Source organism: Aquarana catesbeiana, linkage group LG13 (genome assembly GCF_042186555.1).
Source record: "Aquarana catesbeiana isolate 2022-GZ linkage group LG13, ASM4218655v1, whole genome shotgun sequence".
NCBI classification, from domain to species: Eukaryota; Metazoa; Chordata; class Amphibia; order Anura; family Ranidae; genus Aquarana; species Aquarana catesbeiana.
In genome coordinates, this window is record NC_133336.1 from 58,728,910 (window position 1) to 58,873,088 (window position 144,179).

At 44.6% G+C, this 144,179-nt stretch overlaps 3 protein-coding genes across 4 annotated transcripts in view; all 3 read right to left on the bottom strand.

Annotated features, from left to right (window-relative positions):
• BRF1 (BRF1 general transcription factor IIIB subunit) overlaps positions 1–12,009 on the bottom strand; it is a 643,919-nt gene extending 631,910 nt beyond the window's left edge. The window contains exon 1 of the mRNA XM_073610050.1: positions 11,696–12,009. Within this exon, the coding sequence (XP_073466151.1) occupies positions 11,696–11,879 (184 nt within the window). The 5' untranslated portion in view covers positions 11,880–12,009. The remainder of the gene's footprint in view (positions 1–11,695) is intronic.
• A 19,733-nt stretch (positions 12,010–31,742) lies between these two features.
• On the bottom strand, positions 31,743–105,665 carry PPP1R36 (protein phosphatase 1 regulatory subunit 36). Of its 2 annotated transcripts, none has more exons than XM_073609521.1 (10): positions 105,558–105,665; positions 98,091–98,155; positions 85,754–85,872; positions 82,491–82,557; positions 70,076–70,171; positions 68,296–68,433; positions 61,572–61,611; positions 55,595–55,782; positions 51,285–51,479; positions 31,743–34,185 (listed from the first exon to the last, which is right to left on the bottom strand). In XM_073609521.1, the coding sequence occupies exons 1-10, from the start codon at positions 105,564–105,566 to the stop codon at positions 33,993–33,995; spliced, it is 1,110 nt and encodes a 369-aa protein (XP_073465622.1). In that variant the 5' UTR covers positions 105,567–105,665; the 3' UTR covers positions 31,743–33,992. The 2 variants fall into 2 exon arrangements, with proteins under 2 accessions (XP_073465622.1, XP_073465621.1); XM_073609520.1 differs by having other exon boundaries at positions 61,572–61,614.
• An 8,742-nt stretch (positions 105,666–114,407) lies between these two features.
• Positions 114,408–139,799, bottom strand: HSPA2 (heat shock protein family A (Hsp70) member 2). Its single transcript, XM_073609522.1, has 2 exons — positions 138,292–139,799; positions 114,408–117,035 (listed from the first exon to the last, which is right to left on the bottom strand). Exons 1-2 carry the CDS (start codon positions 139,717–139,719, stop codon positions 116,538–116,540), a joined length of 1,926 nt encoding a protein of 641 aa, XP_073465623.1. The 5' UTR covers positions 139,720–139,799; the 3' UTR covers positions 114,408–116,537.
• Between the last annotated feature and the right edge of the window lie 4,380 nt (positions 139,800–144,179).

Here is a 144,179-nt window from a genome sequence, read left to right on the forward strand (position 1 = left end):
TTGTGAAAGTTAGAGTCTACAAACTATGGTGCCAATCACTGAAAATTGATCACATCTGATCAGGCCTTCAGTACATTAGGTGAATCTCATTTCTTGACACTAACAAGTCAGGAAAGTACAAATACCCCCAAAATGACCCCTTTTATTTAGGTATTAAGTAGCATGGTGAGTTTAAGTTGTATTTTTTTCCCCATAATTCTTTGCAAAATGAAGATTTTTTTTTTTTTTTTTTTTTTTTACAAAATTGTCATATCAGGTTATTTCTCACACACAGCAAATGCATACAACAAATTATACCCCAAAATACATTCTGCTACTCTTCCCGAGTATGGCGATACCACATGTGTGAGACTTTTACACACCCCGGCCACATATAAAGGACCAACATCAAAGTAGCACCTTCAGGTGTTCTACGAGCATACATGACACGTCTCATTTCTCAACCACCTATTACACTTTTGAAGGCCCTGGAGCACCAGGACAATGGAGTTGCCCACAAAATGACCCCATTTTGGAAAGCAAACACCCCAACATATAATCTATGAGGCATACTGAGTCTTTTGAACGGTTCATTTTTTTCCAGAAGTTTGCATTTTTTTTTTTTTTTTTTTTTTTTACACAAAGTTGTCAATTTATACGATATTTCTAACACATAGCATGTATATAGCAAAAATTACACCCCAATACATTCTGCTACTCTTCCCGAATATGGCGATACCACATGTGAGACTTTTACACAGCCTGGCCACATACAGAGGCCCAACATTGAAGTAGTACCTTCAGGCATTCTAGGAGCATAAATTACACATCTTATTTCATTCCTACCCATCACACTTTTGAAGGTTCTTGAGCACCAGCCCAGTGGAATTACCCACAAAATGACCCCATTTTGGAAAGCAAACACCCCAACGTATATTCTATGAGGCATGGCATGGCCTGGCGACAGGTACTCTGATGGCCTGGTGACTGGTATTCGGGTACTCAGATGGGCTGATGACTGGTATTCAGGCACTCACATGGACTGTGACAGGCACTCACATGGACTGTGACAGGCCCTCTTTATTAGGCGGGGGGGGGGGGGGGCAATCAGTGTGATTGGTGTATCACTGCACCCAAACCCAATCTCTTCCCCATCACAAAAGCCGACGATTACAGCTACAGCAAAGTTAGAAAACTAAACCATGTTTCCCATCTTTTACAATGTGCACAGTGCCCACCTCAGTGCAAGTGCGGCGTGGTGAACTCTGAAATTGTAATGCATTAGTGTCTCACTGACACTTCCCTGCGCTGCTCTGTTGATGGGGAGGAAGTTGATTTCCGGCAAAAGAGGCTTTGTGTACCGCTTGCGGCACCAGTGCGGGGGTTGCCTACCCCTGGACTATAACTTTTGTGCAAACCAATCAATATACACTTATTGGGACTTTTTCACCAAAAATATGTAGCAGAATACACACTGGCTTAAATTTATGAAGAAATTATATTTTTTACATTCTTTTGGGATATTTTTTATAGCAGAAAAGTAAAAAAAATATTCTTTTTAGTTTTTCAAAATTGTCAGTCTTTTTTTTTGTTTGTAGCGCAAAACAAAAAAAAAAAACGCAGAGGTGATCAAGTACCACCAAAAGAAAGCTTTACTCTATTTGTGGGGAGAAAAGGACACCAATTTTATTTGGGTACAGCGTCACATGACCGCGCAATTGTTAGTTAAAATAACCCAGTGCCGTATCAGAAAAAAACAGCCTGGTCATGAAGGGATGGGTGTTAAATCTTCCGGAGGCCAAGTAGTTAATACTGCTTTAAAGCACTCTCTATAGAACAACCCAAAATTCATCATGACACTGACAAAGACTGATAATCCCAGGAATGCATTCACAAGCATTTTATAAGGTTGTGTCTCCAACAGAACTGAGAAGGATCTGCATGCAGCCATAAAAAACCAAGTTAGACTTACCGGTAACTTGTTTTCCAGAAGTCTTTCAGGACAGCACCTGAGAGATAGCGACTCCACCCATCGGAACAGGAAACACCTTCTTCCTCCAAACTTTAAAGGGAGGCCGCTCCCCACCATACCTCAGTTGTAGTAGAGAAGACCTCCGGCCCCGGCTGGAACACATAAACACATACGTTAGTCACAGCATAGTATATCCAATACAATAGGGCGGGATGTTGCTGTCCTGAAAGACTTCTGGAAAACAAGTTACCGGTAAGTCTAACTTGGTTTTTCCCAAGGCGTCTTTCAGGACAGCACCTGAGAGGATAACAGAGACTTACCCCCTTAGGGCGGGACAACAGCTTGCAGGACCTTTCTGCCAAACGCCTGATCATTAGCAGATGTGAGGTCCAGCCTGTAATGTTTCACGAATGTGTGAAAACTCGACCATGTTGCCGCCTTGCAGATTTGTTCAGGGGTGGCACCAGCTCTCTCTGCCCAAGTGGCCGCTAATGCTCTTGTTGAGTGTGCAGAAATTCCTGCTGGAGGAGACACACCTGCATGCGAATAAGCCTCTGAAATGGCTAACTTCAGCCACCTTGCTAAAGAGATTTTAGAAGCCTGGCAACCTTTCCTGTTGCCCGAAAATAGCACAAACAGAGAATCTGAACGTCTAAAGAGCTTTGTCCTTTCCAAGTAACATAACAAAACTCTTCTAACATCCAACATGTGAAAACAAGTCTCCTTCTCCCCTACTGGGTTGGGGCAGAAGGTCGGAAGTACAATGTCCTGAACACGATTTTGTACTGAAGCTACCTTTGGTAAGAATTTCTGATCTGTTCTAAGTATAACCCTATCTGGGAAGATAGATAAATAGGGTTCCTTAACTGATAAAGCATTAAGCTCACTGATCCTGCGTGCAGAGACCATGGCAATCAGAAACACAGACTTAAAAGTGAGATATCTGAGTGGCGCTTCTTCCAAAGGTTCAAAAGGACTCCTTGTTAGAGCCTGGAGGACTATCGACAGATCCCATTTTGGAAACAACTTAAGTGGTGCTGGTCTGGATCTCGTAAGGGATCTGAAAAATCTGGTTACCAACGGATCTGAGGCCACCGATTTTTCTAGGAACACTGCTATCGCAGCTACCTGCACCTTCAAGGTACTAACTGCTAGTCCCTTGTCAGCACCAACCTGTAAAAATTCCAGAATGGAAACAAGACTCCCTGGGTCATGGTCAGATGAATTACACCATGTATTGTAAACCTTCCAGACCTTGGAATAGATATTTCTAGTCACCCTTTTCCTACTGGATAATAGCGTAGAGATTAACCGGTTGGAAAAACCTTTGCTCCTTAAGAGCTGCTCTTCAGATACCAGGCTGTGAGTGCCAAAGTGGCTACCTCTGGGTGATTTACTGGCCCCTGAAATAGTAAATCGTGCCTGAGGGGCAGATGCCAACAAGGTCTGACCGCCATTTTCAGAACGGTTGAAAACCAAGCCCTTCTTGGCCAAAAAGGCGTGATTAGGATAACCGGTACTGTTTCCCCCTGAATCTTTCTTAAAACTAAGGGAATTAACTGGAATGGGGGGAAAGCGTAGCAGAGATGGAATCTCCATGGATACGCCAAGGCATCTGTTCCTAGTGACCCGTCGTGATTGCTTAGGGAAAAAAATTGCGGAACCAAGGCATTCTCCTTTGAGGCGAACAGGTCCACCTCTGGCAGCCCCCACTTCTCGACAATCATGGCGAAAACCTCTGGGTTCAGCGACCATTCTGCTTCCCGAATGGGGTTTCTGCTCAGGAAATCCGCTACCCTGTTCAGGGATCCCCTTAGATGGACTGCTGATAAAGACAGCAGGTGTCCTTCTGCCCAACGGAGAATGCTCATGGCTAGTACTTGCAGCGATTTGCTCCTTGTACCTCCCTGCCTGTTTATGTAAGCCACGGCCGTGGCATTGTCTGTTAGTATTTGAACATGCTGGGCCCGAAGCCCCTGAGCAAATGACTTCAGAGCCAAGTCGATCGCCTTGAGCTCTCTCCAGTTTGAGGACTTGGTCGCCTCTTTCCTGGACCAGTTTCCCTGAGTGAAACCCTTTTATAGGTGGGCTCCCCAACCCCAGGAACTGGCATCGGTTGTCAGCCTTTTTCCGATTGGAAAGGCCCAGACTAACCCCTCCGATAGGATATCCTGCCTTTTCCACCACCATAGTGACCTCTTCACTTGGGTTGGAACTCTTACCTCTGAATCTAGGGATTCCAAATTGTGATCCCAAGATCTCAGAAGAAAAGCCTGCAGATGTCTGAAGTGCAGTCTTGCCCACTGAACAGCTGGCATTGACGAAGTCAGAACACCCAGGGCTGACATGACCAACCTTACCGTCAGCTGCTGGTTGGTCTGCAAAAAAGACACTGTATCCTGGATTTTTCCTTTCTTCTCTGAAGGAAGAAAAATTCTTTGGCTTACCGAATTTATTATATACCCTAGAAACCGAATCTCCTGAGATGGTTCCAGGGAAGATTTTTGGAGATTTAGGATCCAACCTAGAGACTCCAGATGGCTGCATGCTCTGCTTAAATTGCTCCTCAACTCCTCTCTTGAGGGGGCAAAAAATAGCAGATCGTCTAAGTAAGGAATTACTGCGATTCCCTGAAGACGCAGCGGAGCTAGGGCTTCTGCCATTACTTTGGTAAAAATTCGGGGTGCGGATGATAGCCCGAAGGGGAGGGCTCTGAATTGCAGATGCTGAATTCTGCCTTCCAACCTTACCGCCAACCTGAGAAACCTCTGGGACTGGGATGAGATTGGAATATGCAGGTATGCATCCTTTAGATCCACTGACGCCATGAAACAACCTGGAGTCAGAAGATTTCTGGCGGTGAAAATGGAGTCCATCTTGAACCTTCTGTATTTGATGGCTCTGTTTAGTGGCTTTAAATTTAGAATTAAACGAAATCTTCCTGTTGGTTTTTTTACCAGGAAGACATGAGAATAGAAACCCTCGTGCCATTCCTCTGGTGGCACCGGGATTACTACACCCTGTTGCATCAGTTCCTCCAGAGAGGATTTCATGGCCAGGGCCCTTATTGGATCTCGAGGAGCATTTGTTACCAGAAACCTTCTTGGGGGGCTTCTGGAAAACTCGAGAGTATAACCCTGCGAGAGAGTGGTCAGAATAAACTGATTTGTAGTTATCACTGACCACTGCGGAAGAAACGCTCGTAATCTTCCGCCGACCCGCAGAGATGAGTCATAGTGAGTTTTCGGCCTGTGGAGGAGGACGGAAGAGAATTCCGCCTTTGCCCTTCGCCTTTTGCGCGGACCAATTTTTTCTCCTGCCCTGAAACTTATTTTCCTGCTGTTGAGTTTTTTGAGGTCGAAAAAGACGTTTTGGGGTCTGCTTTTTCTTTTTGACCGGAAAGGACTTCTTCTTATCGGCAGTTCTGTCTAGGATATTATCTAGATCAGGGCCAAAAAGAAGGTCACCTGAAAAGGGAATACCACAAAGTTTACTCTTTGAAGCTGTATCACCTGGCCAGGTTTTTAGCCATAAAGCTCTTCTCGCAGCATTTGCTAAAGCTGCAGACCTAGCTGACATTTTGATAGCTTCAGCCGAAGCATCAGCAATATAAGCAACAGCAGAAATCAGGGTAGGAAAGGAATCTAAGATCTCCTGCTTGGGGGAATCTGCCACTATATGAGATCTAAGTTGGTTCACCCAGTATTCCAGATTCCTGGCTACACAGGTTGTGGCCATTGCTGGTTTTAAATTGCTCATGATTGATTGCCATGATCTCTTGAGCAAAAGATCCATGCGTTTGTCCATTGGATCCCTTAGAACACCCATGTCTTCAAAAGACAGGTCTGTGGATCTTGAGACCTGTGAAAAGGCCGCATCCAACCTGGGCACCTTATTCCACACCGCAGAAGGGTCCTCCTCAAAAGGGAATCGCCTTTTGTGGGCTCTGGAAAAAAAGGGCTTTTTCTCTGGATCTTGCCATTCCTTAGTAATGGCGTCAGAAATGACCGAATGAACCGGAAATGTTCGCCCCTTAGGCTCATTTAACCCTGCATACATGCGGTCATGAAGAGATAACTCCTTTTCCTCACTTAAGCCAAGTGTAACATGGATAGCCTTAAGGAGTCCGTCTACCTCCTCTAGGGAAAGCTTAAATTTGGAAGGAGCCACCTCCGCTTCCTCACCCTCCTCCTCCGAATCTTTAACGGAAGGAGTAGGGGACTGCTCTTCCCTGATAGAGGGGCCTTCAGGTAAAGCTTCTACCATGGGGAAAGAAATAGAACCCTGGGAAGCCTCAGAAGTGGATGGCTGACTAACAGCTGGATTAACTAAAGAGTCACGAAAAGTCTGAATCGTGGCGTATAGTTCCTTCTTTACAGAGGCAACCAGATCATCACAAACCGAAGCTGATTCCTCCTTAACTAAAGAAGTGATGCATGTACTGCATAAGACTTTTTTCCAATTTTCTCCCATTTTGGCCCTGCAAGAAGGACATCTCTTTTTTGGGTCAGAGCTTTTAGCCTGTGAGAGAAAAACAAAAAAAGGGAAAAAAACCAGGGGACCTTTTAGTGAGACCCGGTCTCAGCTACACAAGAATCACCCACAGGTGCACTAAGAAGAAACCAGTCAGCCTCTAGTGCCCAGACAGGCCCCTTGCCACTAGGGGGTAAGAAAAAAGAAAATAGACCAAACCCAGGAAAGGAAGAAAGGCAGACTTAAACTGCTGCTCCTACCTGAGCTTTACTGGCGCCTGTGCCTGTCCCCACCGCTGCAGACGCTGAGTCCTCCATCTCTGGTGTGCAGCTCCTCACTTGTGGCTTTATAAGCCGCTTCCGGACTCCCATAGTGCATCTGCACCGGACCGGAAGCGGAAGTAGGCGCCAGTTCCTGTCCTCCCTCCTCCCCCCTTGCATCCACGCCGGAAATGACGCTTCTGCTGACCCAGCGGCCCCGCCATGTCACTTCCGTCGCGCCTGCCGGCCAAAAAACATGGCGTCGGCGCACGCGCACCGCCGCCCTATGACCGCGCGGATCACCGGGTCTACGGCTCTCACCGAGCACCAGGAGGGGAAGAGGAGCCCGTTTGCTACCGCTGCCGAGGCTTGGGTAGGCCGGGAGGACAGCGGGTCCCTGAAGGAGGAAAAAAAGAAAGGAAGCCCCGTCTCCCAGGAGCACCTGAGAGAACCTGACTCCCCCTCAAAAGATGTTCCCTCCAGGTCGGAGGAAACACAAAAACTGAGGTATGGTGGGGAGGCGCCTCCCTTTAAAGTTTGGAGGAAGAAGGTGTTTCCTGTTCCGGTGGGTGGAGTCGCTATCTCTCAGGTGCTGTCCTGAAAGACGCCTTGGGAAAAGTCTATTATTATTTCAGGTACTTATATAGCGCCGTGAATTTACGCAGCGCTTTACATATATATGATACATTTACATCAGTGCCTACCCTCAAGGAGCTTACAATCTATGGTCCCTAATTGGCATTCATACATATACACACACACACACACACACACACACACACACACACACATGGGCCAATTTAGACAGGATCTAATGAACCTACCAGCATGTCTTTGGAGTGTGGGAGGAAACCGAAGTACCAGGAGGAATCCCACGCAGGCACAGGGAGAACATGTAAACTCCATGCAGGTAGTGTCGTGGTTGGGATTCAAGCCAGCGAACCTTTTTACTGCTAGGCGAAAGTGCTGACCACTACACCACTGTGCCGCCCATCAATAGGATCTTATCAAATCCTACACAGACATCTGTGGGAACCATAAACAAATGATAAGGAAGAACGATTACAAATCTATACCCAACCATAACCAAGCCCCCGTGTGTTAAAGAAAAAAAAAAAATACGCAGTACATCTCTGCAACACATGCACATATCTCCACATTTTATCACTTTAAGGAATTCCAGATATGGATATTTTATAGTTACATTGGTCCAGCTTGGAGCACTGTAACTTTGAATATACCATACCTGGCTGATGCCCCTGGAAGCTGGAAATCACTGAAATAAACAGCACTACTCCAGTGCTCTTCCAGATCCCGTGAAGAGTGGCCGCTCTGATGCATTCTGAATAGAGGAGGGCAGCTGCACAGCATAGGCGCCATTCAGAGAATGTCTTGCATTTTCTGAATGAATGCAAAGTGTTCTCTGATTGGATGAAGTGAAGAGGCAAAATGGTGACATCACGACATGGGACCCGGAAACAAGTGGTGATCACCGGAGTAGCAACGTCTATATCTGTGCTTACCACCTTCCAGGGGCATCGGTCTGGTATGGTATATACATCAATTACATTGCTCCAAGCTACACCAATGTAATGTTGTATAAAATATCCATACCTGGAATTAGTGTTGCACCGATACCGATCTCGGTGCCGATACTAATCATTTGCACGAGTATTGGTACTCAAGCAAATGCTCGGATACCTGAAAACGATACTTTCAGACTCGGTTCTTTCAGCGGGATTCCCCCACTGACAGCTGAAATGTGGGAAAAAAAAAAAAAAAAAGCCAGTGTTTCTTTAGATTAGGCAACCCACCAAAACTTCCGTCACCGCCATCTTGGTACACCCCGCACTTGTCCACAGTAAGGATACAGTGAAAGGGTGACAAGCAGACATCTTGTTACACCCACCGGAGTCTTGCATTTCAGAATTATTTTTTAATAGTAAACTGAGCTTATATAATGAAATACAGTATTTAAAAATCCCTCTGACTGTTTAGATGTTCGATTTTAAAAGCAGCGGTGAATCTGAATCCGCTGCTTGTCAGTGTTCTGTCAGATTAGCAAACCTGTGAGATCAGCAGGCTCGCCGCTGCTTTTCAAATACAATGTGGTAGACGCGTTTCACGCAAGCGTTAGCACTTAGTCTTGATGCGTCAAAACGCATCTACCTCTGCATGTCCCCTGCTCCATCTGTCAAATGAAGCTTCAATAAAAAGGATTATTGGAAATGCAGCCATCCAGAATCATTTCCAAAGGATTATCCAGTGTTCCTTCCAGCATCTTCTCCTAATGCTGGCCGCCTACCAAGCAATGGTCGCTGTGATCTGTTTTTTTTCGCAGGAGAAGGTTCTTATGGTTTTATGCCCTAATGCAAGTTATTGTAACTTTTACTACTTTATTTATGAAAAAGTTTTATCTGCACAATCCATTAAACTCAGCTTTGCTTATTTTAATATAAATGTGTCAGGTCATGTGACATAGGCTGCTTTCACACTGGGGCGGGGGCGTTAGCGGTAATGCGTTGCTAATTTTAGCAACGCTTTAACGTTGTTATAGCCTTTCACGGCCGCCGGTGATCGTCTTTTTTTTCCTCCTCACGCTGTCAGCAAATGGAGAAAAAAATAGCCGATTACCGGCTCTGTTGATGTCACATGATCAGCTGTCATTGGCTGACACCCAATCACATGCAAAGGAAAATAAAAAAAAACAGCATATTTGCTTGCACGTGATTGGATGATGGCAGTCAGCAGAGCTTCTGCTCATTTACTAAGTTCTGGAGCAACTGTACTTTGCAAAGTGCACAATCTATTTGCCTTTAGTAAATCAACCCCAATGCATCCAATATGGAGAGAAACTCCTTATCCTTAGACAAGATCAGAGATTCTTCTAGAAAGAGTAACCAAGAGAGAGTTTTGGCAGAGACTGAAATAACTTCACATGGCAAACAGTGTCTTCATCCACCACTACATCCTTATGTCAGCACACTCCTGGCACCATCTGTATACCCCACACTCCCAGGCACCCTCCCCCATCACCAGTCCCTGCACCCCGGGCACCCTCCCCAGTCGCCGGTCCTTGCACCCCGGGCACTCTCCCCCGTCACCGGTCCCTGCACCCCGGGCACACTCTCCCCCGTCACCGGTCCTTGCACCCCGGGCACTCTCCCCGGGCACTCTCCCCCGTCACCGGTCCCTGCACCCCGGGCACACTCTCCCCCGTCACCGGTCCTTGCACCCCGGGCACTCTCCCCGGGCACTCTCCCCCGTCACCGGTCCCTGCACCCCGGGCACCCTCCCCCGTCACCGGTCCCTGCACCCCGGGCACCCTCCCCCGTCACCGGTCCCTGCACCCCGGGCACCCGTCCCCGGTCCCTGCCCCCGGGGCAACTCTCCCCTGTCGCCGGTCCCTGCCCCCGGGGCACCTCTCCCCTGTCGCCGGTCCCTGCCCCCGGGGCACCTCTCCCCTGTCGCCGGTCCCTGCCCCCGGGGCAACTCTCCCCTGTCGCCGGTCCCTGCCCCCGGGGCAACTCTCCCCTGTCGCCGGTCCCTGCCCCCGGGGCAACTCTCCCCTGTCGCCGGTCCCTGCCCCCGGGGCACCTCTCCCCTGTCGCCGGTCCCTGCCCCCGGGGCACTCTCCCCTGTCACCCTTCCCCGTCACCTGCACCCCGGGCACTCTCCACTGTCACTGGTCCCTGCACCCTGGGCACTCTCCCCCGTCACCCTTCCCAGTCACCGCTCCCTGCACCCCGGGCACTCTCCTCTGTCACCCGGGCACCGGTCCCTGCACCCCTGTATACAACGCAGAGCCCCCCCCTGTATACAACGCAGAGCCCCCCCCTGTATACAACGCAGAGCCCCCCCCCTGTATACAACGCAGAGCCCCCCCCCCTGTATACAACGCAGAGCCCCCCCCCCTGTATACAACGCAGAGCCCCCCCCCCTGTATACAACGCAGAGCCCCCCCCCCTGTATACAACGCAGAGCCCCCCCCCCTGTATACAACGCAGAGCCCCCCCCCTGTATACAACGCAGAGCCCCCCCCCTGTATACAATGCAGAGCCCCCCCCCCTGTATACAATGCAGAGCCCCCCCCCTGTATACAATGCAGAGCCCCCCCCCTGTATACAATGCAGAGCCCCCCCCCCTGTATACAATGCAGAGCCCCCCCCCTGTATACAATGCAGAGCCCCCCCCCCTGTATACAATGCAGAGCCCCCCCCCTGTATACAATGCAGAGCCCCCCCCCCTGTATACAATGCAGAGCCCCCCCCCTGTATACAATGCAGAGCCCCCCCCCTGTATACAATGCAGAGCCCCCCCCCTGTATACAATGCAGAGCCCCCCCTGTATACAATGCAGAGCCCCCCCTGTATACAATGCAGAGCCCCCCCTGTATACAATGCAGAGCCCCCCTGTATACAATGTAGAGCCCCCCCTGTATACAATGCAGAGCCCCCCCTGTATACAATGCAGAGCCCCCCCTGTATACAATGCAGAGCCCCCCCTGTATACAATGCAGAGCCCCCCCCTGTATACAATGTAGAGCCCCCCTGTATACAATGTAGAGCCCCCCCCTGTATACAATGCAGAGCCCCCCCTGTATACAATGTAGAGCCCCCCCTGTATACAATGCAGAGCCCCCCCTGTATACAATGTAGAGCCCCCCCCCCCTGTATACAATGTAGAGCCCCCCCCCCTGTATACAATGTAGAGCCCCCCCCCCGTATACAATGTAGAGCCCCCCCCTGTATACAATGTAGAGCCCCCCCCCCCTGTATACAATGTAGAGCCCCCCCCCTGTATACAATGTAGAGCCCCCCCCTGTATACAATGTAGAGCCCCCCCCTGTATACAATGTAGAGCCCCCCCCTGTATACAATGTAGAGCCCCCCCCCCTGTATACAATGTAGAGCCCCCCCCCCTGTATACAATGTAGAGCCCCCCCCCCCTGTATACAATGTAGAGCCCCCCCCCCTGTATACAATGTATCTCCCTCTCTCCGGTCACTCACACTCGGAGGACACGAACTGTCCCACAGCGGACGATCCTCCTCCGGCGCTCTCCACGAACTGCACCTCGGATACGATGATATTGTCCTCCAGCACCGACCCGCACCCCGTACACACCGCATCCCCCCGGGCCGCGTCCACATCAATGTCCGTACAGCCGCAGTTCTTACACACCCGGCTACTCATCCTGCCGGCTGCCAACAACACGTGTGCTGGAGAGAGGACCGGCACCTCCACAGAAGCCAGCAGCCGGCTCCGATCCGGGCCTACACAAGGCGGCGCTGCAGGCCACTTCCAGCTCCAGGTCTCGCGAGATTTCACCGCTCAATTCAGAAAGTTCTCACGCATTAAAATTGGCCACTAGATGTCCCCTCAGCACCGCCATCAACAATGTCTTCTCTCGCCCGCCATCTAGTGTTCATATATCAGTACTACTAGTCATGTAATGAGGTGATAATTGTTTTTTGAGGTGACTCTATAAACAATTATTATAAGACATTCGTTTTCACCTTTTTATCAGCCCCATTCACACCGCCGCACCTTACTCATTTGACTGGGCTGACCTACGAAAAACAACAGAAGCTCCAGGACATTTTCTGGCGTTTAACATCACTTTTTCATCACAATTTTTTTTTACTTCGCATTTTGTCACATTTGTTGCACATTTGCCAGCTGCATGTGATTTACCCCCCTTCTTGACCAGGCCATTTTTTTGCGATACGGTACTGCGTTAATTTAACTGACAATTGCGCGGTCGTGCAACGTTGTACCCAAATAAAATTGATGTCTTTTTTCCCCCATAAATAGAGCTTTCTTTTGGTGGTATTTGGTCACCTCTGCGGTTTTTATTTTTTGCGTTATAAACAAAAAAAAGACCGACAATTTAAAAAGAAAGAGAACATTTTTTACTTTCTGCTATAAAACATACCCAATAAAAACATTGAAAAAATCTAATTTCTTCATCAATTTAGGCCAATGTGTATTATGATACGTATTTTTGGTAAAAAAAAAAAAAAAAAAAAAAATCCCAATAAGTGTATATTGACTGGTTTGCACAAAAAGTTATAGCGTCTACAAACTATGGGAAAGATTTATGGCATTTTTATTGATTTTTTACTAGTGATGGTGGCAATCAGAGACTTATAGCGGGACTGCGATATTGCAGCGGACAATTCAGACACTAACTGACACTTTTGCTACTTTGTGGGAACCAGTGACACTAATACAGTGATCAGTGCTAAACAATATGCACTGTCACTGTACTAATGACACTGGCTGGGAAGGGTTTAACATCAGGGGCAATCAAAGGGATAACTTTGATCCTAACAATGTGTTTTCTCACTGTGGGGAAGGTGCTTTTACTATGGGAAGGCATTGATCCATGTTTCACACTTTGCAGAGACACAGGATCAGTACCTTCCCTTCTGACAAAACGACAATCTGCCTTGCTTACATACACAGATCGCTGTTCTGGCTCTCTGCCTAACAATCATCAGGTACCAGCGGACATTAAGGCCACTGTACTCTCTCATACCTCTCAACTTTTGAGATGGGAATGAGGGACACCTATCAGCAAAAGTATTCAGGCATAGGACACACCCCTTGCCACGCCCCCTTACAGGAGAATTATACAAAAAAACAAGATTGGTTAAACCCGCAAGTACTTTTTTTACAACTACTATTCCTTTATATTGGCTTTTGGGATTTACAAATGCAGCAATTTAGAAATAAGATGAAAGGTTTAGGGCTGGAAAACACTTTTTGATAGATAAAAAGTACATTTTGTTATCAACTCTAAAGATCAGACCAAAATGAGGGACAAATGAGGAGGAATGAGGGACAGAGGGACATTGCTCCAAATCAGGGATAGTCCCTTGAAATCCTGGACAGTTGGGAGCTATGCCCTCAGATCAGCTCCCGCTGTGTCTAATCACAGCATTAGCAGGTCGCCAGTGGCACGCATGCGCGCCCCAGACCCGGAAGTGCAGGATCACCTACTAGGTACATGATGATCCTGCGCAGGAGAGCCATCTTGCCGCAGTATATATACAGTATAGCAGAGGTGGGGGACTCGAGTCACATGACTTGACTCGAGTCGGACTCGAGTCACCTGTTTGAGGACTTGCGACTTGCTTGACAAAATTAAATAAATGACTCGACTTGACTTTGACTTGCCACTAATGACTTGCGACTTGACTTTGACTTGGGCTATTTGACTTGCAATGACTTGCAATGACTTGGCACCACCAGTGCTGTGTCAAGAAAAAAGCACTAAGCAGTTTTGTTAATGTTGAAAATGAAACAAAACCTTTCCTGAAAACTGACTTTTAACTAATTTTAAGGATGGAAATGGGGTAGATCAGTATTTTGACTTAATTTGTGACTTGACCAAAATAAATGACTTGACTTGACTTGCTTGACTTCTAGCAGGGACTCGACTTGACTTGCTTGCTTTTCGCCACAGTAACTTGGGACTTGCTTATGACTTGAAGGTTAAGACTTGAGACTTGCTTGTGACTTGCACATGTGTGACTTACCCCCATGTCTGCAGTATAGGGTCAGCGAGTGGTTAACAAGTAATGGCACTGTAAGCACGACTAGCCGTTTGCTTGCATTTTTGTCATGTTCTCGGAACATGTGTGGAAACACGTATTTTCATCTGGTGCTCCTGCCAGTAAGTCTGTTGCTTTTCAACGGAACAAGCTGTCCTGCCGATGTAGCAGTTAGAAGGTTTTGGACAAACCATATACCACTGACTGGGGGTGCTCACAATGGTCATCATTTATTTATTTATTTATACAAACCCTTTATCCCAAAAGGAAAAAAAAAAGACATTTTGCTGTAACTGCTTAGAAAGTATTATCTGGAGTTTGGCTTCAATTTGTTAGCGTGCCTAAATCTGCTAACTAACACTCCTCTCCCCCCAGACTGAGAATGCTGCTGTCTGTCATGCCCCCTGTACTCCTTCATCCAGAGTGGGGCACTCTAATACAAGAGGTGGGTTACCGGACAGATTACCAGGTGAAAACGAAGGGGAAAAAAAACTAAAACAAATGCAGCCACTACATCTAATGATTGGGAAGCTGCACAATATGACATTTTTGGTTTGGGGTTAAATACCATTTCACTACCCAACCTTGGGAAAGGTAAAAGTCCCCTCTTGCAATGGGGCTGCATTGACAATGCATGGGTTAAATTTTTGCTCCCATCCAGGAGCTGTAAAAAGCAAATTTTAGTTACCTGATCCGCCCCCCCCCAGCAGACAAAGCTCCCCTATGCTCTACCAGTGGAAGGTTCCTTAGCGTCCTCACGTTTCATGCAGCGATATTGTCCCTGTATCAGTCTTGATGATGTCTGAGGACCTTAGACTGGCACAGTGCAATGGAGAAGAGGCTGCAGGGACCAGTCTAACAGCAGGGGGGAGCCAGCGGGAGCAGAGGATCAGGTAAGTAAACTTTCTGTACCCAATTTTGTAAGCGGGGCTTTGTGGTTGGCTAGATTTGGCGCTGAGCACAAATCCCTATACCTGCTCCTGTCCTGCTAGAACACTGCTCCTCTTGCTGAGGCCAAACCCATATTGTGCCCCACTCTGTGCCAGAGGCCTCCACACAACATTCTTGGTCGTTGACCTTTATATCCCAAGGATGTTATGTTCACACATATGAGTAGAATTGCTGCACTTTACTGAATTCAGGGAATGGCATAACAGTCACATCACATTGACATACATTCCGGAATCATTTGACAAATACATAGTCAATCACATTTAGTAGACAGTCCGCAGTAGTCACATGTAAAAGCATATGCAGCACTCTTAACAGCCATCCCCTCTAACAGTCTCTCCTTCCACCTGGGGTATTTAGTAATCACAGGACTGTGCTCTCTGCAGTCACCTCTTCCATAGGTACACCTCTTCTAGGACCCTCCAGGGGAATACCCTCACTTAGGAAACTCTTTGCCTAGCCTAAAAGTTATTTTGCAATTTACCCAAGCCCCCTCCTCCATAAGGGTCAGAAAGCCAACACCCAGGCTCTCCTGGGTGCAGGAATACTCCTCCCTGACCTCTTCCCCTGGACAGGGCATCCACATTCTGGTTACATCTGTGCTAGTGTGGGGTACTTGGCTTCCATGCCCAAAGTGCACTGGGGGTCGCCCCAATCTGGCTTATAATTGGGCACTGACTCACCCATGACAATATTGTTGAAGGGCTGTTAAAAGGGACCTAGCACCTGATGACACTGCTGTAATCAGACACTATTGTGGCACAGAGCCATCCAGTGGCAAACTAGCTAACTGCACCTGCCTACAGTCTCCTATACAGAATCAAGTAGATAACCCTAGTAGTGCAGGTGCAGCCCCAGCACAAGGGAGGACTTTTTCGTTTTCCAGAGTTCAGCTTTATTAATCTTACAGTGACACTAACTGATATCCTTGTTCTCCAAAAATAATCGATACGCATTCATTAATTATTGGCCTTATAATTTATTTTTCATGAAATTGTTTCTTACTGTATTTATCTGAATCTTTGTAATGTCCATCATAGTCCTTAGTCCCTACATCTCAGAAGTGAGCAAGAGAGGGTGGGAGGCGAGCGAGAGAGGGTGGCCACATTCCTACATACAGTGGGACCATGCAGAATGAAATAGCCTCCCTCTAATGCCCTGTACACACGATCGGACATTCCGACAACAAAATCCATGTTTTTTTTCCGACGGATGTTGGCTCAAACTTGTCTTGCACACACACGGTCACACAAATTTTGTCGGAAATTCCGAACGTCAAGAACACAGTGACGTACAACACGTACGACAAGCCGAGAAAAATTAAGTTCAATAGCCAGTGTGGCTCTTCTGCTTGATTCCGAGCATGCGTGGGACTTTGTGCATCGGAATTGTGTACACACAATCGGATTTTACAACAACGGATTTTGTTGTCGGAAAATTTGAGATCCAGATCTCAAATTTTGTGTGACGGAAATTCTGATGGAAAATGTCCGATGGAGCCTACACACGGTCGGAATTTCCGAAAACAAGCTCCCATCGAACATTTTCCATCGGAAAATCCGACCGCGTGTACGGGGCATAACAGTGATTTGGATCACAGCATTTGGAGGAGGTGTTGCTCTTGAGGGGCATATTTATAAAGCAGTGACTGTGACTTTCACAAAACATTCACTAGGGGTGAGTCAATCACTTTTGTTTAAAACACATGCACCTGCAAGATTCACCTGCAGTGAATTTCCCATTCGCTGCTTTTTAAATTTGCCCCAAAGCCTTCAAAATAGAAGTCAACTCAATTTTTTTTTAAACTGCTGACAGGTAGGGTTTTTTCTTAGTTTTTTGGGCTCTTCTGTTATAAATGCCTCCCTTTGCCTGTCAGCTGTAATGTACAGTAAGCTGCTCATGCGCAGGTCAGAGTACATTTATGGCACTGCTCTGTACCATGATGAAGTTACTCCCATATGCATGGGCAGGAGTGACATGATTGAGGCCTGGAAATTCAAATGGCCGAACAGAGCGGACCCAGAACAGGGAATTGCCTGGGACCAGCTGGCGTGCTGACAGCTCAGTGTTGGAGGGCGTCGTTTGATAGGTGGTTCTGCCATAATGTACTAATATGCTGTACATACTAGCAAATTATGGCATCATTCTCTTGGGGGCCCATTAAAAAAAAAAAAAAAAAGAAGCTGAGCGTAATTCTGCTTTAAATTATTGGTTGCGGATTTGAATTTGTTATTTTGAAAAACCAGTATAAGGGAAAAAAGTAATGAAAACTTGTGGGTTTATCAAATCAATTTTAGGATTGTTGTCATGTTCAGGGGCCAGGCTCGGAGACCAGTAGCTATAGCAGTAGAGAGACTCCCACTGACCAGCAGGATAGGTATACAAGCAGCTCACCCTGGCTGATGACGTGGGCTCACCCGTGTGTGGCGTCCAAGCACTAACCAGTAGCTCCTGATGGAGGAGATGGGTTTTGCTATGTGTTAGTAGCTGGTTAAGGTCTTTGGGATTGCCCCACCAGGAGGTGAGCAAGCCATGGTCCAGTAGCAGATATAGCAGGTAGAGATAAAGCAGAAGCATAGTTAGTAAACAAGCCAGAGGTCAGTAATGAATGGTTGCAGGATGGGATTGAGCGGAAGCGTAGTCAAGAAATTAGCCAAAGGTCAGTAACGAGTGGTAGTGAAAATACAGACGACAGCAGGAGTGACAAGAGTGAGATACTGGAGAGAGCGCAATAACAGGACATGCAAGGGCATGGCTTAAACAGGAAGTTCTTGGGAGGAGCAAGGAGTTCAAGGTTCACCAGAAACAAGGCACAAGACAGGATTGTCTAAAGAATTAGACAGGGAGCTGTCCAACATCTCAGGTGGCTCAGCAAGAAGAGCTATTGCTGGATGCAGGCGAGGTCATGGGTTCAAATCCTGACAGTTACTTATCCTTCATGTCTCTCTTTCTCATTATGGAAACTTGGGAGGGATGTAAGATATAAAATAACACTCGATTCCGGGATAGGTGTACTGGGCACAGAGTAAAAGCTCCATGAATACTTATGCTTTTCAGCTCAAACAGGGTCTAAAGCGTAGCCGATAGTTGGGAGGTATGTACATACCTGTATGATCTGATGTTTTATCAGCTACCTCAAGTTCAGCTGGAGCTGTGAACCATGGTAGTTGTCTTTTCCACAGTTCAGTTTATTTCTGAGTTCTACCTGCTGCTAGGTCATGAGTTGCCAGCTGGCCTCTATGTATACATATATAATACTCTTGTGAGCTCAGATCTCTCTGTTCTTCTTACCTCCATAAATATCCATCTTTTAAATGTATAGAATTGAATAAGTAATTGTATGGTTTGAACTTTGAAGTGACTCTAGAATGGATAGTTTGGGAGTGAAGCACCCTATAAAAGTAGATACATGTGTAACCTGTATGAGAGGCTGAGAATTCAGTCTTCTCTTGTTTTTTCAAAACTAACAGCGCCACCATTTCACTATTGGTGACAACCATTTCCAGGTGTGTCAGATGGTAAGTCCCTGGCTGTGATGTAAAGGCCACAGATGGAAGCTCACACTGGGAAGACACCTGGTTCCAAGTGTATCAGAAAAGCTTTAGCTTCACCTCATCCCAAGCCACACACCTCTAATGCGTTTTACCCGCTCATGAGCTTAGTTGTAGGTGTTGTACCACTACAATTAAACCCATGAGCAGGTGAAATGCATTAGAGGGGAATAGCTTTGAAGGAGGAGAAGCTAAAGCCTTTCTGATACACTTGGAACCAGGTGCCTTCCCCGTGTGTTTCTATTTTTTTTTTCATAATTGGCTATTGGGCAAGACAGGCCCTTATGAAGTCAGCACCCGACAGTGTTGGAGTCATCGGGTTGAACATGGTGTGGCTTTGAGCGGTGCTCTTTATCTGATTGGGAGTACAGCAGGGTGCACACTATCTGACACGCGTGGAAACATCGTCTAACGGCAGCTCCAGTAGTAGAGCACCCCTTTACTTTTATGCACAGGTGAAAGATCCTTTAACTTTTATTCCCACAATCCTCTGGGCTCCCATAGGCCCCTGAGATTGTGCTACTCGGTCGCGGCCTACCACACGGTGTACCACATTCCAACCCGGATGAGAGGGGCCTAGCACTGCTTGCTGTCCATCAAACATCCATCCAACACTACTTCGGTCACCTGCCAGCCTGTGTTCTGTGCGTCGCATCGGAAGATTGATACGGTGGATCCGCTGCACGCGTGCCGCTACAGGAGCTGCTGTCCAGAGGGCATTAAATCGGCCTGGTTGTTGGTGAGAGGGCAATCGCACACCTTTACAAATCCTTTTGTCACGGTTTCAATGAGACACTTTGCACAGACATCTTTACCTCGGGAAAACTTTACTGAATCTCTCTTGAACACTGTGCATAGACACCTTTAGCTTCTACCATTTCAAGAAACCTTATTTCTTGCCATTACACCTTATTGGATACAATTAATGAGCTCCTACTCCCGGTGAACACCAACAGATCTGCAACTGGGACATTGCTGGCATTATTGCTACAAGGGTCCTTATATCAGTGCCATTAAGTCTGACCTCTCATTAGGGTTAAGGGTTTATAGGCTGGCCAAGGTTTCCCCTTTAGAAACTTGTCAGTATAACCATTTAACTTTGTTTATCCTATTGGGTGCAAGCAGAACTCCACTGTACATGTGTATATAATAGACTGTTTTACCTGCAAATATCTTGGCTTGTGTTATTTGGAGGAATTCCTTTGTTGAGTTGGTGCTGTTGCCTAAAGCTCAGCAGATCCATTACCTCCTCTTTCTGACAATATCTTCTTTGAACTGTCCTAGTAAACATTATCAGAACATAAACGCACAGAGTTGTCTGACTTATTGCTTTAAGGTGGTGCAAAGATGTCTGAACCCAAAGTGTCAGGTGGATTAGAATGTCCCTCAGGTCATGGCAGTGCAGATGAGCAGGTAAATCCAAGCAGTCCCTTAGGGGGCTGTGCTACATTAAATATTAAAATAGCAACTCTTACATGTAAAAAACGCTTTGTACTGTGTTAATAGAGTAACTTGCCAGTCTCTTGCATTACTTTGGGTCCAGGATGTCCTACGTGTTACATCACAGTACGTAACTCTAACAATAATCTTCTTTTATTTGCCCCCTTTTTGTCTGTTACCTATACCATTGAAAGCATTCTGTTATCCGTGTTTGATAAGTGCAGAAATATACCTGTTGACTTGTGACTACAGCTCAATCAGCCTTTATGTTTTGGGTCTGAGTAGTATAGTGTAGCACCCCTTAGTGTGTGCTACTAGTGTGAGTGTAGGAAAAACATATTCTGGCCAGGAATAACCTACAGGTAAGTCACTAAATTGGTCAGGGTTACTAAAGGCCAGCTCTCTGGTGCCTGCCCCTTGTGTCTGGAAGGTTGGAGAACCTTCTAGAATTAGAGGGCGAGGTTAGGAGGAGCTGTAATAAATATTTATGGATCCCCAGCCAATCCCCTGCGGTAGGCTGGTAGGGCACTGGGACTACCCCATAAATAGACATGGGCCATGCCAGCAGAGAGAGTTGGGTGGAAGATGGAGTGCTGAGGAGAGGCTGTTGGCGGCCCTTGAGGAAACCCCTGCCAGGGATGGATGATATTTTGGGCTGGGTGCTCAGGAAGGCTGGCCTGGAAGGATCCTGACACAGGAAGCAGTGGAAGGATTCATGCCGGGGAGGCAGTGGGTAAGAGCAAGGAGAGACGGTGAGTAGCTCAGCACAGAGCAGGGACAGACAAAGGAAGAGGCTGCCATCTGCAGCAGGCCTCAATTGAAGACCCCACAGTGCCAAGTCTTCATCTAACCTTGCCATGGGAGGTCTCCATGTGTGTGTGCCAGTTGGGCAGGACTGGGAGGAAGATCAGCCAGGCGTGGCTGGTGGCAGCCAGGTGGGTTAACATTTTTCTGCAAGATAGTGGAGTTGGGATCAGTGGCCACAAGGAAGCAGAAGGAGGAATGTCATGCTGTTTGTTCATTGCATTACTTTGTCAAGGGGCTGAGAGTCCCTGCCTGTAATAGCCTTTGCTGAACTAACTGTAGAGACTGTTAGTTTCAGTGACGGAATTACCAGGATCGCAACAGATGCACTTGTGACTGGGCCCTGGCATTCCGCTAGTGTGGGGGGCAGTGTTGCCAACCTACCAGATTGAAATTTACTGGCACGACACCCCAAATTTCCTGGCACAGATACGTTTTTACTGGCATTTCCAAGTTACAAAATTACAGTTTTACGTGTAAATTTTAGTATTTAGGCTACAAACGTACAATATGCAATTAGCAATGCGATTTAAGGTAGATATTAGGGCAAAAAACATATTTCTTATTTTATTTTCAATATAGTAAGTAAGTAGCTCAGGGACAGGACTCAGGAGGGCAGGAAATTAGAATAGGAAGGCACACACACATGAAGTTGACTTTCACAGTGACACTGACAGAAGTGTGCAGCAGCACAGATGATGCTGACTTCTCACTGGCACGACATGTCCCCTCCTGAGTCACAGTGACAGTCTCTCTCCAAGCCAGGTGGTCCCTTCAGTCCACTCCAGTCTAAACAGCACTGACAGTCCCGCTCCCAACCTGCCTTGCTCCTGTCCTGCAGACCTACACACAAGGCTCTGGCCACTCTGCTTGGATCCCTTGCATCATGACATCACAGGACACACTCGGGCACCTCCTCCACCAGAGCTACCCGAACACACTGTAGCAGGCACTCGGATGGTCTCGGCCAGCTCTGGACCTTGATGAACATCATAGCCATATTTTTTACTGGCAACTTTTTCCTTTTATTGGCATTTACTGGCAGGAGAAAATTGCCTGTTTTTTTACTGTCTGCCAGTAAAAATACTGACGGTTGGCAACACTGGTGGGGGGGCCCCAAGACCCTGCACCTCCCCCTGTACCTCCAGCTGGCATCTAACTATACAGGGGAGGGGGGCAGGAGGGGGGATCAGCAGCTCTGTGATGTCCGCGGGATGTCCCTCCAGCCAGCATAGTTCCCTTCCCTAGTGTCAGTGTATACAATGGAGAGGGGATGGGCCTCTGACCCGAGCAGGCATCAGATTCAGTGCACAAGTTTGTCCCTCTGCTTGTACACGCTGAGTCTTGCCGATACATGCTCGAGTCAGAGGCCCCTCCCCTCTCCATTGTATACACTGACACTCAGGAAGTGAACTGTGCTGGCTGAAGGGACATCCCACCTGTCTCCTGTGACACTGGCCCCTCACCTGTCACCTGTGACACTGGCCGCCCCACCTGTCACCTGTGACACTGGACCCCCACCTGTCTCCTGTGACACTGGCCGCCCCACCTGTCACCTGTGACACTGCCCCCCCACCTGTGACACTGGTCCCCCACCTGTCTCCTGTGACACTAGCCCCCCACCTGCCATCTGTGACACTGGCCCCCCCACCTGTCACCTGTGACACTAGACCCCCACCTGTCTCCTGTGACACTGGCCGCCCCACCTGTCACCTGTGACACTGCCCCCCCACCTGTGACACTGGTCCCCCACCTGTCTCCTGTGACACTAGCCCCCCACCTGCCTTCTTTGACACTGGCCCCCCCCCTGTCTCCTGTGACACTGGCCCCCCACCTTTGATACTGGTCCCCCACCTGTCTCCTGTGACACTGGCTCCCCACCTGTCTCCTGTCACACTGCCCCCCCCACCTGTGACACTGGCCCTCCACCTGTCTCCTGTGACACTGGCCCTCCACCTGTCTTCTGTGACACTGACCCCCCACCTGTCACCTGTGACACTGGCCCCCCACTTGTCTCCTGTGACACTGGCCCCCACCTGTTTCCTGTGACATTGGCCCCCCACCTGTGACACTGGCCCCCCACCTGTCTCCTGTGACACTGGCCCACTACCTGTCACCTGTGACACTGGCCCCCCACCTCTCTCCTTTGACACTGGTCCCCCACCTGTCACCTGTGACACTGGCCCCCCACTTGTCTCCTGTGACACTGGCCCCCACCTGTTTCCTGTGACACTCGCCCCCCACCTGTGACACTGGCCCCCCACCTGTCTCCTGTGACACTGGCCCACTGCCTGTCACCTGTGATACTGGCCCCCCACCTCTCTCCTTTGACACTGGTCCCCACCTGTCACCTGTGACACTGCCCCCCAACTGTGACACTGGCAGCCCCACCTGTCACCTGTGACACTGGTCCCCCACCTGTGACACTAGTCCCCCACCTGTCTCATGTGACACTGGCCCCCCACCTGTCACACTGGCCCCCCACCTGTCTCCTGTGACACTGGCCCACCACCTGTTTCCTGTGACACTGGCCACCCACCTGTGACACTGGCCCCCCCACCTGTGACACTGGCCCCCACCTGTCACCTGTGACACTGGCCCCCCACCTGTCTCCTGTGAAACTGGCCCCCCCACCTGCCACCTGTGACACTGTCCCCCCACCTGTCACACTGGCCCCCACCTGTCACACTAGCATACCTCCCAACATTTTGAGATGGGAATGAGGGACACCTACTTGAAAACGTATGTAGGAATAGGACAGGCCCCCTGCCACACCCCCTCAAAAGAGAATGAACAAAAATTAGGTTAATTAAATCCACAAGGGCTTTTTTACCACTACTTTCCTTTATATTGGCTTTTAAAGTTTACAAATGCAGCAATTTAGAAATTGGATGAAAGGTTTAGTACTGGGAAACACTTTTTGAAAGATACAAAGTGCATTTTATATACAACTATATGGACCAAAATGAGGGACAAATGAGGAGGAAAGAGGGACATCGCTCCCAATCAGGGACAGTCCCTCGAAATCAGGGACAGTTGGGAGCTATGCACGGCCCCCCCACCTGTCACCTGTGACACTGCCTCCCCACCTGTGACACTGGCCCCCCACCTGTCACCTGTGACACTGGCCCCCCACCTGTGACACTGGCCCCCACCTATCACTTGTCACACTGCCCCCCCCCCACCTGCCACATAGCCCCTCTTTAATCACACTGCCCACGTCATACTATTTCCCCATCATACTGCCCCCACCTGTCTCACTGTCCCCTGTCACACTGCCCCCTTGGCACAATACCCTCCTGTCGTACTGCCCCCCTCCTGTAACACTGCCCCTTCATCATTCTGCCCCATTGTCACACTGCCCCCTTCTGTCATTTTCCCCCCCTCCTGTCACACTACCCCCCTCTTGTTACACAGCCCCCCTCCTTTCACAGTGCTCCCTCATTACACTGCCCCCCTCTTGTCATACTTCCCAGGTATCATTTTCCTGTCACACTGCTCCCCTCTTGTCACAATATCCCTCTGTCATACTGCCCCCTCCTGACACACTGCCCCCATCGTACTGCCCCTTCTTGTCACACTGCCCCCCTTCTTTCACAGTACCCCCTCTTATCACACTCCCCCCTCCGGTCAAACTTTCTAGATACCCTTCTTTGGTCACACTGCCTCCCTCCTGTCAAAATACCCCATCATACTGCCCCGGTCACACTGCCCTCATCCTTTCACAATACCCCCCCATCATACTACAGGTCAGGGGCCCTTCATGCTTTCTTGCACTGGGGCCCTGAAGGTTATAGTTACACCTCTGGTTAGTTTCCTGAAGAGTGAGCAGCTGGTGCTGTACTGGAAAACCAAGTTTGTGCAGGAGAAAGGAAAAGTGGACTTTTTGTAAACAAAGAGAAAGCGCGTCTTTGTGAATAGTTTTGAACATTTTTTTCAAGTTGGGCATCCCATAATTCCCTATCCCATCCAGGTTATCAACCCCTAATAAAACATCAAAAACAAGCCAAAGACGTATTTCTGTGTCTGTGTGAATGAAGGAAGTGCTAAGCGACAGGCTGTGCAGCAGTGGGGACCCCGGACATTAGTGACTCTTATTGGGGTAGTGCTACAATAGCAAAAGACAACTGGGTGGGCTGAAAACTTTCTATTTATGAAAATGCTGCTTTGTCAGTCCAGGAGAGTTCAGCCCAGGCACATCAACAGGTATTTGTATGGTCTTTAAAATAACTAAAGGCAAAATGTTTCTTTAGCTTTGGCTATAGTGTAGGGCAGGGGTCTCCAAACTTTTTCAACAATTCAACAAAGGGCCAGTTTAGGGGGGCCGGACTGTGGTCAGTGTGAGTAGAAAATGTCCCAGTATCACTGGTTGGTTTTAGCAGAAGGAACAGTGCCCCATGGTTGGTATCAATGGGAGGAATAGTGCCCCATGGTTGGTATCAATGGGAGTGTAGCAAGGTCCCAGGCCTCCTTCGATCTAATGAGAACCTCCATGGCCAGAGACAGCCGACATCCTTCTGTGTATAGTGGGTTGTGAGGCATGGTGGGTGCAAGATGATTAAAGTCATTGGGCGCTAGACACTTCTTGAATGCAAAAGAGAGTTTATTTTTCTTAACAAACTTTTGCGTGAAAGAGGGTTAGGGCCAGGACACCCTTAGATAGTTGCAAGTTCAATTGGCAGAATCCGAGACTTCGATAGTAGGACAGCCATGCAGGGAAAGGCATCATGCAAGACGCCACATCTGCATGCTCAGGAATGCTGTCTCCTATGGCAACAGTCTTTAACAGTTCCTAACACAAAGCTTAACAGTTCATTTTTGTTCCACTACAATCACTCCTTGTAGTTCTTCAGCCCACTGAGCTCCCGGTCTCTCACTAGACCCGCTGATTCACTGTCACTGAATTCCTTTGAGCTCCTCCAATCTTCACGGTAGTATCTTCCTCAAGCATCACCCCCGCCTCTCTGCTGGGTTCCTAGCTTGGCACTCAAGATACCGATTCTTCACCGTCCCCAGTTGGTGAGAATACTGCTCCTGGACTTGCTTCAGTTACTCACTGTGGTCCCTGGAAACAAGGTGGTTGGTCCCTTAGTGTCGACAGCTTCCCTTTGACCTCCGACCATGACAGGTTCTCCGGCTGGCAGAATGGTCACTTTTGGTTGGACTCCAAGCCGCAGTCCCAACCCTACGCTGCTCTCTTGCTTCTGGATAGGCCCTCAGACAGCCTAGCAGCCAGATGTGCCGTCCTAGCAGCCTGGGCAATACAACACACGTCCACCCAGACAGCCGTCCAGGTGGCACAGAACATAGATCACCTGACTCCACCCGAATATATAGGCTCTCCCAGCAGGCCAAGGGATTCAAGAAAACCCCTGCCCATTGGCTGAGATACCCGTAACCTGACCTTGCGTTGACCTCTTCATATCTAGTACCACCAAGTACCCGGCCACCAAGTACCCGGAGAAATCAATAGATCTCTAGCAATCAATCAAGATAATTATTCCTGGCAGGTAAATTTGCAAGGAGCAACCCTGCCTAAACTCCAGGGTGCTACAGGAGAAATAGTGCCTCAACGACAGAGTCAGTGGGAGGAAGAGTGCCCCATTAAAGGCAGCGGGAAGAATAGTGCCCCATCATTAGTCTTAGCAGGAGGGATAGTGCCCCATCTATGGTGTCAGTGGGAGGAAGGGTGCCCGATTAATGGTGTCAGTGGGAGGAATGGTGCCTCATCATTGGTGTCAGTTGGAGGAATAGTGTCCAAAGGGCCTGATAGTGGCAAGCAAAGGGCTGTTAGGGAGATTCACCCTGTTACCATTATCTTCCAAAGTGAAAGAAAAAGAAAATCCCAAATTTTTGGATTGTCCTCAGAACAAGAATTAAGGAGGGATCTTCCAATAGGGACACTAGTTCTGATGATCCTAGTGACAACCGGGGATTCCCTTACTTTGGAAGAATTTCATCTCACTTCCTAATTTGGCTATGGGACAGGAGGTAAAGGGAAATCACCCCAATGGCAAAATAAAAAACCTGACAGGGGTTATAGCCCTCTCTTACTCTATCCAATATTTAAAAAAAGTGTTGCCTTTAGTTCTACTTCTTATGGATAAAACATGGGGAAATGTACATGTATTGGAGATATTTATTGCATATGTTTTTTTTTTGGTGGGGGGGGGGGGGTCCTTACATACACTTTAAGCACTGGTAGAATGGTCTAATGCAGCCTTTTTTAACCAGGGTGTCCCCCGGCACCCTGGGGTGCCTTGAGGTCTCCCCAGGGGTGCCTTGGCAAAATGCCTAAAAATTGATCAAAAATTGTATACAAGCCAGCAGGTGGATGAAGCCTGCATTTTAGTTACACAAAGCCACAGGTTTTCATTATGCACCATTACGACTTTCTAGACAATGGCATCCTAAAAAACAATGACATCATCAGTTAATAAGGAGGATGTCTGTCGTTTCCACAGCATCCTTGTTTGACCCTCTTGTGTCTCTCTCCCTCAGCACTGGGGTCACATTAGCTGACTGATGGAGCGAAGCTGAGGGAGAAGAGAAACATTGGAATACTAGTCAGTACCAGTGTGCAAAAGTGTATTTGCTTTGGAAGAATAAATCACCTCTAACGTTGGGTGTCCTACATGTGGATGTTGCTGCATTATGTAAAGCTATTAGAATTGTTTTTTACATTATAGAATGTGGGTGTCTTGAGATTGTCCATAATCTTAAAGGATGCCTTTACTGAAAAAAAGTGAAGAAACACTGGTCTATTGTATGACAGGATGTGGTCTGGTGCACAAACTTCTTAATTGCACAGGCCACTAAATATGAAAAAGGGAAGAGGGTTTCCTGGTTTCATGTTTCCTGAATGATAAAACCCTACTTATTGCCCTGCGCGCCATCATATCTGCAAATCTCTTGCCGAATTTAGCTGTAAATGACCAGAGTTAGACAGAAGAGGGCACAAAATAGGAAAAATGTATCATAATTTGCAAATATTGAGTCTTAGTACTGCCTTTTCTAACCAGGACTGCATTTAGACCCCATGTGGCATTAGGCAAACCTTTTGCTTTTGTTTTATACAAGATCTGCCCCTTGTGTTGTGGAATTACTTAGGCAAAAATACAGCTAGAATGTGCTATTGGACGGGGGCAAAGAGTTTTGCTTTATCTCATTCATACAGACCACCAAACAAGAGAAAGGAGAGAGGGTTTCAATTTTTTTGAACTGTAGTGAGTCTTCTGACTCCTCTTAAAAGAGAAGTATGGGATTTGTAATTTTTCTTGAATCATACTTACCTAGGTGGGTGCAGCATAGGTCCCCCGCCAGCTCTAACACTGAGAACCGAGCGATCAAACACCGCAGATCGCTCGGTTCTCACAGCTCCGTGAGCAGGGAGCTGGTGACTGTCGGTCACCAGTCAGTTAGGGATTAGCTTTCAATTACTGTTTTGGCTACTAGACAAGAAGTGGGACACAGATGGCAAGAGACTAACAGGGGGCTATACTGTATCCAAAATGGAAAAAAATTGCCTTTAATTCTACTTTACTTTACCCACTTCAGCCCTGGAAGGATTTACCCCCTTCCTGACCAGGCCCTTTTTTTGCGATACGGCACTGCGTTGCTTTAACTGACAATTGCGCGGTCATGCGATGTTGTACCCAAATAAAATGAATGCCCTTTTTTTCTACAAATAGAGCTTTCTTTTGGTGGTATTTGATCACCTCTGCAGTTTTTATTTTTTGCGCTATAAACAAAAAAAGAGCGACAATTTTGAAAAAAAAAAGCAACATTTTTTACTTTTTGCTATAATAAATATCCACAAAAAATATATAAAAAATCAAATTTCTTCCTCAGTTTAGGCCAATATGTATTCTTCTACATATTTTTGGTAAAAAAAAAATCCCAATAAGTGTATATTGATTGGTTTGCACAAAAGTTATTGCGTCTACAAAATAGGGGATAGATTTATGGCATTTTTATTATAATTTTTTTTTATTAGTAAAGGCGGCGATCTGCGATTTTTATCATGACATGACATTGCTGCAGACAGATCTGACATTTTTGGCACTATTTTGGGACCATTGACATTTATACATAAATATTATACATTCTGTGCTGGGACCAATCCTATTTAATTTGTTCATAAACGACCTGGAGGATGGGATAAACAGTTCAATCTCTGTATTTGCAGATGACACTAAGCTAAGCAGGGCAATAACTTCTCTGCAGGATGTGGAAATCTTGCAAAAAGACCTGAACAAATTAATGGGGTGGGCGACTACATGGCAAATGAGGTAAAATGTAGAAAAATGTAAAATAATGCATTTGGGTGGCAAAAATATGAATGCAATCTATACACTGGGGGGAGAACCTCTGGGGGAATCTAGGATGGAAAAGGACCTGGGGGTCCTAGTAGATGACAGACTCAGCGATGGCATGCAATGCCAAGCTGCTGCTAACAAAGCAAACAGAATATTGGCATGCATTAAAAAGGGAATTAACACCAGAGATAAAACGATAATTCTCCCACTCTACAAGACTCTGGTCCGGCCGCACCTGGAGTATGCCGTCCAGTTCTGGGCACCAGTCCTCAGAAAGGATGTACTGGAAATGGAGCGAGTACAAAGAAGGGCAACAAAGCTAATAAAGGGTCTGGAGGATCTTAGTTATGAGGAAAGGTTGCAAGCACTGAACTTATTCTCTCTGGAGAAGAGACGCTTGAGAGGGGATATGATTTCAATATACAAATACCACACTGGTGACCCCGCAATAGGGATAAAACTTTTTCACAGAAGGGAGTTTAACAAGACTCGTGGCCACTCATTAAAATTAGAAGAAAAGAGGTTTAACCTTAAACTACGTAGAGGGTTCTTTACTGTAAGAGCGGCAAGGATGTGGAATTCCCTTCCACAGGCGGTGGTTTCAGTGGGAGCATCGATAGTTTCAACAAACTATTAGATAAGCACCTGAAGGACCGCAACATACAGGGAAATACAATGTAATACTGACATATAATAACACTCATAGGTTGGACTTGATGGACTTGTTTCTTTTTTCAACCTCACCTACTATGTAACTATGTAACTATGTAACATTGATCAGTGGTATAAAAATGCACTGATTACTGTGTAAATGTCACTGGCAGGGAAGGGGTTAAACACTAGGGGGCGATCAAAGGGTTAACTGTGTTCCCTTTGTGTTCTAACTGTAGGGGGGATGAGGTCACTAGAACATGACAGAGATCACTGCTCCCAATCACTGGGAGTAGTAGATCCCTGTCATGTTGCTAGACAGAACAGGGAAATACCTTACATAGGCGTCTCCCCATTCTGACTCTCCGTGCCACGATCACAGGCCACCGGCGGACATCGAGTCCGCGGGACCCGCGGACACGCTCCCGCTGCGTGCCCGCTAGCCGCCGATGACAGAGTGACTTACGAGCGCGTGGTTTTGCACACCCGTGCCACTTTGCCGACGTATATCGGCGTGAGCTGGTTGGCAAGTGGTTAATCCGCTGATCGTCGCCATTACTAGCATAAAAAAAATATAGTAGACGCAATAACTTTTGTGCAAGCAAATCAATATACGTTATTTTTAAAATATGTAGCAGAATACATATTGGACTAAACTGATGAATACATTTGATTTTTTTTACATTTTTTTATTTGATATATTTTATAGCAGAAAGTAAAAAAATTTTTTTTTTTTTTTCAAAATTGTCGCACTTTTTTTGTTTATAGCGCAAAAAATAAAAACTGCAGAGGTGATCAAATACCACCAAAAGAAAGCTCTATTTGTGGGAAAAAAAGGACAAATTTTGTTTGGGTACAGCATTGCATGACCGGCTGACCGCGCAATTGTCAGCTAAAGTAACGTATTGCCATATCGCAAAAAAGGGGGTAAAACCTTCCGGGGCTGAAATAGTATATAAATGTATATAAATACATTTTATATACATTTAAATTTAAATACATTTAAATACATTGTGTATATAAATAAGTGAATATAAATGTACTATATATATCTTCTAGATTGTAAGCCCTAACGAGCAGGGCCCTCTGATCCCTCCTGTATCGAATTGTATTGTAAGTGTAATGTCTGCCCTCATGTTGTAAAGCACTGCGCAAACTGTTGGCGCTATATAAATCCTGTATAATAATAATAATATATTTATATATATAAAATCATCTGCCACTAGCAGCATCATTACCATACTCATTGTTTACCACTAGATGTCCTCACAACACAACAAGAAGCACTTTGCGTCCATGCTTGTAATTAATGCTTGTATTTGATGCTCCCTCTAGTGTTCTATGTGCAATATTACTGCTATTTGTTGAAAAGATGATGGCTTGTGTATGCCAATGTTAGTGTTAAAAGAATTTCATTAGAACAACCATTTTTAGAGCAGGATTTTTTTTTCTGCACTGGGTGTTTTAGCAGCAGGAGGGGAAAGGGGGAGCGTCTGCAACCTATACTGCTGAAGTATTTCACAGCTAACCAGGGGGCACACCTTTTTTCGCTTTGAGTGCTAAAGGAATTTGTCCCAGCACTCAGTGTATGTAAACTCTAACATTGTACAGCTCTTGCTTGGGCCTGTTAACCCATTCATGACAAAGGTAAAACAAATCCTAGTACACGAAGTTAGTTTTGCAACTTTGACACGTATTAGTAAAACTGTACATATGATCGCAACTACGATCGAGTGAGGGGCGGGTCTGAGCCGTGCCATGTGTGTCTATTGCACAGAGCAGGCAAGTATAACATGTTTATTATTTTAGGGAAAAAATTCAAAACCTTCAATCACTTTAAGTGCTGGAAGAGCCCAATTCATTCCAATTCCGATCTTTTTGTCCATTACCATTTTTGTGGTAAATGGTAATGGATATATACAAATTGTTATTTTTAGAAAAAAAAAATCTGCCCCAAAATAATAAAAATAAAAAAATCATTTTTGGAAATGTATGCCGCGTACACACGATTGGAAATTCAGCCAGCAAAAGACCAATGAGAGCTTTTGGTCGGAAAATGCGACCGTGTGTATGCTCCATTGGACTTTTGTTGGTGGAATTCCCACCAGCAAAAGATTGGGAGCAGGTTCTCAATTTTTCGGTCGGAAAAAGTTCCTATCCGAAAATGCGATCATCTGTACAAAGTCCGACGCGCAAAATTCCTACGCATGCTCGGAAACAATTTGACGCATGCTTGGAAGCATTGATCTTCATTTTCTCTGCTCGTCGTAGTGTTGTACATCACCGCGTTCTTGACGGTCGACAGTTCAGAGAACTTTTGTGTGACCGTGTGTATGCAAGCCAAGCTTGAGCGGAATTCCGATACCAACTAAAAAAAAAGCTTTTTTTATTTTTTTAATCCTAACTAAAACACACTGTCCCTGACCTTTGACCCTGACCTTGACCCTAACCCTGACCTAAATCTAACCCTAGCTATTTTATCTTAATTTTGTTCACATGCATTTTTGTTTATAAACTGCTCCTCTAGCAAGGATTCTACAATGTATCTTTTTCTCCATTCAAGAGGAGAAGGAGTACAGGGGCAGGCTGCACAGTGATTGATCACTGTGATAGCTAATCACAGGATACCACAGCAATAATGTGATTGAGAGCCGGTCTGCCCGACTCCTGATCATTAGTATAAGACCCAGAGCTGTCTGTGACAGCACAAACATAACGGATGAAGACCCACTTAAGTGAATCTGCATATATGCATATGCATGAAAGTGCTAAGTATGTCAATGAAAGCTTCTTGTTTTATCCATTCAATATAAAAGACATAAATGTGTGTTCAATAATATATCTTGATGTTTTTTTTTTAATGCAAGCAGTGCGAATATCTGAATTTAACCTGGTGACAACCTTCTGCAATCCCTTGTATGGCAGAGTTCAAATTGGGAAAGAGAGAAGCAGCACATAGATGCAGTTGTGCTGCAGCGTCCTTGTATAATAAGGACCGTGCTGATAGAAGGAGAGAGCAGAATGACAGACGGATGAGCCCATCACTTTGCTGCTTCTCCTTTCAATGTTGGCCATTAAAACAAGCTCCCTGATATATAACTGACCTGTGTTGTTTGCCTGCAGATCAGCCTAAAGATCATTGCAAAAGACTAGGGGGGCTCTTTGTGCCTGGTGGAAAAGAGGTTTATCCTCCATATACAGAAAGAGTTCTTTACAGTAGGAGTTGTGAAAATGTAGAGTAGATTTGCACAGGATCTCATTCTCGCCAATGTAATAGCATGCTTCGAAAAAAAGGGTGGATGTGTTTTTAAATGCATAGAATGCTTGTCAGTTTTATCTCAGGATTGGCGTGGGAGTGAGGGGTGGGAAAGAGCCCCCATCCTTGATTACAGGGACTTTGGCCCCAAAATGGTTAACCTATCTGCAGGAGAGTCCTAAAAAGGAACAGGAAACAGCCACCAGGTGTCTGTGAGGCAGAGTTTAGTTGTGCACAGCTATTATTATTACTATTATTATACAGGATTTATATAGCGCCAACAATATGCGCAGCGCTTTACAACATGAGCGCAGACAGTACGGTTACAATACAGGAGGACTCAGAGGGCCCTGCTCGTTAGCGCTTACAATCTATAAGTAAGTGGGTACTGTCTGGCAACTGACACGCTGTTTGCTGAACTCTTGCAGCCTTTGCGGCAGACAGGAACCCTAAACCCTGATGTGGGATTGGTGTACTGGAGGTGAGCCAACATGTAATTTCCATTATACTATAATGTTTTCTTTGGTTTTGCTGAAGGAAGCTATTTTAATTGTTTTTGAGTGGACAATAAAGACTGTTTGCTTTTACAAACTGCGGCTGGCTGGTGATCCCTAGTTCCCACATTACTACATATACTGTATATATTGTCATTTTACATTTTTTTGGTTAACGGATAGTATGCCAACACTGGGTTAACCCAGCTGTCCAGTGAACATCGCTGATGTAAATAATCACTTGTCCTTAGTTGATGAATACATGGGTCGCTATGACAGTTGTTATTCGGTGTCAGAGTAGGCGGCCTCAGTCGTAGCTCTAGAGACCAGGCTGTGACGTCCAGTGGCAGGGCGGATGGGAGAGTGAGGACCAGAATGAAAGGACGCCGTGTTATTCATCTCCTGCTCTTCGTCACCGATCGGCAGTAGACTGTGGCGGTTAAACTGTTTCATCGGTTCTCCCAGTATCCCGATCCTGTTTGAAGAGACACAGAAGCAGAGTCAGCTTAGATGGGCTGTTATCTTGTCATATCTTGTTCTAACATTGCTGACACGCTCACAAACCAGTCCTCAGACCTGACTTCCAGCACATATTCCAACATGTTTTTGCCTTGTCAGCATCAAATATTTCCTTTCTTGTTTTATAAAGGCTGTCAAAAGGCCAGCATAAAAATTAAGGAGGTTACAGAAAAAGCACAATTCTAAACAAGTAAAAATCATTTGTTATTGATCCTGAATAGAAAATACTGTAACTATGCTAAATCTAAAACTTTCTTTCAAATGACTTAAACTGTTATTAAACTCAGGACCTTGCATTCACTATATCTGGTCTCCCACAGTACACAGAACATGGAAATACAATTATTTTAGTAAATATAAACTGCTAAATACATTTTCTCATCAGCAGTATATAGCAGTCTTGTGACTTCTATCAGTGTCTGGTTAAAGCTTGTAGGAGGGGTTTTTATTCTCCTCTGACTGTCCTATGAGGCTGCATGACTCTTGACTTTCTGTCTGGCATTGCTGATTGGCCCTGTGCTGATCACATGCACCCTCCCAAGAAAAAAAAAAAACCCTAGCAATACACACCAAACTAAGCATGTGCAGCTTTCCCCCAGGGCTCTGTTATATCAGGAGATGGATTGGGGACAGTGGAAAAAGGGGAGGATCAGAAAAGACACGATCAAACAGCCTTTTTACACAATGCAGAGGATTAACCCCTTAGGTTCCACAGTGAGTATAACAAGCATGCTTTACTGCATATACAGACTGATTTTACTGTTGTGGGTTTAATAACACGTTAAAGTATAACTAAAGGCAAAACTTTTATTTTAGTTTTGGATAGAGTGGAGAGTGGTTAGAACACCTGTCAGGTTTTTACTACTGTCTGTGTCCCCAATAGGGAGATTCACCCTCTCTATTTTTTCTCAGAGAAGGAAAATGGAAAAAAAAAATGGGTTGTCACCAGAATAGCAATAGAGGGGAAATCTTCTAATGGGGAAACTAGTTCTGTGGAGATCCAGGGATTCCCCCACTTTTGAGAATTTTCCTTTCACCTCCTGTTTTGGCAATGGGACAGGAACTGAAGGGAAAAAACAATGTCCCCCGATGTAGATCTATCACAACGATGCCCACCACGAAAAAAGAAAAAAAAAGCTCCGCTTGCACAGAAAGCTCCCATCGTCTGCCTGCTCCGCCATCTGACAGTACTTAAATAACTAAGGGGTAGGGCCACCTAGCGACATCACCTGGTGGCACCGCACCCTGCAATGTCAGCGGCCCAGCATGCCCATCGACAGGCGTCGTGATTGACGATGGATCCACATCGGGGGACATCGTTTTTTTTATTTTTTGGCCACTTCCCACCCAAGTGTACGTCCTCGGGTTTCAGTGGTTATACAGGAATGATGCCTGCACCTACATCATCCCGGCAGTGTTGCCAACCTACGAGATTGAAATTTACTGGCACGGCACCCAAAATTTCCTGGCACAGCCAAGGTTTTACTGGCATTTCCAAAAATTACAAAATTTTAAGTGCAAATTTTAGTGATTAGGCTACAAACAAGTACAATATGCAATTAGCAATGTGATTTAAGGTAGATATTAGTGCAAAAAACATATTTCTTATTTTATTTTCGATACAGTAAGTAAGTAGCTCAGGGACAGGAGGGCAAGAAATTAGAATAGGAAGGCACACACACACATGAAGTTGACTCTCTGACAATGACAAAAGTGTGCAGCAGCACAGATGATGCTGACTTCTCACTGGCACGACACGTCCCCTCCTAAGTCACAGTGACAGTCTCTCTCCAAGCCAGCTGATCCCTTCAGTCCACTCCAGTCTAAACAGCACTGACAGTCCTGCTCCCAACCTGCCTTGCTCCTTTCCTGCAGACCCACACATGAGGCTCTGGCCGCTCTGCTTGGCTCCCTTGCACCAGGACATCACACGACGCACTCGGGCACCGCCTCCATCAGAGTTGCCCGAACAACGGTTGGCAACACTGCATCCCGGTATCATTCTTTTCTGTCTCTCTGCTCAGAGCGGAGGGGGAGAACTGAGCGATCAGTGGTCTTTGATCGCTCAGTTCTCACTACAGAGCCAGCAGGGGACAGATGCAGCATCAGATCAATGCTGCATCCACCTAGGTGAGTATAATTGTTTTTTTTATTTAAATCCTAAACCTCTCCTTTAAGACTTCCAGGTCTTGGAATGTGTTCTTTAGATCCACTTTAGAAACACAATTAGAATCAAGAGGCTGGTTATATTTGTGCAGCTAAGTAAAGTGTAATGCTTTTTTGTTTCCGTATTGGTTTATATATGTACTTTGATAATGTTTTAATGTCAAAGGTGGTTTAAGTAATTACAGTGTTGAACATTAGGAATCTTAAATATTTAAGGTTGTATTTTAACTCTGTATAGAAGGAGTGCTCTGTATACTGGAAAAGTGAATGTAACGAAACGTCCCACACTCCGCTTGAGTGCTTTCTTCATATACCGCTTCCTCCCAGTCTGAATATAGATATCAGATATTCCAACCGCTAACAAACACAACAAGACAATACTCGTTTGTTTGCCGAACATGGACTGTTTTATTTGAGATGACACACAAATATATACAGCAGGCTGACAATACAAACTGTAACCAGAAACCTAATTAACACGAGCTAGTTAATCATTTACCCAGACTTGGTGACTCAGAGATATGACCTTTCAAGTTAGACTTGCCGTCTTCTAGCTCACTGATTATACAATACACATTATCATAAATATCAACACAGAACTCCTTCATACAATAGCAGGGTTAATTAGCACAAACAACAATGGGTGAAAGACTCTTAGAAGCCATACTAGACTTATTTACATTATAACAGACAGACAGGTGGCCGGAGTTGATGACATCTACATCTTCTAACAGTATGTGTCCCAACAGTATGAATCAGTCACTATTTTTAATATGGCATATACAGGGTTCCCAGAGTCTGTATCTCTTGGGGGGATATGGACCTGAATCCAAAGTAACACCACCTCAAGGGTCCCCAGGCATACAGCTCACAAAGAGCACCGTTCACCCAAAATCCAGGGCCCATAATCAGTAAGCAAGAGGCCAGCATTCAGTCCCTTCCAAAAGCCTCTGTCCGGCCGAGTCCATCACATTGAATAAATAATTTACAGAAATAGCATAATTTAGATTAATTTCCTTTTTTAGGGTCTAGCTATAACCTTTTCCATCTGAAATACATTAGAAAGTAAGACCTTGTTCACATTGCTTTCTGTACGTACACACTGCTCAAATGTTGATGCCATGTGAACAAGGCCTAACTTGAATAAACTGCAGGCACCCTAAGGCTAGGTTTATACTTGCAGCAGACTTTGCATTTGACAGGTGGTGCGGAGGCGTTGACTCCTCGCTATCTGTTTTAACCTTGTAAAGACCATACCACCAAGCTGTAACTGTGTGCATGGCACACAGAATGTAACAGGGAGTATGACTTTGCAGTTTAAGGTGGGTGGCCAGGGGGTGGTAAAAATGTGTCCCAACCATCTATTTTTACCATGCCCCATTGCAAGCTTAATTGAGCCCTTATGTACCTAAATTTACCGCCCAACATCTCCCCAGGGTTTCCTACCCTTGCAATTAAAGAACTATTGCCACTATACAAAACAAGGCTTTTCTAGTAATATTTGCTATGTATAGTTTTTCTTTGAGTTTTTAAGATAAAAATGTAAAAGAAATCAGCTTGAATCATTAAATCATTCTTTTGTGTGGTCATTAAAGCCTTTTTTATATAGTATGCAGCTCATAGGTGTCTGCAGCCTATTGCATTAGGGTGTGCACCCCAAAGCTCAAACACATTAACCTGTGTGTGCACATGTATATACTATATACTGACAGTGTCCGTAGAGCAACAGACATTGTCAGTAGGGCAGAGATTGGTGTCAGTGGGGCAGTGGATGGTGTCAGTAGTTTTTATTTTTATTATTTTATTATTATTTCCAATTTATTTTTTTACATTTGTTTTATGAGCCCTGTTAGGCTTTGGTGAAATATCAGGGGAATCTGTGCCATAAGGGGTGATTAGGGTGTGCCCAGACACATCTGGCACACCCTGTGCACATGCCTATGATGCAGCTATATAGTAGATGCACTTGGTAGCTGTCATAATCATTGCATACACTGCTTTCTTCCTTGCAGTACTACACAATGGCTGTGCTTTACTGCTCCTTCTTTCAAGTCTAAGTGCCATCTGAATCATTGAAAACAATGCAATCCGTTAGTTGCTGATATTTTAACTCAATAACTCTTAGTGGTATTAAACCAAAAAATGTATTATATTGCAGCTTACAAATCATTAGATGTGGTAGCTGCGTCAGTTTTCTTTTCTTTAGCTTTTCTCCCTCGGTTTTCACCTGGCAATCTGGCCAGTAACACACATCCTGTATTAATGAGACATAGCTCTGCATGAATGAGCACAGGAGTCACAGCAGACAGCAGCATTGTCAGTCTGGGGGGAGGGTAGTGTTAAATGTATTGGCAGAGTTCAATACACTGACAAACGGAAGCCAAACTCAAGCTCACACTTTATAATCATTTACAGCTAGGGTTGCCACCTGTCCAGGATTCACCCGGACAGTTCGGGTTTGGAATCATGTGTCCGGGTTTCAGACTGCCTGAAACCCGGACACATTATTCAGACTGGACTATGGCTTCCCAGCAGGGTTTCTGGCTGCAGTTGTCTAAGCTGAGAGTGTCTGTTACACTCTCTCTCATGCTGCCCAAAGCCAGCACTAACAATCCCCCCCCAAATACACACACAAACAGGAGAGGAGAGGGGGCTCGATCTGCACCTCTTCTTCCCACCCCTACCCCTCTGTGTCTGCCCACACTCCAATCCCTAGGGCTGTGCCTCAGAAAAGAAAAGCAGGGGCTGGAAATTTGAGGTCCAACAGTCTCAGATACATCTGGATGAGAGGTGCTGACTGCCAAGGGGTGATTGAGCTCACCATCCATCCCTGTCTGTGACTGAAGTCTCCCCCCTTCTCTCTCCTGCCTCTAAATGAGTATACTAAGGTAAATCAGGATTCTCAGAGCACCCCTTACATCAGAGTTCCTCTTTACACCAGAGGCCGCAGTGTTCCCCCTTACATCAGAGTTCTCAGAGCATCCCTCATGTTGGGGTCCCCAGAGTTCTCCCTTACATCAGAGTCTGCAGAGTCCTCTCCTTACAGTGAAAGGGATCTCTGCGAGTTCAGATGTAAAAGGGGAACTCTGTGGACTCTGATGTAAAGGGGGACTCTTGTTATTAACTTCATATGATTAGAAATGTTATTTATTAGCAAAATATATGTATAGTTTATACAAAAAAATAAAATTATTGCTGTGCGCCGCTAAAGTGTTCGGGTTTGATTGAAGAAAAGGTGGCAGCTCTATTTACAGCAATTTTTTTTTCCCCTTTTGGGATAAAGATTTTACATGAATAAATAAAAGCTGATAATTTTAATAACTCATTTTAACCTATGTATAAATGTGGGTGCCGCTCGTGCTCCTAAAGGATCTCAATCATTTGCCAACTTCTGGGAGTGCCAGCCGGGAACGGAGCTCATCTCGGGTCCAAACATCAACATGTAGTGAAGGATAAGTCCCTCAAGCCGCACATCACTGCAATTCCACTAATAGGGAAGTATGTGGTAGTCTCAGCCTGGGCTCTGGCCAGGCCACGCCCCAACATGTTTCGCTCTGCCCCCTGGAGCTTAATCATGGGGAACCAGTGTCAATTGGTTTGTCTTATCCCTGTAAACTGATACATTCTGCTGGAAAGCTTGTGCTTTTGAAAAACAACAGAGGTACTGGCCAGATCACCAAGTGAAAATTGAAGAAAGAAAGTCTAAAAAATAAAACTAATGCAGCCATCACATATAGGAATTGGTAAGCTGCAATATAATAAATGTTCACTTTTGGGTTCAATACCGCTATAAGGCCCTGTTCACACCTTAGCGATTTTCTTCTTAAAGCTTGTAGCTCTAAAACGATCAACATGCCAAATCCCATTCATTTCAATGGCCCCTGTTCACATCTGAGCATTCTGTCGCCTGAAGCAAGTACAATGAGCTTCTTTTTGGCAGATTACAAGTGTTTTTGGCCTCATAGACTTCAATAGAAATGCCTGACTTGAGCGTTTTGCGAGCACTTTGTTGCTAATTTTCTGCTCAAACAGCAGCTCTCCACCCCTAATTTCCTCTCCTCCCTCTAGTGCGTTTCATTGGCCAAACAAAAATGCCTGAAGCTGTAAACGCTTGTAATACGCTTCTAAAACGCTTTAAAAACACTTGTTAGGCCGGGTTCACATATGTGCATCCGCGGGTTCGTGCCTGGGGTCCAGTGCGTGTCTGTTTACCTGGTTCAAGTGCGATTCAGTTCCGAATTTTTGCCTGAATTCGCACCTGAACTGGACCCAAATACGCACAGGACCCCTTTTGCACAGGACCCCTTTTGCAATCCACTCCGCGGCCACCCTGGACCTGTGTGAACCGGCTCCATTGAGAGCCGGTCACACTCGCCTGTCATGAGAATTGGATGCGGAGAAACCTGCGTAAGTGAACCCAGCCTAAAAAGTTGCAAAAGAGGTTAAGAAAAACACCAGTAAAATTGCTCAGGTGTGAATGGAACCTAAAGGGTATCTAGCGTCATAATATATCTTGCTGTTATAACATCATCACTGTACAACCTACAATACCATTAATAAGATTTGACCTAAAAATACTGCCTTTCCTAAACAAATCACTTCTCATGATGTGATCTCTGCCTGTCATCCAACTGTCACTTTCCCTACTTCCTGTCTTCTGTGTGTGTGCATTTGCAGCTTCTTCCCATCCACTTCAAGTGAATTACATTCATTCTCAGGACTACATATCCCAATATTTACTCACTGATGACATCACATAAAGAGGATTTCCTCTAATGTCTGTCCTTGCTGAGCGCCCTCCTTTTCAGCACTGCAGCATCATGGACAGCAGCCATGTCCTGTCCTAATGGTGGGATTTCAGTCGACTTCACTGATGAACGTCTGGACGCTTAGAACGATCAGATGTACAGCTGTAGTTCCAGCTGCGAGCTCTCTATAATGGGTGACACAGGCTGTTGATATTCAAAAGGCATGGAGGTTTTGTGTCACTGCATTCAAGGGAGCGGCTGCTTCTGGGTTGTTTTTTTTTTTTTAATCAACAAAATAGATTTTTATTGAATAGAACACAAGGCATTGAAGTTGCAAAGGCATACAATCCATGAAAGACAGGGGTTTCAATTCTCATAGCATTACATAAATGATAGTAACTGTATAGTCAACTAATCTAGCAAGTGACTGAGAAGCATTGCATAACGCCCTAAATTCCAAGCTCTCTTGGAAAGGAAAGTGCAAACAATCAAACAGAACAACAAGCAGAAAAGAAGAAAAAGAAAAGAAAAGGCAAATCACTTCTGACAGGTCACCAATAGCCTCATATGGTCACCTGAAGTCAGTGCAGGAAACCACCTATCCCATCAGTGATCTGTCTAGTGCCATCTGAGGGGGTGCCACCTCTGGGGAGTTCAACCAACTCTGCCAGATGCTCATAAATTTTTTGGGTGTTTTCTTATGATGGTAGGTGTTTTTTTCTCAGATGAGGATGATATTAACCATTTGGATCCACTGTGTGTCCTTTGGGGCCTGTGCCGAAAGCCAAAGTCGAGCAATCAGCTTCCTAGCTAGGTATAAGAGCCTTGTGAGGGCAATGTACACCGGAGAGGGGTACAGTTCCTCATTGAGTCTCCCCAACAGACACGTCAACGGGTCTACCGCTAGCTGAACCTGGTATACATTGTTAATTTTGGTGACAATTCTGTTCCAATAACGCACCAACTTGGGGCATCTCCAGAGCATATGGATGAGGTCACCCGGATGAGTCTGACATTTTGGACATATGGAAGTCTCTCGTCTACCCCACTTATGTAGCTGTACAGGTGTACGGTATACTTGGTGCAATATAAACAGGTGTGAAAGCCTCTGTGCCGCAGAGACCGAAATCAATGGCCCTACACCAAGAATCTGATCCCACTGTTCACCATCAATGGGGCCAACATCTCACTCCCACCCCTCCCTGCAGGGTAAAAGGTCAGGGGCTTGTATATGTGATAGTAGATGGGTATAAATTATAGAGATGATACCTTTTTTCTTGGGGTCAGTATATATGGATTCCAGAAATGCGGAGTCCACTAGCTTCAAGTTTGATTGTCTACACTGGCCATGCATAGCATGCTGTAGCTGTATATATTGGTAATGATGACCTTTCCTGGGAATTCCCGCAGAAGTTGAAGATACGGTTTTAGGGCAGAATAATTTAGCACTTGCTTGAGCATTCTAATCAACGCCCTTTCCCAGATTGGATGTTTAGCAACCTTAGCTAATTGTGTGTAAAAGCGGTTCTGCCAAATGAGCGTTTGACAGAGAAACCCAGTCAGTACCAGGGTATTCTTGACCCCTTTCCAGATTTTCATTAGCAGCTGAACTGTGGGACAATTAAATGGGACCCTAGGGAGACCCATTTCCATATGGGATAGGGCAGTGTAGCCTGTATCAGGACCAAGGAGTCTATAACCGTCGCAAGATCCCAACCTGTGAAGTGTTGTAATTGGGCTGCAAAATAGTACATTTGTGGGTGCGAAACAGCCATTCCACCCTGATCTTTGGGAAGTTGCAGAGAGGCAAGCTTAATGCGCGTCACTCCACCTCTCCAGATAAGAGCCCTGAACTGCGAGTCTATACGCCAGAAACAAAACTGTGGTATCCAGATCGGGGTATTGTGCAAATGTACAGTAGTTGCGGAGCCCAGATCATTTTTATGAGATTTACACATCCAGTTACTGACAGCGGTAACCTACACCAACTGGTATATTTGTGTTGGAACTTTTGAAGTATTGGTTTCAGATTCAAAGTTATATATTCTCGTGGGTCTCCGGTTACCACTATACCCAAATATCTGAATGAAGTGACTACCTGTATGTGAGATACAGCTTCCGGCAGATATGCCAGAAGAGGGTCCAGTGGGAGAAGAGCCGACTTGTGCCAGTTTATGGCAAAGCCCGATAACTGCCCAAACTGATCGATTAGGCGCATCACTGCCCTGAAGGAGTCCCCAGTATCTCCCAGGTACAGCAGAGTGTTGTCTGTGTACAGGGAGATTTTGTCCTCTCTCTGTCCCCTACAAAAACCCTCCATGTTGGGGGGAGGCTCGCACCATGGCTGCCAGGGATTCCCATGCAAGGGCAAACAACAGGGGTGACAATGGGCACCCCTGCCGTGTCCCACGAAACAGAGGAAAAGACTCCGACAAGGTATCGTTAATCCTTATCCTTGCTGTTGGGACAGCCAAGATATGAATCTGTCATCTAGACCGAATCGATACAGAACCTCCCACAAATAGTTCCACTCCACGCTGTCAAAAGCTTTGGCAATGTCATGGGCAAATATAGTCCTGTTGCCCAAGTTATCTATGGGGAGTTGAGTGTTTAGGAACAACCTGCGGATGTTCAACGCAGTAGATCGGGTAGAAATGAAGCCAGACTGGTCGTTATGAACCAAGTCTGCCACAATCTAGTAGCTAACGCCCGTGCTAGTAATTTGACGTCCGCGTTGAGCAGTGGGATAGGGCTATAAGAATCAGGATGTAGTGGGTCCTTGCCAGTCTTTGGGATAACTACTATGATAGCCTCATTCATAGAGGCCGGTAAGCCATCATCCTGAAGGGCATGATTGGGGGTTTCTAGCAGGGCGGGCGGAAGAGTTTCCCCGTATTTCCTGTATGTTTTTGTGGGCAGGCCGTCAGCACCTGGTGATTTATTATTGTCCATCTGTGCCACTGCTAAAGAAAGTTCCTCAAGTGTGAATGGGTCGTTAAGAGCAGCAAGACCCTGCCTTGATATACGTGGAAGGGAGCACTGGTCTAAAAAATGACCCAGCTTCTCCTGTGTGGAATGCACTTTAGATGTGTACAAATCCTGGAAGAAATGTGAGAATACTTCAGGAATTCGGGTCTGGTCAACAACTGTTTCCCCCTCTACATTTTGGATGACCTCTATATGGATCATTCCCTGCTGGGCTTTAGCTATCATTGTTAGCAAGTGTCCTGTGTTTTCCCCCTCGTTAAAGTATTTTTGCTGCAGGAAGAATCTCGTTCTCCACTGCAGTAGTGGAGACCTGTTGATACAGGGCCTGCGCTTCATGCCATCTATGCTCAGATGTTGAGGTGGGGGCAGCAACACATGACTCTTCTGCCTTGGTGGCCTCACTTATTGCCAGGTTCTCCCACTCTTTGGTTTTAGTTTTAATAGCGGTAATCTGCCTGATAATTAAGCTCCTTAGATGAGCCTACATGGCATCCCAAACCACCGTAGATTTAGTCGTACCCTGATTAAAGTGCAGGAATTCTGTGAGAGCTTTCGGAATGGGATCAGATTCTGGAAAAATTGTAAACCAGAAGGGGTTGACCTTCCACATCATATGCTGTTGGCTAGCAGAAATAGCTACGCAAGCATATAGGAGAGAGTGGTCTGAGATGTTGCGTGGAGCATACATCACGAAGTCAGTCAGCTGATGTGCCAAATTGTTACCCAGATATAGGTCTATGCGAGAGAGGCATTTGTAGGACGCTGAGTAGCATGAGAAGCAGCGCACATTAGGATTCTGGTCCCCCCACACACATTTCGCAGGCCTATTTCTGCAAGGAATCGAGCAAAGGGGGTGGGGCCCCCGGATGGGGATTGCCACTAGCTCTGGGTGAAAATGTATCCATCTGCTTATCCATAACATTGTTAAAATCACCCAACACCCAAATAGGGATGTTGGAGTTAGAGGCTATAAATTGTGCTAGACATTTCAGGCTGTCAAAGGAGAAGGGTGGAGGGACATAGATATTTGCGACAATACATGTCAACCCTGCTAGTTTGCATAGTAAAAAAATGTGCCGTCCCGGATCATCTATCAGGGAGTGCAGTAACTGAAAGCAGACAGCATGAGATATGAGTATGCTGACACCCCTCGAGTAAGCTGTGTGGGTGGAGTGTAATTGGGTTGGATAGCTGTGGCTTTTAAGTGTAGATACAGAATTAGCTTGTAAGTGTGTTTCCTGTAAGCACACCACAGCAGGTTTGTGGGCCTTCAGCGTAGAGAAAAATGCCACCCGTTTCACTCCATCACTCAGCCCCTTCACGTTCCATGAAATCAAACCCTGCAACCAGCAGGGGTCAGTGGTGTTAAAAAAAAAAGAAAAACATTAGGTAACGAAAACGGGAAAAGAAAAAAAAGGTCTTTGCATCCCTTAAGCAATTAAGGAGCCCGGTAACATATAGCATGTCCATACAGGACGATGTTATGGAGGGGCCCCAACGTCCCAGTTCAACTCTGATCCAAAGGGACTTGCGAATCCAAGTCATTGGTGTGATGTAGTGCAAACCACTTATGTCTTCCTCTCCGCCTGAAAGGAAGGATTGAGAAAAGAAAAAAAAAACAAAAAAAAAGGGGCAATGTGCTCAAATCTACTCCTAGGGTATCCCCATTCAGCAGTAGCAAGTAGTAAAAGGGAAAACACAATTAAGCCATGGGCGCTGGTGCTTTTTTAAGTTGTGCTTCACACGATCCAGCCAGTTGGATGCATTAGCAGGGGTATCAAAAAATTGCGTCTCGCCGTTTGCTGCGATTCTAAGCTTGGCAGGATACAGCATAGTATATGCAACATAATATTTGCGGAGACGCTTCTTAACTTCAGTAAATTTGGCCCTGTGCGCTGAAATTCAGCGGAGAAATCAGGGTAGAATGATATGCGAATGCTATGCATCTTCATAAGGGCTCCTCTGGTTCTGGCCTGATACAATATGGCATCCCGGTCCTTGAAATTAACCACCTACAGGATGGTTAGGACGCCGATATACGTCCTAAATTTGAAGAGGAATATCGTTGTTATGGCCATAACCCCGGTATGCTCTTCTTCGGCCGGCAGTCTGCTTTCTGATAATAGTGGTCTCTGCGGCGGATTCGCCGCAAGATCACTTTTATCGGCGGCGAGAGAGGGCCCCCCCCCGGCCGCGTTCTGGTGCCCTCTGCCACTTACTGGAGCAGTCGCCAGCGGCGGAGGCGATCGGATCCTTTCACGTCAGTGGCATGGAGACGAGTGAGGGGAAGATGGCCCCCACCCATCCCCATACCATTGCAGGGTGGAAGCGACACCAATAGCTCTTAAAGGGCCTTTTTTTTTTCTTTGTAAATGCCAAATTGTTTTTTTTTTTGTTTTTTTATTGCATTTTAGTGTAAATATGAGATCTGAGGTCTTTTTGACCCCAGATCTCATATTTAAGAGGTCCTGTCATGCTTTTTTTCTATTACAAGGGATGTTTACATTCCTTGTAATAGAATAAAAGTGACACAATTTTTTTTTTTTAAAAGAACAGTGTAAAAATAAAAAATAAAAGGTAAAATAAATAAGAAACTCAATATGTAACTCAAAACATGCAATCTGTAGAATTTTTTAAACGTCGCCTATGGAGATTTTTAAGGGTAAAAGTTTGTTGCCATTCCACGAGCGGGCACAATTTTGAAGCGTGACATGTTGGGTATCAATTTACTCGGCGTAACATTATCTTTCACAAAATGAAAAAAAAATTGCGCTAACTTTACCGTTGTCTTATTTTTTTAATTAAAAAAAATATTTTTTCCAAAAAAAGTGCGCTTGTAAGACCGCTACGCAAATATGGTGTGACAGAAAGTATTGCAACGACTCCCATTTTATTCTCTAGGGTGTTAGAAAAAAATGTATACTTTTTGGGGGTTTTAAGTAATTTTCTAGCAAAAAAAACAGTTTTTAACTTGTAAACAACAAATCTCAAAAAGAGGGCTTGGTCCTTAAAGCGGAGGTTCGTTGAAAAAAAATTATTAAAAGCCAGCAGCTACAAATACTGCTGACTTTTAATATATGGACACTTACCTGTCTAGGCAGCCCGCGATGTTGGCAGCCGAAGCCGATCCGTCCTTCGGCTCTTGGCTGCTGCCGCCGCCATCCTCGGTATGGGAATAAGGAAGCGAAGCCGTGTGGCTTCACTTATTGGTTCACCACTGCGCATGCGCGAGTCAAGCTGCACGTCCTCTCTGGTCCCTGCTGTGTTCTGTGTCTCACAGAACACAGCGGTGGAGGAGAGGGTAGGCGCCAGAAGTGGCATAGGTCACCGCGGTGATCTATGCCAGGAAGTGAGAGCAAATACCTGTATTATACAGATATCTGCTCCCTCCTCCCCCCCTGAAAGGTGCCAAATGTGGCACCGGAGGGGGGGAGGAATCCAAAAAGTGGAAGTTCCATTTTTGGGTGGAACTCCACTTTAAGTGGTTAAGCAATTTAAATAGGAACGGTCTAGGAGGCTCTCCGGGTTTAGGCGGCCTGGGTGGGACTCTCTGAGCCCTTTCCACAGCAAACATGGGGGAGAAGGAGTCTTTGTCATACGTGTTAAAGAGCCAGTTTTCCATAAATGCCACAGGATTTTTCCCCTCTGCCTTCTCCGGTATGTCCACCGCACGGACATTATTGCGTCTCTGCCTGTTCTCCATGTCTTCTAAGCGGGCTGAGTGGCCTGTGATAATCAATTGCATATGGCAGACTTCTCTCTGCAATGGCACATCATCATCCTCCACATTGCTCACCCTGTCCTCCAGGGCTGCTGTGCAGTCACGCAGTTTCTGCATATCCTGCCTAACTAGATTCAGCTCTAGTTTCACCCCTTTAAGCTCAGTTGTCAGGGTAGTGATAGACATGTTACAGGAGGTGACTGCTGCAAAAATGTCTCTAAGGGTTGGTTCAGGGGCATGCAGCTCCTGGTCTGCCAGAGCCCTGGCTGTGTTATCTGGGGCTGGTGTACTCACTGCATCCCATGATGAGGCAGGCTCTGAGTCCTCTGGCCATGCGCTCTCCGGTTCTTCTGGAAGGGGTTCCTGGTCAGTGAGTTCCAGGAGAAGGGAAGGTGTTTTGGGCAGGTTACCCTTTACCAGAGAGCTGTCGAACATCTTCATGGCCGCCTCCTTAGCTGAACGCTGGGACCAGGCACCATCTTGCACGCCATGTTCTGGTGCAGACAGAGAGTCTTTGCCTCCTTTGCGGGATATGTTCGCAGCTGGATTGCATGTAATACAGCACCGCTGGATCGGGGGTGATGAAGAGATCCCTCCAGAGCAGGGTAGGGGTAGATCGGGTGTATCAGGATAGCTGTATCAGGAGAATAGCTCGGATTCCCAGCGGAGCTAACACACCACGCTGCCTACTCCATCAGCTGCAAGCTATGCCCCCCATTCTTGGATTGTTCTGAAGGTATGTTTGGATATTTGCAGAGCATTTAATTTACAACTAGTAGGCCAAACTACATGGCACACAGGCACTGCATATATGAATTTTATTTTTGACCATAGATATGCTTTAAGCAGTTAGGTCACTGCAGTGGAAAATCAACCCTGCTTTTAGTGGCTAAACCACTAAATATAATGTAGTTTGCATTAAATAAAAACACATTTAAAATTGGTGTCAGATGACCTTTTTTCTGCATTTCTCTATTTCGTATCAGCTATTGGCAGTGACGTGTCAAAAGTTTGGCACATGCCAAAATGTGCCCATAGAGATGGTGCAAAAGTTTGCGGGGCTGTTTGCCTGCCCATGGGTCTGCATGGAAACTTTAGAGACATGGGAGAGCGATGCTGTGCCGCTCACTGTATGTAACAGTAAAGCAACCTGCACCGCCACACACTGCAGAGATGGATTAAACCTAGTACACACAATAAGATTATCAGACAATTATCATCTGTTTTTCTTTTCTTTTTTTTGCATGCTAGTCTCCTAATAGAAAACGAATAGGTTATTAAAGTACGAAAATTCTTGTACGAGAGAATAAAATTTCAGAAGTGATATAATGTATTTGTATTGTATTTTCGGACAAAAACTGTACCAATTAAAAGAAAATCGTACGAGAAAAATGTTCGCGTCCCTTCTGAAAATTTCCGACGAAAGTTGTGTACTAACGTCCAGATTATTGTACGATCGTTTTGAAAGCGGTATCTTTTGTACTTTGACAACATCTGATGACGAAACGCGTAAGGCGGAGTCACTCATACCCGGAAGAGTCGGCTGGAACGCAAGCTGGGACACATGATCATTTCTAGTTCCTGATCTCATCCTCAGCCCTTAGCCGCGACTGCTTACGGTTGATACGCTTTATTGTATATTCAATCTTTAATAAACCGGACATACTTCACCATGCAAGCCCCCTGTTTATTTCTTTGCGTGAGGAGGACTTAACAGCACGGAGGTGGATAATAGCGAAGGTACCCGGGTTTGGATCAGCATAAGGGGACCCACAGTATCGGTCTAAACAGAAGAAACTCATGGTGAGTGGAGCCTAAGAGGGACACCAGAGACAGCTACCCAAAGACACCCACTCCTCTGCCTAATACCCCCTCGGGGGTGACTCTGGTGAGTGGGGGAGCATCGGGGGGGAGCACTTGGAGTCACCAGCTTTTATTTTACCTGCACGGAAGTCACCTTACATCACCCTTTGAGTATTCCTGAATGCAAGTCAACCGATCCTGATCTCCACATATTAGACATTTTATTCCAGTATATGCCAATTATAGGGACTGGTCTACAGATGGTGTATTTACACTTGCTGCCTTTATTATAAATGTTATTTGTTTGGATTCCTGTATATATTTATATCTATATTTATATTTTTTTATGTTATATATATGAAATTTGAGGGCATTTAATTTATTGCAACTTAGAGTTTGTTGCACTCTCGTTCACTTTACACTCTGTGCACTTTAATCACTATATTTAGTGGGGTTAATTGGTAACCTTACATGGTTACCACGAGCACCTAAACAGTGGGGTGTTTCACGGACCCCTTGTATAGATATAGAGTAATATTGATTAACATTATTATTTTTATTTGGTTTATTATGTATACATAGGTCCCCACTGGTAGTGGAGCAATTATTATCTCAATTCATTTACATGATACAAAAGATGTGCACATTCACTTAGTAGGATTCTACATCAACTATTTTCATTTATTTTTGGTGCATATATAGGGGGATAGTCACTCAAACACCTATCTATTCCTTTCACATACACAAATGCTGTCACCAATTTAATCACTTATTTATTTATTTAATTTCTAGACCCTTATACAACATTTATTATATAGGGCAGCGCCAATTCCCTACATCTTTTGTACAATATTCTGATCATGTGTACGGGGCTTTAGATTGAACTTACATTATAGTGATGCGGGTGATGTGACAGAGCTGCTCTAGGCTTTGAAGGGATCCCGTCCATATTGTTGGGATCCACCCAGCTGTCTCCCAGCATGAACAGATGGACACCAGGCGCAAAAGCGTCCTGAGGCGATTCAGTTCGCATAGGTAGCGCTATACAAGTCACTCATTTATTCATTCATTCATTCATGAGAACTGAAGGCAGCTGCGCCTGCCCCCTCCCCGGCACTTCAGTGAACACTGGAGAAGCAGAGCGGAGAGCAGTGACTGACAGTCACTACTCTCCTCTCCAAGCAGACCAAGAACTGAGCATTCAGTGGTCATGTGATTACTCAGTTCTTGGTCTTAGGGCTAATGCTGCTGCACACCAATGCTGCAGCATAGCGCTCAGTATGTATGTTTGTTTTTTAATATACCCCATACATCTCTTTATGACAAACACCTTCATAATATCTCAAAATATGAGCTTTAACTAGCAAACTGAAGCATTAGTACAGTACAAGCTTGAAGAATGTTTTGGAAAGGTTTGCCTTTCAGTATTATTTAGTAGGATTTGGAAAAACATGAAATGCAAAGAAATCAGGTCTGTTGAAACCAAAAAATAATGCGTAGAAAGAAGTAAAAAGAAGCTGGGTGTGGCATAATAAACAGTCCTGTGTTCGGATTGATTGTGCTTTGTGTGAGTTGGTTTGGAGCTGGTCCAGTTTTTTCAGGGAGAGGCTGCGGTACATTTACACTCACCGTGGTGTGCTGATTGCACCGGAGGGTTCCAGCCAGGTGTTCACATCGATGGTGTCAGCACTGCCCTTTGGGTGAAGCTCATGTTGCTGGAATAAATATCGAGCTTTCTCTTTGGGAGATGGGATCAGGGAAGTGAGAGCTGGAGAACGCTGTGTGACAATGTCATGAATAGCAGGCCGCTTGGTTAGAATCTTCCTGTTGCATAATAAATAATATAGTTAGTAAAATATTGTATGAATGAGTGTTGTTTTATGAGAACAGTAGAGGGATTTACTAAAACTGGTGCACACAGAATCCAGTCAGCTTCTAATTCAGCTTGTTCAGTTATGCCCCTTTCACACTGGCGGAGTCCCACTCAGCAGGGGATCTCTCCGCCGATCCCCGCTGAGCAGGCGGATTACAGGTCCGTGTCCACTCCTCTGATGCAGAGCAGACATGGACACAGCCCGCTTTCCTCTATGGTCTGTTGGATGGAAACAGACCACCTGTCCGTTTTCACCCGACTGTCATCAGATCGGATCCAAGAACAGCTCCTCATACGTCTGTTTTTAGTGGACAGGATCGGATCGGATGGTCAGTGGGACCCATGTCCGCTAACATCCACCGCTCCATAGAGAGCAATAGATGGTCCAATTGGGTCCGCCTGAAAAACTGACAGGCAGACTCAATCGATCCGTCAGTGTGAAAGGGGCCTAGAGCTTTCACAATAAAACCTAGAAGCTGATTGGTTACTGTGCACAGCTGCACCAGATTCTATGTGCACCAGTTTAAGTAAATCTCCCCCCAATGTTTCCCAATCTTTGTTCAGTAATGGAGCACTGCCACCACCTTTGTAATATCCGAAAATTACCCATTACACTATTATAATTTCCCACATTAACCAATTATCTACACTGCTACAAGACTGTTTTCTTGGTACTGGCTGTTTCTATACAATCTTGCCCAAGAACTAACCAAAAACTTGCCTTCCCCTAAACTTTAAGGCAGTGGTATGCACCAAGCAGAACTCTAGCCAAAAAATAATAATAGATGTAGCACCCTGGAGTTTAGGCAGGGATGCTCCTCACAAATGTACTTGCCAGGAGTAGTTATCCTGGTTGATTGCTAGAGATTCCTTGATTTCTCTAAGTTTGGCCTTGTTGCACTTTTCTCTCCTACCACTAGGTGGCCGGGTACTTGGTGGTACTATATATGAGAAGAGCAACCCAAGGTCAAGTTATGGGTATATGGGGTATCTCAGCCAATGGGCAGGGGTTTTCTTGAATCCCTTGGCCTGCTTGGAGAACCTATATATTCGGGTGGAGTCAGGTGATCTATGTTCTGTGCCACCTGGACGGCTATCTGGGTGGATGTGTGTCGTGTTGCCCCGGGCTGCTAGGCCGGAGATTGGGCCTATCCTGGGGGCATCTAGCTGCTAGGCTGTCTGAGGGCCTATCCAGAAGCAAGAGAGATCAGCGCAGGGTTGGAATTGTGGCTTGCAGATCAACTATCCGGGACTATCCGCCTTATTACCAGGGAACACAGTGAGTAACTGAAGCAAGTACCGGAGTCACATTGTCACTGAACAGGCACGGTGGAGAATCGGGAAACTTCAGGCGGTGATCAAGTCTTATTACCTTATTATTACCAGGGCCCACAGTGAGTAACTGAAGCAAGTACCAGAGTCACATTCTCACTGAATGGGCACGGTGGAGAATTGGGAAACTTCAGACGGTGATCAAGTTGGGGACCCAGCCAGCAGAGGTGACGCTTGCAGAGCAGCTTTGTGTGCCAAGTCAGGGACCAAGCAGACCAGCGGGGTGAAGCATGAGAAGTATCGGGAGTGCAAAGCTAGGGGACCCAGCAGAGAAGCGGGGTTGACGCTTGTGGAAGATACCACCGTAAAGATTGGAGGAGCTCAAGGGATTCAGTGGCAGTAAATCATAGGGTCTAGTGAGAGACCGGGAGCTCAGTGGGCTGAAGAACTACAAGGAGAAGTTGTAGTGAAAGTGAAGGAACTGTTACGTTTGGTGTTCGGAACTGTTAAAGACTGTTGCCATAAGAGACAGCATTCCTGCACGTGCAGATGTGGCTTCTTTTCTTGCTGGAGGCTTTTCCCTGCATGGCTGTCCTCTTATTGAAGTCTCTGAGTCTGCTAATTGAACTTGCAACTACTCAAGAGTGTCCTGGCCCTAACCCTCCTTCCCTCATAAAAGTTTGTAAGAGAAATACACATCTCCTTTGCTTTCAAGAAGTGTCTGGCTAATAACTTCCACCTTGCACCCACTATGCCTCACAGCCCACCACATAGAGAAGGATGTCAGCTATCTCTGGCCCTGGAGGTTCTCATTAGACTGAAGGAGGCCGGAGACCTTGCTACATATAAAAATTAATAGCACACTAAAAGATAATTTAAAAAAAAACAGCTTTTGCTGCAGCAATCCGCTTCAATCTAGAGATTTACGCCACAGTACTTTTTTTCTGCAGCTAGATGTCCTCAGTCTGAGGACCAGCATTTGTCAATTCTCTTCCTCTGAGAACAGGTTGTCCTGGACCTGCCCCCAGCCTGTTACTGGTTAGTGAAAGAAGAAGCAGCACAGTGATGAGCTCTATCACTTTGCTCTCTTCTTTTCTTAGCATGCATGAACTGATGGGCTCCTTGTAGACATGTCCAATTTGTTTCGGTCCGAATCTACATTCAGACAAATTTTTGGTTATTTTGAGATTTGGACGTATCTGAATCTCCAAATGATATTAGTAATGAATGTTGTTGTTGAAATTCACTTAGTTTCATTTTGTTTATTTGTTTTCTAGCGAATTCCAAATTTTTGGAACGATTCGAACGCTTCCAAGTTTTTTAAACTAATTCTGTGTGAAGAATAGCTGGTTGTTAAAGAGCGGGCTGACAGCTGAATGTAAACAGAATTGCTGGCATGCAGTGTGGGGGTCCTCACCCAATCCACACCAGGCTCTTTGGCTCTGGTATGGATTTTAAGGGGAACCCCACGCCAACATTTTTTTAAAAAATAGTGTGGGGTAACCCTCAAAATCCATTTTAAGGGAAACTCCATTCCACAATAAAAAAAAAAAAAAGAAAAGGGGGGGGGATGTACGGGCACGAGCGATGTTGATGGGGACAAGGGCCTCCTGGCCACAACACTTGCACAGTGGTTGTGGGGGGCTGTGGGTGGGGGGAATTTAGAATCCGCTAGAAAATTATTAAACAAAACTAAACTAAACAAATTCTGAAATGAATCAACTAAACAAAATTAGTAACATAACAAATCTATCTGAAACTAAACAAACTTTTCCGTTCTGCACATGTCTAGCTCCTTGTACTTCTTCTTCCTCTCACATTCCAGCTCAGGGATTGCAAAAGGCTACTACTGGGTCAATGCAGGTACACTGCTTGCATTTAAAAAATACGTTTAATAGTGTATTAATGATTACATTATGTATGTTGTCCATAGCTGCCTAGGAACTTGTCCCACGGGGACGCGCCACGCTGTCTCTCGGCTAGGGGGTTCTCGCCTGTTGATTGGATAGATTGAAAGCAGCGCAGCCATTGGCTCCCGCTGCTGTCAATCAAATCCAATGACGCGGCCGCTGGGAGGCAGGGCCGAGTCCTGCATTCGGCGTCCATGGACACCAAATGCTGGACTCGGGAGCGTGCCTGCAAGGTAACCCCCCAGGAGAGCGCTTCTCCCAGGGGGATATCTAATGCAGGGAGGAGCCGAGAGAGACGCCGAGGGACCCCAGAACAGCAGGTTCGGGGGCCACTTTGTGCAAAATGAGCTGCACAGTGGAGGTAAGTATGACATGTTTGTTATTTAAAAAAAAAGAAAAAAGAACCTTTAGTATCACTTTAATTCTTTCCTATCCTACGATGGCCAAGGCACTGCTATTTAAGAGATCCTGCCCCCCAGTCAGAATACTGTCTTTTCCAAAACACCCACTGGAATGCATGGAAATAGAGCCTTTTGGTTCATTAATTAAAGTGATTGTTCAGCCCTACAATGCACCTCTCCTATCTGATCCCTTTTGGTCTGTTAAATATACCATTGAAAGTGTTTTGTATTATCTGTTCAATAAGTGCATACAATACCTATTGATGCTTTCAGAAATTTAGTGATTTCATAACTCCTGACAATGCCGTCCTAAAATCTCAAAGAATATTACCAGGCCTAAGTGTTCTCTGTGAACTGCAGAACACCTCCCCCTGGGGATAAAGCTGACATTGATAGGTTGGGGTTTTTATTTCAAACATGTAGCAGTGCAGTATATTGTATACAGGAGAGTATAATTGTACATTCTACCCCTCTTCTGCATACATAGCTGTTTTTTTGGATGTCCTCTTCCCAGACTGGTTTTTGCTTGGCTCCGATGGGGCATCTTGCTTCCTCAGGGCAGGATTAAATGTGTTGGAACGCAGAAGCCTGCCAACCTCTTCCTGTATTAAATTCAGCTCTCTGCGACAGAATACTACCCAAGCAACCTTGATTGAGTAATTGTACAGACTCTGGAAAGAAATAAATTATTGTGAGATTTACGGTAGTATTTATTCTGCCATAGTAAGATTCAGCTAATAATCAAGAATGTACTTGTTTGCTTCCCAAGGCCCAGAAGCAATGTTTTTACAGGTAACATTGTGCTCCACCCAGTACATTCTCCTTTATTGACTTAAACTTGGGAAATGTACTCTATTCCCGCTCTCAGGAAAGTTTCCAGTTACCTCTGCTCACAGAACAGGCAGCCAATAGTTTCTGCATTTATTGTAGATTCTATAGACTGGTTACCATCAAGTCTTGTGGGTCAATGAAACTAGTACAGCTGTGCTTTTTTTCACCTCTACAAATGAGCTCTGCCACAGTAAAGTTATAGTAAAATAATAGCTGACCATACTAGAGTACATCTATCTTAATTATCCATACCTAGTTTTGTCTGCATTTAACAGTGACATCATAGACTGGGTTCCATTGAGCCTTGGGAGAGCAACAAATGCAGTTCTGGTACTTTCACCACTGGTATTGAGTTCTACCACAGTAAAGTTATAGTTGACCATAAAGAGTACACCTTACCTTAGTAAGGAACCTTAGTCAGAAAATTAGGTCCTGCTAGACCACTTCAGGTTGCCCCCTTTTGCAGGTATAGCTTTGTAAAACATTTAAAATAAGTGCATATACTGTTTAACCACTTCAATACCAGGCACTTTCGCCCCTTCCCGCCCAGGACAATTTTCAGCTTTCAGCGCTGTCGCACTTTGAATGACAATTGCGTGGTCATGCAACACTGTACCCAAACAAAATTGTTATCATTTTGTTCCCACAAATAGAGCTTTCTTTTGGATGTGTTTGATCACCTCTATGGATTTTATTTTTTGCTAAACAAACTAAAAAAGACCGACATTTTTGAAAAAAAAAAGTTTCTTTGTTTCAGTTATAAAATTTGGTTTTCTCCTTCACTGATGGGCACTGATGAGGCGGCACTGATGGGCACTGATGAGGGGCACTGATGGTTTGGCACTGATGGGCACCGATGAGGAGGCACTGATATGTAGAATTGATGGGCACCGATAGGCGGCACTGATATGCAGCACTGATGGGCACCAATAGGCGGCACTGATATGCAGCACTGAAGGGCACTGATAGGTGGCACTGATGGGCACTGATAGGCGGCTGTGATGGGCACTGACTGGCGGCTGTAAAGAGGCACTGACAGTCGGTTGTGATGGGCACTGACAGGCGGTACTGATTGGCACTGACAGGTGGCACTGATGAGCAGCACTGATGATGAGGTACTGAAAGGTTTTACTGCTGGGCACTGATTGGCACTGTGATGGGCACTGACTGGTACAGTGGTGGGCCCTAATTGGCACTGATATGGGCACTAATTGGCACTGATATGGGCACTGTCATCTGTTTTTTTTATGGGGCACTGACTGGCAGCTTATGGGCACTTTTTGGCAGCTGTGGTGGCACATTTGATAGGGCTGTGCTGATAATAAATGTGCTGATTATCAGCACAGACCCCCCCTCTGACAGGGAGAGCCGTCGATCGGCTCTCCCTGTCAGCGCGAACCGAGGAGTGCCATTTACCGGCACTTCCTGGTTCACGCGATGATCAGCTGTGATTGGTCACAACTTATCACGTGGTAAGAAGCATCTGTTGCGATCGCCGAGCTGCGCGCACCTGCAGGTGGGCGGCGGCATGTTGTGCTGCAGGACGTCATATGACACCCAGTCAGGATAACTGTACCACTTTCCGGCCGTCAATCTGCTATAGGCCGAGTGGGAAGCAGTTATCCAGTAATACACTGTCTCACCCCACTCTGCACATGCTCAGTTGCTCTCTATTTTTATTAACTGTGCCGAATTTGTAGAGGCTGATCTGCCAACTGCCTAAAGATTTATTGCTGCTCAGGGGCTCTAGGATTCAGAAAAATGGCAGCCTCTAGCAACAAGAAACATGAACAATGCTGGAGGCAATTTACAGCACACTTTCATTTTGGTAGCACAATTATTAATGTGGAATGTATGTTCATTACTAAAGGACATTATTTTTATCAAGTTGATATGAGCAAAGTTCTGCTTTAGGGTTGATCAATACACAGTATTATCTACATTTAACAATGATCTCATAGATTGGGTTCCATTAAGCTCTGAGAGAGGAACAAATACAGTTCTGGTACTTTCACCATTGCTAATGAGCTTTACCACAGTAAAGTTATAGTTGACCATACATGAGTATATCTATGTTAAGGATGATCCATACTCACTATTGACTGCACTTATAATATATTCTGCAGACTGGGTCCCATTGAGATTTGGGGCAGAAACAAATAAAGTTCTGGTACTTTCACCAATGCTAATGAGCTTTGAAACAGTAAAGTTATAGTTGACCATACAAGAGTACATCTATGTTAAGGAAGATCCATACCCAGTATTGTCTCCATTTTACAGGGATTCCGTAGACTGGGTCCCATTGAGCCTTGGGAGAGGAACAACTGCATGTCTGGTACTTTCACCACTGCTAATGAGCTCTACCACTGTAAATTTATAATTGACCATACAAGAGTACATCTATGTTAAGGTTGATCCATACCCAGGATTGTCTACACTTGACAGGGATCTTGTAGACTCAGTCCATTGAGCCATAGGAGTGACACGACTGCATTTCTGGTACTTTCACTATTGCTAATGAGCTCTAACACAGTAGGGTTATGTTTAGTCATACAAGAGTACATCTATGTTAAGATTGATTTATAACCAATATTTTCTGTATTCATCAGATATTCTGTAGACTGGGTCCCAATGAGCTTTGGGGCAGGCACAACTGCATCTCTGGTAATCTCTGCAACCAATGCTAATGAGCTCTGCCACAGTAAAGTTATAGTTGACCACACAAGAGTACATCTATCTAAGGTTGATCCATACCCAGTGTTGTCTGCCTTTAACAGGGATTTTGTAGACTGGGTCCCATTGAGCTTTGGGTCAGGAACAACTGCATCACTGGTACTTTCACAATTGCTATAAGCTCTACTACACTAAAGTCATGGTTGACCATACAAGAGTGGATCTATTTTGGACTGAACCCATAACCAAGCACCCAGCATTTTTCCATCCTAGCTTGTTGTTAACACCAAGAGTACAGTACATAGGATTTAATGTGAGGACATGCAAGCATGATCAGAACATCATCTCTTCCCCAATAACATTGACATGACTATAGCTGCATTAATCTCAAATAGTCCACCAATACCAACTCTGCTGCATGAACAATGTGGGTGTGGGTGTATATATACCAACTCTTTTCCCACCTGCCAGGAGAGATAAAGTTAATTTTCTGACATTAATGGCAGTGTTAAAGTAGTATATATCTTAGGCATTGTACTGAAATGCTTTAATGTTGTAATAATGTTCCTTTAATCCTTTAACAACTGTTTAGGCATGGAGACATACAAAACCTGACGTAAACAGAACAATAGAAGAGGAAGTAGAAGAGAACACAGAGAGAGCCAAAACTAATTCAAATTTTATTTATAACTAAATGATTATTTGGGGATTTGCCAGTGTGGGTGTAATACCATGTTTATGCCATGCATGGGAACAATTATTTTTTCCCAGGTAGAAGCTGATATGGGTAAAAAGTGATTTCTGGGATTTTGTAGCAAGTGGAATATTTTACTTTTTTTGCTCCAGTTCTATCACCTGAGCAGAATAGAGGTGCCTAGGTTGCAAGAGGTGGATACAAGGGGGTAACTGCTCTTTGGTCTAGGGCAGGGGTCTTCAAATTTTCTAAACAAAGGGCCAGTTTACTGTCCGCCAGACTTTATGGGGGCCGGACTGTGGCCATTGGGAGTAGAAATGATCCTGGTGTCAGTGGTATTAAACAATGCATCTTTGATATTAGGGGGATGAATAGTGTCCTAATGCTGCTGTCAGTAGGATAAATAGTGCCCCATCATTGGTGTCAGTGGGAGAAATAGCGCCCCATCATTGATGTCACTGGGAGAAATAGTGCCTCATCATTAGCGTCAGTGGAAGGAATAGTGCCCCATCATTGGTGTCAGTGGGAAAATTGGGCCCCATCATTGGTGTCAGTTTGAAGAATAGTGCCCCATCATTGGTGTCAGTGGGAGGAATATTGCCTCATTGTTGGTGTCAGTGGGAGAATTAGTGCTTCATTGTTGATGTCAGTGGGAATAATAGTGCCCCGTTGTTAGTGTCAGTTTGAGGAATAGTGCCCCGTTGTTGGCATCAATGGGAGAAATAGTGCCACATCATTGGCGTCAATGAGAGAAATAGTGCCCCATCATTGGCGTCAATGGGAGAAATGGTGCTTAATTGTTGATGTCAGTGGAAGGAATAATGTCTTGTATTAGAAGGAAAAGTGCCCCAAGGGCCGGATAAAGGCAAGAAAAGGGCTGCATCTGGCCCCCAGGCCGCAGTTTGGAGACCCCTGGTCTAGGGGTTAGGGAGCCCAAATGTAACTGCTAGTCTCTTGTATAGATGACTATTTGTTTGTTTTTTTGTTTTTTGTTTTTACATTTTGGTCATTAGGCTTTTTGAAAAGGTCAGCTTTTTCATGATCAAAATTTTGCTGCATGTCTTTATGGTTAGGCCCGAGGTCGGTCTGCAGGTGTAAAGCTGACCATACAATATACAGTCTGATTATATAATAAGGCAAATTCATCCAAAATGGAGCGCAAAGCAGCTGGGGCAACCAATCAGCTTCTATGTTCAACTTGTTCAGTTAAAGTGATTGTAAACTCTGTTACACCACCTGTACTTACAGGTAAGCCTATAATAAGGCTTACATGTAGGTATTGTAAATATCTCCTAAACTTGCACAGTTTACAAGATATTCACTATATGCGCTTCTGCCGACGTCATTGGCGCATGTACACTGAAGAAACGGCCCGCTCGTGCCATTTCTTCAGTACCTGTGCCATGACTGGCAGCGCCTGCACGCATGCACTGGAGTGACGTCTTTGCAGCTCCGGCCAATCACAGCGCCGGAGCCCACAAACCCGAAATTAACTCAGATGAAAGATGTCGGCCATGAAAGCTGAGTGCGGGCGGCACTGCAGGGCATTGTTTTAAGGTAAGTATTTCATAATGAGCTAGTATGCAATGCATACTAGCTCATTATGCCTTTGTCTTGCAGGTTGTTTATTTGGGTTTTTTTTTTTTTTCAGAGGTTTACAACCTCTTTAAGCTTTGAAAATGAAAGCTAGAAGTTAAAGTGGTTCTAAAGACTGAATTTTTTTTACTTTCACACATTCTATGCGTGAAGGTAAAGAACCTTCTGTGTACAGCGCCCCCCCAATCCTTACCTGAGCCCCTCCGATCCAGCGATGTTCACGGTAGCCTCAGTTGTTTAGGGACTCTCCCTCATTGGCTGAAACAGCAGCAGGAGCCCATTGGCTCCCACTGCTGTCAATCACAATCAGTAAGCCAATGAGAAAAGAGCTGAGGGCGGGGCCAAGCCACCGCTCTATGTGTCTTATGGACACATAGAGTGAGCACGCAGCGTTGCCTCCAGGGCAAGCTGCTTTCTCTGGGGGCACTGCTTGAGGGGGAGGAGCCCGGAGCGCCGGTGGGGGGACCCGAAAAGAAGAGGATCAGAGCTGCTCTGTGCAAATCTACTGCAAAGAGCAGGAAAGTATAACATGTTTGTTACAAAAAAAAAGAATTAACCTTTAGCATCAATTTAATTGGTTGCCATGTATAGCTGCTCTCTGCAAGGGTAGATGTTTCCTAATTCCTTGAATTGGATTTAAAAAATATTCTAATCATGTTCTGTTACCTCATAAAATATCCGCTCCTGCTTGCTGAATGATGCTCTGCTACTGTAATAAAATTGAAATTGAAAAATATAAGATTTCTTATTTTTTTTTAATTTCAAACAGACAGGGACTAATAGAATAAGTAAAAAAATAAAACTAATAATAAACTACTAATAATAAAAATAACCAATATATTTTTGTGGAAAAGTGATGGTGCAGCACTAGTAACAATTTGAAATGTAAATGGGTGATCTAAAGTGCATAGATAACCTGATACACATCTAAATGTATCAAAGTTAGAATAATTGTGAAGATATCAAACTAACAGTATACATGTGCAATATTGAAATAATGATATCAGGTGATTAAACCAATGTATACCATACACATAAAATGCAGTGAACAACTTATTAACTCAAAAGCAATAATAAAAAAAATGAATAAAGGAAAAAGTCCACTGAGTGAGAAAGAGTGTTTGATGAAATGGAAATGTCCAAAACGTATGTATCTTGACATCCCAAATGGTAATTTTCAAGCCACCGCTGAACATGCATGAAAAGGGGAGACGGAGCACCGCCACCAATAACACTGAGGCTTACCGGAAAGTATGGATTCAATAGGACATACGCCCTATGAATCAAACAGACTTGTCGGTGATTCTTCACCAAAAATAGTAAAGCCCGGATGGATATAGGCATTGATACAATTGGATAAAATAATCTTCTCACAAGGACCACCGGTCAACAAGAAAGGAAGCTCCAAGATATGTAAAACGTCATGTGGATTCAAACATATAGGGCCAAAAAGGAATAAAAAACGCACATAGCGTGAATCCGCATAACACAAAATTTATTAGTAATAATGAAAGATTTAAACTCACATTTCAGAAGAGGTAAAACAAGCATTTGTTATTCGATAAAATGGCGCAATGGGAACAGCAGGCTTGATCCAACGCGTTTCATCCATGAAGATATCGTCTGGGGTGTTGACTTTAGTGAATCAACTCCACTGCATCCAAATATAGTCAAATGTGCAGCCTAAGGGCTCGTTGACACGTGCTTCAGCCCTTGAGGTCCCTAAGAAAAGTAATCCATGATGGATCACTTTTCAAAGGCATTTGACAGGTGGTAAGAAGGCAGACTTGCATGGGTCATGAGCAGTGGTAATGCATTACCGCTGCTGAATGGTGTTTTTTTTTCCGCACAGCTTCATGCCCGTGACATGTGTACAGGCCTCCCTGCTACATGTCTTTGTTTAGGTGAGAGGTTGAGGGGATGGGAAAACCACAGCCCCCCTGGCTGCACACATGGATGAATCCTAAAAAGGCTTATGAACCTGATAACCCTTCCTAGTGGGTTCTGTAATTTAACAGACCTGGTCAGACATGCCCCCTCTCTTGTGTGTGATGAGAGTTATGCCATTACTTATCCATGCCACCACAGAGCACTGAAGTATGAGGGTGGGAAGCACATTTCTACCAATAGATCAGTGGCAGCCTGTCCATACAGGGCACTGCTCCCCTAGAAGCATGTGATTAGAGCCTGAGGCTCTAATTGGCCTCAAAAAAGGGTGAGCTCAGGGCGCAGAGCACTGTGCCCCAAGCCCACCCAGTTGTGTGACAATAGCAAATTAATATTTGCTATTGTCTTCCTGATACTCCTCCTGGCCAATCAGGAAGCGGGTTCTGAGACCCATCACCCGATTGGCCTAGAGGAGAAGAGATCTTATTGGCCCCTGAGGAGGAGGAGGGAGGCGACACAGAGGAAGCCACCGAAAGTTGCCGCCCGGAGGAAGCGCTGCCCGCGACCTAAATGGGGCAAGTGCGGGTTGAGATAAAGTGACTTTAGTTGGGTTTTAATAAAAGAAAACCTTTGAATATACTATAATTGGATGTGACTGGGAGGACTGTTTGGAGCAAGGCCCTAAACTTGTTGTCTCCTCTAAGGATAAATGAATTCAAGTTAAGTTCCTTCACTGGATATACTATACTCCCTCTAGGCTGCATAGAATGTTCCCAGATCGAGACCCCCCTCCCCATTGTAGACTCCCACCGGGGTCCTATTTAAATATAGTATATTTTGGGAGAGCCCCTCTATTGTGACATATTGGGTTGCTGTCTTTGAGGAAATAAACCTTAGATTACAATTGACCCTCTCGTCCTCTCCATCCCTATCATTACTGGGGATTCAGGATGATGAACAACGGTCTCACCATACTAAGCTATTAGTAAATTATCTCCTTTACTAAAAAGAGATTCTGATAAACTGGTCATCCTTGACGCAACCTGGAGTGTCCTCATGGGAGGCTATGGTGAATGTGGCCCTCCTCTCTGTATAAGTTAACGTATATTAATAGGGGGTGCCCATGGAAATTTGAAAAGGTATGGTGCTCTTAGACCTTGACCTGAGGTGGTTCACCTGCAATATCCTTGTTTGGGTGAAGGGTCAGGTAGTAAGTTTGGAGTGTCCTTCCTACCGGCCCCTCCCTTTCCTGATTGCTCCTTTTGCCCATCTGTTGCCCCCTTTCTTCCCCATCCCCTCTCCCCTTTGTCTTTTCACCATTCCCCCTCCCCCTCCACCACACCATGCCCCTGGGTACACAATGGTTCTCCTTCCTATAAAGGAGGTTTTCTTTCCTGTTACTTACGTGTGTAATTTGCTGTGTTTTACTTAGCTTAGTCTGCTTACATTTACCTGTCCTTTAATGGTTTTGATTGCTCGCCATACACGTATTCTACATGTACATTCCTATGTTGTGTACTAAACTAGACCATGTTTTTGAGCTCTGTTTATACTGTATTACTACAGACTCAAATAAAGCACCCCTGTTTTGTAAAAAAAAAAAGAATTGGATGTATTAAGTTTAGGTGCCACAATGCCTAATGTGTGGTTTGCATTTTCTATTTCATAATCTGACATTTTGAATATCCTCCCTTGGGGGACGGTTGTATCTTGTTTCCATCAAAGATATCTAAATATTAAAATTCTAAGTAAGCAAACTGTGCTGCAGCTATGCAACGTAACATAATAAATACCGCACAAGTCTGTGAAATGTTCTGTTAGGGCTTGTCTGCCTAAACTGCTGAGTAAAATCTACTCACCAAAAGGTCCAACTTATCTTTAAAAAGTGAACCAACTGGAACCAGTTTTGGAAAAGGTTCTCACTGATGTTGGTACAATATAAATATATATCCTTTCAGCAGGGAACAAAGAAAGTAGCAGGCACTTGTCCTGAAATGCTCTGCGTTGGCCGCAGGACAAATATGTAAATAGTTAATAAGCGCTGCTGAGCGATGAGCATCTAACCAAAGCAAACATGCCATGAGCCATGCCGAGGCTGAAAATGGCATGTTGTGACTAAGTCAATGGATTATTTACTGGATGGGACGCGCAAAATGGAACACAGATGGCGGGCACTGCCTAAGGCAAACCTGTCATGAAAGGAATACAAGGAGCTGCTGTTGCCAACTTCCTTCTGAAAATGGTAGACACCTGGCTGTCATGCTGGCCCAATGGCTTCATAAGTTTGAGTCACTGACCTGCAGATCAAGAAGGTTGGAGAAAAGTCAGATGTTCATGCTTGTTGCAGATCAGTGACTCAAACTATTGAAGAGCGCCCTTTGAGAGCCAGGAAACTAGTATTTAGAGGGAGTGGTCAGCATTGGCAGCATTTGTGTTTTGCTCATGACTGATTTAAAGTGACCTTTCCAAAGGACCACGTGCATCTATGTGCTTTTAAGGAGGGCTCCTTCCAGGCATACATGCCCTTAATATATCCATTCTTATATCATATAAGAAGCATCTGAGACCTTGCAGTAATGTTATGCTTTTCAAGGGGACCCCTTATTAAACTGAGGGGATTGGGCACAATAGAAGGGAGGCTGGCTGCTGCACTCTGAAACTCTGCTTCTACTGTGCTGATGCTAAACAGCAGGACCACTGTCTGGGCATTTTGCCAGGATGCTCTGGGGGGGGGGTTTGAACACCCCTGACCCCCCTTATTTACGCCCCTGCTTATATGTGCTCTTACTATGTAGGCTCTGAAAATTTAGAGTTAGGAACGCAGTATATACAGGAGGTCCCTCAGCGATACACCTTATGCATATATTTACAAATGTGTGCAAACAAAACCCTCTGTTTTTAGCGTAAACTGATAGACAGGGCCAATTTGGTTGTTTTGCAGGCTCACTGGTAATTGTGCTGAGAAATCTTTTGTTTGTTTCTGATGTGCATTGTCCTTCCTTGTGAATCTTGCTGCAAAGGCTAGTTATAGGTTGTGGTAACTGCCACTTTTTTGTGCAGGATTAAAGTGAACCTATGTATTGTCCTGCAGGGAAAAGCAATGGGTTCACTCACTTCAATTTATAATAATGCATACTGCTCAGACTGTATAGTAGAGCTGCGCGATTCTGGAATGAAATGAGAATCACCATTTTTTGCTTAGAGTAAACATCACAATTTTTCACGATTCTCGGTGTAACACCATCTGTAACATTATACAAAAAATTGGGCTAACTTTACTGTTTAGTTTTTTTAAGATTCATTAAAGTGTATTTTTGCCCCCAAAAATTGCGTTTGAAAGACTGCTGCGCAAATATAGTATGACATAAAGTATTGCAACAACCACCATTTTATTCTCTAGGGTCTTTGCTAAAAATATATATATAATGTTTGGGGTTATTTTCTAGCAAAAAATACAGATTTTAACTTGTAAGCAACAAGTGTCAGAAAAAGGCTAACGCCGCGTACACACGATCGGATTTTCTGACGGGAAATGTTTGATGTGAGCTTGTTGGCGGTAAGTCCAACCGTGTGTATGCTCCATGGGACATTTGTTGGCGGACTGTCCGCCAACAAATGTTGGCTAGCATGTTCTCAAATTTTCTGCCAACAAATGTGTGTTGTAGGACTTTCTGATCGTGTGTACACAAGTCCGTTGGACAAAAGTCCAAAGTACAAACACGCATGCTCGGAATCAAGGATGAGCCAGAAGTGCTTGGTCTTGTAAAACTAGCGTTCGTAATGGAGACATCATGTACGTTTTGTACGTCACTACGTTCGTAATTGTCGGCCAACATTTGTATGACCGTGTGTATGCAAGACAAGTTGGAGCCAACACCCTTCAAACAAAATTCCACGGTTTTGTTGTCGGAAAGCAAAATAATGGTCAGTGAGCATCAATGCAGCCTGATTAGTGCCCATCTGCAGCTTCAGTGCAGCCTGATCTGTGCCCATCTGCAGCTTCAGTGCAGCCTGATCTGTGCCCATCTGCATCCTTCCATTTCAAGATTTTGTTCACACAACTTCTCCCATGTCATCAATTTATTTGCTGATAATGTTTTTCTGCTCTTAACTGTCCCCAATGAATACCTTATGAATGCCCATAAAGTGTTGCAAGCATTTAGGTGTGACTTGCCTCTCAGCCGCTCCACCTCTTCGCAATCCAGCAAGAAGCCGCCAGCTCCCACTGCCTCGTGTACAGATGCCATCTTGGTGCGATCTGAGTTAGAGCCAAGCGGAGAGCCGGGTGGAGAGGAGATGACAGCTCGGTGATTTCCAGCGGCACTCGTCCCCCTCCTTCCCCTCCGAGGTACGCTGTCGGCGTATAACACGCACCCGCAATTTTCCCCCTATTTTCAGGGGGAAAAAGTGCGTGTTATACGCCGATAAATACGGTAGTTAAACCAGGGGTTGGCAACCTTTTGAGCACAGTGTGCCGAAAAATGTTTTCAAAGAAATTGAGCATGCCGATTTTATAACTAAAAAATGTCAACTTCACACTCTCAATCACGAAAAAGGATTGTTTATAAAGTAAATGCTGTAAACTACTTTAGTAGTGAGAAATTAACATCCTGCACTCTTACGCCTCAGATCAGCCCCAATTCATGCACCTTCACACCTCAGATCACTGTCCCCCCTGCAAATCTGTTTCACCACTGTACCCCCCTGCTCATCTGCCCCACCACTGTAACCCCCAGCACATCTGCCCCACCACTGTAACCCCCAGCACATCTGCCCCACCACTGTAACCCCCAGCACATCTGCCCCACCACTGTAACCCCCAGCACATCTGCCCCACCACTGTAACCACCTACACATCTGCCCCACCACAGTAACACCCTGCACATCTGCCACACCACTGTACGACCCTGCACATCTGCCACACCACTGTACTACTCTGCACATCTGCCCCACCACTGTACTACCCTGCACATCTGCCCCACCACAGTAACACCCTGCACATCTGCCACACCACTGTACGACCCTGCACATCTGCCACACCACTGTACTACTCTGCACATCTGCCCCACCACTGTACTACCCTGCACATCTGCCCCACCACTGTACTACCCTGCACATCTGCCCCACCACTGTACCCCCCTGCTAATCTGCCCCACCATTGTAACCCCCTGCACATCTGCCACACCACTGTACCACCCTGCTCATCTGCCCCACCAATATACCCCCTTTCTCATCTGCCCACCAATGTACCCCCTTACTCATCTGCCCCACCACTGTAATCCCCTGCACATCTGCCCCACCACTGTAACCCCCTGCAAATCTGCCCCACCACTGCAGTGGTCTCTTTACAGAGATTGTCTTGATGAACCTGGGATGTATTTAGCTGATTTAAACTGAAAGATACATTTTTAACTATTTTCCAAAATAATAATAAGTAAATGGAAATAGTGAGCAGCAAAGATAAATATACTGGTGTATAAATGTATATACAACAGTGACTTACCTTCCACAGCCAAGCTGATGCTGATCACTAATTCCCTCTCCAAGAACAAGGATACAATACATGTGTGCAAAGTGCTTCAGAGCGATCTCTGTCCTCATTTTCAGGTCAGCCTCGTCCTTCTCTAGGATAATCATCCTCCTGGAAAGAAGAGTGAACATCAATTTCATGCAAGTCTTTTGGATGCTGCTGTTCTGAGGTCTCATGAGACTAGAAGTAAAAAGATCAGGAGCTTGTGCCAAACACCTAGCCTAGGAAAAGTGTTTTTAGCTCTTTGGTCCTATATACACTAGAATTTAACCTGGCTTTACACTATGCAAATTTTGTCCAGTTTACCTCTCATCTGGATCAAAAGGGCTAGGCAGGAAATTGTCAGCTGAACAGTAGCAGCATCCAATCAGATGCAGCCCCGGTTTGGGTATTTTGACAGATTGCAAGGCTGGCTGTCAAAATACAATAGCCACAGCATAATCTTCCGTCTATGCTGTGCAGTGTGGATGGTGGAATTGGTTACATTTTTTTTGTTCAGCCCAAGGAAAAAAAGAAAAAATTACATCAGTTTATAGTCAGCATTAGAATTGGGTTTGCTTCTTCCCATGTGTTGTATTGTAGGGCCAGTCCATGCTGACAGTGCAGTCCGAGTTCTGAGTGAGCCCGATACAGGACAGTGCTGAAGCATTGTAAGAAAAAGAGATCAAATATACACTATATTGTCAAAAGTATTGGGTCGCCTGCCTTTACACGCTATTGAGTTGGTCCACCATTTGCAGCTTTAACAGCTTCAACTCTTCTGGGAAGGCTGTCCTCAAGGTTTAGGAGTGTGTCTATGGGAATGTCTGACCATTCTTCCAGAAGTGCATTTGTGAGGTCAGGCACTGATGTGGATGAGAAGGCCTGGCTCACTGTTTCTGGTCTAATTCACCCCAAAGGTGTTTTATCGGGTTGAGGTCAGAAGTCTGTGCAGGCCAGTCAAGTTCCTCGACTCCAAACTCGCTCATCCACATCTTCTAGACCTTACTTTGCGTACTGCTCTAAATAATTTGGTGGAGGGGGGGGTTATGGTGTGGGTTTGTTTTTCAGGGGTTGGGCTTGGCCTCTTAGTTCCAGTGAAGGGGACGCTTAAGGCATCAGCATACCAAGACATTTTGGACAGTTTCATGCTCCCACCTTTGTGGGAACAGTTTGAGGATGGCCCCTTCCTGTTCCAACATGACTGCACACCAGTGCACAAAGCAAAGTCCATAAAGACATGGATGAGCTCTCTTTCTTTCTCTCTCCACCCCTTTCTTCCTTCTCCCTCCATCCCTCTTTCTCTCTCCCTTCATCCTTCTTTCATCTGAGACTCTATTTAACCATGCCCAATAGTTAGCATAGTTTAAACCATGCCCATTTCCCTCCTGCTAGATGACGCCTACAAATCAATGCCCCGCCCCTAATTAAACTAATGCTTAGCCTATAGACAAAAAAGTGTCTCTATTTTTTTTTTAAATATTGGCAACTATGCATCACACATAATAGTGAACAAAAATGAGACCACCATATTATTGTGGGTAGTTTAGCATGGCTATGGTGATGCACCTGTAAAAATTTAGAGTTGCCTTTAAAAGAATACATTTTGGGTTGGCTACCCTGATGACTGCATTAGGGGGATGAAGAATGGGGCTCTAAGGTAACACAGAAGTTCAATGTAGGGGTTTGGTGCTACCACTGATAAATTCTGCACTAACTTTCCCATGAGACCCAAATCTAATTTATTCCCTTGTATAAAGAAAACAGAACTTACGGCATCAAAGATTTGGGGTTTTTGTCAGAATGTTTTTCCAAAAAGCAGGACAAGTAATTCAGCAGGGCCATGAGGAAATCATTCAGAAGGTGGTTTCTAAATAAACAAAGAAAAACACATTCTTTAGTATTCTGCAGACATTAAATTCATCCCATCATGTGAAAAATAAATTTATAGCAAAAAGTCTCTGTCACTAGAATAACTTGATGAAATTAATATCTGCCTGTAAAAAAAAATTCTAATAAAGGGAAACCATTTCCTGAGGAGTCTTCAGAATCTGACACTTCTGGGAGTGTCGGATTTGTGTCCCCCCCCCCCCACCACCACTAGACTCCGTGGTGTCTCCTGCCAACCCCTTTGTCACCGCAGGACACAAAAGTAATGTTGGTAGACTAAAGCTGGGTACACACACGGTCCTGCTCAGTTAAAGTGATAATAATTATTTTTTTTAAATAAAAAAGAGCTAATTGTTACCTTCTCTGTGCAACAATATTACACAGAAAACACCATCTTCTGCTATCCTGGCAGTCCCCAGCCGGGGCTGTCACCTTCTGCCTGCTCTAGGTGCCTCCTTAGAAAGCCAGGTGTTATGGAGGTGTTACTTGAGCCAGGCTGTGGGCATCCAGACATTCACTGCCCTCAGTGCCTCCTGTGGGACCAGGAAATGTGGGGAGTGGGGCTTCAGCCAAGACAGTGCCGGAATGGTGACAGGAGCCAGTTAAGTGTTTAGGGACAGGAGAGGGTAGCAAAGATAGCTGGGTGTTCTTTACCATAAAAAAGAACACCCACACAAAAGCAGCAGTCTTGTGTGAACCCCAATATTATATATCAGCAGTAAATATAATATATACAAAAGCAGCGATCTTTTTACTATAATAAATATATATATATATATATATATATATATATATATATATATGACTGCTGCTTTTATTATAATAAAAGACTCCTGCTTTTGTATATATCCACTTCCAGACCACCCCACGCACAAATTGAACTGACAAAAAGAGAAATCCAATTTTTTTTTTTGGAGGGGGGGGGTTAGGGGGCGCAAGTAGCAGGCCTTGCCTAGGGTGCAAAGTAGTCTAGCACTGGCCCTGGCTACATGTGTCATGTGGCCAGTTGGCACCGCTACATTGGTGATGTTTTCATGATTTAGACTGGTAGTGAGGTAGTTTATGCAGGAGCTGGGCCACAATAGGTTCCATTTAATATCACAATATTGATATATTTTTACAATCCAATGGGCTGTCGGTCACGACTCTGTATAGGAAACCTACAGCAGGGAATTCATGTTTCAAGTGTTTACAATGAGACTTTGGTCAAAAGTATATCGTTATACACAGTACATCAGGTTACATAAAAATTGCTCTTCGGCCTTGGATTTCATGTTCCAAGGCAAACAACTCTTTGACCATTACAATAGGGGTATAGCAAGGTTATACTTAAGAGGGCATTCCATAGAGTCCTCCAATACGATAGGACCTCGCTGCTATTCAATTCTAGGAAAGGAGAGGACAGTAGTAAAACTAGACTGATTATCAAATATTCTAATTAACATGCCTAGGTATGGCAGATTGTCCAGGAATATGGTACTTCTTGATTGGAGATGTCTAAATATGTACAATCTACCCCACAGATAACCTATCAGTGCGTCTCATCCATACGTGATAGGTTGACTCATAGTCACTATGATCAGCATGAGACAAGGGTAACACAGTCCAGGAAGGGAACCTACCATTGTGGAGGGAGTTCCCAATGTCCCTGGATATATGAATGTGATATTGTTACATTAACTAATAATTTTAGACCCAATAAATATATATATTGTGGTAGATTGGGGGTAGTATATTTGATGACATGCAAATGTGGGGCATAATATGTAGGCAAGATGATACAACATCTGCATCAGATAATCAATTATCATATATACTACACCAGAAATGGAAAACTGGTCACACCTATAAATAAGCACATTTGATTTAAGCTTTGACACTTTGACATTTCAGTAATGCCTTATATGGCCTTGGAATGGGTTCCAAAAGAGCCATGTGGAGGGGACTGGGATAATTCTAAAGTTAAAGAGGAAGTAAACCCTGATGGGTTTTACTTCCTCTTTTTTCCCCTGCAAAGTAAAAGCATAATGGGCTAGTATGCATCTTCCTTCCGAGGCCGTGGACTCCAGCTCTGTGACTGAAATACACGCGGGAACCGCTGGTCACGGCACGGCCCTTTAGAAATGACACAATTGTGCCCTTTCTTCAGTGCGCATGCACCGATGACGTTGGCGCAGGCGTTTATGGTAAATATCTCCTAAGCCGTGAAGGTTTAGGAGATATTTCCAGTACCTACAGGTAAGCCTTATTATAGGCTTACCTGTAGGTAAAAGTGGTGTAACTAGGTTTACAGCCACTTTAATGCAACCACACCTAGACTAAAGGAAATGTTGAGCTACAAACCCTTTCTCTGATGATGCTATGCTGGTACCTGCACTATTCAGGCTTGGGGCCTGGTGACGTTACACAGCAGAGATGGGAGACCAGTGTATAAAGTGCCTTGAAAAAGTATTCATACCCCTTGAAAATTTTCCACATTTTGTCATGTTACAACCAAAAACTTAAATGTATTTTATTGGGATTTTATGTGATAGACCAACACAAAGTGGCACATACAGTGCATTGAAAAAGTATTCATATCAGTTGAAATTTTCCATATTTTGTCATTTTACAACCAAAAACATAAATGTATTTTTATATTGGTTTCCTCCCACACTCCAAAAGACATGCTGGTAGGTTAATTGGCTTCTGTCTAAATTGGCCCTAGTATATGAATGTGAGTTAGGGACCTTATTGTAAGCTTCTTGATTGTAGGGACCGATGTGAATGTACAATGTATATGTAAAGCGCTGCGTAAGTTGACGGCGCTAATTAAGTACCTTAAATAAAATAAATTTTTTATGTGATAGACCAACACAAAGTGACACATAATTGTGAAGTAGAAGCAAAATGATAAATGGTTTTTCAATTTCTGTTAGACTGTAAAAGACTTGAGACTGGGGCAGGGGTTCACCTTTCAGCAAGACAATGACCCTAAACATACAACCAGAGCTACAATGGAATGGTTTAAATCAAAGCATTTTCATGTGTTAGAATGGCCCAGTCAAAGACCAGCCCTAAATCCAATTGAGAATCTGTGGCAAGACTTAAAAAATTACTGTTCACAGATGCTCTCCATCAAATCTGAGAGAGCTTGAGCTATTTTGCAAAGAAGAATGGGCAAAAGTTTCACTCTAGATATGCAAAGCTGGTAGAGACATACCCAAAAAGACTTGCAGATGTGGGGGGGGGGGCTGAATACAAATGCACACCACACTTTTCACATATTTATCTGTTAAAAAAAATTGAAAACCATTTATCATTTTCAATCTACTTCACAATTATGTGCCATTTTGTGTTGGTCTATCACGTAAAATCCCAATAAAATACATTTACATTTTTTGGTTGTAACATGACAAAATGTGGAAAATTACAAGGGGTATGAATACTTTTTCAAGACACTGTATCTACCTCAGGGGGTGATTTAAACAGAGGGGCAAGCAGTAGGAGTTTGGAAGGTGCCCATTTGCAAGGTAGATGTCTAAATTTATGCTGCATGTGATCCTAACAGGTAAATATTCCCCAACTGCACATAAGCACAGTTGAAGACTCCTTAAATACAGCCGTGAACTCTAATAAAAAGCTTACTCAACAATTATTCACACACAATTCTCGATTGGAAGATATGGAGAACCGTCTTTGCAGGAATAATATTAGAATAGTAGGCCACCCTGAACAGGAAGAGGGAAATACTCCAGCACAATTTATAGAGAAATGGTTTATATCCACAATGGGCTCAGACCATTTTTCCTCTTTTTTTTCAGTGGAAAGAGCTCATAGAGTTCCCACCAGAAGATCACCTGGGGGGGGGGGTGTACCTAGGACTCTGGTCTTGAAAATGATGAACTATAAAGATAGGGATATTATTTTGAATAGAGCTAGACAACTCTCAGATATACGGAAGAGTGGATCAAAAATAAGCTTTTTCCCTGATTTTTCAGCAGTAGTGCAGCGCCAAAGAGCGGATTTAAGGAAGCGGGATCCATCTGGCGATTAAGGCAGATGGATCTATCCTACTCTAAACTTTTCCTTGCTAAACTCAAAGTGACAGGACAGGGTATACACATTTTTTTGTATCCCCGGAACTAGCTACTCAGTGGCTGGACAATTATAATTGGTCAAATGAAATCCCCAAAAAGAGTTTGTTTTTTTTCTTTTCTCTCCCTCTCTCCTATTTTTGGGAGTATGAATGGACATTCTGGGAAGGGGAGAAGGGCGGAGAGAGCACTATTCTTTTTGTGGCCCTCTCGATCAGATAGCCCCCATGTTTGTGTTTTTGTTTTGTTATACTGATTATGTCTTTGTACATATCTGTTGTATATGTCTTTGTTCTATTTTGGTAAATATGTCTATGTTTGCGTACATTTGTTTTGTATGTTGATAAATGTGCACCTCTCGGAATATACTTTTGTCTCTCTTTTTCTTCCCCCCACTGTCCGTGCCTTTTCCCTCACCTTTTTGGGGGGAACCCATGAGGGATTGGGTGATGGGGATGGCGAACTGGGGATGGAGGGAAGTAGAGAGACATGGGTTGGAGTGAAAAATACTGGATTTGTTGTATTTGGTTTGATTATTTTGGTTCATTTATTTGAGAATAGCTTGATATGGCACCTTTGAATGAAGTGCTAATTTCATGGAATGTGAGGGGTCTTGGTAGCCCTTCTAAGCGGCAAGCAGTGTTTACTTTACTAGGGAGATTTACACCCTCAATAATATGTCTTCAGGAAACCCACTTAAACTCTTTTTTGTAAGTAAGACGTTGCATTACTTAAAACAAAATCAGTTTATTATTCAGTATCATTCTACATATACATCATACTCTAGAGGAGTGTCTATACTTATATCTAATGGATTGGACTTCTTATGTAGACAAATTAAGAAGAATAGTAAAGGATGATTTATTTTTTTGTATTGTACAATATTAGGCTGACCATATGTGATTGGAAATATATATATATCCCGCTATACTCAACGGAAGTAGTTAAAGAATATATTCAGTTCATATCTGAAAAAATAGATAGTGCATGCCTATTGGTTGGTGAGTTTAATAAACATATGGACTTCGCAATAGATAAATATAATATAACGGATAAGCAAACCTCATCGGGGCCTATGGCCTTTGCCAGATATGTAGGGTAATTGGGATTGATAGATCTCTGGAGACAGCGTAATCCAACAGATTTTCATGCTTTTCTAGTAGTTATAAAACTTTCTCTAGAATAGATTTAGCATTTGGAACATACTCTATGCTTCCATATTTTCGTGATATTAAATATAAGGCTAGGGATATCTCAGATCAATCCCCTATAGTATTACATTTTTCCTTTAGGAGTAATCCAGGATGTACACTATGGAAGGTGACCCCATATTGGTTGTCACTTTTTTTCTCCAGCTGAAGGAACCATGTTTTTGAATTAATTACTTATCAGAATATAAATAGAAACTCGGTCTCACTTTTAATATACTGGGATGCAATGAAAGCATTTCTCTGAGGTCTCAGATGTTATTGTGCAGATATCAAAAATTAAGAAACAATCTAGGCAGTGGGAAAAACTCTAGCTGATAATATGATGAAGGTAGAATTCCTATATATAACTAATCCAAATGATGATAAAAAAAATGGCTTCATAGCTAACTACATTACGCAGCAGTGGCTAAGAAGGCAGAAAATAAAAGATTGTTCCTACAACAACCATATTTTGAAGAGGGAGAGGGGACAGGACATTTATTGGCATCTATTGTAAAAGAACAAGAGACAGCATCATTTATAACTGAATTACAATCATCTTCAAATAGGGTTGATAATACTCCAGAGATATTGGAGGTATTCAGGGAACTTTATCAGGCACTATATAAGTGCAGGGTATCCTACTCGGAGGAGTCCCTGAATAGATTCTCTGACACTATTGATCTACCAAGTATTTCAAATGATGAACAGGTGGCTATGGAAGGCCCATTAAAATTGGACGAGCTAAGAAATGCAGTATCTAACCTACCTAATAATAAAGCACCAGGACCAGATGGTCTTCCAGGGGAAATATATAAAAAATTATGGGGATGTATTGTTACCTGAACTGCTCGATCTCTTTAACTATGCCATGGAGGTGGGTTCATTACCCCCCTCTATGAACGAAGCAGTAATTATTGTTTTATTGAAACCTGATAAGGACCCAAGTAACCCTGATTTATATCGTCCAATATCTTTGTTAACATTAGATATTAAGTTGTTGGCAAAGGCATTGGCGACTAGACTATCAAGATGCATTTCAAAACGAATCCATTGTGATCAATCAAGCTTTATTCATAATAGATCCACAGCAAATAATATCCGACGGCTATTCCTAAATTTACAACTCGAAACTGATAACATGGGAAATAGAGCTATAATGTCACTAGATGCGTCTAAAGCATTTGACAGTATAGAGTGGGTCTTTTTGTGGAAATGCTTAAACGCTATGGGTTTGGTCCCAGATTTATGAAATGGATACAACTTTTGTATGACTCTTCAAGTGCAAGGGTACAGGTGAATGGATGTGTATCGGCCCCTTTTTCACTGTCCAGAGGGACGAGGCAGGGTTGTCCCTTATCCCTGCTTCTTTTCGCTCTGGCCATTGAACCACTAGCGGAGGCTATTCTCCCCTCTACAAATATTGTGGGATTTCGCAGATCTACAGGTGAAGATAAGATAGCACTCTATGCGGACAATACTCTAGTGTTTCTAGGGGATACGGGTCCATCCCTATCTGCAGTTAAGTCTTTAATAGACCTGTATGGATCCTTCTCGGGATTCAATATCAACTGGGACAAATCCATAATGCTGTCTGTGGATCCTGTGCACATGGGACATCCACACTAGGAATATACTCCCTCTTATTGCTAAATGTAGACAACAGAGTAAAACATGGAGTCAATTTCCATTGTCTATGGTGGGGAGGGTGAATTTGGTGAAGATGGTGTGGATGCCCCCTTATGTGTTATATGTATTGCATAACTGCCCCATATGGCTGATGTTACGATTATTTAGGACTATTGATTTGGTTTTTAGGGATTTTGTGTGTAAAGGTGGAAAACCTAGAATTAGACTAGAAATATTACAACAGTCCATAGATAAGGGGGGAATCGTGATACCAAATGCAAGATTATACTTTATCGCATCACAACTACAACATTGGCATGGTTGGGAGGTAATGGACATGGAAGACCCTACACAGAAGATAACTTCTCAATTTAAAAAATATCCCTTAGTTCCACTAATAGTAGCTCACCATTTTTAAAATAAAAAAAGGTTCCCTACTTTCTACTTGATTCATAGGGTATGGGAAGCAGTGCGAAATATCACTCAGCATGGGGGGTATACAAAACATATGCCCATATGGGATAACTTTTATCTTTAAGAATTGAATAGACTATCGGGATTTTCAGATTGGAAAAGGGCAGGCATAATATTTTTGTACCAGATATATGAAGATGTTCTACTTCCTTTTAATATATTAAAATACCACTATCAGTTAACGAACAATAACTTCTACCAATGTCTTCAAATATGCATTACAAATTCAAAGCTCAAAAATCCAATTACAGTATGAACACTCTAAAATGCTAACAAAGGCAACCTTGGTCGTCTGTACGAAACAAGGAATAATAGGAGATCTTTACTAGCTTTTTATTATACATAGGGCTCATTATACCCCACAAAAACTCTACGCTTGGGGAAAATACATAACACCGTTATGCCCGCGATGCTCTCTATTTAATATTTCTCTTCTCCATATGCTCTGGCGATGTCCAAAGCTTCATTGTTACTGGGAAAAAATATTTATAACCTTAAATTTATTATGCTCCACTGAGATAACAGGGATGCCCAAACTTGCATTACTGGGAATAATACCTGATGGAGCATTACCAGTAGAGATGCATACTATGCGGATAAGATCCCTATACTTAGCACGTAAAGTTATTCTACAAAAATGGTCATCCGTTGATCCCCCAACCCATAAACAAGGGTTGAGAAACTTAACTACATACTTAAAAGAGAAAAATTTAAATATAAGTATAGAGGTACACCCCAAAGGTTTGGTAAAATATGGTAACGGTGAATAGAACCTAGTAATGAATTTTATGATGGTTTATCTAGTAGATAAGAGTAAAGGTAGGGGATAGATGGGAGTAAAGGGCTGAGGTAGAGGGGTGGGGAGTATATGAGAGAAGAAATTATTATGTAAAAGAAAGATAATTAGCTACCATAGTCTGACGATTGACATTAAGGGAGCTCAATTTGATGAGTGAAATGTATTTATGCTCCTATTATGTTTTGTTTATTATATGTTAAGTTACTTTAATCTGAGAGGTGCAAGGTTTGTTTGGTTTATGTGTTTTCTTATTTCTTGAAACTTAATTAATTAACTTGATATATTATTTGTTTGTATGCTTAATAATAAAAATAAAAAAAATTATTTGCTTAAAAAAAAATATTCCCCAACTGCTCTTTATATAAAAATGATTATGGTATTGACTCTGTATGAGGCTCTCTGCAATTCAGAGGAAATTGTTCTAACAGAGGTAATGGATAGATTTACAAGTCTATATACACAGGTTCTTCACTTATAACTGCGCCTACTATACTTATTAGTCTACTTATGGGATTCCATCTTCACAAGATATGGTTGTGATACGTTGTGAACATTCAATCTATGAGTCTATATTTTTATACATTGGGGCTGATTTACTAAAACTGGAGAGTGTAAAAAACAATATTTTTTAATTTATGCTATAAAACCTGTCCAATGAAAAAAAAAATGAAAAAAATTCTAATTTCTTCATAAATGTGTGCCAATACATTATGTATTCTGCTACATGTTTTTGGTAAAGAAAATCCCAAAGCGTGTATATTGATTGGTTTGCGCAAAATCCAAGGAAAGAATGTAAATCTAATATTCTGAGGCTGAGGCCAGTTTACCACTTCAACTTTGGATGGATCAGTGGCCATGCCTTCAGCAAAAAGCAATGTGACCCACATGGGTGACTGATGACCTGCAGAGCTTGTGCTTATCTGCTGACAACTTCAATCCCTCTTTTAGGTGATAAAAGACTTGCATGAGTTGTTTTTCATACTTTTCTACTGTAACACAATAATGTTATCGAGGTACACAATACCTGGGTACTAGATCACTCAAAACTTTTTCCATTAGCTTATAAAATGCTGCAGGTGCACTTCTCATGCCTTGTGGCATGCAAGTAAATTGATAGAAGCCCAAAGGACAAATAAAGGCTGTCTTCTCCTGATCTTCAGGTACCATGGGAATTTGGTAGTATCCAGACAGTGAACCAACAATTTCCATGTTAAGCCTCCAGAGCTTCTTCAATTCTGGACATTGTATACTGATCGGTATTGTCCTCTGATTTAGAGTTCTGTACTCTACACACAGGCAGGTGGATCCACATTTTTTCCTTGCAACCACAATGGGGGAGGAATAGGGACCCTTAATATCCACAATGATACACTGGTCTTTCTTCCGGTATAGTCTTTGTCTTTGCTCATTCACATATTTTGTTCTCCTACCTCTGGGGTCTCTCTCTGAAGGGAGTAGCATCAATTAGTCTAAAAGTGTGTTGACCACTCTTCGCAGACCCTATATCCATATCATCTGTAGAAAACAACTCTGGCAAATCTGATAATTGATGTGTTAGTTTCCTGTTCCAGAGCCAAACCAACTTCAGGTCACTCAAATCAAATTTAAGGGTAAAAGCTGTATTTCTGACATGGACTATGCACATTTCAACATAGGTGTTAACACCCAGCACAGGGTGACATTTAGCTAGAACTTGGTGATGACCAATTATGACAGAATGGGGAGAACACTTTTTCACAGTCACAACTGTAGATAATTCCACTCTGGCTCTCCAGTCCTTCCTCTCAGGAATCAACATCCACCCTTCTTTGTTCATCATCTCTTCAGGAGTTTCCACAAGGATATAACTTCCCTCCTCAAGCAGCTCAGGGGCAGTACTGGAGGCTACTCTCAGCAATCTCTTTCCCCCGGTGATACACCACTCCATTCCAATAGGACATCACAGAGCTCTTGAAGTTCACATGGGATATCAACTTGCTCGAAAGAAACAGTCCATCCTCCTTCAAGAAACTTCTGGAAGGAATCAAGTATAATTAATGACCAGTATCACTGAAGGAGATGTGCTTGAATTACCTGTGTCAGCACAGACAAGAGCCATATTCTCCAAAGGAAGAACACCCTTGTTAAATCTGGAACTGTCACAGTTACTTGCAGGCTTCCATCAACAGGATATTGTTTAGTGTTCTCCAACTAGCCTGGAACACAGCTTTTTAGCAGCAGGAACCATAGTGTGGCACTGGAATTAAGAGTTGGCATATCTACTCTGCGTTTGTCCCTAGTAGGGTTGCATCTGTCATGAAACCGGACCCCTAACTACCAGAAGTGGCCTTCAGATGCCTAATCTGACTCTAGCATATGATGGTTTTTGAACCCTGAGCTAAAACTAGCTATAGAATCCCAGAGCAGAAGGAGCAGGGTGAACTAGACCAACAGGAGCTGCATATAAACGCTTTTTTTTTCTTTTTTGTTTAAGTATATTTTTATTCATTTTCAAAAATATAGTTTTAATAGGCACTTTTCAATGTAACATTGAGTACATACTGAATTTGTAGAACATATGGCCGAACATGGCCAGCATAGTAATAAAACAATACCATAACCCACAGACCCCCAGATGGAGGAGAATGTCACAGAATAACATAGCAATATTTCTTTAGAAGGACCACACTGGGCCCCTAAGTATGTACACTTCAAACATAACAAGAAGAGCTGACATCCAAGCCTTACAAACACAAACACACACAAACACTTAACCACCACTCAAACCTTTCCATCCCCTCCATCACCATTAAACTTAAGAATTAGGAAGCCTACAATCATGGCATATTGCAAACCACAGTCACATTGATATGGGCTCATGTCAACCACCTACTACTGTTGAGAGAGCAGAGTGTCTTTCTAAAATGAGTCCGCAATATCAAGCCAGGGCTGCCAAATCTTAAAAAACTTTTTGGGGCAAGCCCTACCATTATAAACGAGCTTGAAAATAGGTAACACTTTATTCACCATGCTGTAAAAGGTTTTTATATCCGGAGCAGAGGCATTTTTCCATCGTAGCAGAATCGATTTCCTAGCAAAAAAATAATAATACATGCACAAGAGTTTGAGCATGAGTCGGGTGTATAAAGTAATTTAACACACCAAGCAGTCCGGCTTCAGGAGTATGAGGTACAAGTAAATGTAATGTGTTATCAAAGAAAGAAAATATGTCCTTCCAATATGACGACAAGGCAGGGCAGGACCAAAACATTTGCATATAAGCTCTACTGCAATAAATAGGTTCACCCACTAACATATAGCAATGTGACAGCTAGACACACACACACTGTCAGTGTCACAGACCGAACTAACTGGTATAATACATGTGAGATAACAACAAGGGAACAGATATATTTCTGTCACAAGTTGTTAAACATATACAAATGTACACCCAGAAGTTATGGGCGACAATAGTATACTATTACCATAGGAACACTTTCCTAATAACCCCTGTTTCTGGTCTAGAATAGCAACATTTCTTCCATGCAGACATGTGGTATCAGCATCTCTTTCTCTCTCTCCACTTCCTCATTCTGGGGTTTCCAAGCCAGTCCACCAGAGACAGGAAGTGCTGATACATAATTATACTTAACTCTGTAATAGCTAGGTTATTCACAAATACAAACAGTAGAGGACAACAGATCCCTACACAAGCTAAAATATTGGACCAAGATGGGCTGATCCTTCACTAAGAACTTTTAGTATTGAGAGACCTGCCTGTCACTTGACTTACTGTAAACTGGGTCAACCCCAGTCTTCAATGAACAAGTACATATAGCATATGCGGGGTGTAAGAATCTGAAAAACCTCAAGACAAAAAGTGAACACCGAAAACAGCTGTACATTTTTTATACAGAGTTTTTTAAACATGCTGGAAATCTTTGCATATAATGATTGCGTATTGTGCCTGGCTACTTCTGTCCAGTTTCCCCTAGAGGGATGGAAATTAACATTTCATGATAAGACCACATCTGTTCATATATGAGCCAGGGAGAGAATGCAGCAACTAAAATGAGTATAAGCAAATTTCTCATACCACCATAAAGGGTAAGTCTAGGCCCAATCGGGATGAGCGACATACTGTGGGCTTACCTTGCTCCCAAAGAAAATGAAGCTATGCAATTTCTTTCTTGCTCCTCCAGCATGTTCAGAGCCACCCCTGGAATGGGAGGAAATGATTTGCACCACTGAAAATCATGTAATACATATATATCAGCAAGCAAATGAAGGGATGGAGGGTAAGTTGGAAGGGGGGTGGTAGTTGGGGAAGGGGGCAAACAGAAAGAAAGTAGAAATTGCTGTGGAGACTAGCATTGATGAAGCACAAGTGCACTTGAACTGCAGAAATTATCTTTTTTTTAAACTTACATTGGTCCAGGCTTGTAACATATAATTCTTCATATCTCACAACCGGGGGACTTACTGGGGATGCAGAAATTGACAATGGTCTCTTCTGGGTTTTGACTGAATGACTTGCCTTCTGTATACTGAACACTGGGGGTGCTCCTTTAGTAACCCTACCAGTAATAGAATGCCTTGTATTTTTTCTAATGAATACAATGCATTTTCTGATCAGCTAACATGGAGATCATGACATCATTCACCCCTCCTATCTTTCTTATCCAATCAAATTTGCCTTGTAATTATTATAAAAAATACAAGATGTTCCCTGAATGGGGCAGATGCCAAGCAAGCGACCATCTGTGTTCATTATACAGAAAACTGGTCACTCCAGCAGCACCCGGGAAGAGACCATCGCTGACTGAATGTATCAAAGGCTACTACAGTGAATTTTTGCATCCACAGCAGCCTTCTGGATGTGAGCTATGTAGGATAAGATATAACCAAGCTAAATTAATGTAAGATCAAAAAAGAATTCCTGGAGCTCAGCACAAGTTTGTCAATGTGTGCTTCATAAAAAAAATGTGTCTATGTCCAGTTTGTTATTCTTTACATACTGTACATGAAGAGAGTTGTATGTGTACAATACATATGTAAAAAAAATGTTGTCTATTTAGCAAAAATTTGCAGGCAGATATAGATAGCCATTTTAAATCAAAGCAGTTTCAGTGCTGAACAGTTTCCGATTACTTTTAGTAAAGGCAAGGCAAGTATAGATTTTAAAAGGGCTGTCTTTTAGCAGGTTAGATTTCATGTGAAAAGCTCAGGTTAAGGGTTAAAGGTTAAGGAAATGATCAGGTGTTACAGTCAGGTCAAGGGTTCATTTAAAGTTTAGGCTATATTTTAGGTGAGCCATTCTCAACTAGGGTTCTGTGGAACCCTAGGGTTCCTCCAGAGAATGCTAGGGGGTTACTTAAGCTTTGGATGATTGACCGCTCAATTGATGGTGACTGGATAGTTTTGGACCTAGCACCATATTGCAGAGCTAGCAGCATGAAACTAATGATCTTTTCACCTGTCTGTATTAGTGGCATTCTAACCACCACTGTAGTGAGGCATTCTTCCCACTAGCCACCAATATAGGGGTCATGTTCCCCCTGATCCCCAAAAGTTGGTTGCAGCAAGGGTTTCCAAATTATTTCAAAGGTTCCTCCTTGTTAAAGAAAGGTTAAGAAAGATTGTTTGAGGTTGGGTTCACACTGTTGCGAAATGGATGCGGCTTTCTCCGCATCCAATATACATGTCAGGAGATTGTGGCCAGCTCTCTATGGAGCTGGTTCAGACATCTCCGGAGTGGCTCCAGTGCAAATTACACAGGCATCCTGTGCGTCTTCTGGTCTATTTCAGGTCTGAATTCAGCCAAAAATTCGGACTGAAATCGGACCTGAAACAGTGAATGGGGATGCACCAGACCCCTGTTGTGAGTTGCTCCATGTTTCAGTGTGAACCCAGCCTTATGCCCTGTACACACGATAGGATTTTCCTTGTTGTCGGAAATTCTGACCGTGTATAGGCTCCATCACACATTTTCCATAGGAATTTCCGACACACAAAGTTTGAGAGCTTGCTATAAAATTTTCCGACAACAAAATCCGTTGCCTGAAATTCTGATCATGTGTACACAAATCCGACGCACAAAGTGCCACGCATGCTCAGAATAAATTAAGAGATGAAAGCTATTGGCTACTGCCCCGTTTATAGTCCCGACGTACGTGTTTTACGTCACCGCGTTCAGAACGATCTGATTTTACGACAACTTTGTGCGACCATGTGTATGCAAGACAAGTTTGAGCCAACATCCGCCGGAAAAAATCCATGGATTTTGTTGTCGGAATGTCCGATCAATGTCCGACCGTGTGTACAGGGCATACGGCTTTAGGTGAAGGGATGGCTAAGTGTGAGGGATAGGGGATAAGGGCCAGGGGGTATAGGGATTCAAGTTTCATTACAATAATTTCTGTCATTGAAGTCCTTGTGCGGGATTCTTGACCTGGAACAGCAGCATAAAGACCAAACAGCAAACTAGAAAAAAGTAAGTAACATAAAAATGACTTCCACATTTACTATAGAACAACCTTTTATTCTCACCATTTTTAACATGGGGGAACCTTGGGGGGAACCTTTGAAATAACTTTTGGGCTCTAATAATTACTATATCTACAACTCACAGTACATTAGTGTGATGGTTACTTGGAAGCATACTTCTTACATTATGGTCATTGAGAAGAATCCCCCCTTACAGATAGCTAAAAATGTCAGTGTAGCCAATGGTTACTCATCTGAGAAGAAGTCATCCATTGCTTAAGGAACCCTTATGCAGCGTACACACGAGCGGCCTTTTTGACCGGACTGGTCGCCGGACCGAGTCCAGCAGACAATCCGATCGTGTGTGGGCTTCATCGGACCTTCAGCGGACTTTTCCAGCGGAAAATCTGATAGATGCTTCAAATCTTTCCGACGGACTCGAGTCCGGTCGAAAAATCCGCTCGTCTGTATGCTAGTCCGACGGACGAAAACCCACGCTAGGGCAGCTATTGGCTACTGGCTATCAACTTCCTAATTTTAGTCCGGTCGTACGTCATCACGTACAAATCCGTTGGACTTTGGTGTGATCGTGTGTAGGCAAGTCCGTTCGTTCAAAAGTCAGTCGGAAGTCCGTCAAAAGTCCGACGAAAGTCCGCCGGAATGGCCGTCGGACTTTTGTTGCCGAAAAGTCCGCTCGTGTGTACGCGGCTTTAGGAACTCCCATAGAAACCCTAGGGTTGCATGGAAGCCTGTATGAAAAAGGCTGCTATAGAACAATAACCAGTAGGCCAGACATCATGGTTTGATACTAGCCTGCAAGATTAAATGCGGCAAGTTTATTAAAACATTATAATATATCAATATATTACACAATATCACGTATTGTCACTATATATATATAAAACTAAGTGAAATCACTAAGAACTTACCCTTGGCGTCATCCAATGTCACACATCTGTTGTCTGGAATCCTTCCAAGCCGGGGGGACTTGGTGACTTTATCAAGTTCTGTGCATTCTGGAATTCTCCGTAATGATGTATTTGATGCTCTTAAATAAAGAGTGCAAATGAGGTTACTTGAGATCTCAAAGTGAAGCTAACAATACTAAATCACATGGGGTAAACAAGCTCCACCAACAACTCTTATCATTTTTGCCTGGTTGCTGGCACATTGAATCACATGCTGGCTTCCTATATCTCCTGGGTCCTACCTAGTGAGCTGTACTAAATAGAAATGCAAGTTGTAATCAATTGTCACCATCGGTATAGAGCAGGGATCTCCAATCTTTCTAAACATAGGGTCAGTTTATTGTCCATCAGACTTTAGGGGGTCGGACACTGGCCAGTGGGGGTAGAAAATGATGCGGGGTGAGAGTAAACAACGCTGCATCATTGGTATTAGTGGGAGGAATAATGTTTCACCATTGAAGTCGGTGGGAGGAATAGTGCCAAATATCAGCGGGAGGAATACTGCCCCATAAAGGGCCGGATAAAGGCAAGCAAAGGGCCGCATCTGGCACTTTGGCCGCAGTAAGAGACCACTGTTAATGAGCCATGAAGATTCCCTATGATGTAAAATAAGCTGCAAAAGGTAGTCACTTTTGCAAAGATCTTGATTGCGGAAAAGAAGACACAAACTACTACAACTATAAAATGTGGGCCATTCAACCCAGAGTGCTCCCCAGAGATATATAAACTATTTGGGGTGTATTTAATACAAATTTGCATAGCTATTCATCCCGTGACACTGCATGTACATTTGTTCAATGCGAATGGGTGCAAAAATCTAATGTTATAAGGCTGTTTTTTCTCCAGGTCGAATGTTATTAATTCATACAGAATAGAGTGAACCAGGAAAATACTGAATTATGGCCACTAGATTGAGCAGACGATCAAAGGAAATAAATATTTGTTTAGTACCATCAGCTCGATCTGGTGGCCATAATGCAGTATTTTTAACATTTGACCTGGAGAGAAAACAACCTAATAGTATTTGAGTTTACCTCAATATGCAAAAGAACAAATGTACACGCTATGCCAATTTGTTTAATAAATATACCCATTTTTTTATTTTTATTTTTTTAATAAATATACCCCTTCACCTTGTGGAAAGTGTTAAATATATAAAGTGAAAATATATATTGCCAATGGCAGCAGATTTAGCCAAACCTGAAAGTGAATCTAAAGTCCAAACCTTTTGGCTTTGGAAAGAATGGTTAGGAGTTAGAACTTTTGTCAGGTTTTTATTGCTGTCTGTGTCCCCGCTAGGGAGATTAACTCTCTCTATTTATCCTGGTGACCGCTATCACCGAAATTGAAAGAATCATCACCAGTACAGGAACAAAGCGCAGACCTTCCAACAGGGAGACTTAATCTGATAACAGCTAATTTTTCTCAGTTTGGAGGGAGTTCATTGCACTTCCCATTGTGTTTACAGGACAGGAAGTGAAGAGAAATCTCCCCGATGGTACACAACTGGCAGATTGTTAACCATTCCCTAATCTATCCAAAATGAAATAAAAGTTTTGGTTTTACAGTAGGTATACTGAAACTTTTTTTATGGAAAAAAATCAATAGAAGGTAGTACGTGACCTGTTGTATGTAGGAGTGTTTTAATATATAGCAGAATAGTAGAAACAAAAGGACACATACACTGACACCGCTCCGTCCACCAGAAGCGAAGAATGTGCTAACTGTGTGTATTAGTCATACCAAGTACCACTCTGCCAGCTTAATGTTATACAAGTTTCTGCAACTTGCCAGGAACAAATTAGTTACACATTGGTATGATCAGGCATATGAAAAAGCAGCAGTGTTCTGAAATTCTTACTCTGATTTCACTGCACACTGTGAGCTTCTTGAAGTGTGCAGTAGAAGCTGAATCATGTCTGTTAGCCTCATTTGCTGACTGAAAGACGTCCAGCATCATCTAGTCCCCGTCTCCCCCAGCCTGACTGTTCCTAGCTCACCCCTTTATATAATCCTATTTTATACTTTTACCCAGCACATAACCAACACTTCAATCTCTTCACTCTAAATAAAAGAACCCCTCTCCATTAAGGCCAAAACTCTCAGCACATTATGGAAATGAATTGTATAAAATTTACAGTGTTATTTTAAGAACTCCACATTGGTTTAAGGTGTTGCAGGAGGCATATTACTTGTCCAATGCTATTGCTCCATTTGGTAATATATCTTATAGTTATAGTACTCTAGGGCCCCCCTGTGCTTATAGCATACCTTCCAGCTTTTTGAGATGGGAACGAGGGACACCTATTAGCAAAAGTATGTATGCATAGGCCACGCCCCCTTAAAGGAGAATTATACCAAAAAAATGATTAGTTAAATCCACAAGAGATTTTTTTTTTTTTTACCACTACTATTCCTTTATATTGGCTTTTGAAATTTACAAATGCAGTAATTTAGAAATTGGATGAAAGGTTTAGCACTGGGAAACACTCTTTGAAAGATAAAAAGTGCATTTTATATACAACTTAATAGGTCAGACCAAAATGAGGGACAGATGAGGAGGAAAGAGGGACAGAGGGACTTTGTTCCAAATCAGGGACAGTTCCTCAAAATCATGGACAGTTGTTATAGGCCCCATGGACTATTGCAAACCAATACATTCTATATGGCATTATTATTATTTGTCTCTAAGGCTATAGGATATATAGCATGATAGAGCCTTCTTAAAAGGTATTCAAATGTCTCATTCCATCACATATCCCAAAAAAAGGATCACTCCTCATTTAACCAATTGTCGACAGTATACTGCATATATACGGTGGCAAAGCGCCTCCCCTGGGCAGGATCACGTACCTGTACACAATCCTGCACTTTCGGGTCTGGGGGAGCAAACGCCTGCTGCCAGCAACCCGCTCGAGTTCGGCGGACGCGATGTCGGCCAGGACCCGCCGATCGCTCGGGACACAGTCAGAGTGGCGGCTGTCTGCCTATGTAAAAAAAGGCAGATCGCCGTTCTGTGAGAAGGAAAGTTTCTGATCCTGTGTTCCTGCAAAGCAGGAACACAGATCTCTGCCTTCCCATAGTAAAAGCACCTCCCCCACAGTTAGCGAACACTTCCTAGGCACACGTTTAACCCTTTGATCACCCAGGATGTTAACCCCTTCCCTGCCAGTGTAATCAGTACTGTGACGGTGCATATTTTTAGCACCGATCACTGTATTAGTGTCACTGGTCTCCCAAAAAGTGTCACTTGGTGTCTGATGTGTACACCGCAATGACGCTGAACACCGCCGCCATTACTAGTACAAAAATAAAATAAAGAAATAAAAATTCCATAAATCTATCTCATAGTTTGTAAATGCTATAACTTTTGCACAAACCAATCAATATACGCTTATTGGGATTTATTTTACCAAAAATATGTAGCAGAATACATATTGGCCTAAACTGATGAAGAAAACAGATTTTTTCAATTTTGTTATTGGATATGTTTTTAGTAGAAAGTAAGAATTATTTTTTTCCAAAATTGTCTGTCTTTTATTGTTTATAGCGCAAAAAAAAAACCCAGAAGTGATCAAATACCACCAAAAGAAAGCTCTATTTATGGGAAAAAAGGAACGTACATTTTATTTGGGTACAGCATCGCATGACCGCACAATTGTCAGTTTTTGTTTTTTTTTTTAACATAAAGTTTTTTATTTAATAAAAGCAAATACAAAAAAAACATACAGATGATACATTATGCAGTGGTTACAGTACAATGTGTACAGATGTTTAGCAGCAGATGTTACAGAACAAGTCCCACAATACATATATACCTATGGAAACACCAGAAGTAGGTCAGTAGGAACAATGATGGGGGGGGGAGGGGCATACATGAATTGAGAATTTTGTGGCTACGTCCCTTCTAAAACCTCCTCGTCTTTCCCTTAATAGTATACTAGTAACTTCAGCTTCGTGTAAAGTATAGCTATATACTATATAGGCCTAGGGGGGCTCCCTTGATTCACAGTTGACCCATCGTGGGGATCAATGAAGTGTAAATAAATTACATCAGTCAGAGTCGACATGCCCACTGCGCAGGAGGGGGAGTCCTGTGCCCGCGTGTTAACTCTCATTCCAAGTCTAGGTGTTCCGCACCTATCCAGGGATCCCAGATTTTCCCAAATTTTTTTTGGGCAGTTGCGACTTAGATACGTTAGCTTATATATCGGCAATGCCTTATTAATGAGATTTTTCCAAAAGCCTATCGATGGGGGGGCAGATCCCTTCCAATGTAGCAAGAGCGCCTTTCTGGCGTAGAAGGCTGCGTAGAATATAAAGAGTTTTTTAGCTCGGGAGGTATCTAGTGTGTCAACTATTCCAAGCAGTAAGGGTATTGGATCACAGGGAACTTTTAATTTGCCAATTCGATTTAACGTATTAACCACGCCTCTCCAAAACGCCTGTATATAGCGGCAAGACCAAACCATGTGGAAGAAGGAACCTTCCTCCGCTGCACATTTGGGACATACCGGGTTATTAGTAGGGTATATTTTGGCTAGACGCTGAGGGGAGAAGTAGGCTCTGTGCAAAAATTTTAGCTGAGTGAATCTGCCTCTGGCAGAGATCACTAGGGGCAAGTATTGCTGGATACCCTCCTCCCAGTAGATTGGATAGGATCCTTCCTTCACCCTCCTCGCCCAACAGTCGCTCAAGCCCAGTAGTCATGAGCGTCGGGGGTGTGGGAAATTGGGAGTGGTAGGCATGTCGAAGCTGTAGGTATCTGAAGAACATGTTGTTGGGTAGTCTCTTTTGTTGTTTTAAGGTATCAAAGGGAAGTAGGCCATCTCGTGACACTATGTCCGCCACGGTGGTTATTCCGTAACGGGCCCATAGCACAGGGTCCGGGATGGTCTGGAAGTGCGATAGCCACGGGTTTCCCCACAGGGGAGTGCGGGGGGACCAGCTGTCCGCCCCCCTAATCTTGCCTCTAACCGTCTCCCAAACCTTCAAAGTAGTTTTCATTGAGGTGGTAACACCAGAGTTAGATCTGGGCCCTCTGTGTATCAGGTTTCTCAATTCTGAGTATGAACCCAGCAAAGCCGCCTCCAACGTGGAAGCAGGGTTCGCTGGTTCCCCAGACAGCCACCAGCGGAGGGTAACCAACACCGCCGCCCAATAGTACTTTTGGAAACACGGTAAAGCAAGTCCCCCCAACGTCAGAGGGAGTTGTAGAGTGGATTTAGAGATTCTAGGTATGCTACCGTTCCATATAAATGCAGTGATCACGGTGTCAATTTTTTTAAAAAAGGTATTCGGTATGTGTACCGGTGTCTGTCTGAAGACATAAAGAAATTTTGGTAATATGGACATTTTTATCAAGTTTACTCTGCCTACTGGGGTTAGGGGCAGTGTTTTCCAAATGGTGCATTTTTGGGTCAGAGTAGACATTATAGGAGATAGGTTAAGGGGAATAAACTGCGCAAAATCTCTGTGTATTTCTATTCCCAGATACCTAAATTGGGAGACTATTCTGAGGGGAGTATTGGCAGGTATCGAGGCTTCCCCCGGGTGCAATGCAAAAATTACCGATTTGGTCCAGTTAACACAGACGCCAGAGAATCCACCAAAGGTGTTAATAAGTGACAGGGCAGCCCCCAGGGAATCGCTGGTATTCCTAAGGTACAGCAGAGTGTCATCCGCGTATAGGGATATCTTTTCGAGTACCGTACCAATCATAATTCCGGTAACTGAAGGGGAGGATCGAAGAAGGATTGCCATTGGTTCTATGGCCAGGGCGAACAGAGCAGGGGAGAGTGGGCAGCCCTGCCTGGTACCCCTGTGCAGATAGAAGGGTGGCGAGATCGTCGTTCCCGTACGAACCCTAGCTCGTGGAGAGGTATAAAGGGTCTGTACCCAGGATATGAATTTGGGACCAAGGCCGAATCGACGCAGGACCTCCCATAGATAACACCACTCTACTGAGTCGAATGCTTTCTCAGCATCCAGGGAGGCCACTGCGTCGGATTCTGTCAGATACTCCCCGGCACCCATGACCGTGTACAGTCTACGAAGGTTAATGTCTGTCCCTTTACCTGGCATAAAGCCAGTTTGATCTTCATGAACCAAATTATGTATAACTCCACAATTGTCAGTTTAATTAACGCAGTGCCGTATCGCAAAAAATGGCCTGGTCATAAAGGGCGGTAAACCTTCTGGAGCTGAAGCGGTTAAGGACAGTGGGCAGAGCCATGCTAATAATTTCTCACTTTTTGATTCCTTGAGTCTCTTCTCACCATACCCTGAATGGTTTATCGTCTTGTTGGGTCCCAAACCCTACTCCATAGGAGCTATGGTTTTCATACACTGCACTGATGGCCAAAAAACCTGAAACAGTTGTGGAATGCAGTGTGGAATAAATGGCTCTATAATATTAGGCTTTATTTGCACTATACACCAGCGGTTCTGTGCTTGCATCTGGCAGATGAGGCATAAAGGGTGATTTTCATGGCTCCCCCCACTTTCCTGAAAAAAAGAATAATCCTCTTATTTTTGGGATATGTGATGAAATGAGACACGTTAATACCTACAGTTATATGAAGGCTTTACTGTGTTACACGCTGATTTGCTTGGAGGGCTTTTTGATTCCTTTAGTCCCTCAGCATAACCTGTATAGTTTATACTGTCACTAAAGGACAAATGCTGAAGAAAGTCAATATTGAGGAAACTCACCAAAAATTTGCACATCCAGATACAGCTTTATTACAAAATCAAATAAAAGGAATGGTCATCAAGCCAACGTATCTCAGGCCAAAGCCATTCTCCTTTCATCAGAGGGAATACACAGTGTAGCACCCTGATGTTTAGGCAGGGTTTCTATTAAATTTATTTGCCAAGTGATAGTTGCCTTGGCCAATTGATAGGAGGTCAATTGATTTCACCCTAATTCTGGAATTGCTGCACTTCTCTCTTCTGTCACTAGATAGCCGGGTATCTGGTGGCATTAGATAAGACAAGGGCATTGCAAGAACAGATTAGGAATGAATGGGGTGTATCAGCCAATGAGTAGGGATTTTCTTGGGTCCCTTGGCCTGCTGGAAGAGCCTATTTATTTGGGTGGAGTCAGGTGATCGGCGTTCTGTGCCACCTCGACGGCTGTCTGGGTGGACATGTGTTGTATTGCCCCAGGCCGCTAGGCCAGAAACCTAAGGCCTATCCCAAGGACATCTGGCTGCTAAGCTATCTGAGAGCCTATCAAGAAGTAGTGCAGGGTTGGGACTGCGGGCTTTTAGTCCAACCAGAAGTAATGGTCCCGCCGGCCGTGGAATCTGTCATGGTCGGAGGTTGAGGGGAAGCTGTTGCCACAAAGGGACCATCCACCTTGCTACCGGAGACCACAGTGGGTGAGCTGAGGCAAGTACAAGAGCAGACTTCTCGCCAACCAGGGAAGGTGAAGAAGTGGGAAAGCATCAGCAAGTGCCAAGTCAGGGACAGCAGAGGTGATGCTTGTGGAGTGACAAGCCAGGGACCTAATGTGTCAGCAGGGGTGAAGCTTGAAGAGTATCTGTGAGTGCCAAGCCAGGGACCCAGCAGTGAAGCGGGGGTGACGCTTGAGCAAGATACTGAGTGCTACAGTGAAAAGGCTCAGGGGATCTAGTTGCTAGTGGATCTGATGTCTGGTGAGAGAGACTGGGAGCTCGTTGAGTGAAGACCCATAGTGAGTTAGTGTGGGATAAAGAGAACTGTTCGTGTTGCAGAAAGTTGAATACCTTTACCGTTAGTAACAGCTACAAGATTGTTGCCATAGGAGACAGAAGTCCTAGCTATACAGAAGTGGTGTCTGGCTAGAGGCCTTCACCTGTATAGCTGTCTACCTATAGATGTCTCGGATTCTGCCAATTAACATTGCATCTACCTAAGGGTGTCCTGGCTCTAATCCTCTCTCCCACAGTTCTGTTTAAGAGACAATAAATCTCTTTGCATTCAAAAAGTGTCTGGCACCCACCTGTTCATCTTGTATTAAACCCACCATGCCTTGTAACCCACTCTACACTGAAGGATGTCAGCTGTCCTTAACTCAATATAGGTCACCATTGGGCTTCAGCAGCCCCGGGACTTTGCTACAACAGTCTGCCAGCAGGTGGTTTGAACTGCTGTTAGCAGCTAGTTTGAGCTGCCCCAAAACATGTTGGCTTGGTGACCATTCCTGTATCTGGTTTAAGAATAAAGCTGTATCTGGATGTGCAATTTTTTGGTTTGGCACCTCAATTTTGATTTTCTTCAGTGGCAGGCTAAGGGGTCAGTGGAGCTTCCCTGCTTATGAGGGGCAGCCTGCCTCCAAACCGGATACCTCAACAGAACTTCCATTTTAATCTTTAAAAAAACAGTCCTGGGGCCCCAGTCCTCCTACTACATTTTTCCAAATTACTATTGGCTGTATGGACATTGATAAGGCTTCCTATCTTGTTGAAGGTGTGTCTGTTATACTGTATATTTGACATTAGTAAATACAAAATACTGACATGCTGACAGGTACCTTATGATATACAAACAATCATGTCATCCCACAAACAAAATACATCTGGATGTGTCTGTGCTTCATAGAGGACTGCAAGAATGTGTATAAATACTGTGTTTTTCCATCTCTTTTAAGTCAAGGACGCTGTGCAAGGCACCCAACATGCTTCTTATAAGCCGATGATGTCATCGTTTATTATTAGGGTGCCGGAGGCTGGCCAGCACGGTGTCCAAGGTTTTAATGCTGCACAATAAAAACATGTGGCTTTGTGTAACAAAATCGTCAGGCTTGATCCACCTGCTGGCTTGTTGACAATTTTTGGGCAATTTTTAGGCATGTCACCCCTGAAGAACCTAGATAGTACCCCAGTTGAAAAGGCTGATATAGATCATGTGCATTCCATTAATGCTTTGTTATTGAGGTTATGGTGCAATGACATGGCAGACAGTATATGCACCTATAAATAACTATGTATGTACCCCTAACAATCCACAAACAGTCACGTTGATCTTGGCCTGTGTGCACAGAATGTCACTCTTGGACTCACCCTGGATATCCCCCAGCTTTCAGCAAGCTGCCTATTGTAACATCTCATGGGATGAGCATCTAAATATGGCTGTTTGTGGCCTGGTATGTCTCATCAAGGCAGGCTAAGCTCCTGGAAATACAACACATATAAAGCTGAGAAAGCCCAGCGCCAAGATAATATCATATTAAAAATTCTCCAATGTTCCCGTCACTGCAGCAAAATAGAACGTGGATAATACAAGACAGAGCAGCTCATGTGTTCCAGCAGATCTTCTAATAGGCAGAGTACAAAGTACAGTGCATACAATAATTTTGCTGTTCAATCTGCATAATGCAGAGCAGAATGTTTTACTACTTCATTTCCAGAACATGCCTGGGCTAAATTAGTGTTGGCACACAACCGCTTTTTGGACAGATTAAAGCATCTGGCTGAGTTCACCTTTGGCACATCTTTCCCCATAAAGTGACCACGCAGAGAAGGAGTCCCGATAGGTTAAAACAAACTGATATTATAAATATTACTGTAGATGCCAAACCTGTAGGCCATGTTCTGCTCCCCTGAAGATTGGCTGAAATACTCCCGTCTTTGTTTACATTCCCATCCTGGCTAGTTTTCTGAAATTATTCAATATGGAATCATTTCATTTTGAAGTTCCTGCTTCGACTTGCATGGGGTTGAGGCAGGGGTTTCAATATGAATATGATTCTATACACACATGTAGGGTACTTTTTATTATTTTTAATAATCATGTCAACAGTAATTCGATTTCTATATTGCCTGTAGTACCTTAACCTCTTGCTGCCAGCCTCACGCATACAGTATCTCACAAAAGTGAGTACACCCCTCACATTTTTGTAAACATTTCATTATATCTTTACAATCTTTACAATGTAAAGTAGTGAGTGCACAGCTTGTATAACAGTGTAAATTTGCTGTCCCCTCAAAAGAACTCAACACACAGCCATTAAATGTCTAAACCGCTGGCAGAAACGTGAGTACACCACTAAGTGAAAATGTCCAAATTGGGCCCAATTAGCCATTTTCCCTCCCCGGTGTCATGTGACTCATTAGTATTACAAGGTCTCGGGTGTGAATGGGGAGCAGGTGTGTTAAAATTGGTGTTATCGCTCTCACTCTCTCATACTGGTCACTGGAAGTTCAACATGGCACCTCATGGCAAAGAACTCTCTAAGGATCTGAAAAAAAACTATTGTAGCTCTATATAAAGATGGCCGAGGCTAAAAGAAGATTGCTAAGACCCTAAAACTGAGCTGTAGCACGGTGGCCTAGACCATACAGCGGTTTAACAGGACAGGTTCCACTCAGAACAGGCCTCGCCATGGTAGACCATAGGAGTTGAGTGCACGTGGTCAGCGTCATATCCAGAGGTTGTCTTTGGGAAATAGACGTATGAGTGCTGCCAGCATTGCAAAAAAAAAAAGCTAGCTATGCAGTTAAAGGGTGTTTTGTAAATTAAAACAAACCATGCAGCTCTGACTAAAGTTGAAGAAAGCCCTTGCTATAGTTGTAGGCCATTTACATACCTCCCAAAGCCTGACTGGAATACTTCCAGGACATTGTTAGGCCATTGCTAAGAGAGGCCTAGTCATTACTGTTCACCTTCACCATCACAGGAGCAAGATTTTTCTCTGATTCAAACCCCCTCACGTGTTCTTTCTCTCCCATAATGCAGTAGCTCTGAGCTCAGTGTTTGAGAGCTCACTCCTGTGATGGTGGAGGTGAGCAGTAATGACTAGGCCTCACTTAGCAACGTACTGGGGGTAGTCCAGTCAGGCTTCATGAGGTATGTATATGGCCTACACCTATAGCAAGGGCGTTATACAACTAGAAAAGCTGCAAAATTTGCTTTTATCTACAGACATCCCTGCATAGGCAGTTTTTGGTAAAGGTGAACTAACCTATTAAACATTCTATTTAGTTAGTTATTTTTTTCCTTTAGTGTTGTGATACACCCTAAAAGGGAAGACATTTGGTAATCGATATTTATGGTCTATGTGTCATAAGACTGCTTTACCCTACATACAGTGGTCATATTTTCTGAGCCTGTAGTTATTTGTCTGCCTCCAGTCTCCCCTACTGACACCTATCGAAACTATATCTGACCCACATGTGCAAACAGAGTTGAAATTGAAGTGCCACACCACTGCTAAATGGTCCAGATTCATCTTTATTTCATTAAAGGTCAGGGGTACAATTCAAAAAGTAGCCAATACGTTTCGGGGGTCTAAGTGCCCCCTTCATCAGGGCTTGACTGGCAACAAAGTGAACTGGACTTACAATGGTATTTTTCCTGGTGTGAATTCAAAGCACAGGCCTAGTCAGCAGCTTGTTTGGCAGTAAAAAATGGCATTCTCTGACCTGTACAAGAAATATCATGCTATTGCAGCTGCTGAGATAAGTGATTGTAGATAGAGTTTTGTGTTAATTACTTCTGCTCCTGAAAACACCTGCTCTGAAATTTCAGCTAGTGTGCAAGGGACGAAAGAAAAGTCATAGAGAAGAAAAAAACATATCGAAGACAGGCTGTATGCTGCCCTGCAATCACTCTTACCCCCCGCACCACTGGCCAATAGGTGCTGGCTTCAAGCGGTTAATTACCCGCTATGTTATAATGATATTCCAACAAGAATGAGAAGCAGCTCTGTATCATAAACGCTTGGTATAAAAATGTATTCTTACTTTCCGGTACAAAGGTTGTTCTGTCCGCTTCTCTGCCCTCTAACACGTTTCACTATGTCGACATTTAAACTTTTGACAAAGTGAAATGCGTTAGTGGACAGACAAACAGATGGAACAGTCCTTTGTACTGGTAAGTACCAGTACACTTTTATACCAGGCTTTTATGATGGAGAAAGGCTTCTCTTTCTTTGTTAGAATATCAAGAAAAAAACATCTTGCATAATGATGTTCAGTTAATACACGCAATGCCCTATTTGTCACGAACTCAGTAAGGATTCAACCAATTTCTGCAGCCAGTGCAGATACTCCCAGTGCCAGCCTGTAGTGAAATTTCAGCTAGAGCACAGGGTACAATGAAAAAACACACACAGTAGAGATCACAGTTTTCACCAATATCCGCACTGCCTTGATTACCTGGAAATCATTTAAATGCAGTCTATAATTTCAGTATGTATGATAACATGCCATTTGTTTTCCCGGTCACATAATTATTTTGTAATAATGTATACAACCTATAAACTGTCAAAAAAAAAATGTATTCGGTACTAAACATTAAATTGTATTTTTACCTTGAAAATTCAAGGGTCTTGGTGTCTTCTTTCCAGTACCAGTGTCCCGGTGTGGGTTTTGGGATCTGCAATGAAATATCACATACATATCATATGTTTTTTAAAGAGATTCCCTGTCTTTGCCCTTTCAGAGCATACTATTCACGCCTTCCATATCCTTCTCTGCTGCTCCCCTGCTCTGCAGTTCTAACCCCATATGTGCTCCATGTCAGATGACTGCATCGTGCTCCTCATGCGACAGTGTTCAGGCTTGTTGATTGGCTGCACAGAGTTCAGAGGTGTGCTGTACCAGAGAGCACAGAGTTCGGGGGTACACTACACACAAAGCGCAGAGTTCAGAGGTGTGCTGTAGCACAGAGTGCAGAGTTCAGGGGTGTTTAGGGGTTCGCTACACACAGAGTTCAGGAACTCAACCATGCCCTCCACACACACACACACACACCAAACGTCATCAAATAGTAGGTGTGGCAAAATTTCACTAACAGTGGGAGGTCTTAAAGTGGCTTTAAACATCAGGAGTGCATTACAGAGTGCAGAGTTCAAGGGTGCGCTACACACATAGAGCTGAGATCAGGGGTGTGCGACACATAGATATTATTTAGGTCATTGTATGGATAGGATAGGAGTTAGAGGAGCTGGAGGGTCTACTATTGGTCACAAGAATTATTGAAGCACCTGGTCACTTACCATTGATATAATCTTTATTTCGATGGATAATAACATTATTTTCTGAATAAAGCAGTGCTAAACTATTGCTTAGTTTACATGCCATCTTCCAAATCCCCCCTCCCCTCACTTACTCACGTGGTCGAGTGCTCCCTGACATAGAGGAGCCACAGCTTTTTGATCACGCGGCCACACTGAAGTTAAGAATAAAACAGTATTTAGGCCCCTGGGCGTTTTATGTGCAGTGCGGGGAAAAAAGCCTTGAATGCTGCATCTTTGATTCGCTTTTATCAAAACACACAATATATAGATTTCAAAGGTAACACGCCTAAGGGCTCATGCACACAGGAGGTTTTTGCAGATGCTTTTAGGGGCATCTGGCATTTTTTTTTACTGCCTCTGAACTCTCCTCCATGTTAGCCTATGTGTCCATGCACATATAAACTTTCAGAGGAGTTTGGAGACATAAGCGTTAAGGGGAAGTAAAAAGAAATGACTGCCTGTGCGTCCTGGAGCAAAGACTGTTTGGCTGTAAAAACGCAAAACGTCCAAAAACATGTCTAAAAATGGCAAAACGGTGTAACAAGCTTTTAGCCACATTTGGTGTTTTTAGCTGTTAATACATTTTAGGGAGTGTTTTTATTGTAAAAACCCTAACGCTCAAAAGCGCGAAAGAAACGTTCAAAAACACTATTCAAAAATGCGGTTTTAACGCTGCCTTTTCCTGACAGAAGCATCTACATTAATTTAGATATGTCTAAAACATATCTTTGGTACAGATAACCCAAATTAGTGTATATTATTTAGTCTGTGTGAGCCTAGGTTCACATTGATGCGATTTGGCATGCGATTTGACATGTCAAATCGCATGCCAAATCGGCGGCTATTGCCGGCAATGGCACAGTCAGAATTGGTGCGATTCTCAAAAGTAGGTTCTGTACTACTTTTGGCTGCTTCAGGTGCGATTTCAACAGACAGCTGTGTCTCTGAAATCGCCCCAAAAGTCGAAATGACATACGGGTATGAAATTGTACGAGTTCAGCTGAACTCGCACAATTTCAATCCCACAGCAGTGTGAACCTAGGCTGAAAGTTATAGAGTTTTCAAGCTATGGTACTAATCATTGAAAATTGATCACACCTGATGTACTGATGGCCTATCTCATTTCTTGAGGCCCTGAAATGTCCCCCAAATTACCCCTTTTTGGAAAGTAGTCCAAGGTATTTAGTAAGAGGCATGGTGAGTTTTTTGAAGTTTATTAGTTCTTTTTTTCCCACAATTCTTAGGAAAATGAAGAAATGAATTTATTTTTATTTTTTGTTATACACAAAATTGTCTCGCCCCCGGGGGATGTACACGAGCGACGTGAATGAGGACAACACATGTTACTGGCTGTGATTTGACACAGCCGGTCACATGGTAAAGAACCATTTTTATTGGTTCTTTACCCCTTATTGGGGATGGGCTGTGTCCAAGGGATAGGCCTTATCCCCGATTGCCGCAATCCCTTTATATAATAAAAATAGGTCAAAAAATCGCTCTGTATAATCCTTCTCAGGTAGGTCTGTCTCCACTGGCTGGCGATGTTCTGTCCCTTTAAGTCCCTCCTCGGATGGATTAGTGTTCAAATATAAGGACAAAGATGCCTCCAATGGTGAAGTAATGACTATTTTATTTACAGGTTAAAACTGAAAAAAAAGACTCACAAATAAAAAGGGCTAAAAATGTCCATTCATAGCATATACAGAAAACTGGATGTACTTGGGTGTACCAAAATGGAGACATCTGGCTGCACCTTGAATTGACGTCACTGTGCTTCCGTCCTAAACATTACTTCATGCCCCACTTAATCCCTGATAAAGTCATGTGGGCCGTGACGTAACACGTAAGACGGAAGCATGCTGATGTCACTTCTGGGTGTAGCTGAAAGTCTGCCATTTTGGTACACCCAAATACACTCAGTTACCTGTATATGCTGTGAATGGGCATTTTTAGCCCTTTTTTTTGTGAGTAGTTTTTTTTTACTGTTTTAACCTTTAACCACTTCAGCCCCGGAAGGATATGCCCCCTTAATGACTAGAGCATTTTTTGTGATACGGCACTGCGTTGTTTTAATTGACGATTGCGCAGTCGTGCGACGCTGTACCCAAACAAAATTGACGTCCTTTTTTTCCTACAAATACAGTTTTCTTTTGGTAGTATTTGATGACCTCTACGGTTTTTATTTTTTGCGCTAATTTTTTTTTTTACTTTCTGCTATAATACATATCCAAAAAAAAATATAAAAAAATGAATGTATTGATCAGTTTAGGCCAATATATATTCTTCTACATATTCACAATAGGCGTATATTAATTGGTTTGCGCAAAAGTTATAGCGTATACAAACTACGAGATAGATTTAGGGACTTTTTTTTATTGTTTTTACTGGTAATGGCGGCAATCTGTGATTTTTTTTGCGGGACTGCGACATTGCGGCGGACAAATTTGACCCCAAATGATACTTTTTGAGGACCAGTGACATTATTACATTGATCAGTGCTATAAAAATGCACTGATCAATGTAAAATTGACACTGGCAGGGAAGGGGTTAACACTAGGGGGCGATTAAGGGGTTAGGTGTGTTCCCTCAGCGTGTTCTAACTGTAGGGGGGATGGGCAATCTGTGATTTTTTTGCGGGACTGCGACATTGCGGCGGACAAATTTGACCCCAAATGATACTTTTTGAGGACCAGTGACATTATTACATTGATCAGTGCTATAAAAATGCACTGATCAATGTAAAATTGACACTGGCAGGGAAGGGGTTAACACTAGGGGGCGATTAAGGGGTTAGGTGTGTTCCCTCAGCGTGTTCTAACTGTAGGGGGGATGGGCTTACTGAAACATGACAGAGATCACTGTTCCCGATCACTGAGAGCAGTAGATCCCTGTCATGTCACTAGGCAGAACGGGGAAATGCCTTGTTTACATAGGCATTTCACAGGTCTGCCTCTCCTTATGTGCCCGCTATCCTCCTTGTACGGAGTGACATACAGGTACGTTACTTTGTGCAGGAGAGCCAACCTGCCGCAGTATATCTGCGTGAGCAGGTCGGCAAGTGGTTTAATAAAAAAAGTCATTACTGCACCATGGGAGGCATCTTTGTTCTTATATTTGAGCACTGATCCATCTGCGGAAGGGACTTAAAGGGATAGTACGGCGGCCGCAGGAAATGTGGCGTATGGGGGGGGGGGGCGGACCCAACCTTGCCTCGCTCGGGGGCCCGAGTCCTTCTGATCGAGGCCCAGCCTGCAGATGAGGCGCCAGGCCAGGATGGCCAGGGACCGCATCTGGAATCGCTAAGAGTCTTGCTCTTTTCAAGGTTTTGTATCATGCCGGGAGGTCGCCCCTCTGACGCGGGCAGGGGGGTCCTCCCCCCTCCCCGCTTCCCCCTCCCTGAGACCGCGCGCCAAGCTGGCCAGCTGGGACTTTGCCGAGCAATTGGCGGCCACAGACCGTGCAGGCTGAATGAGCGCCGTGCTGCCCAGCCGGGACTTTGCCTTTTTTTGGCGTGAGGAACCACGGCGGCCAAGCGTTCATTGTGACGTCCCTTTTTAATCTTTCCGTTCGGTCGAGCTGGGGCATGAAGCAGGGTTAGGCGTGTGCCACAGCTGGACGAGGCATCGCCCCCCACTGCCCTCGCTCCCGACTCCCCTCTCCCCGGAGGGCGAGGCGGGGAGTGGGGCACGAGTAGCGGCAGCAACTCTGGACGCACGCCAGGCCCTTCTGCCAGCCAGTAGAGACAGGCCTGCCTGAAAGGGATTATACAGAGTATTGACCTATTCTTATAGGTCAAAAAATCAAGGTGAGCATTCACATCTGAAGGTGGAGGAGAACAGTGGTGATACAGTGAATTTGGAAAGTATTTACAGCGACAACGACCCTAAGCACACAGCCAAGATAACAAAGGAGTGGCTATGGGACAACTCTGTGAATGTCCTTGAGTGGCCCAGTCAGAGCCCAGACTTGAACTCGATTGAACATCTCTGGAGAGATCTGAAAATGGCTGTGCACCGACGTTCCCCATCCAACCTGATGGAGCTTGAGAGGTCCTGCAAAGAAGAATGAGAGAAACTGTCCAAAAATAGGTGTGCCAAGCTTGTAATATCATACTCAAAAAGACTTAAGGGTGTAATTGGTGCCAATGGTGCCTCAACAAAGATTTGAGCAAAGGCTGTGAATACTCATGTACATAGGATTTATTTTTTTTTTGTTTTTTATTTTTAATTTTTAACTTCTTTCATGTTGTCATTCTGGGGTATTGTTTGTAGAATTTTGAGGAAAAATAATGAATTTAATCCATTTTGCAATAAGGCTGTAACATAACAAAATGTGGAAAAAGCGAAGCGCTGTGAATACTTTCCGGATGCACTGTATTTGTGCAAGATTCACTGGTGTTTTGCATCACATTCTAAACGCCACAAGAGGGAACACGTCACGGAAGGATTTACATACATCTGTTGGGACTTATTATATGATGGGACTAATTCTGCACATTATTATTATTATACACGATTTATATAGCGCCAACAGTTTACGCAGCAAACAACAATGTAGAGGGGGGACAGCACAATTACAGTACAGTTCAATACAGAAGGGACAGGAGGGCCCTACTCGTAGAGCTTACATTCTAAAGGGAGGGGGTGGTGGTACAAAAGGTATTAGATTTGCACATTAAATTTGTTAATATTTCATTTTTTTCTGCTGGGTTAGAATCCCTGGAAGGTGTTTATTTTTTGTAAGATATAATAAGCATTCACTTTTTATTGATTTATATGAAGTGTGTCATTTATTCACATGTATTTTGAAAGTTTATTTAGGTCTTTGTATGGATGGGAGTTAGAGGAGCTGGAGGGTCTAAAATTGGAGGACTTGGTCACAAGAATAATTGAATCACTTGGTCACTTACTATTGATAAAATCTTTATTTCGATGGATAATAATATTATTTTCTGAGTAGAGCAGTGCAAAATTATTGCTTAGTTTACATGCCATTGCCCCCCACCCCTCTGTTGTCAGCACTCCCTCTAATCTGCTGCAAATGCTGCTCAATGGAACAGATGACCACAGCCTCATGCACAGGAGACGCTGCTAAACGCGCGTTCAGAGGCAGTTGGACACTTTTTTCAACTGCCCCTGAACCCATTCAATGTTATCCTATGTGTCCATGTACACAGTCTCGTTTGTTGGTGTTTTTAGGCAGTTGCGTTTAACCTCGTTTTTCCAGAAGCAAAAAAATGGGTTCAGACGCAAACGTTTTCCAGGTTTCAGACGCCAAACGTGGCTAAACGCGGGTACTGCTTTTAGCCGCGTTTGCGTTTATAAGTGTTTTTAAAGGAACCCTATTTTTTGGACCAGAAAACACAGAAATATGATTGTAAACTGCAGCAGAGAATGACATTTTGGGACCCGAATTTGGGGCCCTGTATCTCAGGGCCACTTGGTGCTAGGAACCCCAAATTTGGTGTGCAAACACAGTGGAACTAGCACTACAACATATCCAAAGTTGGGGTTCATAGCCTCCAAGTGACCCCGAGATACGGGCCCCAAAGTTGGGTCGCAAAATTTCATTCTCTGCTCTGCAATATGTTCAATATGGGATCCATTTCCAAAAAAAAACACAGAAAGAGAGGCAAATGCAAGTATACAACTGCTCTCTCTGCTGCTGCTGCTCACTCTGATCAAAATGGCAGAAATAGTTAAAATTTATCATGCTTTCTGAGCTTGGGGTGGGTCTTTGTTATCTTAACTAAATGCTTCTAGAGGCAAACGCGGTTAAACGCGGCTAAACGCGCCATGCAAATGCGGCAAAATGGGCGTTTCTACACGCCGGTTTCAGCTTTTAAAAAACATGTGTTCAGCAGAGTTTGCACCGGCGTCTTGTGTGCATGAAGCCTAATAAAAAAAGGATATTTACACGCTGCATAGGTATGAGGAGGGGGGGGGGGGGAGCAAGATTTTAACCAGACTTATATTAGCCTTTACTTCCACTTTAAATGACTTCCTGTCCCCGTACTGAGCTGCGTTGTCACCCTAGGACAGGGAGTGTGTTAGGACTACATAACACCTCCCTCTCTACTCCCTAATAGTGGAGGTGTCTTGTCATTCATGGAGATGGCAGGGAACAATGTTAACTGATAACAGTGCGGAGTGTATAGGGAGTTCCCCTTTATTTCTAGCTGGATGAACAGCTATTTTCTTTTTGCACTTATCACATATCATAAAGTGCGATCCATGCTGCAGTATATTTAGCAAACCAAAAGGGAGCAAATAAGGCCGCTTTCACATATCGCTTTAGCGGGAACGCAGGTTCCCTCTAGCAATTTGGGTAGCGCAATTCATTCATTTCCTTGAATGGGCTGCCTTATGCACAATTGTCGTTCCAAAGAAGCTCAAAGACCACATTTTGACAGTGATGATTTTTCTGCGATTTTCACGCGTTTTGTAGCGTCACAATCGCAGCAAAATCACGCTGCATTTGGAGTGCCATTCAAGATGAATGCCACCCAAACGCATGTCCTGCCTTTGGCTGCAATTTGGAATTGCATTCCACATCGCCCATATGTGGGTGGGTGTAAGGGAAGCTTATTGTTGGAGCTCACATACACCAGAATGTCATTATTACTGATAGTACAGATATTTGGAATCAGGGTGGATTTTCACTGGCATGAAATCAACATTAAAAAAAATACCCCAGAATATACAGTACTGTGAAGTACACTGACTGATCCAGCAGAGCAATGGGAATAAAGCAACTTACCGGCTCCATAGCTGTTCAGAAGGATGGCCATTTGCAATCACTGCATTGTTTACAGTGAGGAGTTGGTTGCTAGGCAGTCTGTAGTAGACGCCTCTGTAGGCTGTGATTGGCAGGGGGGTGTGGCTACAAGTTGCAGCCTGAGATGAAGGTGAGAGCTGATCATGCTGGAAGAGTCAGTGATATTCAGTGAATGTTCTCTTTATCAGAGCACTATTGTTGCTGCTCAAGTTGAATAGAGACTACAATAATTTTCCTCTATAGTGATTCTTTAACTGCCTCAATACAGGGCACTTTTACCCTCTTCCTGCCAGGTTTCAGCTTTCAGAGCTGTCACACTTTGAATGACAATTGCACGGTCATGCAGCGCTGTACCCATATTCATTTTTTGTCATTTTCATCCCACAAATAGAGCTTTCTTCTTGTGGTATTTAATCACCGCTGGGTTTTTAGCTAAAAAAAACGAAAAAGACTGAAAAGTTTGAAAAAAATTTTTCTTATGCCCCATACACGATTGGAAATGCTGCCAGCAAAAGACCGACGAGAGTTTTTGGTTGGAAAATGCGACCGTGTGTATGCTCCATCAGACTTTTGCTGGCGGAATTCCAGCCAGCAAAAGACTGAGAGCAGGTTCTCTATTTTTCGGTCAGAAAAAGTTCCTATCCGAAAATGCGATCGTCTGTATGGAGTTCCGACGCATGCTTGGAAGCATTGAACTTCATTTTCTCGGCTCGTTGTAGTGTTGTACATCACCGCGTTCTTGACGGTCGAAAGTTCAGAGAACTTTTGTGTGACCGTGTGTTTGCAAGCCAAGCTTGAGCGGAATTCCATCAGAAAAACCATCCAAGATTTTTCCGACGGAAATTCCGCTCGTGTGAACGGGCATTAGTTTCTGTCAGAAAAGTTTGTAAATAAGTTATAATTTTATAAGTAATTTTTCTCCTTCACTGATGTGCGCTGATGAGGAGGCACTGATATGCAGCACATATGAGCAATGATAGGTGGCACAGATAGGCAGCACTGATGGGCACTGAAAGGCAGCACTGATTGGCATCACTGATGAGCACAGATTGGCCTCACTTATGCGCACAAATTGGTATCACTGATAGGCACTGACTGGTGTCACTGATGGGTACAGGTTGGCATCACAGATGGGCACAGAGTGACATCACTGATGGGCACTGTTCGGGCTGCACTGTAATCAGGGCACTGATGAATAGTGCCCTACCTGTCGATTGTGGGAAGCCGACAAGTTGCTCACTAGCAGAGCTGTGCCAATGCTAACCCAACCCCCCCCCCCACAGCCTCCGCCACTCTTCTTTTAATAGCAGAGCAGAGTGAGAGGCAAAACAGTGCAGAATGGATGGCAGGGGCGTGGAAGCTGCTTTAGTTAACTTTGCAAGTTAACCAGCAGATGATTGGTTGATAGTTGGTTCGAACCGTGTATGGCCTGCCTTAGAGTAGTATAACGCTTATGCCACGTACACATGATCAGACATTTAAACAACAAAATCCGTGGATTTCTTCCGACGGATGTTGGCTCAAACTTGTCTTGCATACACACGGTCACACAAATCTTGTCGGAAATTTCGAACACCAAGAACGCGGTGACGTACAACACGTACGATGAGCCGAGCAAAATTAAGCTCAATAGACAGCGCGGCTCTTCTGCTTGATTCCGAGCATGCGTGGAACTTTGTGCGTCGGAATTGTGTACACACGATCGGAATTTCTGACAACGGATTTTGTTGTCGGAAAATTTGAGAACTCGCTCTCAAATTTTTTGTGACGGAAATTCCGATGGAAAATGTCCGGTTGAGCCAACAAGCTCCCATCGAACATTTTCCATCGGAAAATCCGACCATGTGTACAGGGCACTAGAGTGAAAGTATTCACCTTACTTTAGGAGAGCTTTATTCCCCTTTCAATGCCGTATTGTGATGCACGAAGGGGGAAAAAAGGGTGGTTAAGCGCAACATTACGATGATATTAAATCAGCTTGACAAGGGCATACATTAGCGTGACAGCAATGTTTTTTTAAGCTCAAATGACATTGCGTTCAGTTATGTGAGCATTTGATGTTTGCACAGTGTACACAACTGTCGTTCAGATCATCCGGCCTAGGGATTCTTTTTGGGAAGGAATATTTTTTATATATTTTTAGAATATTTATTTCTTTATTTTTTTTTTACTTTTTTTCTTCACTGGGGGTCTGGGTCTGGTCAGTGGAGATCTGATCCAGACCCCCCATACAGCTACTAACAGAATTTTATTTCTCTTGCTGGCTGCAATAAGGAGTGATCTACAGCTATAGAGAGAGGCTAACATACAGTGCATCCGGAAAGTATTCACAGCGCTTCACCTTTTCCACATTTTGTTATGTTACAAGCTTATTCCAAAATGGATTAAATTCATTATTTTCCTCAAAATTCTACAAAGAATACCCCTGTCATGGAACGTCCCACACTCCGCTTGAGTGCTTCCGTCATATACCACTTCCTCCCAGTCTGTATACAGATATCCCAACCTCTCTGAGCACAAACAAGGCGACACTTGCTTGTTGCTACAAAGAACTGACTTTATTCAGAACCAGAATACAGTCTTATATACACAGGAGAAGATTACTCTAACAATACAAACGTAACCTAATTAACATGAGCTAATTATCTAATCCTTTATACAGCCTAGGTGACTGAGACATGACCTTTCGCCCAGACTTGTGGTCACCGAGCTTCGCACAGTTATATCAACACAATGGCAGTCGTCCCGTCTCCTACATTGTATAGAGGACAATGTCATTAGCTCATTCAATTAACATAAACACATGTTGATGACACCAGTATCTCCTCACAGGATGTGTCCCAACAGAATGAATCCATTGAAAATCCAGGGCCCATAATCAAATGGCAACAGGCTTGCATACAGTCCTCTCCAACAGCCTCTGTTCTGGCTAGGTCTGTGACAACCCCGTAATGACAACATGAAAGAAGTTTCTTTGAAATCTTTGCAAGTTTATTAAAAATAAAAAAATTCCATGTACATAAGTATTCACAGCCTTTGCCATGACGCTCAAAACTGAGCTCAGATGCATCCTGTTTCCACTGATCATCCTTGAGATGTTTCTAGTTGATTGGACATGATTTGGAAAGGCAAACGCCTGTCTATATAAGGCCCACAGTTAACAGTGCATGACTGAGCACAAACCATACCATGAAGTCCAAGGAATTGTCTGTAGACCTCTGAGAGAGGATTGTATTGAGGCACAGTACTGGGGAAGGGTACAGAAAAATGTCTGCAGCATTGAAGGTCCTAATGAGCACAGTGGCCTCCATCATCCCTAAATGGAAGAAGTTTGGAACCACCAGGATTCATCCTAGAGCAGGCCGTCTGGCCAAACTGAGCGATCGGGGGAGAAGGGCCTTAGTGAGGGAGGTGACCAAGAACCCTGATTGTCACTCTGACAGAGCTCCAGCGTTTCTCTGTGGAGAAAGGAGAACCTTCCAGAAGAACAACCATCTCTGCAGCACTCCACCAATCAGGCCTGTATGGTGTAGTGGCCAGACGGAAGCCACTCCTTAGTAAAAGGTACATGACAGCCCACCTGGAGTTTGCCAAAAGGCACCTGAAGGACTCTCAGATCATGAAAAACAAAATTCTCTGGTCTGATGAAACAAAGATTGAACTCTTCGGCCTGAAGGGCAAGCTTCATGTCTGGAGGAAACCAGGCACCGCTCATCACCTGGTCAATACCATCCTTACAGTGAAGCATGGTGGTGGCAGCATCATGCTGTGGGGATGTTTTTCACTGGCAGGAACTGGGAGACTAGTCTGGATCGAGGGAAAGATGAATGCAGCAATGTATAGAGACATCCTTGACGAAAACCTGCTCCAGAGCGATCTGGACCTCAGAATGGAGCGAAGGTTCATCTTCCAACAGAACAATGACGCTAAGTACATAGCCAAGATAACAAAGGAGTGGTTACGGGACAACTCTGTGAATGTCCTTGAGTGACCCAGTCAGAGCCCAGACTTGAACCTGATTGAACATCTCAGGAGAGATCTGAAAATGGCTGTGCATCAACGTTCCCCATCCAACCTGATGGAGCTTGAGAGGTCCTGCAAAGAAGGATGAGAGAAACTGCCCATAAATAGGTGTGCCAAGCTTGTAGCATCATACTCAAAAAGACTTGAGGCTGTAATTGGTGCCAAAGGTGCTGCAGCAAAGTATTGAGCAAAGGCTGTGAATACTTATATACATGGGATTTTTTTTCCGTTTTTTATTTTTAATATATTTGCAAAGATTTCAAACTTCTTTCATGTTGTCATTATGGGGTCTTGTTTGTAGAATTTTGAGGAAAATAATGAATTTTTTTCAATTTTGGAATAAGGCTGTAACAAAACAAAATGTGGAAAAAGTGAAGCGCTGTGAATACTTTCCAGGGGCGCTGTACCTGCAACAGGTCTTATGGATCCTTTTTACTCACAGGAAGTGTCGTGACATCACTTATGATGTAAACATTATGTGGTATCATAGTCTTTTCACTTAGCACTCCTATGAAGTGATCTGTAGAGATATCACATGCCAAGGCTTTGTAATGAATGCCAGCTGTCTGTGACAGTCGCTGCCCGAACCCCCACGGGAGTCGCTAACGCCCAGTGCTATTTTCCAGCCGGCTCTGGCTCTTTTCCTTTCTGCCCAAAGCTCCAGGTTGTGGGTGGTGCCTCTGCATCATCACGTACAATACAAGGCTAATAACCCTGCCCCGTATTTAGAGGAAGCAGGCGTGCAATGGCAACTTGGTGCTCTTTATAGAGAAGGCTTTGTGGGACAGATTGCAAAGCTAAAGGGACTCTACAGGAGTGAGGAATAAGTTATTACACCTTATTTATGCACCCCTAGACTAAAGGAGCAATTTACTCTTTCCAGTGCGGGGGAGCAACCATTGCAACAGTATCTTTTTGTTGTGCCCAAAGATGGTCTTTAACCCTTTTACGCTGCAGTAACACATGTGCAGCGGACAAAAGCTGGGCTTTAACATGCCGCACATATGTGCCGCTGGGCGGGGCAATGTTTATGTGCTGGGAGCACGTTCCCAGCACAAAAAACGAGCTGCCGAAAACGGCTCTCGGTCGCAAGACATTGGTATCACAGCTGTCACCTGATCATCTGTCCTTCCTGCTCCCCGGGGCATAAAAACCTTTTAAAGGAGATGCCAGGGTGGGCAGGAAGGGGTTAAAGTGTATCTCGAACCTAATTTTTTTTTTCACTTTTGAATAGAATGGGGGTAAAGTTAGGACCGTTAGGTTTTAATGCTATTTGGGGATCTGTTAGAGAGATGTCACCTTACTTTCTGTTCTAGAGATAAACTTTTACCGGACAGGAAATGAGGAAAATATGCATCGGTTAAACAGACCACAATGCAGAGTTATTGGAGGTTCTAGTATTTCCTTACTTAACATCAGTGTTGCAGGTAGAGATTTCCACTCACTTCCTGTCCTGGGGACAACTTTTTGCCAGACAGGAAGTAAAGGAATAATCTCTCCAATGGAGCCTCCGACGACAAGAAACCTGTCAGGCAGTGGCGACTGGTGCTCAACATTTTTTGGGGGGGCGCAAACAAACTGAAAAATACTGGAGAAAAAAAACCCATCAATTTGCAGCCTCACTGTGCCCATCAAATGCTGCCACTGTGCCATCAAAGGCAGCCACTTGTGCCCATCAAATGCAGCCACTGTACCCATCATATGCAGTCACCTGTGCCCCATCAAATGCAGCCATTGTGCCCATCATGTGCAGCCACTTGTGCCCAATCATACACCATGTGTATTCTTCCTTGAATCTTGGTGTTTGTGTATTTGTATTTCTTCCAGATCTGTGCAGTAATCCAGTTTAGAACTTTGTCTCTGTGAAGGAGTTTCCTGTAAAAAAGACTGGTCACTTCTGCTCTCTCCGTGTGCATGGTGACTGGTCTTGTCTCCGCCCCCTCCTCTTTTGCAGGCAGTCTGGGGCCTGCTGGGTCCTTCCCACAGCTCTGCTCAGGCCATGTACAACACAGTGGTGATGTCACTGCTACTTTTACAAGAAAATATCTGGGTTTGTGCACACAATGGGTTTGTGCACACCAATCACCTGTAACTTTATGATCACTGACAGGTCATACTGGATATGACCACTAGATATGGATAATATTGATTATCTTGTTACAAAGGCATTGAAGCTGATACATTGAAAGCAGAAAAAAGTGGCATTGCAGTTTGTTGCAAATGGGGCTGCAAAGCCACAAATCAGTCAGCGTGCTCATGCTGACCTGTGTCCCAGGCCGCTGATGGGAGGAGGACCCACCAGTCCTCTTGTAGGGGGCCCCCCCCACACAGGGAGGGGAATTAGTGACGGATGACAATTGTGTCTCTCTTCCTCCAGCAGATGAAAGCTGGTCCCCCCCCCCCCCCGCCAGCTTTCACCTGCTGAAGGAAGAGAGACACAATTGTCATCTGTCAATAATCCCCCTCCCAGTGCTTAGTGTGCTCCTCTCCCCCACACTGCTACCTGACCTATGCAACTTTGCGTCTTCTCCTCTACACTGTCAGTTCCCTCTGCAAAATCCATGTATCAACTCCTTCTATTTAACCATTTACTAACTGATCTGGCCGTAGTAAACGCTATTTTTTACCTTGTATCTACAGGTAAGCCTGTAAGTACAGTAATATCTCCTAAACGTAGCAGCTGGTGATAGCCACGGCACATGTGGACTGCGCTCTCAATGGACGACATGCCATCAATTAAGAGAGCTGTGCTGCGACCATGACTCCCACACGCATATGTGGGAGTTACATCATGGCAGTTTGGCCAAACTGCCTGCAGAACAAGAACCCAGAGAACACCAGACGAATATGGAATCCTTTCCAGTAGTGACAGCATGCCCCCGCAGAGATCCATTTTTAGGTAAGTCTGTCATAATATTTCACCAAAGCCCATCCCCCTTCCTAACAGGGATGTTAGAAAAAAATAAAATAAAAATAATATAAAACATATACCGTATTTATCGGCGTATTACACGCACAGGCATATAACACGCACATTCATTTTAAGAGGGAAGTTTCAGGAAAAAACCTTAAATTTTAAATAAGGAACTTTGAAGCAAAATAAGGGTCAGTGCCCATATGCAGCCTCACCATTGCCACCAATCCAGCCTGATTAATGCCCATCTGCAGCCTCACAAGTGCCATCAATGCAGCCTCACCATTGCCATCAATGCAGCAGCCTTGCCATTGCCATCAATGCAGCAGCCTCACCATTGCCATCTGTGCAGCCTGATCAATGTCCATCTGCAGCCTAGAGGGGACAGGGAGGGGGGCAGGACGAGCGCCGACAGATTACATACAGTGAGAATCTCCTATGATAGACAGAACAGTGGTCCAATGGCGGCCCAGGAGACGGGACTTCCCATTACAGAGGCTGCCAAGTAAACAGGAGATTCTCACTGTATGTAATCTGATGGCGCTAATCCCGATCCCCTCCGAGGCAGCTAAAATTTAAACACGCACTATTTGCACCCGATTTTCATGGTGAAAAAGTGAGTGTTATACGCCAATAAATACAGTATATATATATAAAAAAATATAATTAAGGGCTCATTCACACAGGTACTCTGGCAGTGTTAAGGAGGGGTTTGGGATGGAGCCACCTGTCATTCTATGGGAATGCAGCGATGTACGAACACAGCCGCAGGCCCTAATTTAACAGGTGTGCAGGTGATTGGCCCCACAAATACACACTGTCGGTTCAGGCTGTACATCTGCATCCCCCTGCCTGTCAAATTAGGACCTGCAGCTGTGTCCGTACAGCTCCAGGTGGTGCAAGCCACATAAATGAACCACATTTTACTGACCACAGCACCCATGGGAATAAGCCTCAAGACCTTATCCACAAGGAGCTTTATTTATTAACTCAGTTTTATCTTTTAGATTTAGCAGGAATTCTGAGTTTTGTTGTATTTGTATCTGCTAATAATGATTTTATTGTATTTTTTTATTGAAATATAGCTTTAATATTTTCTTGGGGGGGGGGCAGTCGGATAATATGTACAGGGCCCTGCGATTTGTATCAGGAGCCGTGCCCGTTTCCACAACCAAACTTACCTACATTGGGCATGTGATCATCAGAACTGGTCCACAGAGCATTGGAAGATGGTGGCCTGCTCTGATGAATCACCAAATTCTCCAGATCTCAATTCAATCGAGCATCTAAGGCAGGGGTCTCAAACTGGCGGCCCTCCAGCTGTTGCAAAACTACAAGTCCCATGAGGCATTGCAAGGCTAACAGGTACAAGCTTGAATCCCACAATCCCGATTCATGGAGGCCCCACCTCCCACCTTACAGGACTTAAAGGATCTGCTACTGACAGCTTGATGTTAGATACCACAGAATACCTTAAGAGGTCTAGTGGTGTCCATGCCTTGACGGGTCAGGACTGTTTTGGCAAAAGGGGGCCTACTCATTTTAAAGTAGGTGGTCATAAAGTTATGACTATTAATATTTATAAGGTTTTTGTGCCCAAAGTTCATTTACCACTATCAAGGCTACCACACTTCTTGTAATATTTGATCAGCCCTGTGTAAACAGTACATCTCATCAATTTACAAACTATTCCAATGTACCAGGAACAGCAATCTATTGCGAGATGTGTATTACCTTGGTGACTGTAGAAGATTTATATATATATATATATATATATATATATATATATATATATATATATATATAATGAAGTTACCTGTATCACAAAAAAAAAAAAAAAAAAAAAAAAAAAAAACAGACAACAGCTTCATTTTGAGAATAAATCACCACTAACATGCTGAAGAAAATATATTTATTGAATAGAACATTAGAAATTTTAACATGTAACAAAGAACATAGAAATGTGTTTTCCAGCAGAAAAGTGGAGCAGGCAGGAATCTAAGCCCATTACACCCATAGTCCAAACTCCCTCTGCAGAAAGCAAAAGCCGGCATCTCTCCTGTAGGAAGATCACACTGGGAATTCTGCCTGCAAGGTTACATCCTTCAATAAAATTATTCCAAATCAACAAAATGAACAAAATGGCTGCTGTCAGGTCTTTGACATCATACCATTTCATGGAGACTGAAACATGTATATGAACAAAGACACCAGGGTGTGTATTACTAAAATTATTCTACACCAACTGAAAACTCAGAGGGGATGAGGATAAAACTGATCAGCAATGCTGTGACTGCTGTGTGTTTAATGCATTAGGCTATACTGAGAATATTCCCTATAAAAATGCAGGCATCCTCAAGACTTATTGGTTTTTCAACTAGACCTCACAGGTAAAAACTTCCAAGTTGGTATATTTAAAGTGATCTCAGCCTTTCTGAAAATGTAAAGTTAAAAGAATCATGTCTTAGGGTAGGCTTGACAAGGTGCCCGGTACTACATGTAGGTCTCGTTCAAAGGGGTCGATTTTATACCCTTAAACCTATAAGCTGACCAGGCAGCAGCAAGTATTCAAACACATTTTCGTGGCAAACTTTATACACCATGTCACGCTTGGCTGGTGGCACCGCTTGCCAGGAGTGTCCATTGAAATCAATGAGATTGAGCAGCAACCAAAATGGCAAACACTTGGCTTGCAGTGCAGCATTTCAATTTTAAAACCACCTAAGAACAGTAAAAAAGGAGGTGGCAGTATAGCATCCTGAAGGTCTGTAAACCGGCTCTAAACCATCTCTGAAAAGGGATCCACTGTGCAATGCTTTTCAGAGTAGGTTTAGAAAAACCACCCATGTGAACAATGCTTTACTGACCTGAAATCCCTAGTGTATCTCAGATGCTATGTCACTATGGGGTTTATTTAATAAATGATTGAGGGTGCAACATTAGGCTCACTTTTGCATAGAAAACAATCAGCTTTCAAGTTTTATAGCCAAAGCTTAATTAAACAAGCTGAGGTTTGAAGCCGATTGGTTTTTATGCAGAAGAGAGCCTGATTTTGCACTCTCCAGCTTAGGTAAATAAGCCCCATATGTCCTCAATTTGACATCAAAGCCCCAGACTCCTGAAGCTACAGTATATTAATCTTAAACAAAAAAAACTCGGGGGATAGTGAGATGGCGGATGGCCAAAGCCTAGCTTTGAGTGAAGGGCACATCTCTGAAGCTATGGAGGTAGAGGCCATAGGGGTTGATTTACTAAAACTGGAGAGTGCAAAATCTGGTGCAGCTGTGCATAGAAACAAATCAGCATCCAGGATTTTTGCCAAAGCTTAATTGAAGTTGAAGTAAGAAGCTGATTGGATACCATGCACAGCTGCACCAGGTTTAGCATTCTCCAGTTTTGGTAAAACACCACCATAGTGACAAAGAATACTTGGGAGCCTCCAAGTGCAGGGGGAAAATGAAGACCACCATAGCTTAAGCCTCCTCCTGAAAATGCTGCCTAGGTTGCAATCATGTGGATTGTTCTGGATCCCTGGTCCAAACTTAGAAAGTCGGGACTTCTGACATCCAGGTTGATAATTCTTTACCAACACCAGAGACCGTCCAGAAACTAGCATGAGAAGGTCAAACATAGCTGCGCTATATGTGCCTTCATACAGGTGTCGGTCTTTCATCTTCTAGTCAAAAGGCAGAATTCTTAGTTTTGCATTTTCAGACAGGTTTGCTTTGAGCAACTTAAACCCCTCAAAGGACCTGTCAGTAATGATCAACCTTCATCCAAAAGAACTGTATAACCAACAGCTCTCACACTATAGTAAACATTAAAAAGGCAAACGGGCTTTGGCAACTCCTTCCAGCAATGAAAGTATTAACTTCTCACCTTAAATCTGAACTAATTTAAAAAGGAACATGTACTGGACTGTCTACAAGGCAAACATTAATACACAAATAAATGTAATCTATATGCATATATCACTTGTATTTCTGATTGCAACCCCTGCCAGTACTGTACAGTCCTCAGGCAACCTAGTCTACTTCTTCAATGGTGGGTCCTCCTGCTCCTTTACCTGCTCCTCCTCCTCCACCAGTGGCTCCTGGATTAGGGGCTCCTCCCTGGTAAAGCTTGGTAATGATTGGATTGCATACTTTCTCCAATTCTTTTTGCTGATGCTCAAACTCCTCTTTCTCAGCCATCTGGTTCTTGTCTAGCCAATCAAGGACGGATTTGCACTTGGACAAAATCTTCTCTTTGTCCTGGTCGCTCAACTTACCCTTCAGCTTCTCATCTTCTATGGTCTGCTTGACTTGGTAGACGTAAGACTCTAACCCGTTCTTAGCACCCACCCTATCACGGTTTGCCTCATCTTCCACCTTGTACTGCTCAGCCTCATTCACCATGCGGTCAATGTCATCTTTGCTCAGCCGGCCTTTGTCATTGGTGATGGTGATTTTGTTTTCTTTGCCTGTGCTCTTGTCCGCTGCTGTCACGTTCAGTATACCATTCGCATCAATGTCAAAAGTTACCTTCAAAAAGGCAAAGCAAGCGCAAGTGTTAGTGTTAGAATCAAATACGGACCATAAAAGTAAACTTAACATGAAAACCATATAGATGCTACCCTCCTTCTGAAAATGCCATTTACCTGGCTGTTATTCTAAACAACTTGCTTCAATACTTTCTTTGTCATTGACCTGGAACAAGCATCAAAATCTAGAAAGACAGGGTGCGTTTCTGGTCAGTGCCTCAAAAAACTTGAGCAAGACAGTCAGTATAACAGCTAAGCATCTAGAATTTTCAGGAGAGGTCAGCATAGGTATCTATTGTTTCTCTCATGACAGAATTCCATTAAAGAAATTAAACCCTCACATATACCCAGTGAAGTGACTGGCCTCAGGTGATACACAGAGAGTAAATAAATCTTCCTACATAAGTAGTACCTGTTTATTTGCAGTATTCTCTTCTCTACAAAGTCTAGAGTATATAAAGCTTGTCCGAGCTGTCAGAAAGCAGGGGGCAGAGAGTTCAAGTTACACACTAGAGTTCAGCAAGGAGAGCTCTGACAGCTGACTGGAGGTAAGGGACACACCCCCTTCCACACAACTCACAGGAACAGAGCTGAGGCTGTCAATCTGCTGGAAATCCCTCCTCTGTCACCATTTTTTTCTTGGAGTCAGGAAAACTTGTCAGAAGAAATTCATGCTGATAGCAGAGGAATGAGGTAGCAGACAGAAATTACACTTAGTGCTCTGGATTGAGACAAGTACACATAATAGGGGGATATGCTTTGTTTATATTTCATTTCTGTAATTTACCACTTTAAAGTTAAACTCCCAGAAGATATAAGACTCAGTAGATGTCCATATTGGCTGCCTCCTGACATCCTCCTGATCCTAATGTGACAAACATGAAGGCGAGCACCCCCCCCCCCCCAAAACACACTGTCCGTATTCAGGGCCGCTCACTCATCACTTTAGGAATGAGCAGCTGTGTCTGTGTATTCATAGATTCCATGGGCTGCCTACATTCAACACCTGGAAGTTAGAGGCATTGCCAAAAAAAAAAAAAAAAAAAAAAAAAAAAAAAAAAAGCCTGTTCATGCTATAGGGGTATCTTTAACCGTGTGAACAAGGCCTAAGCCATTAGAAAAATGGAAGAGCAATTGCTGTACATATCTAAAGGCAAGCATTTTATGCAGGATTTTCTGCTAGCTCTGCCACGAATAGCCTGCATTCAGTGCAGAAAATACACACAGGCCCGTGTGAATGAAGACTTTAATATGTAAACCCAACATTTCATACTTCTGATATGTGCCTGCTGTACCATGTACTTGTATGTGAAAGTATCCTGTTCTCTTTGTATTGCTTCCTGTGTGAAACCCCTGGTGTTCCTGTCAGTCTCTCTGCTTTCCTATTAAAAACTGACCACACTAATCAGGAGGAGAGCACAGCATTGTTAGTTCTCTAGCTGTGCTGGAAACTCAGCCTGCTCTCCTCCCATGATCTGACTTTTGCTACACCCCACCGCACAGCCATTTACTGGGAAGATCAGTGTACTGCTGTTTCTCCACCCCCAGCTCTTATTCTGCTAACAAAGGCAATGTGATCACTTTAAAGTTTTTTTTTATTTACTTTCTTTTCCACTAGCTGATAGTTTATTATCACTTTAAGAATGTTCAGCTCAATCTCATGCTTTAGCCCTCTCCCTGGTTTGCCCTGCTGAATTTAGTTGTATGTATTTTATGTGGAGTTATTCTTAATGATATATAAATCTACACATATTTATGAATGTAATTGGTGGCCTTTGATTGTTTGGGATAGATTTAAAACCTAAACCATTTACACCAGCACATAGGTAGGACTTTTGTCAGAAATGCATACGCTGCTCACTCTTTTCTAACTTTGCTGCGTGCCGTTTGAGAGATATTATTTATTTATTTGTTTATTTTAGGTACTTATATAGCGCCGTCAATTTACGCAGCGCTTTACATATACATTATACATTCACATCAGTCCCTACACCCTCAAGGAGCTTACAATCTAAGGTCCTTAACTCACATTCATATATACTAGGGATAATTTAGACAGGATCCAATTAACCTACCAGCATGTCTTTGGAGTGTGGGAGGAAACCGGAGTACTCGGAGGAAACCCACGCAGGCACAGGGAGAACATGCAAACTCCAGGCAGGTAGTGTCATATTAACTGTATACTGCATGCATGCGCCGTGAAGAACCCCCCCCCCCCCCTGCGGTTTCTTCAGGAGCAAGTGCCGTGATCAGCGGCTCCAGCCAGTCACTGAGCCAGAGTCCACAGCCCCGGAAGGAAGAGGGGGGCGAAGATGGATGCGGCCACCAGCGGCGACAGCGCGGGCTTCGTTTGCAGGTGTCACATAATGTGCTAGTATGCGATGCATACTAGCACATTATGCTTTTAATTGGCAGGGTAAAAGAAAGGAAGTAAAACCCATCAGGGTTTACTTCCTCTTTAACTGCTTGCCGCCCGCAAATGACGGCGGGGCAGGTGCGGCTCTCGTTCTAGGACGACGTCATGACGGCGGCCCTGAACAGGCGCACAGCATGGCGATCATGGCTGTGCCATGTTGCTAGGACACGGCGCAACCCCGATCTCTGTAAAGAGCCGCGGCTCTTTAATCATGTGATTGGCTGCGTCTAGGGCTGAAACGATTAATCGATAAAATCGATAATAATTGATAATGAAAATCGTTGTCAACGATTTTCGTTATCGATTAGTTGGTCTGCGAACGGCACGCACCATCTTCCCTGCCTTTCAGACCCGCCTCCGTCCGAGTGTTACATTCCCCTGTGTAAAAAGCCGGCGCCGCTGTATACATCTCGTAAGCGGCTCTCATGTGACACGTCCGCCTCTCTCCTCCTCTCTGCTGACGTCAGCCCGGTATTCTCAGCCACGCTCGCTTTGCTGCCTCAAGCGAGAAGAGAGAGAGAGGAGAGAAGCAGCCGGTCACGTGAGCGCTGAGCTGCGATAAGGTAGCAGCTTGCTCATCATCTTAGTATTTATGGGAGGACAAGTGCCCCATCACGGGTGTTCCCGGGGGAGGGGGGGGGGGGATAGTGTCCCAGCATTGCCCCACCATTGCTGCTCCTGGGGGGGGGGGTAGGTAGTGCCCCATCATTGCTGATGCTGGGGGGATAGTGCCCCATCATTGGTGTGCCTGGGGGGGGGGGATAGTGCCCCATCATTGGTGTGCCGGGGGGGGGGGGAAATAGTGCCCCATCATTGGTGTTCCTGGGGGTGGGGGAAATAGTGCCCCATCATTGGTGTTCCTGGGGGTGGGGGGGAATAGTGCCCCACCATTGGTGTTCCTGGGGGTGGGGGTGGGGGGGAATAGTGCCCCACCATTGGTGTTCCTAGGGGGGGATAGTGCCCCATCATTGGTGTTCCTGGGGGGGGGGGGGGGGATAGTGCCCCACCATTGGTGTTCCTAGGGGGGGATAGTGCCCCATCATTGGTGTTCCTGGGGGGGGGGGATCGTGCCCCATTATTGGTGTTCCTGGGGGGGGGGAATAGTGCCCCATCATTGGTGTTCCTGGGGGTGGGGGGGAATAGTGCCCCACCATTGGTGTTCCTGGGGGTGGGGGGGGAATAGTGCCCCACCATTGGTGTTCCTGGGGGGGGGGAATAGTGCCCCATCATTGCTGTTCCTGGGGGGATAGTACCCCATCATTGGTGTCAGTTTGAGAAATGCAGAGACCTATCCCACCCACACTCTGGTCTGGAGCCACCATCACTCCTTCCCACACTCCGGCCCGTTTCCTCCAGCCCGCTATGGTCCGCTCCCTTGCCCCAGCCCACTCCCCCCTTTTGGGTCTGGTTCTTTGTCCAACCAAGCTCCCTTTCTATTGCAACCCCCTCTGGTCCGGTTCCTCTCCCACATGCCTCTCTTCCAAACTCCCTCCCAACCTACTCCCTCGAACGCTTGGTCTCCAAACTAGCTAACTCCCTCCAACCCTCCAGTACGGTCCCCCCCCTCTCCCATTCAGGGCCGGCCCCCTCGCTGCATTGTCAGTAATCAATGAGGAATTTACTTTAATAGTTATGTTGTGATGCAGTTTGAGTGTAACACTCAGTTTTGTCATTATTATTTTAAATAAACTGGTTTTTTTTTTTTTAATGATTTTATCCGATTAATCGAAAAAATAATCGGCCGATTAATCGATTATGAAAATAATCGTTAGTTGCAGCCCTAGCTGCGTCCAATCACAGCCGGTCACATGTAAACACGGAGATGACAGTAATCGGCTCTCCTCACCTCACACTGAAAGAGTGTGTGGTGAGGAGAGCCGATCAGCGGTATCTTCACGCAGCGGTACATCTAGGAATGTAATCAGAGCACTGATCACAATATAGCAATACAGTGTCACCAGTGCCCACCATTACTAGCAATCAGTGCCCATCAATCAGTGCTCATTAGCAATGTCAGTGCCACCCATCAATGCTGCCTATCAGTGCGGCATATTAGTGCCTCCTCATCAGTGCCCATAAGTGCCACCTCCTCAATGCCCACCAGTTCAGCCTATCAGTGCCGCCTCATCAGCGCACATCAGTGAAGGCGAAAAATTACTTAGTTACAAAATTTACTGACAGACAGAACGCCCATCGTGCTCATTTCTTCTAAACGTGGAAAACTGCGTGGTGCAAAAAACACGCACAGCTCACCGCCCAAAAAAAATAAAAAAGTGTGCAGTTTTACTCTAGCGCGTTTGTTGCGTGCAGGGAAGGGCTGCCCTATTCAGTCACGCAAAAAACAGGAGCATGAACACGTCACACATGTGAACGGGGCATTCTTCTCGTCTAGGGATGCAGCGGTCACTGTGATGGGGAGTATAAATTTCTAACAGAGGCCCAGATAGCAGTAAAATACTTCCAGGGGTTCTAATCCTCCCCCACAATCCAAAGGCAAAATATTTTGGCCGGACACACTGTACTCTGCTTTGATTAGAGCTTTCCAGATGTGTTGGCACACTTTGTTTCATATTTTTTGTAAAGGAAACGGATAGCACACTGCAGTCTGGCCAGATTGTATCACACCGTGGATTGGGCAGGAGGTTTTTATTATGTAAAAATGGCAGAGCGGCTTCATTGTGTCTGTCAGGAAGTCTGGCTCACCCATGTCATTAAATCGCACTATTCCTTCCTATTCTCTCGTTCATCACTGAGTAGACCGTCAGATTTAGTAAGGCATGGAAGGTCGGGCTGGCAACGTTGGAAGATCTGAAGCTGACCATACACAAAGCAAATTTCAGCAGCTTCCCGATGAACCTGACAATTCAAGCTGTAGGTGGCCCCCCTCCGTCCTCTATTCTTCTATATGAAAATCAAAGGAGGCGAGAGGAAAAATGTTGGCAGAACGGCAGCTGCATTCAGTCAAATGAGCTGCTGCTTGAGCATTCTGACAGCGGCTACGATTAGAATAACCGGAAGGAGACATTTGTCAATCCACACTGTTCAGCATGGATGGGGCAATCGGGTGAAATCTTACAGTGTATCGCCACTTTTACCTCTGTACCCAGGACAGACATCAGATGATCTGTATTCAGATCACCAGAGTTCAGCTAAATTGTCACTACTTAGTGGACGTTCAAAGAATATCTGCCTGCTGTACCATGTACTTGTATGAAAAAGTCTCCTGTTCTATCTTTGTATTGCTTCATTTGTGTGAAATCCCTGGTGTTCTTGCCAGTCCCTCCGCTTTCTTATTAAAAACTGTCCACACTAGGCATGAGAGTACACAGTGGTCAGTTTTCTAGCTGTGCTGAGAACCCAGCCTGCCCTTCTCCAATGATCAGACTTGTCCTTGACCCCCCCCCTCCCCCATGCACAGCGAGGACCAGTGTGCTGCAGTTTCTCCTCCCCTAGCACTTATGCAGAGAATAGAGATTATGGGCACAATTTACTAAGCGATATTCTACCGCATCCGAGTATGTGGTAAAAATGCACAGCTTTCAGAGAAAAAAAAAAAAAAAAAAAAAGTGCAATTCACGCAGAAATTCTTAAAATCTTGCATGCGTTATCTTTCTGAAGTCTGCCTTAAAGAGGTAACAAACCCTGATGGGCTTTACTTTTTTCCCCCTGCAAAGTAAAAGCATAATGGGCTAGTATGCATTGCCTGAATCAGACCCAAAGGCGCACAGGACCCTTTTTGAATGCGGACTGTGGTCGCCCCGGACATATGTGAACCAGCTCCATTGAGAGCCAGTCATACGCGGATGTCATGCGAATTGCAATTCATGTATATGTGAACCCAACCTCAATGTAAGGTACTTTTGGCTTTTACTCTATTCAGTAACTAGAGAGCTGCATGTATGACTACATTGAATGAAATGTGCTCTAGGATTGACAAGCTCCATCCCTATTAGTCATAGTCTGTGTTAGGAATCTTCCTTCATACAAATGTAATGTTCACCGCTCAAGTGTACACTGTAAAATAAACTGTGTTCTAGCAACAGATATCAGAGCAGGTGATAAGACTGATGGGGATGACAGTACATGACAGCGTGTGACGCAGAGAGGGGAATCCGGTACAGTCACAGGGGAACTAGAAATCCGATTCATTCAGGGTACCAATACCCCCATGACCGTCTCCTATAGGCAATAAAATAAAAGTCACAGATTTCCCTTGCACACCGACTTAGAGGTTGTCACTTTTCCTTGCAGCACTGGGGTCCCCGGTTTGAATCCTGTTTTATGGTACAGTCTGCATGTTCTTTGTATGAGTTTCCTACCACACTCCAAAGACATGCTGTTAGGTTATAATCAAATAATTTTTGATATTTAGTAATTTAGCTGACATAGGTTTTTGTTTAACTATAAAAATTAAAAATTATGAAATAGAAAAAGAAAAAAAAAAATACCTAAAACATAAACCAGACAAACCTCGTATTAAAGTGGCATTCTCATATAATAGCCAAAATATAATTAGGAGCATAAATACAATTTACTTATCCAATTAAGCTCCCCTAATACCAATTAGACCATGGTAGCTTCCTCCCTGCAGCTTCAGCTTATCTTTCTTTCACATATATTTTTTTGCTGTTAGGTTAATTGGCTCCTGTCTAAACAAACCCAAATATGTATGTATACATGTCAGCTAGGGACTGTAGATTGTAAGCTCCTTGAGGGCAGGGACTGTACATGTAAAACGCTGTGTAAAAAAAAAAATAAAATTGTGTATCAGGTCATGTGAACCACTGTGATTACAGGATAAATACCTGCAATGAATAAACTTCAGCCCAAATTTTATTCTCTTTTTTTCGGTTGATACAACTGCACTGCTAAGGCAGAAAATATTATTCTCTATCTGTGCAGTCAGAATGGAAAGAAAGAAAAGAAAAGAAAAGGAAAAAGGAAAAAAGAAAAAAAGAAAAGAAAAGAAAGAACACAACCCTTCTGCCTTTACAACTTCTTTTAACATCTATGCTCAGAAAATAATCCATACGCATCCACTACTTAAAGCGAACCTTCACTCTCCCAATCAACATTGATTTTAAACCTCATGCTGTTAGCATTAGTAAATAGATAGGAAAGTATATCACATTCACAGCTCAGGATTCTTCAGCAGGGGTTTTCTCAGCTAAGTACACCCTCCTGCATAAAAAGGGGGAAAAAAACAAAAAAAAACAAACACGCGCTCAAGTATACATAACAATCTTTTTGAAATTAAGTGATATTAATCACAAATAAGAAAAAAGTCCCAAAAACAGAAGCAGCAGCACACAGCAATAGTGCACGTAGTATATGGAAGAGAAAAGCTGCGCTATATAAAAATGCAGATCAGCGGTGCATTGTGTGTTCGGGTGCCACAGCTCCCATACTTTGTCATGAGCATCCAACCTGTCCTGCATCCCGGCCGTCATCTTCTCCATCAACTCCACATCTTTAATTCTAGCGTATAGTGCCTCAGAGGTCTATGGGTCACCCACGCCGTGGAAGAAATTGGAGCACAGATCCAAGTCAGTGACTGCCCCGATCCAGACGCTTCTGCCGGTGTACTAAAGGTCTTGGCTGGGTTTTAGCCATCCGCTCCCTCTTGCTTACCATCTGGTAAGCGAGTCTTTTATTAGGTGGTGGCACGGTTTAGAATTAGCTCACTTGGGTGTCATACGTTTGAACTGTACTTCAGTGATCCAAACACACAATTCACCGCTGATCTGCATTTTTATATAGCGCAGCTTTTCTCTTCCACGCCCTCCTGCATGCCTGAGCTAAGGGCAGATGGATTCCAGGAAGTGAATGCTACATGAATTATTTGCCCTTACTCAAGATGGCCACAGGCAGAACTGCTACAGCAGTGATGGCAAACCTTGGCACCCCAGATCTTTTGGAACTACATTTCCCATGATGCTCAACTACACTGCAGAGTGCATGATGAGCATCATGGGAAATGTAGTTCCAAAACATCTGTGGTGCCAAGGTCGCCATCACTGTGCTAAGGGGTTGTTTTTCAAAGTGATTTCTCCTTGCAAAATAAAGTATGGAGACATGGATGGAGGAGTTTCCTTTGAATATTAAAAATTAATTAAATAGTGTTTTTAGTTTGTGGTGCTCAGATGCAGTGAAGATCTGCTTTAATGGCCCTGTAATCTATTTTTCATAAAATAATTTCTTACTCTGGTCTTTTCTATCTCCTTGTAGCACATCCTGAGCTTCCAAACCTCTTTTACCCCTCACTTCTGTTTGTGCAGAACAAGCAATACATGTTAGTTGCAGTCATATGCATTGCTGTATGTACAACGAATCCCATGGACTGTGGACTAACTCTGGAGTGAGTAAGAGGGGTGGCTATGTTCCCACACATTGTGGAATCATGAAGAATGAACATAGCCACCCTCTAACAGAAGGTCGGATCACAGAGAGGAATTTGGAGAGCAACAGAAGGTACTTTCTTAAAGTGGATGTAGACCCTCACATAAACCCAGTGAAGTGAACAGCCCCAGATAATACACAGATGAAACAAATCTCCCTACGTACGTTTTATATGTATATCTGCTATCTTCAGCTTGCTGTATTCTAACATTGTGTTCAAATTTTTACTTCCTCATTCAGCTGTAGGAGTGAATTCTTAGAATACACCGTGTGACAGCTGATTGGAGGAAAGGCACCCCCCCACCCCCACATAGGCAGAGGAAGGAAGGAATGTGCAGAGCTGTGCTGCGACAGGACAAACTCTCTGCCAATCTATAGCACCCACCCCGACAGAAATTTTAGGCTGGTTTTATCTCGGTTGTCAGAAAACTTGTCAGAAGTTATCATGCTGATTACAGAAGAACGAAACAGCAGAAAGACACTGCACTTAGAGAGATAAGTAAACAATACAGATACAGTTGTAATCATACGTTTACATACCCTGGCATAATTTATGATTTCTTGGCCATTTTTTCAGAGAATATGAATGATAACACACTGGCTGATAGTCCAATAATTCTACTGGGAGGGAAGTCAGACACTGATCTCTATCCTCCTTACTGAAGTGTTCCTCTGCCCTGATTCCTTTCACATGTGTGGTTTGGCTGTGCTCACCTAAGGTCAGCACCTATCAGCCACAAAGTTTGGACTTTAACCACTTCAGCTCTAGATGATTTACCCCCCTTCATGACCAGGGCATTTTTACCTATTCAGCACTGTGCTACTTTAACAGGATTACTTTGGACGTGTTACCTTGTATACTCCCTGTGTGGGAAAGCGTGTCTGACCCTCCATAATTAAAGGGTCCATTCTGTGAGGTGAGCAGCCATTTCAACCACTGGTGGGAGGTTTTTTACCCACGAAGTCACTTGCATGATTTATCGGCTCACTACTGAAGATCTCACCGATTGCTCTTTATTATAACTTATGGGCGTTTTTCATTTTGATTATTTATTTTATGTGATTTTATTATTTTAGTGCTGCACTATTGTTTTTTTACATTTTTGTCTCAGGGATTTGAAAGCTGACCCTTGGTGTTCAGCTGCTTTTATGTCAACAGGGGTTGTTTTATTGCGCTGATTTGTTCTTTCACAACTGCCAGGAAAATTGTTCGGGATGCAAAGAAAAATCCACAAAACTTCTTCAGGTGAAATACAGGACTCTCTGAAAACAGGTGTGTAGGTGTTTCAAGATGCAAATAAGGAGGCACTTGAAGAAAGATGGGCTGCATGGTCGAGTCCCCGGAAGAAAGCCATTACTACGCAAATGCCACAAAGTATCCCACTAACAATACCCCAAATGGCACAGAGACAAGCCTCAAACCTTCTGGCACAGTCATTTGGAGTGATGAGACCAAAATTGAGCTTTTTGGCCACAACCATAAACATGACATTTGGAGAGGAGTCAACAAGGCCTATGATGAAAGGTACACCATTCCTACTGTGAAACACGGAGGTGGATTGCTGATGTTTTGGGGATGTGTGAGCTACAAAGGCACAGGAAATTTGGTCCAAATTAAGGAACATTTGCATTCATCAGCCAGGAAGCTGAGCATGGGACGTACTTGGACATTCCAACATGACAATGATCCAAAACACAAGGCCAAGTCAACCTGTCATTGGCTACAGCAGAATAAAGTGAAGGTTCTGAAGTGGCCATCTCAGTCTCCTGACTTCAATATCATTGACCCACTCTGGGGAGATCTCAAACATGCAGTTCATGCAAGACAGCCCAAGAATTTACAGGATCTGGAGGCTTTTTTCCCTAAGAGGAATGGGCAGCTTTACCATCTGAGAAGATAAAGAGCCTCATCCAAACACCACAAAAGACTTAAAGCTATTATTGATGTTAAAGGGGGCAATACATGGTATTAAGAACCAGGGTATGTTAAATTTTTGATCAGGGCCATTTGGGTAGTTTGTGGTCATTATGATTTAAAAAGAGTAAACAGTTGATTGATAATAAATGGCTTCAGCCAAACACTAACCATGAGCGAAAGAAAAGTTGTGTTATCATTCATATTCTCTGAAAAATGGCCAAGAAATCATAAATTCTGCCAGGGTACGTAAACTTACGAGCACAACTGTATATGTGCCTAGGTCAAAATTTCATGATTCAGGTTTACATCCTCTTTAAGTTGAGAATACAAAAGAGGAACCATACTCACCTTGGCTTCATAAATGCAGTGTCCTGGAGCTCCGCCAGCTGCTGACAAGCTTCGGTGTATCGATCGCCAGACGCTTTTATCGGCCGGGCTGATATGATGTCATCCCACATGCATGCGCAGAGGTTCAGTAGGCTTCAGCATTGCCAAAATTTCTACAGCGAGCTGCACATGCACAGCTCACTGTACAGGGGCAGATAGGTAACTTTAATGCAGAAGAGACAAGGGGGTTGATTTACTAAAATTTGAGAGTGCAAAATCTAGTGCAGTTGTGCATGGTAGCTAATCAGCTTATAACTTCAGCTTGTTCAATTAAGCTTGGACAAAAAAAAAAAAAAAAATTTGAACCAGAGTTTAGGACCACTTTAAGGCCTCGTTACACCATGGTGCAGACACGTCAGTTTTTCAGTACGCGGTCTGCAAGGGCACACAAAAATTGTTCTCTATGTGTCCTGTTCATAACAATGCTGGCATCATATGCGGATTTTTTCTGCAGGGGAAAAAAAACTGACATGACATCGACATTGGTGTGAATAGGGCACATAACTGACGCGCATGAAAACTGAAGGAAACTGATGTCAATTTTCTCATCAGTTTCCATGCACGTATTGTGTGATTGAGCCATAAAGGTTTCCCAAAACAGGTACATATAAAGTGTTATTAAAGTGGAGGGCCACCCTAAAAAAAAAAAAAAAAATCATTTGGGAAAAAAAAAAATTTCAACTTACCTAAACCCTTGTTGCTAGGCAGTCTTCCTAATCTGCCTCTTCCACGGTGTGTTCTGCTCCTCGGTGAGCAGCCCCGTTGTCTTCTGGGAACTGTGTGTTCCCAGAACACCATGGGGCCATTCACAGAACGGAGCGCTGCACCGCTCACGCTCCACTGCCTGTTTCCCTTACCTAGGATGGCGGTGCCGGGACCCGAGAGCCGAGGACAGGTAAGTACTTATTTAAAGTCAGCAGCTACAGTGTTAGTAACTGCTGACTTAAAATTTTTTTTTTTTGGACGGAATCCCGCTTTAAAGCTTTGTTATAAACAGCTCCAATCCTCCCTTTTCAGGTCATTTGCTGGTGCGCCAGGCCCCTCCTCGAGCAGTACCCTACCCCCAGAGAAAGCCACTTGCCCTAGGGCCACCGATGTGTGCTCACTCCAGAGCCACTGCGCTATGCGTCTAGAGGACACAGAGCTGCGGCTCAGCCCGCCCCCACTCTCTCCTCATTGGCTCACTGGTTTTGATTGACAGCACTGGGAGCTCCTGCTGCTGTCTCAGTCAATGAGGAGGGAGAGTCCCGGGACAGCCGAGGCTATTGTGAACATCGCTGGATGGAGGGATCACAGAAAGTTTTTTTACCTTCTTGCATAGAATGCATGAAGGTAAATAAACCTCTAACCTTTCGGCTCGATTCACACAGGGGCAACACGACTTCAACGCGACTTTGCAACGCGACTTTAACCCGACTTCAACACGACTTGTGGATCCGACTTTCAATGAACGGAGATCCGACTTGGATCCCCGCCACTGTGTTTGGTATGAATCTTTAGGGGGAACTCCGCGCCAAATTTTAAATAAAAATCCGGCATGGGTTCCCCCCCCAGGGGCATACCAGGCCCTTGGGTCCGGTATGGATCTTGAGGGGAACCCCCCTACGCCGAAAGGACGGCGTGGGGGGTCCCCCCAATCCATACCAGACCCTTATCCGAGCACGCAGCCCGGCCGGACAAGAATGGGGGTGGGGACGAGCGAGCGCCCCCCCCCCCCTCCTGAGCCGTACCAGGCCGCATGCCCTCAACATGGGGGGGTTGGTGCCTTGGGGGAGGGGGGCGCGCTGCGGCCCCCCCCACCCCAAAGCACCTTGTCCCCATGTTGATGAGGACAAGGGCCTCTTCCCGACAACCCTGGCCGTTGGTTGTCGGGGTCTGCGGGCGGGGGGCTTATCGGAATCTGGGAGCCCCCTTTAATAAGGGGGCCCCCAGATCCCGGCCCCCCACCCTATGTGAATGAGTATGGGGTACATGGTACCCCTACCCATTCACCTAGGGGAAAAAAGCGTCAATAAAACAAACAGTACACAGGTTTTTTAAAATAATTTATTAGGCAGCTCCGGGATCTTCTTCCGACTTCGGGGGTCCTCTTCCGACTTCGGGGGTCTCTCCGCCGTCTCCTCCCGGTGTCCGCATCTTCTGCCGGCTCCTCCGCTATCTTCTGCAGCTCAATTGCTAGCGGTGGTCCGGACTTCTGCCTTCTTCTTTTCTTCCAAAGATGTTGACACGACGCTCTCTCCAGCTGGAATGGTCTCTGAACGCTCCGCAACGGACTTATATAGGTGGTGACCCCGCCCCCTTATGAGGTCACTGTCCCAGGGCATGCTGGGGCTGTGCCGTCATAAGGGGGCGTGGTCATCACCCGGTGACCACGCCTCCTAAAACGTCACAGACCCAGCATGCCCAGGGACTGTGACGGCATAAGGGGGCGGGGTCACGGCCTATATAAGTCCCTTGCAGAGCGCACAGAAACCATTCTGGCTGGGGAGAGCGTCGTGTCAACATCTCTGGAAGAGAAGAGGGAAGAAGATGATCCAGAGGTCCGGACCACCGCTGGCAAAAGAGCGCCAGAAGATAGCGGTGGAGCCGGCAGAAGATGCGGACACCGGGAGAAGACGCCGGAGAGACCCCCGGAGTCGGAAGAAGATCCCGGAGCTGCCTAATAAATTATTTTAAATACCTGTGTACTGTGTTTTTTATTGACGCTTTTTTCCCTAGGTGAATGGGTAGGGGTACCATGTACCCCATACCTATTCACATAGGGTGGGGGGCCGGGATCTGGGGGCCCCCTTATTAAAGGGGGCTCCCAGATTCCGATAAGCCCCCCGCCCGCAGACCCCGACAACCAACGGCCAGGGTTGTCGGGAAGAGGCCCTTGTCCTCATCAACATGGGGACAAGGTGCTTTGGGGTGGGGGGGGCCGCAGCGCGCCCCCCTCCCCCAAGGCACCAAACCCCCCATGTTGAGGGCATGCGGCCTGGTACGGTTAAGGAGGGGGGGGGGGCGCTCGATCGTCCCCACCCCCATTCCTGTCCGGCCGGGCTGCGTGCTCGGATAAGGGTCTGGTATGGATTGGGGGGGACCCCCCACGCCGTTTTTTCGGCGTAGGGGGTTCTCCTCAAGGTCCATACCAGACCCAAGGGCCTGGTATGCCCCTGGAGGGGGAACCCATGCCGGATTTTTATTTAAAATTTGGCGCGGAGTTCCCCTCAAGATCATTTGAGCACAAGTCGCATGCCGAAGTCGGATCATGCGAGACGGCGATCCGACTTCAATGATAGTCAACAGGCTGAAGTCGGATCAAAGTCGGATCCAAGTAGTACAGGGAGTACGCTCTGAAGTCGGAGCGACTTCAGTAGTGTCTATTAAGACGCTCCCATGCACTGTAATGTGAATCTCTTTCTGGGGCGACTTGAGGGCTTACAAGTCGGATCCCAAGTCGCGGTAGTGTGAACCGAGCCTTAGAACTACTTCAAGCCATGCTAAGAATAATTGTCAGTTATGTGTGCTCTCAACTGAAATGGCAGGCCTGGTATCAAATGCTTAGTTAGTGCCATAATTTATTATATGTGCAGCACCATGGCAACTGCAAATCAGAGGCTAAGATGGCACCTTTCTTAGTTGTAAGACATAAGAGGGTTTAATTCCTCTTCAATACAGGGGTTTACATCTCCACATCACCAAAAAAAAAAAAAAAACCCTCAAAAGGTCAATTTTGCAAATGTAATTAAAGTGGACCTTCAGTCATTTTTTTCAACTTTCCATCTATTAAAACTTCTGCCCTTGTTTTAACTTTGGATAGTAAAGCATTTTTTTTCTGCCAGTAAAATACCTTATATAGCCCACTTCCGGATTCTTGTCTAGAAAAAAGCCTAGGCTTATGACATGCACAGCTCTCTTTTGAGAGTTTGCCAGGAAGGGAGGGGGATGAGTCATAAGAGGGCCAATGAGACCTGCAGAGCAGGTGTGCCTCTGTGTGTCTGTAAATCCAGGAAGTGAACAGGCAGCAGCTTCAGATGCCCACAGTTAAATTGGGTGCAGCCAGACTCTGTGGGGAGAGTACAGTGCAAGTACAGAATCACAGTATATATAAATTATGTAAAGTGGTTGGAGGGAAGCTTCAGAATGGCAAAGATGTTTGTTTATTACAGATTATGTGAGCAGACTGCAGTTCCTTTTTAACTGCAAAAAAAATAAAAAAATAAATGTATTAATACTTTTTAAGATGAAGTCCCAAAAAGAAAGCGTAAAGGACCTTTTTTTTTAATCAGGGAGGTGGAGGGGAAAAAGGGTAGGAACCCCGCAAGAGGACTGAAGTGTAAAGCTAGCTACTGTACACCCAGACGGATCTGATCAAATGTCAAGTTGTTCTTGGCAGAGAACTATTACTGTACACTGCCATAACATTCACATCTGTTGCACTAATAAAAATAACGTTCTGGCTGATTTATAACAGGGACAAACGTGAGCTGATGCCCAGAATGACCAATCCAAATTGATTTTTGCACTCTGTGGGAAATAACCCAGGAAAAGTGGCTGATATGGACAAAGCTCCTTTTCTCTCTGCTCTGTTGGCGCTGTATTGTATGGCTGATCTGATACTTACAAATAAGGGGTTTATCATGGACACCCAACACAGCTTACACCAATATTTTTATATCTAAATAGATGTTTCATTAAAAAAGAATCCCAGGTATGGGTATTTTATACTGTTACATTGGTCCGGATTGGCCTGAGACCCTGGAAGGTAAAAATCACTGCTACTCCACTACTTGTCTGTTCTCTCACTAAACAAGGTAGAGAGTGCGACGTCACTATCCCACCTCATCCAAATTAGAGAATGCTTTGCAGTCATTAAGAGAACGCAAAGCATTCTCTAAATGGCACCTGTGCCGAGCGGCCGACCTTCCATGTTCATAAAGCAGCAAACCAGCTGATCGGCACGGGACCCGGAAGGAAGTGAAGATCGCTGCTGTAGTGGTGTTTACTTCCGGGATTTCCAGCTTCCAGGACAGGTATGGTATATACATTGGTCCACACTGGACCACTGTAACTATGTTTAAAATATCCATACCTGGAATTCTTTAACTTTCTCATGCCTACCGCCTCCCGACCCTCTAATGCCGCGTACACACGGTCGGACTTTTCGTCTACAAAAGTCCAACGGACGCCGACGGACTAAAGCTGGCTGGTAATCCGATCGTGTGTGGGCTTCTCCGGACTTTCAGCAGACTTTTTCAGCCTCAAATCCGACGGACTTTAGATTTGAAACATGCTTCAAATCTTTACGTCGTAACTACGACGGACCCCGAAATCCGCTCGTCTGTGTGCTAGTCCGACGGACAAAAACCCATGCTAGGGCAGCTATTGGCTACTGGCTATGAACTTCCTTATTTTAGTCCGGTGTACGTCATCACGTACGAATCCGTCGGACTTTTGTGTGGTCGTGTGTAGGCAAGTCCGTTCGTTAGAAAGTCTGCTGCAAGTCCGCCGAAAGTCCGCAGGAAGTCTGTCGGACAGGCTGTCGGACTTTTGTAGACGAAAAGTCCGACCGTGTGTACGCGGCATAAGAGTTCTAAAAGCCAGGAGGTGGAAGCCAGCATTCAGGTCATGTGACCACCACCCCACATGATGACTTCTAAGTCGAAATGCATCGGGAGGATATGCTGAGACCACTGTCATCTTTTATACAAGCGCTTGATTTTACTGCTAAACACGTGAGTGTATTTCCTTTGCTTTTCATGTATTAAAATTTCCATACGGAGTTACGCTATATGCCTTCCTCTTTTTTTTAATGATGGGGCTGACTGCCTATATCTACTGAGTCCATCCATACCTTACACCTGTGCGGAGGTCCATCTGGAGGTCATATCTGGATAGAGCATCTGATCCCCTTGGTATATTATACCACAAAGCTTGATTGACTCACTAGCTGTACATCTATTTGAGTTAAATCTCTCTGGTAAGCAGCTTCTGGTGTCTTGGGTGGTGGATCTACTATCAACTGTTATTACATCATACATATTTGAAGTTAAAGACTGTCACTATATTATATCCACATGTGGCTGAGGATTATCACACATGATTGAAGCTTGTCACTGACTTTCTTCTTTTTTGGACATCACACGTCCAAGTTCCTCTGTTTATAGACATCACATGTCATAATAGAGGACTGCTTGGAGTATTTTTGAGCACATCATTCACGGTTTTTGTACTCATATTATTTGTTATGGTTTATATGATCACATAAGCGCTGCACATTTCACCCAATTTGTCATTTTTGCAACTTTATCCACTGCTGTGCTGGCTGCTTTAGTTTTTTATTTTACAGACAGCGCGGTAGATATTTGTTTATAAATTTAAAATATCCATACCTGGAATTCTTTAACTTTTTCATGCCAACCGCCTCCCGACCCTCTAAGAGTTCTAAAAGCCAGGAGGTGGAAGCCAGCATTCGGGTCATGTGACCGCTGTGATTGGGTATCACAACGGTCAAATGATCGGAAAGCTCCCAATCACAAATATGCATCAGGAGCTTTATGGTAGCCAACGGCTAACGTACTGGGAGCACACTCTTAGCATGGTAAGTTTTTTTTTTTTAAACAAGGCTGCATATATGAGGCCGCTCGGCATTAAGGTCCACCCATCAAGTGGCTGCATATATGTGTGCAGCCAGCATTAAAGAGGAACTGAAAAAGTGAAGATCTGCTATGTTAGTGGAAACTTTAGTAGTACCCTGAAAAATGTACCTTTTGTCTTGAATTCCTCCTGAAAAATAGTGTACTTCCTGTGCTGTGCAGCAATGTAGGAGCCAAGGAGAGTAACAGAGCACAGTAAGGGACACCCTATGCACACTGCACAAACTGTTGCATGGCTGGATTTGTACCCTGTACAAATCAATGGCCATCTATGCCACTGTTCACATATAACTTGAGTGGTTACATGTGATTAGGTTCTGTGACCAGCCCTGGACATAGACAACTTGCATCCAGGGACAGCGTTTCTGGCCACAGTGGATTGTCCAGTTTGTATGGGGGCCACAGTACAGAGGTAGTATTCAAACCACTATCAGATATTTGTTGCTGTCTGTGTCCCAGTTTGGAAGATTCAGTCTGTCGGCCTTAGTGATCAGTCTCTCCTGTACAGAAATTGGAAATACAATTGATTTGTCAGAGAAACAAGGAGGTGAGGGGAAATCTTTCAGTATGGGGGAACTTGTTCTGCAGGCAACATTCAAGGCCTGACCACCACTAGAGGAAGAGAAGCTGCAATGTCACATGACGGCACCAAAGACCCTTGGTAAAAGGTGTGTATACTATTTTTTTTTTTTTTAAACCGGAGTGCTCTAAGAGGGCAAGCAGCATGCAATGGGGTTACTGTCCAAACTAGAGTTGACCTCTAGGTGAAGCAATCTGTGTCTACTTGGGGGGGATGATGTTCCTACATGACCACTGCAAACCGCTCCCATGAAGAATATGGCCAAACTACAAACCACGGCATCCAACCCAGCTTCATCTCTCATCATACAAAAGGTGAAAAAGATTGGGTCTATAGCAGCCTCTCAACCTTTTCAATACAGAGGAACCCTGGAAATAACTTTCTTGTCAGGGGGAACCCCTGCTAAAAATGACTATAACTCATGATAGATTAGTGTGATGTCAATGGGAAGAACGCTCCTTACACTTATGGTCATTGGGAAGAATTACCCCCTTACAGATGGCTAAAAAAGGATCAATGGCATCCATGGGACCTTATCTAAGAAGCAGAAATTGCTCATTGCTCAAAAGGACCCCTAGAAACCTCCTGAGGAACCTTAGGGATCCATGGAACTATGGCTGAGTAACCCTACTCTAAAGAGCGAGGTAAGCGGAGATGGACAGGAAATAAGAAGCTGTTTCTTCACGATTAGATGTTTTAAGTGCAGCAGCAAAAATGACAGATCAGGACATCCTATCAACATGGTGATTCAGTAACAGCTGTTTTATTATTTCTGTGCATGAGATCACCAAAAAAAAAAAAAATGCTAAAAGGGCAACAGGTGGACTCAGTCACACAACACATTGTTATGCATTCTGCTAACATTTTTAATTACAACGAAGCAAAATAGCATCTATGATTAAGCCCTACATGGGCAAAGTGCATTGTGGGGAGGAGGGGTTCTTCAATGGGTGGAGAACCGAGCTGAAGCCAATTCTCAGCAGCTTTCACCATTTTAGCTTTACAGTCTGCTGATCCAGGTGCCATTTTCTTGTAGTCACAGCAAAATGCAAGCAGAAATTGACAGTGCAGTTAATTTACTAAAACTAACGTGCTGTGTGAAAGAGCCCCACTTGTCAGCCATGCATTGATTTCAACCATCAAAATGATCAGTTTTTAGTGAACTACAATTGGTAGGATGCCCTACTGTGTCAGATTTGCTGCCAAAAGCTGTGTGAAAATACCCAACTGTGTATGGCTGGCATCTTTCATCCTACCATGGTGAAAAACACTGAGGAGTTGATTTACTAAAACTGGATAGTGCAAAATCTAGTGTAGCCAATCAGCTTTCAGGTTTAATTGTCGATGCTTAAGGCCCCTTTCACACTGGGGCGGTAGGGGGCGTCGGCGGTAAAACAGCGCTATATTTAGCGCTGTTTTACCGCAGTATTCGGCCGCTAGCGGTGCGGTTTTAACCCCCCGCTGGCGGCCGAAAAAGGGTTAAAACCCCTCAAATAGCGCGGCTATAGCCGCGGTATTACCGCGGTATAGCCGCGCTGTCCCATTGATTTCAATGGGCAGGAGCGGTTTAGGAGCGGTGAATACACCGCTCCAAAGAAGCGGCCGACAGGAGATTTTTTCTTCTCCTGCCAGCGCACCGCTTCAGTGTAAAAGCCCTCAGGCTTTCACACTGAACAAACAGCGGAGGCGGTTTGCAGGCGCTATTTTTAGCGCAATAACGCCTGCAAACCGCCCCAGTGTGAAAGGGGTCTAATTGAACAAGCTAAAGTTAGAAGCTGATTGACTACCGTGCAGAGCTGCACCAAATTCTGCGCTCTGCAGATTTAGTAAATCAAATCCAATGTCTTTGTAAATGGACCCCTGCCTGTTATACTCATCTTACCAACTGCATTTACTAAACATGAAGCAGATCTGGAGTAACGACATGCTGAAATAGACTGTGCTGACTTTAAACATCCTATTGCAGAAAGAGGCAGCTTCTTGTTCTCCATGGATGCTTGCAGCAAGCACAAGTCCTCTTCAACTCACTCCACACTTTAGTAAATGTGAATGGGGTTGATTTACCAGAAAATATGACATTTGGGGATCCTACAAATTGTGTTTCAGTACAAACTGTTTGGTCATTTTAATGGTTGAGATCTACACACATGGGTGACAAATGGAGCTTACTCACACTGCACCTTGCCCTGTATTGTCCTACCAACATTGTGGCTCAGTAACTGTTAGATCATTATTGTTGGCTACATGGGCAAAGTAGATCTTGTTCACAGTCACACTGCCATGCAATCTGCTACATTTTCCAACACAGCCAAATGCATGCACAAGATAAACTCCAAGGGGCTGTTCACATGAAATGTTCCTGCAGGGTGCATTGCATTGATCTGTATGTGCAAAGATATGCATGAGCACCAAACTCTGGAGTTGATTTACTAAAACTGGAGAGTGCAAAATCTGGTGCGGTTGTGCACAGTAGCCAATCAGCTTGTTCAATAAGGCTTTGACAATAAAACATGGAAGCTGATTGGTTTCTATGCAGAGCTGCACCCGAATTTGTACCCTCTAGTTTTAATAAATCTCCCAAGTATGTTTACTCATCTGCATGTGCTCTGGTCTCTGTATGTGCTCTGAATTGCATTGACCTGTATGTGCATTGACCTCTATATGTTCTGATCTGTATTGCTCTCTGTATGTGCTCTGAATTGCATCGACCTCTATGTTCTGATCTGTATCTCTGTATGTGAACTGATCTCTTCGTGTGCTTTTATCTCTGTATGTGTTCTGATCTGTACTGATCTCTGTATGCGTTCTGTTTTGTATTGATCTGTATGTGCCCCAATCTTTTCATTCAAATCCATTCAATGCAGCGGGGTCCAGTGTACCCGCCCACCCTGTACTGCCTTTTCCCCTCCATCCTTTTACCTCGATCTGGGGTACCCCTCTGGGCGCTGGGGGGATCCCGGTGAGGTCGAACTTCCCCAGCAGGTTGTTGTCCTTGGTCATGGACCTCTCGCCCTCGTAGACCTGGATGAGCACGCTGTTCTGGTTGTCAGAGTAGGTGGTGAAGGTCTGGGTCTGCTTGGTGGGAATGGTGGTGTTTCTCTTGATGAGCGCGGTCATCACCCCTCCGGCAGTCTCAATGCCAAGCGACAGTGGCGCCACATCGAGCAGCAGCAGGTCCTGCACCTTCTCCGACTTGTCCCCGGTCAGGATGGCCGCCTGCACTGCAGCCCCGTAAGCCACCGCCTCATCTGGGTTGATGCTCTTATTGAGCTCCTTGCCATTGAAGAAATCCTGCAGCATCTTCTGGATCTTGGGGATGCGGGTGGAGCCGCCAACCAGGACGATCTCGTTGATCTGCGCCTTGTCCAGCTTGGCGTCTCGCAGCGCCTTCTCTACGGGCTCCAGTGTGCCACGGAACAGATCACCGTTGAGCTCCTCGAAGCGGGCACGGGTAATGGATGTATAGAAGTCAGTGCCCTCGTAGAGCGAGTCGATCTCAATGCTGGCCTGGGTGCTGGAGGACAGGGTGCGCTTGGCTCGCTCGCAGGCAGTGCGGAGGCGGCGGAGGGCCCGCTTGTTGCTGCTTATGTCCTTCTTGTGTTTGCGGCGGAACTCGTCCACAAAGTGGTTGACCATGCGGTTGTCAAAGTCCTCGCCACCAAGGTGCGTGTCTCCGGCCGTGGACTTCACCTCGAAGATGCCGTCGTCGATAGTGAGTACGGACACGTCGAAGGTGCCGCCGCCCAGGTCGAAGATGAGGACGTTACGTTCACCAGAGCCTTTCTTGTCCAGGCCGTAGGCGATGGCGGCAGCGGTGGGCTCGTTGATGATGCGCAGCACGTTGAGGCCGGAGATGGTGCCCGCGTCTTTGGTGGCCTGCCGCTGAGAGTCGTTGAAGTAGGCCGGCACTGTGACCACGGCGTTGGGGACCTTGCAGCCCAGGTAAGCCTCGGCGATCTCCTTCATCTTGTTGAGGACCATGGATGAGATCTCCTCTGGGAAGAAAGTCTTTATCTCACCCTTGTACTCCACCTGCAACTTGGGCTTCCCACCTTCATTCACCACGGTGAAGGGCCAGTGCTTCATATCGGACTGCACGGTGGGGTCATCAAAACGCCGGCCAATCAGTCGCTTGGCATCGAAGACTGTGTTGTTGGGGTTCATGGCCACCTGGTTCTTGGCCGCGTCCCCTATCAGCCGCTCGGTATCGGTGAAGGCCACGTAGCTTGGGGTGGTGCGGTTGCCCTGGTCATTGGCAATAATCTCTACCTTGCCTTGCTGGAAGACCGCCACACAGGAGTAGGTGGTGCCCAGGTCGATGCCCACTGCCGGACCGCTAGTAGACATGGTTAAATCTCCGTAGCTGTCTCCACTCGCTTCACAGGCTACCCAGCGACTGCTGCTCGGTGCTGCCAGTGAGGGCTTTTATACTCCCCCGCCCTTTCCTCTCGTTGGTCGGCGGCGCCAGCGGGCTCAAAACTTCTATCCTATCGGCGGGGCCGGCCCCGTGGGCTCCGCTGTCACCAACAAGAGCGCGATTGGACGGCACTTTCTACCAATCAGAATTGTGGACGGGACGTCCTTGCCCGGAGTCGCAAAGCCATGGCAACGCAGTGAAGTCGGTGCCAGGGCGGGCGTGGTCAGCGTACTCCTGGGATTTCAGGCAGCCAATGGAAGCGCGAAGAGGCGGGTCACCCGACGCACCACGTGCGTGTTTGACAGATGGGCGTGGCCACCCCGCCCTGGTGTTTATGATTCCTCGGGTCCGGTTGAATGCCAAATGCCTTTCTGCAGAGAGATTATTCCTTATTTGGTTCAGCTAAAGAGTATGACAAACATTCCGTGTGTGTGTGATGGGGGAGACCTATGGAGGGAGTCACAGCAAATCACATCTGAAGAGTTCCAAGATGCCGGACCTACACGCTGCGATCTTCATTCAATTCCAAATACATTTTATAATGAGAGTAGAACTTTAGGCAAAACTTTTATTTTTTTTTTCAATTTGGAAAGAGCAAGGGAGGATTATAACCCCGGTCAGCTTTTTTTCACCATCTCTGTCCCATTGCAGAGATTTTCCTTCACTTCCTGTCCCATAGCCAAACAGGAAGTGAGAGGAAACGCCTGCAGGTCACCAGAACTAGTGCCCCATTGGAAGATTTCCCCTCTATTACTTTTCCCAGGACAACACAACATTTGGGATTCTATTTTGCTTTCACTTTCAGTGATAATGGTAAACAGGACAAATAGAGAGAGTGAATCTCCTTAAGCCCTGGTTCACATTGATGCGATTTGGCATGTCAAATTGCATGCCAAATCGGCAGCAATGGCAGCGTCTGAATCGGCTCGACACCGCACCGATTCCCAAAAGTAGTTTCTGTACTACTTTTGGCGATTTCGGGGTGCGATTTCCATTGACATCTGTGCAGAAACCCGCACAGATGTCGCTGAAATCGCCCCCCGAAGTCGGACTGACATGCGGAAATGAAATCCTTGCATGACGCTATCCGTGGCCACCCCCTATTCAGGCGTCCGACCCCTTTTTAGACGCCGGACGCATGAATCACAGAGCCATAAGCTTCAAAAAAGGTGGACTCGGAGCCCACCCAGGTGTGTTTTCTAACACTGAACCGCCTCTCAGGAAGTGCAGATCTAATACCATTACCTGATTGTGAAGGCACAGGCGATGCTATTGGACACCTAGCTGGGAAGAAGAGACACACAGGAAGCATGGAGGACACAGGAGCCCTCCGTCCCGCAGCTCGTCGCCGCCACCCGCTACCTGACGTGCCACCAAGATGGGGTAAATGCCGGTCAGACAGCGGGCGTGCTGTTAGGTACAGTGGCTGCATATGATGGGCACAGTGGCTGCATTTATTGGGCCTAGTGACTGCATTTGATGGGCACAGGGGCTGCATATGATGGGCACAGTGACTGCATTTGATGGCACAGTGGCTGCATTTGATGGGCACAGTGGCTGCATTTGATGGGGCACAGTGGCTACATATGATGGGCACAGGGGCTGCATTTGATGGCCACAGTGGCTGCATTTGATAGGGCACAGTGGCTGCATTTGATGGGCACAGTGGCTGCATTTGATGGGGCACAATGTCTGCATAGGATGGGCACAGTGGCTGCATTTGATGGGCATAGTGGCTGCATATGATGGGCAAAGTGGCTGCATTTGATGGGCACAGTGGCTGCAATTGATGGCACAGTGGCTGCAATTGATGGGCACAGTGGCTGCATTTGATAGGCACAGTGGCTGCATTTGATGGGGCACAATGCCTGCATAGGATGGGCACAGTGGCTGCATTTGATGGGCATAGTGGCTGCATTTGATGGGCACAGTGGCTGCATTTGATGGGCACAGTGGCTGCAATTGATGGCACAGTGGCTGCAATTGATGGGCAGAGTGGCTGCATTTGATGGTGCACAGTGGCTGCATATGATGGGCACAGTGGCTGCAATTGATGGGCACAGTGGCTACAATTGATGGGGCACAGTGGCTACATTTGATGGGCACAGTGGCTGCAATTGATGGGCACAGTGGCTGCATTTGATGGGCACAGTGGCTGCATGTGATGGGCACAGTGGCTGCAATTGATGGTACAGTGGCTGCAATTGATGGCACAGTGGCTGCATTTGATGGGCACAGTGGCTGCAATTGATGGCACAGTGGCTGCAATTGATGGGCACAGTTGCTGCATTTGGTGGGCACAGTGGCTGCATATGATGGGGCACAGTGGCTGTATATGATGGGCAGAGGGGTTGCATTTGATGGGCACAGTGGCTGCATTTGATGGGGCAGAGTGGCTGCACTTGATGGGCACAGTGGCTGCATTTAATGGGGCACAATGGCTGCATATGATTGGCACAGTGGCTGCATTTGATGGGCACAGTGGCTGCATACGATGGGCACAGTGGATGCATTTGATGGGCACAGTGGCTGCATATGATGGGCGCAGTGGCTGCATTTGATGAGCACAGTGGCTGCAATTGATGGGCACAGTGGCTGCAATTGATGGCACAGTGGCTGCATTTGATGGGCACAGTGGCTGCAATTGATAGGTACAGTGGCTGCATTTGATGGGCACAGTGGCTGCGTTTGATGGGCACAGTGGCTGCGTTTGATGGGCACAGTGGCTGCATTTGATGGGGCATAGTGGCTGCATTTGATGGGCACAGTGGCTGCATATGATGGGCACAGTGGCTGCATTTGATGGGCACAGTGGCTGCAATAATGGCACAGTGGCTGCATTTGTTGGGTACAGTGGCTACAATTGATGGGCACAGTGGCTGCAATTAATGGCACAGTGGCTGCAATTGATGGGCAAAGTGGCTGCATATGGTGGGCACAGTGGCTGCATATCATGGGCACAGTGGCTGCATTTGATGGGGCACAGTGGCTGCAATTGATGGCACAGTGGCTGCATTTGATGGGCACAGTGGCTGCAGTTGATGGGCACAGTGGCTGCATATGATGGGCACAGTGGCTGCATTTGATGGGCACAGTGGCTGCATTTGATGGGCACAGTGGCTGCATTTGATGGGCACAGTGGCTGCAATTGATGGCGCAGTGGCTGCATTTGATGGGCACAGTGGCTGCAATTGATGACACAGGGGCTGCATTTGATGGGCACAGTGGCTACAATTGATGGCACAGGGGCAGAGCCATCTTTAATATTGATTGGACCCTGGGCAAAAAATTTCTCCCCCCCCCCCCCAATGCGATTTCACTACCCACCTGCTCTGAGACATACAATAAATAGCAACTAGACTTAAAATCAGTTTACTGTATCAGATCAGGCAGCAATTGCGATTGGTTGCCAGCGGTTACAGCCTATCATTACTGCTTACTGACTGGTTGCTAGAGGTTACAGCACACATTATGGCTCACTGATTACTTGCTAGAGGTTACAGCAAATGATTTCTGCTTGTTAATTGGTTGCTAGAGATTACTGTACAGTATTACTGCTCACTGATTGGTTGCTAGAGGTTACAGCACATCATCTCCTCACTGCAGGGAGGCATGATCTACATATGAATGCCGCCTTTATTTACATATCAATCCTGCCACCGCTATTTACATATGAATGTCGGTTATTTACATGTAAACACAGGGTCTGCAGGTGAGTCATCTGTACACAACAATAAGGCAGAGCTGGGCAGCATTAATACCAGCACTTCACAATGAGATATTCGGACACAGCACATTACTAAAACTTCAAAGGACAAGGGAATCTAAACTTGGATAGTTGGCAAGTATGAGGCAGCTGATTTGGGCCCCACAACAATGACAGGTCCCAAGGCAGCTGCCCCTTTTACCCTGCCTTAAAGACGGCCCTGCATAGGGGCTGCATTTGATGGCACAGTGAGGCTGCAATTGATGGGTTTTTTTTTCAGTATTTTTCAGTTTGCTGCCACTGCCCGCAGTCAGTGTGAAGGGGTCAGGGTCCTTTCACACGGAATTCTGATCAGGTCCGCCTGTCAGTTATTCAGGCGGACCTGATCGGACCCTCCAGTCTCTATGGAGCTGCGGGGGCCTCTGCGATCTAATCGGATCCCGTCCACCAAAACCAGATGGATGTTGGTCCTATTTTCCATTCGTCTGGCAGATAGGATCAGATGGAAATGGACAGGTGGTCCAGTTCCATCCGATTTCCCCATAGAGGAGAGTGGGACTGTCTCGTACATATATATATATATATATATATATATATATATAGTATCTCACAAAAGTGAGTACACCCCTCACATTTTTGTAACTGTTTTATTCTATCTTTTCATGTGACAACACTGAAGAAATT

Excerpts from the sequence above, each read along its gene's own strand:
- PPP1R36 (XM_073609520.1), bottom strand. Across the intron at positions 82,558-85,753 it reads GACATTGGATGACGCCAAGG|GGGTGGCTCTGAACATGCTG; the intron begins GTAAGTTCTTAG and ends CTCCCATTCCAG. Across the intron at positions 68,434-70,075 it reads AACCCCAAATCTTTGATGCC|GAGGATGATTATCCTAGAGA; the intron begins GTAAGTTCTGTT and ends TCTTCTTTCCAG.
- HSPA2 (XM_073609522.1), bottom strand. The coding sequence starts at position 139,719 with ATGTCTACTAGCGGTCCGGCAGTGGGCATCGACCTGGGCACCACCTAC. Across the intron at positions 117,036-138,291 it reads GAGGGGTACCCCAGATCGAG|GTAACTTTTGACATTGATGC; the intron begins GTAAAAGGATGG and ends GCCTTTTTGAAG.